Source organism: Grus americana, chromosome 6 (genome assembly GCF_028858705.1).
Source record: "Grus americana isolate bGruAme1 chromosome 6, bGruAme1.mat, whole genome shotgun sequence".
Classification (NCBI taxonomy): domain Eukaryota; kingdom Metazoa; phylum Chordata; class Aves; order Gruiformes; family Gruidae; genus Grus; species Grus americana.
In genome coordinates this window covers 37,054,396-37,198,574 of record NC_072857.1, presented here as the reverse complement: position 1 = coordinate 37,198,574, position 144,179 = coordinate 37,054,396, and the positions used below count along the sequence as shown (strand labels likewise).

Genomic DNA, 144,179 nt, shown 5'->3' with positions numbered 1-144,179 from the left:
CTTACAGGTCTGAATTTGTGTTTGCTGGAGTTTCATGCATCCCTGGAATAATATATTGGCTTATAATTCCTTCCTCTGGTTTCAGATTGGACTACAGCATTTCCAGCCACAATTTTCTTCTATAATCTCCACAAAAAAAAAGCATATATTCCACAATTAATGGACTCTTCATCTGAAAAATGTAGTTGACTCTCAAAGCTCTGTGGCTAATGTACTGAGGAAATCAAGCACATTTAGTTTTCTGAGCGATTCAGAGTATATTCCTTAACTGACTTCCGAAGATGGTCTTTCAAAGCTTCACATCAAATTTGTTTGCAAAAAGCTGAAGTCTGTCATCAGAATCAAAGGGATTTAAGGGGAGATGAACCCAAGCAGTGTAATTTACAACAGAGTGAAATGAGCCTGCGTCGGTTGAGTTCATAGGTGGAAGCGTCGCATACCCATCTTCCGCATACCACCAAAGCATATCAAATAGCTCCTGATACGAAACAGTTTCAGAATCAGTCACAGTCCAAACAAACACTCTCAGAATATGATCAGATTAAGTTGTTTAAAATACAGGGCATGTGGAAGTCATCAAACACTGCCATGAGATGGAAATCAGGCTTCTCTTCCGAGAGAGCTGAACACAGGGTAGGTCTTAGTGTAGGATCAGCAGCTTTCCTGCCCTGTTTCCTGCTGGCAGATGGTTTAGCAAAATGCTTTTAAAAAGTGTAATAGACATTCAAAAGGGTTTTATCAAGTGCCATCAAAGGAGATCTATCATTTTAATAGATACTACGGTGGCTACTTTTAAAAGCAGGATGCAAATAGGAAAAAAAAAAAAAATAAAATCTCTGTCCGACAGGAATCAGATGTAAAACGTACATGAGAGTCAACAGAATCTGTCAGCGTGGCAAGCCTACTGCAAGCGTGCCAGCAGACCTGAGGGGACCTCCAGCACGCTGCTGAATCAGACGCCACAATAGCTGGTAGAAGCATGTCCTTGGCAGTGGCACACGTTTCACTTCCCACAGAAAGTTAAGTGGGTTCCTTCTCCGTAAGTGACCATGCGATATTTGAAGATATATGTGGATAGCGATACTAGAGGAACCGATTATCTCTTACAGGCATAACCTGCGTGTCTTAGACATTGTGAGAGAAAGAGATTTGGAAACATCTAGGAGGTGAAAATCTTTTTAATGAACTAGTTTAAGAAGATTAGGAACATAGCGGCAATGATGACCTCACCTATAGGATCTGATGCACAATGAGGTAATTCCTTTGATGCCTCTGCAAAATGCGCATTGTGGGATGATTTTTTTTTTTTTATTTTATTTTTTTTCCTAATCAGAAAAGTGAAAGGAAATATTTTTCCATCTTCTTAATGGCAACACACATAAAACTCTTAGCCAAGTTAAAGGGGAAGGCATTATGCACTTCAGCTCTTCTGGAAGAGAGAGGTCGCTGCCAGGCTTTTCCTCCTAGGCACAGTGGATTTTCCTAGCCCGCGGACATGCCCACTCCTGCCTCCCGGCCACGTTTGCTCCCCGCTCCCTTCAGCACAGCATTTCCTGGGCTGAACGGCCTTGGAAAGACAGGGTGTCACGCAGCACAAATGGGGGTTGTATCTCTAGTTCCCAGCTTTACTAGCACTTGCTGGTCTTCCCTCCCCTGCCCAACCGTGTCCTCCTTCGCCGGGAACCTGCTGTGCTGGTGGGTGTTGCTCATGGCCGTGATGCAGCCATGACCCAGGCAGAACAGAGGAGCAGAAGCGGAGAGCCAGCTGTGACTTGCAGCTGCATGGGGCAGAGGAGAATCCCTATGTGTCCTGGGAATAACCACGGAGGGAAAAACCCAGGAGCGGACAAGAGGTGCAATATGGAAGATGCATCGCCAAAAAAAATGTAGCGGAGCACGTGGAGCTAAGGGGACAGACGTGAAGTATTGGCGGAAGGTAGAGGTGGCAAAAAAAGGAGGGGGGAAACGGTGTTTCAGGGCCTGCAAGGTCACGAGACACTCTTTGGTGGCTGGTAGATTAAGCGAGCCCCGAGGGGCTGAATGAGATCTTTGGTCGGGCAGGGAGCACTGGCTGAGAGCAGGGAAGGGGAAAGCTGTTTGTCAAATAGGTTTTCCATGACCATGCTGGCAAAGAAAGAAATACCCTGACATTTACCTTTTCCTCTCAACCTTCCAGGAACAAAATGCTCTGAAACCCAGCTGAATGCAGAGAGATGTCTCCTGGAGCCTTTGGAAACCGTCTTCTGCAAATTTATTAGCAACGATGTGTATCCTTCTAGCGTGTGGAGGGTATGAATTAACTCCCCGTGGCTGATCCAACCCTCTAACTCTGCAAAAATGTCTGCGCTAAAACTAAGAATTTCCTTGCTCCCAGGCAGAAAAGGTTAACTCCTTCCTCGCTGAGACTGCAACCTTTAAAACCCCACACTGAATTTCAGATATGTTCAGGTCAGTCACCAGGAGCAGGAAAAAAAGCTTCGGATAGACTTTAGGGCGCACATTGGGTTTGATTTTTGGAATGGGGGAGTTCTTCAACGTTAATTGCTGACTATACTGATTACCACAGGACTTGGCATCCCTTGTAAACTATTACACAGCAGTAGGGGAAGGCGGTTTTCCTCTGTAGTAGAGGGTGATTCACAGACATGCCCGAGCGGTGTTTGGGACGAGCACCACAGTCCAGCCTTTCTTTCTCATGAATTAAATGCCTGAAAGCGCATAGGATCCCCATCAGTCTCGTGTAGCTGATGCTCAGAGACTTCCCGTTATTTTGATTCCTCCCATTCGCAGAGCACTGGAGAAGCTTCCCCCTGCTCCGACAAGCCGTGCCCGAGGAAGACAAATGAACTCTCCTGGTGCCAGAGGAACAGGGAATGGTGAGAAAGCTCCTACCCCCAAGCACACGGGCTGGTACCGTAAAGCCCTGTGAAACCTATTCACCATTGGGTTCATCGCGCATATTCCCCGGGAGCCCTCACAAAGCCTTAGTTACAAATGTAAATCAAGCTCCAGAGACGTCTAAATTCTCAAAAAGATGGAGATGCAAATCATGGGGAAGGACATCAAAAGCAAAAAAGAATTTTAGCTGAAGGGAGTCAGTCTTCTGGGAATTAACAGAGACTTTACAATGGATAACAGAGGGTTACCAGGGATTCAGCATGAAAATTCAAGGATTAAAGACCTTTGAATTAACCCGTTTTCAGGATAATGATGGCAGGAATGTGGGCATCAGCATTTGCTTCCCGTTTACTATGTGATTTTAAGTAGGGGAAGGACCAAAAGCCTGACTGATCTTCAGGGCCATTTAAGATAAAACTGCACTTCTTGGCTTTCCGAATCACTCCCAGAAATATCTGGAACACATGAGGATATTTTGGGATCTGGTTGATACCGAGCAGTTGTCACAGCAGCCACATGCTGGATGGATGGGAACCTCTTTGCAGCAAAACTTGGGGCCTGAAGAGCCCCTCCAGCCCTGTCCAGAGCCCGCCTTCCTGACAGCTGCAGACGCACGATGACATGAAACAAAAATGAACGTGCTAAAAGCACGGACTGAAGTTCAACTGGCAAACGCTAACATCTTTTTTTTTCCTTTTTCTCCCCCCCCCCCCTTAAGTGGTATGTTAAGAACATCCTGTGCTGTGTTTGCACTCGAGGAGAAACTGGCCAAGCTGGGCAACGGGCTACTCAGTACTTAGACATCAGCCGAGGGGCTTCTCACACCGCGGTATTTAAGGCCGCCCAATACTTCTCCTAATAGCATTCAGCTCTCCGCTGCCAAGCCGTAAGCCCTGAGCTGAAATATTTAGCAAGTGAGTAGTTGCACAGCCTGAAATATGAAAAATCAGCTGTTTGGGGGCTGGGGTTGTTTTGCTTTGCTCTGGTTTCAGATGCGGTCATTTCCAGGGACAAAGCTGGGGAAGAACACTTCGTCCACCCACGCAAGCGAGGAGAGGCCAGGCCTCTCTCTCAGCAGCTCCAGCACTTCCATTTCCTGGCAACCTGGGGTGGGGGGGGGAAATTTTGACGTTAAATCGTGAGAGCTGCTGCAGGATCAGCAATGTACCAAGAGCTCTTGGGTATTTCAGTTGAAATTCTCCAAAGATTGGGCAAATTCCCCTGTAACTGATACCCACAGACCACCTCAAAAGGGGACACGGGGCGATGGGAGGAAGCAAACGTCCCTGGTACCCGGCAGCGGGAGGCTGGGCTCCAGCTGCAGGAACGGGGACAATGAGCGGAAGAAAGGGAGATAAGCGGCCAGGAAGCCGGCAGCGGACAGCAGGGCAGAAAGCCACGAGAAAGGGAGAGCTGCAAGGGGAAAACCGAGACAGCATCCGGCGGCGAACAGGAGGGAAGCCCGTATCGGAAAGGAAGCCCTCAGGAAACATCAGATGGGATGTCGGAGCAAGGCCGCCGGGGTAAAGGCTCCGCAAGGCCCGGGGGAGCGGGAAAACAACGTGGGCAAGAGCGAGCAGAGGGACTGGGAGCCTCTCTGTGACCTCCATGGGGCAATGGAGACTGGAGTGTGGACGGAAGAGCCTGGTTATCCCGTGCCGTGGGGAGGAACGGTCACATGGACAACCTCCCTCCCAGAAGGAAAAGCTGGAACAAGCTGGGATTATGGATGTGGGACCTGGTGACCAATGTCCAGTTATGGACACTCAGGCTGGGAGAGAAAAAAAAAAACCCCAAACAGTGGTGCAGATTTCCCTATCTCAGCAGTGCAAAGAGAGGGCTGCAAGCAGACACACCACCTGGGACAGAAACAGGTCCGTATGGGGGACAAAGAGGTTCAGTCTTCCCAATGGGCCATACAAGTCACCCATTTTAAACCCTAGATAACCGCACACAAATCTTTATCATAGGAAGATCAGGTTTGCTACATGAAGCATTTGACATTTAGGAAGTCCTAACATGAAAGCTATTGATGACACTTGTGTTCAGCCCCACTGTTGACCCGCAATGGTATGATGCTGCCTTTAGTTTTACAGTGATACGCTATTTCACCTGTGGGATCCTGATTTTTTTTAACTACTCAGCACCTCTGGAAGCTGCCGAAGAGCCGCCTGTTGCACAGCATTTTGCTGGCGTTCTCCCTGCCACAGGTACTCGCAGGAAGGAACAAGTCTGTCTTCCATGAGAAATTATCATCCTCATTTTACAGCCAGAAAGCTAAACCCAACCCACCAGAAATGCACGCCAGCCGAGATGGGATGTGGAGGGTTGCCCATTTATGCTTGTGAGCACACGGCATCTGCCATCCGGGTGTCCACCTGGCCCCGGGAACGGAGAACGTGCTGCGTCACTCGCTTCTCACAGAGCATCGCATGGGAAAGGTGCACAGGAGCAGAGTCACAAGCACTTTCTGCTGCCTTCATCCCGACACCCCCTCTCCATCACTCCCCCCCCCTCCCCACGTCTCACTTCATTAGCGCTCATTAAAGCTTTCAGGCCCCGCAGCGGGTGAGACGGCAGCTGGCTGGCCCAAAACACCGTGTCTGCAAGCATGGGATTACTTCTAAGCTAATAATCTCTCTTGCGTGACGAGGTTTATTCAGGCTCTGCGTAGGCATTTAGGGCTGCTCCGGGATTGAAGCAGTTACCTGGCTTTCCGTGCCCGACTGAGGATCACGACAGCGGCTCAGTTGGCACCGACGTGGGGTCTTTCCCCTGGGTTTCACTGCGTAACGTGGGCTCGTTCGTAGGGAGTTACCGAGGGAGTGATTCAGCCTCAGGAGTTCCTACAGCCTCGTCTGCCCTATTTCATGACCGTGGAGAAACTGCCCATCAAAACAGCTACTGCTCCTAACGTGGCTTAGCTAATTCTGCGTCCACGCATCTTTCTCCAGCACCAGCTGAAAAGTGAGGTTCACTGCCTGCCTGGGAAGCCTCGTGCAAGGCAGCTCCAGGTTTGGAGCCCGGCCTGATGCTCTCCAGCCGTTGGGAAGCGTGGGAAGAACCAGGCACTAATTAACCCCGTGCTCAGGGGAGGGGGGTGCAATCCCCAGGGGGACAGGTCAGAGAGGTGGGCAAATACAGCTCCCCCAAGAACCCTACAGGGAACAAAGTGGGGGTTTTTTTCCCCCAAAAGAGAGAGAACAAGAACATTTTGACAAAGAGGGTCAAGCCCGAGCAGTTTTGCTGCTGACCTCAGTGCCAGCAGTGCCTGGTCAGTGATGCTGCAGGTGACGCAGTTGCAGACAGCTTTCTGGACGTGTCACTTTTTGGTGTCATCCCCGTTAATAGTGCGGTGCAGTGACCGCTCAGGAATGCACCTTATGCACAGGGCTCTGCTGTTCATCCTCAGGAAGGGCCGACCGCGTTGCAGGGACGGTTACATTTTTGCTCTCCTTCCTCTGTTGATCCATTTTACTGCTGAAGCACAGAAGCGCAAAGAAAATGCTAGCCATGGTTCCCGTGCAACAAGACAGCAGTCGTCAGAGTCTGCACCTTCCCGTGCTCCAACGCCACTGTCCGAAGTGCGGGAATAATGACCAAACAAGCTGTGCCATGTTATGGAGGGACTGAAGATCCGCCCCCCGCCAAGGATGGCAGAATGACTTACAAAGCTGTCCTTCGCAGGACAGAGAGCTGTGAAGGGAAACCATAGGAGCCAGTAAATCTCTCCCGCACAGCTGGATTTAAGCGTCCCCAGCTGTATTACCTCCCCAGCGAACCACGGTCCCTTGTTCATTCATCCTTACTGTCTCATTGACTTACCTGCCTAAACTATAATATACAAACTCTGAAAAGTATGGGGTTTGGCATCTTACGGAATAGCAGCAATGTGCAGGGGAACCAGAAAATGGCACGGGCAGCCCCCCAAAGCTGGGGACCCTCGCGGCAGACGCTGGATTCACCCGGGGTGTAACTCAGAGTAGACATACTTTGTCCCTTCATCGATATTACACTTCACTGATGCTTTTCTCAGGCTCAATACTCTAGAATCTTATAAAAATTAAAAAAAAAAAACAACCCCGATTCCAGTTGAGTCCTTCCCTATGGCCTGATACGTTATCCTCCCTTTAAAAACTCCGACATCTTCCACTTGCCCCCCCGCACCGCCACACCTCCCAAGGATCCTGATGTTGCATTTTTCTCTGAACAAAGGCTTTGTGCAAGCAGGAGGCCCTCCGGCCGCCGACTGCCACCGCTGCCTCCCCCCGCAGCCCTGCTCAGCTGAGCTCCGCCACTCTCATTAGCATGGACGTGAAAGTCGTTCTCACCATAGAGACTCTGCATATTATGGGCTTCAGTGGAAGGAATTACACACCAAAATAATAATACCCAGGCTGAAATTAAGCTCTGTTATTTTCATGCTAATATGTCCAGAGCAGATTTATTAAAACCACGAGTCAAGCCCTGCCAGAAACTGGAGACGTTGCCTGTGAATAAGCAACTTTGGTGTTTATTCCTCCTGCCGTCTCGTCTGCTGAGCCGCACCAGGAAAGGGTGCCTTCCGATAAGCAACATGTCAGGCTAATTATCCACAGAGAGTTTAAGCCGCATATTTTCTCTCTGGACTAATATAACCCAGATGTGGGAAAGGCATGGTTTTAATCAGTCCTTCTATACATCCCGTGACACTTGGTCACACGTGCGGACGTAGGGATGTGCATCGCCCAGTAAAATAACCACCTTGTACACAACAACTAATGAGCTGGCTGTCACACGCTGTTTAGTTTGCGCTCCTTTTGAAGGATTTTAGTGCTGCCTCCAAACAAATCAGTTCTGAAAAAAAAGCGTCTTTGCATTTGCAAGTGAAACAAGTAAATACTCCTTAACGATTACAGAGCACCTTTTCCATGGCTACAAAGGTTGTGTAATAGATGCGGCATGACCTTCGAGTCGTTCCGCTGCAGATAAAAAGGGAAGATGAGAAGCTACGCACAGTCTCCGTGCTGCTATAGGAGAGCTTGGGAAGCAGAGGGGAACCAGCTTTCCCTCTGCACGGGGACGGCCGTTGAAAAGGGCTGCACCGCCAAAGCCCATACGAGAAGCTTGGGTGCAGCCAGTGCTCCACAGCCATCCAAGGTCTTTTTTTTTTTCCTGAAGCAAGCGGCAGAGCCATACAGTGAGCAGAGAGCCCCGCACAGACTGCGGGGTCACTTACTAACGCCACACCGAACAGCGCAGGATACCAAATAATCAGCTGCCTCTCATCTCCCGTGGCACCCGAGGTCGGGTGCTGCTATTTCTGCAGGGAGCAGAAGCATCTTTGCCTCCAGACTGCGCTCCTCCAGTACGGATATTCGCAATACCAAACTCGGATCCAGAGAGCTAAAGGGAACAGCTCAACGCGCGCTGGTTCACGTGGCTTCCCAGCCACGCAGCGCCTGCGGTACGGGAAGACCCAGCCAGACCAAGATGCTCCTCACCCCCGAGCGTTACTGCTCAGCCATCTGAGGGTGCTCGTGGGTGCCTGCTGCCAAGACTCCCAGAGGTGAACACATCTCAGCAAGCTCCCCCCTTACCTCTTTGACTGCTCCCTTAGCTGAGGGAAGAGATGGGTAACCAGTCCTCCTGGCCGGGCGCAGAGGAGAGCAAACCCACCACCGGCACCTCTGCTCTCCCTCCAAGGAAGCCACCACAGCCTCCTCTCCTCACTGGAAATGCAAACCAGCAGCGGCTAATGACACCAAAACCAGCTGCCTCACTTCCTGGTCATCAGCTTGTGGATCACATGAAGAATGGGCACGAGCTTCAGCCTCGCAAATAAAACATTAAGGACTTGAAGATGATCAGAAACCGGTTCTCAATTAATTAATGAAATAGATCTCCATCCTTTTCTTTGTCCCCAGAGAACATTATTTTTCCTTTGACCCTAGCTAGGGGGACTAGAAGATGAAGGAAGAGTATCTGGATCAAAAGGAGGACCATTACAAACAATTTAAGTGAGTAAAACACACCCTGTTAGCAGACACTGACGTGCCGTGAGCGCAGGACTGGGGTGACAGCGAGGGGGAAGCACAAGGCAAAGCTCAACACAACTTGGGGAAGACAAAAAAAAAAAAAAGTATTTTCACATCATAGACCCCAATTCTGAATTACATGAGAGGCTAGGCGAGTCTTGAACCAAGACCTAATTAAGCAAGATGTAAAACTACAAACTTCTTTGCGTTCTTCAGAAAGCTCCGAGGGTGGGGACAGGAGGACAGCAGTAAACAAGGTTACTCAGGAGTTTGGTTTTCTTGGCTTTTTGTGCAACAGATTTTCCTTCTCACGTTAACTGCCTACTAATCACGATTTCTTAAAAAAAAAAGTCAGTCCAAAGCCCAATAATGAAATTTGATTGACAATGGGCTTCGTAGGACTTGCTGCTTCGGTGATGCCGTTCACCTTGCCATACCTTCTGTGACCACCACAGGCAGAGACCTGCTCGCTGGTAGCGTGGCTGGAAAACACAGGAACCAAGTGACAGAGCAGATGAGAACAGAAGCACCGAACTAGAATATCCAAAATACACCAGAGCCGCGTTTTCAAATGGGAACAGCTTTGGTGGTGGTGGTGGGTTAAATGATTCTTCTTCTAATTCAGCTTCCTCTGTGAAAGTCCTACTGCAGCTTCTAAACCAGCCCGTGCAGTACCCTGAGCAAACACTGCTGGTCTTCAGAGCCAGCCACTCCCCTAAATCACCCCTTTATTTTTTTCATTAAAAAAAAAAAAAAAAAAAAGATTCTGACCGTTGCAGGAAACCGTTCTACATTTCAACTTGCTTGGTATCCAGCCCAGTGGAACATCTGCCCTGAGACCTCTGGCTATTAAACATAACATTACTAGAACTATTCCCCAATATTTCTGCGTTTACTTATTATCATCGTATTTTTCAAACTACCTAACAACTGCAAGACTGGTCTCTTAACGCAGGGCAGCCCGATTGCGCTTCAGACAATACCGACAGCTGAAAAGGCAGCAGCCATTTGCATCCTGAGTAGAGCGGCTTCCCCTCTGTATATTACGACAAAGAGGACTGCTATTTTGTTTACGCCATTTTAATTTCTTTTGAGCATGAGCGAATAGAAAAAACACAGGGATAATTTCAAACGTTGGCACTATCTGCAAAGATTTCTATAAAAGCACAAAAATGAAGGGGTTTTTTTTTTTTGCTTTTTGTATTTCGAACAGTAATATAAAAATACGACGTTGGTTCAAAAGTCAGATAAGGTCTGTGTTGACAACTACAATTCTTTTATTGGACATATTTTGCTGAGCATTGAACACTTGTTTATGTAGGCACAGATTTAAGAATAACACCACAAAATCAAAAGGATAAAGTGCAGACCTGTACTGAGAAGCAGGCCTGGTAAGTCAGTCTACTCCTACAACTCAGCGGATGAAAGAAAAGGGGAAAAAACTGCCGTTACGAGAGAAGAAGCGCATCATAAATTACGCCCTGCAGTAACAGAACTATACCACCTTTCCCGCGCGGTCCAGAGCGCTGGAAACCCCAGGTCCCGTGTGCACAAGCACGCCGCGTTTGTCGCGGGAAATATCTGAAGTTAGACTTTGGCTTACGCAAGTGGTTGATTTATGAGTTAAGAAAACTTAACAAAGGTGTACTGATGTTCTCTTAACATCACTTCTTGATACGTTTCAGAATAAAAAAATCAAGCGCTTCAAGCCAGATGAACAACCTCCACCCAGCACAATGAATTGCAGCAAGCAGTGACCAGGAAAGAAAGGGGGAAGCCAGTCAGAGTCCTGACTTCAAGTGATGGTCTTTGCCAGATCTCAGTCCCGCCTGCATCAGAACCTTCTCCCAAGGACGACTCAGGAGATAAAATGGTAAATTCAGCATGTCCTTATCTTTCCCCATCTCATAAGGGCAGTTTTCTACAGTTCTTAGTAAAAGAGAAAAAATAAAATATATTTCCAGAGCTTGCACACATCTGAAAAAAAAAAAAAAAAAACAACCAAAAGGCAGAAAACAAGAGGGAGAATAAAAACTAATATAAGCTAAAACATTATTTTGTAGTAAACAATAGAATATAACGTGCAATAGTGCAATTTCTCCTTTGCTGCTCCAACAATGAAGTCTTGGTAGATAGTCCGCTGCATGTCAACGTACGGCGTCCCACATCTAACTACGCGCTTGCCGGGCACTGCTGGGTTTGCCAGGCTTTGGAGCCGAGTCGCCGTGTCCGGGCTCTCCCTTCCCCTTCCCAAGGTGGCGGAGTTTCTGATCCCAGCGCTGCGTAGCGAAAGGCAAAGAAATTACAAAAGAGATTACGGAAGAAGAAATAAGTCGTATGTCAAACAACTGCACACGTTCACAAACCAGCAGAGAAAAAAAAAAAAAAAAAAAAAAGCCGTCGCTGTTTCCACCACATTACCCTGCGTTGGGTTCAAATGGTGGAATGTGAGGTTATCGGTAAAGTCACTTTAAATAGAGAAACCATTTCCTGGCTTTCTTGTAGCCTCTGTGAATGAAGGGGCTGACACAAGGCATAATGACTTCAGCAGAAAAGTGTCTCGCCTTCTAAATAATACAGTGTAAATGAAGCTATCTGCGCAGTCTTCGGGGGAAGTGGGATGAAAACGCAGTCAAGTTATTTTAATAATTTTTTTAAAATCACTATTACTTATTTTTACTTTTCCAGGTAATAGCAACCACAGTGCCAAAAGACGTAATAAATATAGTTGGTGCAACTGACGATGCTTTAGGAAAAGGAGATTGCAACGAGAAGCGGGTGGTGAGGCGGCGTGGTCCTCAGCAGCCCCAGGCACCGCGCACCGGGAGGATGCCGACGGCGGGTGGGTGGGAGCACGGGGCGGGGGAAAAGGAGAAAAAAAAGTACGTGAAGCACGTGAGAACACACCGGGAGGACAAGTGTTATTTTAAGCCAGTTTTGGGACCCATACTCTAGTAAAGCTCTGGGGATGGTCGCGCCCTCATGAGGCTTCTCTGACCATGGACAACCTTCTCACCAGCTTCTGCACGCTCTCTACACGCTGCAGCAGAATGATGCTCTAAAGCTACCACAAAACATCCTGCATATTGAAACCAGTGCTTGACAGAAAAGCAACTGAATTGAAACCTGTCCGACAGAAGGAAATAAGTAAGAAAATAAGTGAGTTCCAAAAAAAACCCAAAAACCACCACCCCAACAAATGACACTGCCACCCAAGAACCGGAACGAAGCAGAAGTCGGCCCATGGCGGTAACGTGGTATTTGCTCTGCGGCACTGGGCTTCAGAAGGTTCTGCCAAATCAAACCACAACTTGGAACAACCTCCCCGTAGCTTTTCACTCATGTAATCTCTGTGGATGTGACAAACATGCACAGAAAATCTTGCATTTGTAATCAGAACAGTATTTTCCTGCCAGTCACCTTTAGTGCTCTTGAAGAAAGCGCTGTGTGGAAGAGGAGACTGGTTTGCACAGGCACAACCGTTATGTCAAATCAATGGCTGAGAAATTGTGTCAAAATAAGAATATTCTGGGTAAAATGACACTCCTAACAATGTCGAAATCACTGATACTTCGTGGTGCATCAAAACATAAAAAGGCAATCCTTCCAGAACTCGGAAGGCATTAGAATACATTTAAATTAGAAAACATTAGAATATATTTTCATGTATTTCTTGTATTTGAGCTCATCGCTTCCAATTCACCACGACACGACTTCCTTATCACGTACCTCCCTCACCTACGCCAGAGAGGTAAATTTAAAATATTTGCTAATCCACATAATTTGGTAAGAGAACTATATTTGAAGAATATTAAATCCAAAAAATATAAATCTTAGTCTGGAAAGCATTTGTAAAGCCCTCTTCTTTTTTTGTAATTAGTATCACAAGCCCAATTAAGCAGGCGTGTGTTGCAGAATGCCAATTTGCCTGTGGAGTTAAAACTCCTCTTTGCTTCTCTGAGACAGAGGTTTTGACTGCTGCTACACTGGCGTACTTTGGGGAAATTCAATGTATCCCTTTAGTTTGCTCACCATGCATTTCTGAGTAACATAGCAAATAAACCAGGAAGTTAATTTCCGATACTTCATATTAATTAACTGGGATCAGCAGGTGTATTTACTTCTGTCATTTTGAAAAGATTAGGTAGCTGTTTCACGCTATCTGCAACGTTTGACTTTCGGTGAGATATTTTCTTACCTTTACTTTTTTACCGAGACGATCCTTCCATTTCTCAGCTATGGAGCCTTCCACCAAGAGTAACCTACTCAACGGAGACAACCAGTTACTCCATCCACAGGCATGCACAAGCCACACAACCCAACACATGCAAGACTAAGACCTCCGTGCCTGCACAGAGCCTTGTCCCCCCTGAATACCATTAAGGAGCCGTACAGAGCGTCCCACCAAGTCTTCCTTTCCTGGCGGCTCTGATGTACAGCTCTATGGGCAGGGGAACGAACAACAACAAATGTGCTCCAAGGGTAAAGCAGAAAGAGTTACCTGGAGCGCTCCTCATCTTCGTAGCCCATAATGATGTACTCTTCGTTGGCGCTGAGCGGCGGACACAGGCAGCCGGAGTTCGTGTGAAGGTTTACAGTGTCCTTTGGGATGTTCACCAGGGAAGATTTTAGGATCTCCTTTACTTCCACCACCGCAGTGACATCATGACATTTGGTCTTCACCTCCTTCACTTTAGCCCGAATGACTGGGAAGAGTCACAAAGAGTGTAGTTAGCAGTGGCAGATAATGCAGGTCACCCCCGAGCCGTTCTTTGTGACCTCTGGGATGAGTCTTTTGCATGGTCTGTTATCAAAGGCTTAGCTGAACTCCAGCAATGTCCCTGCCCCATCTCTTCACCTCATTACTTCCTCCTCTGCCTGGCGGGTGCAGGTAGCTCAGTAGATCTCCTAATAGCGTGGTCACAAGCAAGAGTTATGTACCAGTTGGATTTGCACCCTACTTAAGTTAGGCTTTATTTTTAGCACCCCCTCTTCTTCATGCTTTCCACTTTATGTATTTAATTAACTCCTTGTACGCTCTCCTTCTCCCTCGAGCTGTAACTGCTCCCTCTTTCCCTACCTGTACAGATGACCGAACTTGATTTGTCACTCTCAACCTTTCATGAAACGTGAACGTGCATTAAAACTTCTCGTACCACTACTTCTGCCGGATGATGAGCCCTTACTTTTTTAATTGTCTCTCCAGTGACCCAGCACCAAGCTGCTCTGCTCTTTATGAACTCCAAACGCTCCTAATCTTGACCTGGTGACCCATCTAATTGTTTCCTCCCTCACCCTTTCTCTTTGCCTTAAGTTGCGCAGGAGGGAAGGTCATCTTTCAAAGGCAATGCTTTTTCATTCCTCTCATGGTGACCAGTGAACGGATACCACATGCAAATGCAAAGCCAATCCAGAGGTCATGCTCTGGAGAACGCCACATCTTCCACAGCTTACAAACAAGAATCTCCCTTACGGACAGCAGATTCCCTGGATTCCCAATTTCTTCTAACCTATGTGAAAAAGGTAACATGGAAGAAAGCAAGCCATGGACGTACACATCTCCTCTCTTCACGTGCACTGCCCATAAAGACAATCAGCCAGCGAGCGCTGCAGCCACATCAAATACAGCTGCCAACAATTAAGAGCTTGAAAAGATGGGCAGCGGCACGCTCGGCGATGCTCTGCCACGTGCAGGTGTGGTACCCGCTAGAGAACAGTCACTCTGTGAAGATTTTCCAAACAAATCCACCAAAACAACACCATAAAACTGACCGGTCACCTAAAAAAAAACCCCAGCGATGTCTGACTGAATGTAATTATAGTTTTTTAGCTTTTAACGGGATCTATTTTTAAAAGAATCTTCTCTGACAACACTTGTATAAATGCATATTCTTAATAAATATTATGCAATCGCTACCATTTAAATGAAGCCTTTGGGTTCAGTGAGTTTAAGGCTATTCACAACGGGAGCGAGGACGGGCCCAAGCGTTCAGTTCCTGTAAGTGATACGTATTCACCGGCTTCATCCGCCGAATCTGCTTAAAACAAACGGCGTGAAGCAAGGTAGCAGACTGGACCTGTGATACGCTTGAAGACCGGGACGATCTGGACAAGAGAAGATGTAATACGCGCTTTTACAGGTTACTGACAACGTAACAAGACGCTCATTGCTGGCTTCGATACGCAAAAAGGAAAGAACCTAGTATGCCTGTGAGATCCCACGGTGAGTTTGTAGGCACGACGGTTAGCAAAACCACCCTTTCCTGTGGAAGCAGAGCACAGCGGAGCTGGAAATCAGAGGCAGATCAGGCACAGCAGCCCACGTCGTTCTCGTCGCATCACTTTTCACACTAAAGGAGCACACAAACCCCAGACGCCTGCGCTGACACTGCAATAACACTCGACGTCAACAAAGACACTCTTGTACTAACATACTGAGCTAATCCCCTCCATCCTTCTACAAGTACTCTCGGTTCCGAACTTGGAAATGTTTCAGGACACGTCTTCCTTCTGTAATGAGTACTAATCGATTAACCGTTGGTAAGTGGGTCCATAGGCTTTTTTTTTTTAATGAAAATTTTCCCCTTACTGTAGCCTTAAAAACATTGGGAGCTGGCCACGCAGCTGTCCTTACCGTAGTTGTAATTGTTGCGAAGATAGGTCTTCTGGGTAGCTTTTATAGGCTTGCACTTGCAGCGCTCTGTAAAAACAGAAACTTCTGTTTAGAAACAAAATAGCGTATGCTCAGTGACAATCTCCCCGAAACCCCAACCTCACACCTAACGAAAATTTCACTGAATTGACTTGTTTGTTACAGGCAAGTTAAAGATTAAAAACCACAGGGCATTCCTGGTCTGCTCTGCTGGGAGCTGTGGAACTGTTCGTGAGACGGCAAAGGTTTCTAGGAGAGAACTTGGCATGCTGACGTTAAACTAAACCACAACAAACAAAAAACCCCACAACAACAAAGACAGAATCATAGAATCTTTAAGGCTGGAAAAGACCTCTGAGATCATCAAGTCCAACGGTCAACCCAACACCATGTCCCGAAGTGCGACGTCTACACGTTTTTTGAACACCTCCGGGGATGGTGACTCCACCTACAAGGACTCGGAGTCTGAACTGACAAAATTTTGCGGTTTAAGCCAATTCAGGATCCAGTTTTATCCATCTGTGCTCACAAGTGCTGCAATTCCATATCCTTCAACGCCATTCTCTCTTTTGCACCACACTTACTGAACGTCCTCCTTACCTTTCATCATACAGACCGTAACAGAGACACAGAAGGAAAATACTATGACGGGGCACAGTTTAGCATTTCATTGGAGACCACATGTCTCAGCTCAGTTTAACGCACTGGGATACTGTGGCCAGCAGGAGCTCACCATAAGCAATACGATTTTTGTGGCTAATTCTCACCGTGCAGTCCGTCTCTGAACCACACCGTAAGATTTCTTACAGTGGCACGACCCCTTTTACACCTAAAGATGTCTAAGAGCTACAGTCAACAGATGAAGCATGTCAGAGGGTGGTGGGACCAAGGGCTCCCTGCTCTAAACTCTTCTGGGATGGTCCCGACAAATTGCCATGGACCATCAGACCCGAGTATAATTTAAGCCCACGCCACGCATGTGGAATTTGTACACGCGGAATAACAAATACAAGCCACAGAGCCACCCTGCTCTCTGGGTTTGTCGTATAAAATTATGACCCAGAACCTCAGGTTTAATTTAAAACAGGGAAATTATTAGCCCTTATGGTGGTAAGGATGGCCTTCAAAAGACAAGACAACACAAATTTCCAGTGGTGCAGCGTCCAGACAGCTGGGCACAGTAACGGGGGTAAAACCACGGCTGAAGCCCCAGACCCATGCGTTCATTAACACCACCGATACCTCACGGCTGGTTGTTCAAATGCAAATATTCACTTATTTCAAGCTAGCGTGTAAGTGGAGCTTGGTGGCGTCGCACGGTCAAGGTCAGCTGCCTGGTATCTTCCCCTCCAAGCCCCCGTGTCAAACAGCAGGTCCCAGTATTATGTACACATGGTCAACTATTTTGACATTTGACTTGGCATTTAAGTGGACATTGACTTACCGCAGCCTATTTGGATATACCATCGTTCTAAAATAACAATGCCTATAGCTACTGATTTAGTTAAATCCAATGCGAAGAGTCTGAAAAAGAACTTTTATTTGCTAGATAAGATTTCTGCATATTAAAAAGAAAAGAAATGGCATCATATGGTTATGGACTTCTCAAATTATTATTTATTTTGTATTGAAAGAATTTTTGTAGTTGAAAATAAAAAAAAAAACCCCACAGGAAAGAGGAGAACATTTCAAAAGAAGAGGATATTGTTTCCTTGAATTTCAAACACATCCTCAGGAATCTACGTACAGACTTCAGCTTTTGTATGAGACTGTGTTAAAATAATAAAGGCAGAGAAGGGAAGTGATTTTTGGCTCCCCTTCTGCCTGTGGGAGCTCATGCATACTTTAGGCCAAATTATGGCCCATTTTACAAGCTGCCTTGAAACGGGCCATACAAGACGTGCTCCTACGACCTGCACTCATGCAGACATCCCAGCGTTCACGTCCAACAAGTCTGACACTTTAACATTCTCCCACTCTACGGTACTTTGCTCTGTGGCACAAGTAGAAAAAATAGTCTGAATTACAGGACAAGAACACATAGCCTCACATTTCCCTCAATTTTAAGATGGTACTGGATTCTTATTTTATTAATTTGAGGAATATATTTTATTAGTCTTGTTCTAGGAACCAAGAAACGCGCCATCTCAAATATATGTGCATGCACAATCTAAAACCTGGCTGTAATACTGATCACTACAAGCACTCAAACCTGGCAAATGCTTCCAAAAAAAACCTCTGGAAGACATTCTAAGTGACTTGAAAAACATCTGATAAAGCAGACAACAATGTAGTTTACTGCCAAGAGAGGTAAAAAGCTCCCCCCCCCCAGAAAAAAACCCCCAACCAACCCATGCAGACTCAGAGGGAAGGTTTTGCCAGCGGACAAAAGGTGCCTCAAACGGGGGTAATCCCCGAGTACTGCACACTCCAACTATACACACCGGCACGGGAAATATGCTCCAGAAAACATAGAGCCTTGCCCAGGATTTTTTAAAACACATCAGGCTGCTACTTGCAAAAAAAAAAAAAAAAAAAAAAATTCTATTGACAATGGCAAAGTTACAAATTTACTTTACTGAACATATAAATCAAGCAATTATGAAACAGCCTTTCAGGTGGCTAAACTGTGTCTGTCAGTTGAAGCAGGTGTAGCACATTGAAGCAGAAACTGGGTTTGTACAGCGACAAGCAGCGATAAAAATATTACCCTTCCTCTTCATCAGCAATTTTTCTGCGCATCTTCACCTATTTTTTTGGACGGGATTTTTTTAGGTCTGGTTTTGCTTTTACTAGTTGAAAAGCATCATGACAGCAACAGTATAACCAAATCTTACTTTTTTCTACTGCAGGGTCACTGACTGGCATTACACGCCGTCTACAGCCCTCCAGACAGGCAGTGCTACAGATACGTTTAATATTTTTGATATAAAATGACGTTGAAGGTATCCAGCTTTCCTTTCACACTCGAAGTGAAGCTTGTACGCTCTTTGTACAGTAACTGTAGAGCACGAAATCCGTACTTTCTCAATGCCGCTCAATTGAAAATGGCTTAAAACTAAGAAGATACTAACATTAGTAATAAAAAAATCTTTAGAAAAATCTTTCAGACACGGTTCCATGCTCAAGGCAACTCAAAGTGAAGCTTGTTAAGGTTATTCTAATTGTAGCTGGCTTTCTGAAGGACGCACGCTGCGATTTCAGTAACATTTTGCACCTACATAGCTACTTTCACCCTGGGACCTACTGATCCCATTTTAAACCTGGGCATTAGTAATACCTTTTTACGATTTGGTCACAGAGGTTAATGCTGAAGTTATCGAATTTTACGTAGGTATCTAATTTTATGTTCCACAACCATGCTTGGGCTTTTATACTAATACACTAAGCAACAGCGTCTGCTGGAGCTGGTCAACACCTCTGAGGAAGGAAAGACACGATGGCCAACGTTAGGTTTCCAAGTGTCATCTTTTTGACTAAGACCTAAGAAGAAACCTTCTGAAGGAATGGTGATAAAAGCCAAGAAAATCTACAGTCATTGGCTTGCTTAAGCAACAAATTCATATTTCTATCATCTATTTGCTGCCAATCTGGGCTTTGCTTCTTTGCATTGCCTACGACCAGTGGCAGCACTCAAGGGGTTTTACTCAGTTCCAGCAAAACCAAACCAAACCAAAAATAAAAGCGACAGGGGACCTGTTGGAATAAAACCAATCTCAGAAGGTCTCAGCCTTGAGCCCCTCAGGTTAATGGGAGTTTTGCCATTATCTACAAAGAGGTCACAATTCAATTTGCAAACTTTGAAGTCAGAAGGAACCGCTATCTTCACTGGTTTTACCCAGTGCAAATCCATTTAATGAACGTTCCCACTGTTCAAGACAAAACTTTCAATGAAATCGGCAGAGCCCTCTTGATTCGATGGAAATTTTGCCCTGACAAAAGCAGAAGAGCCGAGCACTAAAAGACAGGCTAAAGAGTTAATGGAGTTATCTGCTGAGAAGTCCACAGGCTGAGCAGCCCCAAATCCCACCTGCCCACGACAGAAATCTCTTTTTGCAGACACAAAAGCACAGTCTACAAGATTCCGAGACAAGACAGAGGATTTACGCATCACATCGTGCCCCTCTTACTTCATTAAGTATTAAAAAGGGTTTGGAAGACTATAGCTTATCCCACAGTTTTACAGAAGCATACTCACCGATGCCGGCACCTCTACAGTTGCCATTATTCGAATCCATAGGGAAATCTGGCACGGATTTGTAAAACACGTAAAGAAATGTTAGTATCTTTAAAACTGAATTGTTTCAATACATCCACATTACAATGTTTTCTCTTTCTCCAATATTTAGTATATTAAAACTTAATAACTTAATTAATACACAGATTTTAACGTTTTACAGGCCAGCCCGTTAAAAGTTGACATAATTTTTAAATTTTTAACTTCACCCGGAACTGGCACATCATGTTAAACGCTGAAGCAAATGAAATATCCAGTTTCCACTGGCGTGCAGGCTGGCAGGTTTAGGATGAGGATGGAAATTTATGGCATGAACTTACAAGCATCTACAGAAAGTACCCGTACTGTTTGCATTTAATTAGATGATGAAGGAGAAATTACTTTTGGTTTGTTTTTTCGGTTACTGAGGAAATCAACCCAACCAACCATAATCATATCGTTGAAGCAAATGCCAAACCAAATGTTTCGGACCTTCTCCTCAGTTTAAAAACATACCGATTAGCTTGAAGGACAGATAAGGAACAGAAGGTAAAAAAGCCACTATGCCCAAAGAACTGCTTTTAGACACATTTGTAAGTGGAATGCGTCCCACAGCAGTAAAAGGCATCCTTTCAAACCTATTGTTTATTAAATCACACGATTTAATGGCTTTATACATATATTTAATCACGAAAACCAAGTATGTTAATACATACAATGTTGTGCAAGTTAAAGAAAAAATAAACGCAAGAGAGACAAGACTTGGGAGAGAGGCAGTATGCTTTATTAGAATGACACATAAAATGGAAAAAACAAATAAGCTTTCAAGTAAAAAGCCCTTCTTTAAGTTTGCATGCCCAAAAGTCTAGGTAGCTTTTTCAACTCCGGACGCTGGTATCACGCAAACACCATCGTTCTTACATCCTTACGTTATCACGGATACAACGCTGCTTTTGCGATAGGGAACAAACGAATACGAGACCGTGTCACCGAAGCTCCTCGCCCGCAGCTGAAGCCGTAAGGATTTGGCTGTGACACAGCCCAGGACACCGATGATATTCTGTACAGGTGAAGGGTTTAGATGCATGGACTAAATCGTAAGGGCTGGGGCCATTTCTTCATCACAAGTTCTGTAAACACGTATTTAAAATACCTGTTTGCAAGAGAGCTAATATTAGTTAATCTTCTAACTTGACCATCCTTATTTAAAAATAAAAAATAAAAATCTCCATCTTAATGCACGTTTACGGAAATACGGCTAAATCAGCTAAGGGTCAGCAGAGGAGGCAAGGGAAGTACCAGGTTAAACGTTTGCCATCCTCGCATCCCCGGGGGGAAGAGGGAAGGAGAAAGAAGCCCCGAAGCGCGCTCTTCCTCCCAAAACCAAGGGCTGCTCCAAGCAGTCACGATTTCGTGGTGTTTGAGCAAACCAAGTCCAATTTGCTCTGGAATGACAACTAAATATAAACCAGAGCCCAGTAAGGGCAGCCTTCTCTGACCCTACTCGTGTGGATCGTGTCCTTCAAACTCACGCCAGCGCGGGGAGGGCCGCTACACCCTCGGTGTGCCCAAGAGAGACCTGGTCCTGCGAACAAACGCCGACCGAACCGCCTTCCACCGGACGTTCCCTTCCGCTCCCAGGTGCGCAACTCATCTATTCTTACCAAATTACCACCACCTCGACCCATTTCCTAATTCCGCGTCCCTTCGCCAGGTCACGCGTCCCACCCCAAACCGGGGTCTCTGACGCAGCAGCTGGCTGGGCAGCAGGAGTAACTCGGCCGTCGTGCGCTAACGTTTTCCGTTAACGGAAACGGCTCCCATTTCCGTGCCTGCCTTGTGCTCTGCAATGCCGGTCAGAGCACGGTGCCTGTCAAGGAGCAGAGGAGGAGGAAACAGGTACCGAAACGTCACTCCGGGGTTCGTTTCCCTACTTGCGAGGGCTTGGGCCCGGCGAGTCTCGTCCTTGCCCTGATGCTGATCTTTCCCGGTGCCCCCATGCTTCTCGAGGGATGAGCAGCTCCCGCTGAGGGAGAGGAGCAAAGGCTTGTGGAGGGGACCGGAGAGCTCCACCATGGTACGACACAGCTCGGGAAAGGCTTCACATCCCCGCGATCCCTCCCCCAGCCGAGCTCGTACCGCCTGGTCCCTTCTCGTCTACCAGGGAAGCCATGGGAAAAAGGGTCTGGGCCAGCCGTGCCACCGGCCGCTCGCGAGACCTCGGGCGGGCGTCAGCAACGGCGAAACCCCATCCCCTGATCCCAGCAGTCCGACGGGCAGAGACCTCTCCCCATCAGGAGATGCACACTGCATAGACCTCCACTTGTAATGCAGATGGGAGGGGGAAAAAAAAAAAAAAGCGCTATTTTTAAAAATGAACAGCTGACTTCCTATTGTTCCATTTCTCCGCAGAAGAGACCTCTCTGCCAAGTTTTGTCTACGCAAAACAATCCCTTTGAAAGAAGTATCTGTCAGCGATGATTAGCAGGATTGCCAAAGGGGAAATATTATCCACAGCTCCAATCCAAAGACTTCCTATTAAATTTTGTTTAAGATCAGGGGAAAAAATCCTAACTGATTTTTCCAATAAGCCATTGTAATTAATGGCTTTTGAGAGGGATGCTATATAAAAAACTCAAACCACTAACAAGGAGAGGAGAATAAAAGCCGCCTGTGTACCAAGTGTACAAAATAACAATGCCTGGACCACAGATTTGGAGGAGACATTTGGAAAAAGAAAGCAATTTGGTAAAACTTAGTGCTGAGCAAACATCCTTCTTATAGCACAGTTTAAATTAAAAAAAAAAAAAAAAGCAGAGAAAGAGCCAAAAGTAACGCAATCCTGATTGTCACTACAATTAAAGAACACTGCCCAGCTATTACCAAAGCCATTCCTGGCACTCCGCTCCAACGAACAGAACCACAGCGAGCGGGTGCTGCTGGGGCGCTTTCTTCCGACGGAGCCATCCGTGAGCCCCACTGATTAAGGAACCCTTCCAAAACGCACTGGATTCAGAGCCCGTCATCTACTTCAGCTTTTAATACAGGGAGGATCTTTTTGCTAATCCGATTGCAAAAACACGCGCCGCAAAGCAATGCAATACGAAAATTGATCCGAGTTCAAATTTAATACGGACCACTCGTGCTCCAAGCCGCAGAGCAGCCTGCACCACGACCGCTCCACATAACGAATTATTCCACGTAACGAATCCTGACGGGTTTTGATGACATTTAACAGCCTGGGTCTTGGCTTGGTGCTTGGACTGTAAAAGCCATCCTAGGGGACTACAAAGGCAGACAAACTGAACCGATAATATATAACACCATCGATGGTATCATCATTAATAAGGTTTAAACTCCCTTATTTACTTTCCCGGTCTTCCGTAAGGCTTGAAGCTTGCAATGATTTTGTTCTTGAACTGAGAAATGAGGCTGCTTCCAAGTTTTAGGCAAACGCCTAAACCAGCTCTCCGCTTCCTAAATGATAACCTGGGCGTCACTGCTCATCCTCGCTACGGTCCGACACGCTCCCCTAGCACCGCTGTGCATTTCAGCTACTACGAGAGCTCGGCGAAGTCTGAGTCACAGCAAGTTTGATCCGGAGTTTGGAAGCCACTGTTTTGGAAATGAAGTTAATAACATATGAAAAACAAGCATGGGAAACGGCTCTTTTGCTTTTCTTTCAAGCATACAATGCCAACTTCCTGTGCTGGATTACTATGAATTCATCCGGGCAGACAGGCAGGTACAGAGGACTTGACCTACACAGAGAAATCATGGGGTCATATAATATTTAAGAAAGTATGTCTCGGTCACTTGAAAAATCTTTAATTTTCTTTAATGTTTAAGAGGTGGTATTTTTTTTTTTTTAAGAGATTCAGAGTTCTCCTCGGCCACCTTCTGACAGTCACCCAAACCAGTTTGGTTGATGCCTTGTGACGATGCTCCCCTCTTCTCCAACATCTCATTAACGACCCAAGATGCCTTCAAGCTATTTTTCTATCTAAGTAAAGATACGGTGAGACAGAACGCCAACTGACGGGTCTGTCCTCCGATACGCATGGTACCCATCATACCGCTCTGGATTTATTGCCAGTTTCCTCTTCAAAACAGGAATAAACACGTCACTTCAGACATAAACAGTCTGCTAGACAGTAGCAGCCAAAAACGCGCGCTGAAGTGCTCTTCTGAGTCAGCATCTCGGCAGCAGCGACGACTGCGGTCAGGCTGGTCATTTGTTATGTAGAAAATTAAAGACAAGTCCCGCTACTGAAATTTTAGATTCAAGAGAGTTTTTGTCTATCTGCACTTCTCGCTGCTTCAACGACTAAAGGAGATTTGACAGGACCCTGAAGGAAGGAAGCGGGTAACCCGGCAGACGTGAGGAAGAGTCGGCAGATGTGCACGGAGACTGAAAGAGCTGGAGCACGTGAATGGGACCTCCTGCGTACGCAAGACAGCCTCTATCAACATCTGCGAGCGGAACCGCTTTTGTCCCCAAAAAGCACAGGACTGGGGCGCAGGGTAAAAGCCACAGGATACAGAAGACATTAGCAGGTACTAGTATCACTTCTGGGATGTTAAACGTGTTGCCAAGAGACTTCTCCATCCTCCATCCTGGGCTGTGATTTGTTGGATCGTCAACAAAAAGTCAAAATATTGCATCACACCTGCCTCCAGAACACCCACACCGTGCCCAGAGCACCCCTCTGCTGCCGGGGTGTAGAGGAACGCAGGTGTTTCCCAAAGACAATGAAAAATCAAGAAAGATACATTTCCCACAGGACGCTTGTCTGAAGGTGGCCTCTGCAGCCCGAGGGACCTCAGACCTCCAAATCAGCAGAGTGGCACTGCAGCTCACACTCAGGTTTTGGAGACCAGCACAAGCCCAGAGGGTCTGCGGAGCCCCTCCTCGAACCGAGCCCCGAACGAGGCACTTCTACCGTTCTCATCAGCCTTCTCCATCACAGACACAGCAGCGGCTACTTCAGCAGCCCTGAAGAACGTCAGGAGAAAGACCCAAATACCTCCCTCGTTCCTGCAAAGAGAAAGTCTCTGGATCTTCCTCACCACCTGGGCTGCACGTGGAAAGAGGTCCTACAAGATGTTTGTGGAGGACTCATAACTTGCGCCTCAGTAACCAAAAGTGAACGTCTTACTGGGATTTGCCACAGATTTTACCAACCAGAGTTTCTCCACATTTCGCAACAGCCACAGTCTGCTAGGCGTGGGGAATACAACCCATCGGAGAGGAATTTCTCATCTTTTACTGCAACGTCAACCGAAGAAAAAAAGTCAAATGAACTTCAAATGATCTTCAGCTTGGCATCACTGAAATGAGAGTCAAGAGCAATTACTTTAATGGTGACAGGGGATTTTCACGAGGGTCTGTACAAGCTCTCCTCAGCTGCAGATGAGCAGACGCTAACTGATCCGGCATGCTGTCAGCCTGCTGCAGCCTCTTGCAGGCGGCTCAACCCGGAGAAAATGTGTCCTGAGGGTCAGAAGAGCCCTTGCACCCAGCTGAACCGTGCGCTCAGAAAGATGCGTGGTCTAATACCGGAACAGGAACAGAAATTGGGCTTTCCAAACCCTGTCCCTGCTCTGGAAACAACAAACACCTGACCGTGTCATCCCGCGGGCTGCCACCTCACGGAAGGGACTAGACAAATCCACTAACCCCCACCAGTAATAATGCAGAGATCTCAAGAGCAAGGGAAACAATAGAATCCTGTTACTTTGCAGGCAGCAAAACACGAAAGAAAAATCAAAATTTCTCTTCTGGAGAATAAAAAAAAAATCCTCTTCCACAACAGAAGCCCGTGAAAAAATGGATTTATATTTCTGCCTGCTCTATTAGATGTAGTTTGCAGGCAGCACGAGGGGCGAGAGTGCTTAGGAGATAAAATAAGAGCAGGTATTCTGCACGGTCCCCATCAGGCAGTTGGTTATTCGTGTCTTCTACTTGGCTGCAATCCTTTATTTGGAGAATTGAATTTGGAAGTGTTCACCTTACCTCTTCCCAGAACAGGAATCCTTCACTCTGCTTTCTAAAGGAGCAGTTTTATTCCCTCAAGAAGGATTCTTTCAGTCTGGTGCATAATGCATCAGTTCAAAATTTTCAGCCCAGAAATGAGAATGTCATCAGGTTCTCATTCACTGAAAGAGAGTTTTCATGGATCCGGCGCTGGAATCCCTGAAAGAGGTTATTGTGCTGCTGAGGTCCTCAGAAATAGGTAACTCGGGGGCAATTTTAGCCAAACTTCCTCCCTCCAGATTTGAATGCGATATTGCTTTCAAATCGCTGCAGACCTGCCAAGCCTCGCTCAGTTCGGAGCCATTTTTAAGGCGGGTTTGAAAGCACCTCAACGCTGCGGAGAAAGGCGCTCGGTGTTCGAAACCGCACTTCCCCAACCCACCCCAGCAGGTCTGCAGTCCCCAGAGAGCAGCGGCAGCAGCAGCAGCAGCGAGGGATCTGCAGGCAAAAATAGACGGCTGGGTTCACGGGCTGGGGACAGCTGCGGGGGGCAGGAAGGAAAGGCGAGAGGGGAGCGATTAGAAGGGTTAGAGAGAAACGGTAGTAACGACTGGAGGTATCAGGGTACGGCCATTGAGCCGGGATTTCAAAAGGCGGAGAGGGTAACTCGATGGAGTCAGAGAAGGAGCGGGGTTAGTCTGGCCTACAAATAAATGGGGATGAGCGGAGAGGGCAGCTTACCTGGGAAGGCTGGGGAGCACGGTCAGGAAACCGAAGCATGAGATTTCGTTAGGAGAGGAAAACAGGAATTACAGTGTTTGGCATTGCTGGCAGCGGGATACATAAAGCATTTGGTAACGGGATAGAAACACAGTCAAATACTGTGCTGAGCACAGCACGAAAAACCCCCTTTCATCCACAGGACGCTGCCGGGGGAGGACAGAGAGGTGGGATCCGCTGCCCATCAGCCAGACTGCGGGCACCGAAGGAGCTGGACGGCAGCACAAGGAGCCCATGGGGCACGTGGGTGCTGCCCTGCCTCAGCCTCCGACCCCTCTCAGCTGCCCCCCTGCCCCAGCTCTGCTCTCCCACTGCCCCGAGGGAGAGGTCTGGCAGACCCACCGGCTCTGCAACCCTGCGGTGAGGAAACACAGCTTAGTTCCACCACCAGCAAACGCCCTCCTCAAGTGAGACAGGAACCGCGGTCATTTCGTAAAGGATAGCGCTCACCGATGATAACCACCCACCGGTTGCTTTTATTTCCTATTCAATAGCTCCTTCCATTTCCTGTTTCTGCGGTGCTCACCTCCCCGCACTGGAGCTGCGCCCCGCTAACTCTTCCAGCCCAAAGGCAGCCGTGACGGGAGCGCGCCCCTAACAGAGCACGGTCCCTGAGCAACACCAGGCGTGAAGCAGCATCATGGTGGCCAAAGCGGTCAGCAGTCTTCACCCGACCGCCTGGAGATGCTCCTGCCTCCCCCCCCCCCCCCGGTACCCCTGGACAGCAGCCAGACACCCAGTGCCAGCCGTCCTGTGGGACCACAGCGAGCGCAGCCGGTGAAATGGGACGCAGCGAGGAAGCCGAGGGGCTCCAATGGCTGTGAGGGTCAGGTCCCATCAGAGGTGTGCTGGAGGCAGCCTCTGGCTCGCTCAGGGGTGCCGGGAATGAAACGCAGCGGAAGGCTGCACCTTTGCCGCGCGCCTCTCCCGACAGTAACTCGTGAGCCCAGGGACCCGGCGGGGAACCTGTGCAGTAATCGGGCATTCGATACCAAACAGAGGTGCGGCTGTGTGCAACCACAGCCTCCTGCCCGGGGCTCCCTCTGGGCACGGCTCTTGCCCCAAAATCTGCCGGCTGCGCCCAGGGGAGCAATGGCCTTGCGTGGGAGGGGGGCAGCCCGCTTTGGGGAGAGCGGGCGAGCGGGCGGCCGGGGATGCGCAGCGAGGCCGGCCTGGGGACGAGCGCCAGCCCCTCTCCCTCGGGTGGCTCTGCCTTCTCCAGGGGCCACCGCTGCCGGTGAGGGACCAACTGCCCGCTTACGCGCGGCTGTCGCTCCCACACTTTTCCGCGTTCCCCAGCGCCACGGCAGCGCTGTCATTTGTCACGCACCCTCTTTCCCAACAGCAAAACTTTTCCGGCGGCGATGCGGCTGATAAAAGGCGGCAAAAAGAGAAGGAAAGGAGAAAAGCAAAAAAAAAAAAAAGCGGAGGGAAAGCAAAGAGGCTTAGAGAGAAGCCCGAAGGAGCGGAGAAAAGGCAGGGCTCCCCGGGGCGGGCTCCCCTCCCCGCTCCGCCGGCGCCCATTGTCCGGGCGGAGCGGCCCCGGCCCCGGCCCCGCGCACTCACCGGCGCCCTCGGCGGTGACGATGGCCTCGGGGGAGATGCAGACGCCGCGATCGTAGAGCGGCAGCTCGTCGCAGGCCAGGCTCTCGGGCCAGGCGTGGCGGTAGCGGATGAGGACGGGCTCGCAGCCGGCCCGGGCGCGCTCGCAGACGGACTTGCAGGGCTTGATGGGCTCATGCTGGAAGTCGATGGTGCAGATGGGCGCGTACATGGCGCAGAGGAAGAAGAGGAGGTCGGGGCTGCAGTTGGTGCCCAGCAGCCCCTCGAACTGCTCCATGGCCAGCACGGCGTTGGCCTGCGTGCTGTGGTGCAGGTGGTTCGGCATCTTGGTCATGTTCCAGGGCAGCGGCTTGCACAGCGGGATGCGCACCGGCTCGCAGGCCGCCGACCGCCCCGCCGGCGCCCGCCCCAGCACCAGCAGCCCGGCCAGGGCCAGCACCGGCAGCCCCCGCCACATGCCGCCGCCCGCCCGCCCGCCCCGACGGCGTGCCCCCGCCGGCGTGCCCCCGCCGCGCCGCGCCGAGCCGAGGGGGCCGAGCGGCGAGACCTCGGCGCGGGGGGCGGCTCCTCCGGCGGCGGCGGCGGCCGCGCTGCCCCTGCCCCCGCCCGCCGCCCGGCCCCTCCGCGCCTCCCGCCGCCGGGCGGGACGGGACGCGACGCTCGGCGGGGCCCGCCTCTCCCCTGCCGGCGGGGCCGGGGGCGCCCGCTCCGCCCCGAAGTTCGGCCCCGAACAAAGGAGAGCCCCGGCGGGGGGGGGGAGCACAGGGAAGGTTTATTTTTTTAGGGGGGTTGCGGGGGAAACCCAAGAAGGAAAGTCTTTTCGTCCCCGCGGAAAGGCGAACGTTTGCTCCGGGAAGAGATTAAAACCCTTGGGGTGAGCATGGGCGCCAATGCCGTGATCGCGGCTCACCCCCCGGAGCTACAGGCACCCAGGATTTGGGAAGCGCCGAACGGGTTTTGCACACCCTGCTGTCCCTGTCTCGAGTGCTAGAAGTCACCTTGAAACGGTGATGGGTGACCATGGTTAGAGCAAAGCCTCTGAAAGTTAGAGGCTTAAAAAGGAGGCAGATGCAGCCAGGCTGCTGGAGTGCTTTATTTATAATATATACGTATATATTAAAAAAAGGCCATACATTGATGTGTAAGCAATGGGACGACAAAGGGTGTCCCAACTCGATCTGAAAAAAGAGCCCTGATATAAACAAACTAACATTTATTAACCGAGTAAGTTCCGCCTTACAAAGGTATGGGGCAACTGCTCGAACATGCCTTTGGTTTAGTTTTACTGTGGCATTAGTGGGTTTATTATTTCAGTCTCTGCCATTAAATCCAACCTGTGAGTAGAAACACACCTACCAGAAGCCAGCGCTCAGAAACCAGACCGAAAACGTGGATGGGTTGTGAACGCAGCCATGGGTACGGACTCCGAAAGGCAGGGTCCGAAGCCTGGAAGGGCTTTTCTTGCACTTTTTTAACTTGATCTCTTTAACTCGGCTGCAAAAGTCCCGTTGGCTCCAGTAAAAGCACATGTCAAGCAACCAGGGGGCTGTATGGAGGCCAGTGAGCGGAGCGGAGGTACCACGTGCATGTTTCGGGCTCTCTGCACGAGTATTTGGCCTTTTATTTGCCCACCTCTGCGGGCAGGCGCTAATTTCAAGGACTGAATTGTTCCCTGCGCTCCCAGAAGAAACTCAGGGCCTCAGAGATGAGTGGAAACATGCACACGCGCGTGCCAGCCTCCGGAGCCGTGCGCCTGCATCCAGGCTTGCAAAATAACCGCAAGGGCAGGCGCAGGGGAGCTTGTTCGGCTGCGGCGGGAATTAGGGAGAGATCTGGTGTGAGTCACCCTCTCAGCTCCTCAGACTTAGTCACCCCAAAGTCTGAGGCTTGAATTTCTTCTTGTAGCGTAAAATACGTGTTTAAAAAGTACGTGGTGTAATAAAAACCTGACCCAGCTGGTTGGGAACTGAATAGGCTGGCTTTGTCCGCCGGACCTTACCTGGCAGCGACGATGGATGGGCACATCCCGATATCAGGGTGAAGCGAGATGGGCCAGAGCGATGCGAAGGAACCAGTGACACGAATGAACTCTGGTTCATAATTTTCTCCTTCAACACAATGTTTTCTAGTGTCTGTATTTTATTTCTGGGAATAATTTTTCAGATCACATTCAGTCTGTTATAGAATTGATAATTACACAGAACTGCTTCAAAAAACATTTCCCACGCTTTGCAGAAAAAAGCATCGATATGTTGATTATTCCTACGCGTGCTATCGATTAAATAAGTTTACTTTTTTAACCCCAAGTCACAATCTGGTGACCGACCTGAAACATTGTTATTTTTACCAAATAGCTATACCCCAGCTATTTTCTGTGGTAGGGAAGCACCCCAGCCAGTCTCGGCACCGTTTATGCACAGGTGAGGAGGCTGGTAAAGGAGGAGGAGAGGGAAGAGGCGGGCTGCGGTTTCACGCTATAAAAGTGCAGTCGCAGCGCTTTGGCCTGCACGTGGGGAGGTTACGCTGGAGGGAAAATAAAATGCCTGGAGGAAAAGAGCAAAGTAACAACCTGCTCTCTGTCTTCATGTGCAGCTGCTGCAAACCACTGAAACTGCTGATTGAACCTCAAATACGCGTAAATGCTTAAAACGAGGAATGTGGAGGTCGTAGGGTAGCTCAGCGAAGTAAGCGGTATCTGGCATTTGCCACCAGTCTCAAAATGCCGCGTAAGAGAGGTCAAAGCTACCCCCCCCCCCCCGTTTTGCAGAGGGAGAACCGTGCGGGGAGAGGGGAAGAGATTTGCTCGCGCCTCCCCGGGCTCTCTGTGCTCGCACCGCGCGGCCCTGAGGGTGCACGTTTTCCAGGTGACCGCACAAACGATGTGCGGATTGTCACCCAGGGCTCACATACAGTCAAAAAGGTGCAGCAGAAAAGTAGCTGTAACTTTGGGCGCCACCGCGCTGCCATCGGGAATTTCATCCCCTCCTCTCCTGCTGCCGCCTTAAGGTTTAGGAAGAAAACAAAATCTTTTTACAGCTTGCATCGATAATCAGATTCCTAATCTCGTCCAACTCCAAACCAGGTTACTCAAATTACTGTATTATCATTATATCAGCTCAACGTCGTGTAGGACTAGCAGGAATTCCTTATTAAAAGGGTGCCCGGGCAGCGGTCTGGGATCAGCACTGCCTGCCAGTTTCCCGGTGGGCTTTGAGGGGTAGGGACAGACCTGGAAATTTAAAGAATACGCCTACAGCCCATAGTATCACCCAGTCATTTCCTAGAATAAACAAGTCCTCGGTGGGGCTGAGGCCCAGGATGAGGATCTGCCCCTGGAGTAGCTCATACGAAAAATCACAGAAAAAGTTTGTTATTGTTCTTGCACCCCACGAGAATCACGGTAACCCACAACAGCGCAAAGCGCAGCCCGGAGCCAAACTGCCCTCAGTGACTCATCTGTAAGCACATGAAAGCAGCTAAGCGCGTGGCCCCGCGGTGCCGCGAGGCTGGATTTCGGCGGGAGGTGGCCGGACGCCCCTCCGAGCTCTGGGGATGGCCCGCTGGCTTTGTCTGGGTACAGAAACGGAGCAGCGTGAGGACGGCGGCAGAGAACATGAAAAGGGATTGAGGGCTTTGTTCCTGCACCCTTCTCCAAAAGGAAGCCGAGTAAGGAACTGCTTCCAGGCGGCTGGCATTCATTTATTCCTTTGTTGGTTTTTTTTCCTTACATAGTGGCTATTTCCCTCCCACCCCCCGCTTGTTGTTCCCTCATGGGAGCCAGATCCGCAGCAACGGGCTTCGGAAGCAAGAGCCGGCTTGCTGAGACGCTCCGATGTCCTGCTCAGCTCTCAGAGCCGCACATTAGCAAAACTTCACGGCTTAGAATAGAGAAGTGGTACGTACTTTAAGTTTAAGCTAGAAGAACTACATGACTGAACAGAAATGTTACCTCATTAAAAATAAAACTGAAGTTCGAAGCCTTCTTTGCGACAATAAAGAAACACATACAGGTTTGGCCAGGACGAACGGTCGTAGCCGAGGCGCTCCCGAGCGCGTTTGTTACCATCGGTTCTACCCTCAGGTGCTGCAGTCCCCCTTTGGGCACGGGGAACGCCCCCACAGGTCCACCCCAGCAGCTGCCTCTCCGAGGCAGGGGGTGTTTATCAGCCGGAGGAGGCACCGGGAGGACGAGAGCCCGGCTCAAGGCAGGCAGCACCTCCTCCGGCGCGGGGCAGGGGTCAGCAGATCTGTGCTGACGTTTCTAAGAGGAACGATGGTGATGTCATTATAGGGCACTTGGTTCTGCCAGACCCTTCAGGCCAGCAACGCGCGACGGCGTCCGGGGAAGACGCGAGCTGCCCCCGTGCTTGGGGGCTTCCCATCGTCTCACTGGTTCAGGCTGCCGGTTATAAACCGGGTGCTGCGCTTCATGGGCTGCTCCTGCCTGTTCCGACTGAAAATGAGAAAGTGCAAGCGTGGCCATACCTATTCAGGCTGTCCTGAAGAAGAAAACTAGCCGAGATAAAAATACTTCTTCAGAACAGGTTTTTGCTTTCCTGAACCTTTCTATAACAATTTAATTTGCTTATATACGCTGCCTTAAAAAAAACAAACACAAACCCACAAACCAAAAACAACCAAGAAACTCACCAAACCCCAAACCCTAAAATACTTCTTACCCAGCTGTTACTAAAACCATAAAATCATTGACTTACAGAGTCATAAAAATGGGATTTATTGTACATTTCCTGTCCCAGCCAGGGTCTTATTTCAGCTCCCTCAGGTAGACAAAACACAGGGGACTATTAACTTATTTTAATAATCTTTCAAGCCTCTACATGGATGACTTGGAAGTAACAAGGAAGAAGAAAAGGTTCTTTTAATGCAGTCTCTTTCAGACTTGTAATTTTTGGGGCTGTTTTTATTGGATGGCTCACTATTGCCTATCCCGTGCCCTCAGGCTCTGCACGCCTCCTAGAATCAATTTTTTCATTTTAATATTTGCTCGCATTACCTGTCTTGAAGTCTCAGAAAAAAAATCCCGTTTGCCCAGTGCTTTGCATCCTGATACTAGTATAATTAAGAACATGACTAGGAAAATATGCCGCTTTATCTTTAACCACCAGCTGACGTGCATTTCAAAGACAAAACGACGCCCAGAGCAATCCCATTTAATATTGCCCAGCGCAGGCTTTCAGTCTGGCGACGCAGCCACGCGCTCTTACGCACCTCCCATCGAAGTCTCATTTTGCAGGGTGGATTTGTTTGCTGACTTGGGACTTTCCCAGGTTTTTGTGGCCACATCAGGGCTTACAGCTTCTCGATATTGAAGTTTGCTACTGGCAATGCTGATTTCCCCCCCGCCCCTCCCCAGACATCGGAACTCGTATTAGCGTTCCTGCCGGATTTATTTATTTACGTGCTTCTCGAAGCACTCCGCCACGCTGAAGGGACTCACAGCAGAAGACAAAGCTGAACGTCCCGCAGTCCTCCTCTGACACTCCTCCCAGCTCATTGCAAGCCCAAGAGCGGATGGGTCGTGCAAATCTGAGCACGAGAGAGCCTGGTGGAAGGAGAAACGCTCCCGTTCCTTGTTTAGCTGGAATTACAAAGTCCACAACTTCCCTCACCCCTTGGTTGAGCGCTGGTTAAGCGCGGGTTTGAGTGAAGCAATGGGTGGAACTTCCATCTGGTCCTTTGGGAGAGCGCATCTTATCCGGAGGCAGCAAACGCTTTCTATCTATAATCTATAGCTGCTCAAATTTGTGACCGCTGCACACAATTCAAAATTAGCGTCAGAGAGCTTCTTATCGTTCCAAATCTTTAACAATGAAATAATCCAAATATCACGCCCACTGTAATTCTCTTCTTTGTCAGTAAGTTGCCTAAAGCGCCCGCGATCGCGTTCAGAACAACGTTCTCACCTTTCAAAATACAGAAAAGCACCAGTACCCCTTCTGACGTAGCGCCGTATACGCTCCTGTGTCCATTGAAGAATTCATATGAAAGTGCCTGGGCGTTTTCAGAGTCATGCCGCTTTATCACCAAAACTGTAGGAAAACGAGGCAAAAGCCATCAGACGGGTACTTAGAACTGAGAAACGTGAGCAGAGCCTGGTTTCCAGAGGCATGAAGAACAGAAACGTCGTCCCCAATCCCACAAGCGTCCCCCTTCAGATAACAGTACCGAGAGCGTTGTAAGACTACCAGGTTTGTCTGAATACTTGCGGAATCAATTTACATCATGGAAAATGTTAAGAAAATGGCAAAAGGGAGCTGAGTGGATCCCACGCCCCAGGGACAGGCGGCTGAGCACTACTGGGGCTCGTGGACTTTACGCTGGGAGAGCTTTTGCCTGCGTTTCAGAGCAGAGTAGCTCCATTTCCATTTCATTCCACTCTTCCTCATTGGTCTGTGTTAATATAGCGATTCCCCCGTGCGGAGATGAAGAGCGACAATGTACAGTCACTTAACTGTACTGACTGAAACGCAATTAGCGTCCCGAAGGCAGTTTTTGCTCTGGCTGGGGAGACCTGCTGCTGCACCGGAGGGGACACCGGGCAGGATGCTCCTCTGCTTCACTTCCCAACATACGTTTAGTTACTTTTTTTTTTCCCCCCAAACTATTGCTTGAGTATTTATGAATATGAGATAGCCTCCATGGTAGTGTTATGCACAGATGTTCAATTTAAATATGCATTCAATTCATTATCCTAATGCAACAAATTGCTCTACGCTATTGCGATGACCACGTGGATAACGAACAGCACATCCCTCCCTCCCTCCCACCGTGGGCCATACTGGAGACACGACAGAATCCACTGACCCCTCTCCGAGTTATAATCGCCTCCAGATGGAGCGTTTAAGGCAAAACAAACCTGCAAAGCTCTATAATGCCGTATACATTACGCGGCATTTCTCGTCTGGCCCCTGCAGAAATAATTTGAGATGCCTAGCTAAAGGCCATAATCACTGAGAATTTAATTTTGTTAAACCATAAATTTACTATTTCAGATTTACAGCCTCTCCGGTTGCGCGGCCCGAGCCCGCCTCTGCTCCCGCTTCCCCAGATTTATTAGCAGCGCCCAGCAGCATTAAGTACCAAATCACACCCCTGCCTAAAAACAAGCCCTGCGCAAACAGGGGAGCTTTACAGGAAGAGCCCAGTGTCGCCAGGTGCCGAAACTCCAGGCTCACCGCCGATTTCGGTGGGAGCTGATTGGGTTTGACGTGCCCTAGGACCCCGTATTACCTATAAATAGAAGCCAGCGCAGCTCGTGCGTGTTTTTACTCGCGGTTTTAGCAGTTACGGGTGGGATCACAAAGGGCTCTGTGTGGGAACCTCGGCGAGGTCGGGAAAAGAAACGTCGCCTTTCCCGAGCGCTTTAACCCACCCACCCGCGAGCCCGGCTAACACCAGGTGCTCTAGAAAACCGAAAACTGTGAAATCGAATCCTGTAAAAACAATTTAAGAAGCCAGCCCACGCGCACAGGGGATTTCAGCTCTCGCAGGTTAAGATTCCCCGTACGCCTCGGTCGCGCCGCTGACTCCGTCGCAGCCCTTGCAGCGGCGCGCGTGCACGGCCGGCGACGCTTTCCGGATGAGCGGCTCCTCAATGCTGATTTTTAACTTCACAACTCCGTTTCTTGTCCCGCTTCTGATTTCCTGAGCGGCTTTGAACTGGGGCAGAGTTGCCGAGTCGGCGGCCGCTGGCGGGACTTTGCGAGGGCGTCCGTGTTCTGCCGCTTCGTTTTTACCTCTGTGAGAGACAGCAGTGAGGGTGGAAAATAGGGATAGAAAGATTCACAAAAAACTCAAGGAAGAGCTGGTGGTCTATAAGCACAAATACCACGACGTTACTGAAGCGTGAAGCCGTTGGACAGTAACTTAATCCACAGCCTGAAGCGCGTGCCCAGCCCCTTCAGAAAATCGCGGTTTGCCGCAGGACCCTTTCCTTGCTCGCCGGATCCTTTAGCCCTTTGCAGCCCTCGCTACGTCCAGCGATTTACAATCACTTCAAAATAGGCACCGGGCCATGCTAAAGCTCTTCCCCCCCCAAAAAAACCCCAAACAAACCCAAACCTGATTTGGGGGATATTATGGGAACGTTGAGACTTTCAGATCATAGTTCTTAATCCCACGCACACTTTGGTGGTGGCAGAATAAAAATCAGCCCAGGAAATCATTAACATGTTTATTATCCTGCAGTTCCCTGATGATACCGAGAATGGGTTTTTTAACTAAAAAATAATAAAGAAGTTAACTAACAGGGTGACGGTGTTGAGAACCAAGTGTTTTAAAAGTTGCTTTACTTTTCTCTCAACAAAGTTCCATAGCTAACTAATAGCAAGGGAAAAGGCTAGTGGCGTTTTTCCAGAAAATATTTATAGTTTTCAAGTGTGGCCATTTCGCCGCCCCATCCCTCGTCTTGCTTTCGCAAGATCCATAAAACGAACCTCCCACGAGCTTTTTGCAGGCTAAGCTGGGTTTGGTTTGGGTTTTTTTTCCCCGTCTGTAGACTGTTCGTACAACAATGCCGCTTTTTTCCTCTCCCCGAAGCCACGGGCTTGCTTACTAAAATTGGAAACACGAATCCGTTTTTAGCAGTATAGCTCACGAGCGTTGGCACAAGTATTGGCCAGTCTAACCGGGCAGGAATAAACTTCATCGACATTTTGTGGCTTGCGTGTTTTACCTGCTGATTAAGGGCTAATTAAATACCCGACGGGCCCGTGCTCCGTTCGCTGTGCTGGAATCATTAGAACGCAAGTTTAGAAAAAGCCATTTTCCGATACCCCAGGATTTTTGCATCGGCAGCTCTCCTTGGGATGACGACCGCGGGGGTTTCGCCTGCTTTGCGCCTCAGCTCCGACGCTTCTGCAAACGACCCGCACCGCGCGGCCCCGTCCCACTTGATTCAAACAGCACGATGCAGGGGGTTTAAAACACTCCTCGGTGGCTACCGCTGCCTTTAATTTCATTCTCCCCCTTCCCACGAGGGTCGCGGAGCGCTTAACAGCACGTAGACCTAGAAGCTGAGGTCCGGGCACCTCAACGCTGTGCCAGAGGCTGCGTCCTTGCTCGTTGTTCTCCGTCCCCATCACCTACCTGCAAAATTACAACATTGATACGCAGCTTCTCGTCTTTTGCTGCTTGGCTCTTCTGCCAGTAACTGGGATTTCGAGAAGCTCCAAGGTGACGTGCGTTTGAAATGCTCCAGGATCCTTCCCGAAAGGCATCCGATACCTACTGCAACTACGCTCAGGGTCGGCTCGGCCAGCAAAACCCACGGGACGATGCCCGGTCCCACCAGCTGCAGAGACGTATTTAAACCCAATCGAACTCTGATGCCTCACGCCCCTTCGCAAATGACCGTGACCACTTCCAACCGGCGCCCGTGCCACCACGGATTAGCCAGCAAACACGCAGTATTGTACCGCAACATTCAAATGCGGGTTACCGTCTTGTTGCTACGGTTTCCCTCTGAGCTTTTACTAGATAAAAGTTCACGTTTTTTTCTTGGCATTGGAACAAAAACTATTAGGAAAATAGTGGTGCAGTTCATTTCCCCAGTGAAGTTACCGCTAAAGCAACTGTCACAGGCTCAGCCCATTCTCTCAGCTAGGGCTTTTTGGCCCTTTGAAGTGCTCTGTTACCCAAAAACCAAACGGCCGAGATGAACTCTTTCGCTTACCTGATCTCATTGTAACACTAACCATCGTTCCTGCCATCTTCCACTTGAAAGACAGGAATGGAACCGGAGCCAACAGCACAGACTGTCTCCAGCATCTCACTGTACCAGGCCCAGAGACGTTCCCATCCGGTTCTGCTGGCTCCGCTCGCGCCGGGACGCCTCCGAGTTTTACACTTCGCAGCATCCTTTATTTACACGTGATGCCGCAGCTGGACAAGTTTGCTTCACGTACGGAGTGGAAAACAGGTGACGCCTCAGGTGAAATTTTTACATGCAGTTCTGAAGCGTGCGAAATACAATCTAGATTTAATCCCTGAAGCGTCAAAGAACTCAGTTACAAACTGGCCTCAGAGTGCCCGAGGAATGTCTTTCCCACTTTGCTGGGCGCTCTGTGATCACCACTTTCAACTCCTCTTACCTCACTCTTCTTTTCACTCCTCTTTTGTATCATCGCCATTAGCATAAGATTAATTTACGGTGCATTCTTAGTTTTACTTCTCTTTCCTTTGCGTGCCTATGCAAGGAATGATTTCACTGTTGCTATCGTGTCCCTGCTATTATTACACAGATCATCATTTAATTGGTATTCAGAAATAATACCGCTCCTGCCAAACGCAAGGCTTCTGTTCTCTGCACTGGCTGCCCGTCGAGTTTACCTCGCCTTCAGCCAACCTCAAAGGCCAAGGCCAAGGGCAGGGAGCGCAAGAGCAGAAGACCTTGCAGGTAACGGGCCATCACGCCTTCCCCACCTTCCAGCTGCAACCTGGAGTACCGACAAGACATGAAATCACCTTGTTCGTGGCCAACGCACTGGATTTCCTGGCGTCGGGGGTTGAAACATTCAGCTATAATAGCTTTGCAGCTCGCATCCGTACCCAGCCGGGTGCGGGTATTCATTATTTGGGAGCGGGCACTTTTTTAAGATTACTATTATCACGAATGAGGCAACGGCCTGACAGTCTACGCAAGAAACGATGCAAAGCCCCTTGCTTTACGCTAAGCTCAACGTACGCTTTTGATGCCAGTACCAACATTTTCTGTTACTGAATTGCGAAAGATGCGCTGACGCTATGTCCAGCGAGCAGGTCGTTTTGACCTGGTAGTACTAGAAACAGCATGACTAACAGCAAATTAGATAAGGTTTTGGACACGGGTCAGGGGGCCGGTTTGATGTCGTTATGTGTTAGTACAAATATTTACAGACTTCACAACATGACAAATAGCAAAAGCATAGCGGTCAATTCAAGTAAACAAAACAACTTCTGCCATTTCAGGGGAAGATTTACCTTTATCATAAAAATGCTTCAAAAATTGTACTCAAAGAGAAAAATGGACAGAACATTAGTATTTTTGAAAACTGGTTATTTGACAGCCTCATCCACGAAACCAAATCAAACGTGCGTAGCTGTCATTTAAATTGCCTTGCTTTGCACAGCCAGCCGTGTCGGCGTTTCAGGGCGAGCCACGAGGATTGAAATGAAAGCAGTTTCCCTGTATTTGTCCGTAATTTATCAGCCCAGTTTAGTAGTGAATACAACTACAACGAATTACTTCTACAGTATTCAAAATGTATTACGGAGTTAAAAGATCCTTGAATTTGAATGCGAAAACAATTTAAAGCCTACGTGTAACAACCTCTTTTATTGATTCAACGGGATGATTGGCTACACTTTGAACCTAGCTTTGTGTTTGGTTCAGCTTGACGGAGCGATTCACCTAAAAGTTACAGCATTAGTTCACACTTACCCGTACTTACAGAATTTCTAATAGTTACTGGTAAGTAACTGAGAGTTCGCTCTTTAATATGAACCACAATGCTGAATCCCAGGACCAGGGAAACTTTTGGGAAAAAACCAGTTTAGAGGCGAGGCTTATTGACTTATGATCGAGCGTTCTTGAATCTGGAATGAGTAAGCTCTGAAGTCACACAAGCCCATGATGACCTCCTGAAGAAGGCTCGTATCTTTCCTCAGATCACTGGCCTCATTTCAGCATTTCCGGGGGAGAATGCCATTCTCCAGTGCATCAAAACTAGTATGCTCCAAGTGTCAGTTTGGTTTCCAACTCCTGTTCCTATCTAGAAAACAAATTGCTACAGCAAAAAGGATTTAACAGTAGCCATTATTCTCAATGGTAATTTTTTGTCCTGATGGAGACAATTTTTAAATTAAAAAAACCCAAAACAATAGTTTTCTGGGCAGCAACAGGACATTCTTCTTCCACGCTTTCTCCCTCTCGCGAGGCAGAGCCTTCCTCCGCGGATCAGACATTTGCTCCAAGCTGGCTCCATATGGGACCAGCTCAGCCATCTGCGCTTCATCCTCCAGGAATGACAAACACTTCCAGAAACTCACAAAAAGCCACTTGAGATGACTCAACATACAACATTAACAGTTGAGCTTACTAAGTTGTGGACACGGGTGTTGCCAGCTCCAGAGGAGGAATTACTTCTCTACCTTCTTCCCCGCCGAACTCTTCGACAGGCTTATTATTACGCTTTGCGTCGTACACGGACACAGGTTGCCTTGAGGACCACGCTCGATGTGCTCGGCCTTCCACAAGCAGGCTGAACCCTACAGAGCTTTGTGATAGCTCAGCTGAAACCAGAAGTAACAGAAATACAACAAAGAACAAAGCAAGGATACCCTCCCACTCCCACCCAAAACAACCCACTCCAAAATCCAACCAATGCACGGATGAGTCCGCGTAATTCTTGCCCGATTTCCCCGTTGTTTGGTTCGGTTCTGAGGTTGCTCTGACTTCTGGCAGGAAGGGTGGTTAGGAAGGCACCAGCTCAGGCGTTTGGGCGCCAGACAGCACGGCACAATCGCGTCAGACTCAAACTGCTGAATCTGAAAGGCTGACGACTAAATCTAATCCCGCTGCATCGGAAGTAGCTTCTTGCAGAGATAACGCGCTCGTTAGCTGTTTGTCAGAGATCACCCATTTTCTAGGCTTAGTGCAGTCACACCTCAGACACTGGAAAGCTGACAGGGATCCGAGGTAAACTACCAAATGTGATTGCTTTGTACTTAAAAAGATTAAAGACACAACATAGGTTATTTCTTAAACTTGAGTTTTTCAAGAGTCACTCTTGAAAATCGGCATTGTTCTTCCAGAAAAGGCTACTTTACAATCAAAACCTTAATTAAAATCAAGCCATTTGAACGTATTTGATGATAAATATTACAGAACAGAACTCTTAAGTCTCACATTTGCCCTAACTTCTTTATGAACAAACTTATCCGTTACGGTACTAAATTATCCACTTAAAACCAGTTCGATGGTTATAACGTAAAATGCCTAATTAGGAAAAATATAGATGTACTGTCTTACTTCCTTAGGACAATTTTATTCCAGTACTTTCTTCCTCTGGACAGAGGAAGCTATTGTAACTGAGCACACAACAGCTCTTTCATAATAGAAAAAGTTACCAGCATGCACATAAGTTGCATCGAGAACAGGGGCTCTATACAATGTCCAGAGCCTGTTAAGAAACACATAGCTTTTATACGCTGTGGATTAAAGAGCACAACCATCTGGTCAGCTTTCAGGCTAAATGAGCCAATGCTATCCTGCACGCCAATTTGCACGACTGATAAAAAAGGCCTATTATATATCTGTCTCAGTAATGTCTGATGTTACGGTTTTAGCAACACTCTCCTGTTTGATGATTATTTCAAGTTTTATACTTTAACAACACGCTTATTTCTATGGGTACAACTGGCATCGCTGCGTACTACATAAACGCTTTTCTGGTTGTATTACGTAAAATTAAGATTTAAAGGATAATGGCACTGAACTGACACTTTTTACATTGTTTTTAATTCCTTCTTCCAACTTTTTACAAGATTCGCTATCGCAGAAGCCAGAAGGTGAAGGATTAAAAGAAGTCTTCACATAAAAGCTCTAAGGATTGATATTTAATGAACTGTGAGATGTAAATCAATGCACAACAGCACAGTTTAAGCTTAAAATACTAGGATAACATTTATATTAAAAATAATTCACCTACAGATAATACAGTCTAGTGTTTATTGTATGTTATGGAAGGTACACTTGAATTTCAAAAATTTAAAACATATAAAAAGTGGTTAAGGGCTAACATTTTATCAACATGTGATAAATGTGTAAGAATGTTTATTATACAGCAGGGTACAATGGTAGTGTTAATGCCAACAGGGCACCACAGAAGTTAGTTTAAAAAAAATTTCCACTATGCTTTATACAAACAACACCACTTGCTGTTGTTTAAGAGTATCGGGAGAGGATCGCTGTCTGAAGGATAAGCAGTCCTATAACATTTTTAATGTTAGATAGTGTCATAGTACGTAGATCGGTGAATGTTTCAAAATAAAACTAGAAATGCTGTAATTACTTCACAGAAATGCACATCCAATATTTGTTTTCAGTAAGAACAATAGGTACAAGATTATAACTCTCCCTATATGAAATAATTTACACACAGATGAAAGCTACACTATCTAAAATAATCACTAAATACATTTTTTCTTCTGGGAAATAAACAAGCAATTTTTGTTTTGCATGATCAATATCAAAAAACATATAGCAGAAGTAGTAATTTTTAAACATAACTGATGCTCTAAAGTAAAAAATAAAATTAAAAAAAGGAAGAAATGAGAAAAAAAGATTTTTCCATGAATGTGCAACCTAAAATCAACCAAGCTTATATTGTAGTACAACCATATTAAGAAACCACTGATCAGAAATACAACTTTATGGAAAAAGTTTATAATCCACAAAACTGTTCATCAGGCCATAAAGTAAAAGAGCTCCACAGTTTACAGATAAAACTGAGGCCACATAGATGCGTGCTATGTCTTATCTCCAGTAAGTAGATACTTAGGCAGAGGATGTGACACTTTGTTTGTAGACAGCATGGTATGCATTTCTCAGCAAGACGTAAGGGAAACAAGACTCCAAGAGATCCATCGTCAGGAATGGAGACTCCTGCACAATCTGAAAAATACCAGAAACACAAGGTTTTGCAGAACACCTTCTACTGCCCGCTGCTGCTCATCTATTCCGTGGAGATACTTCTGGTCTGCACCACCACAACACTCACATATTTCATAACAAAAAGAAATAATGCCAAGTTTAAACGTTGGGGAGAAACACGTTGCTATAAACTCACCGCTTCTCAAAGCCAGTTATTTAGCTTTCCTATATATAGCCATATAGCAGTCCTACTGCTTCCAAAAGATACAGAATACTGAAAACCCCCCCCTCTGAGCAGAGGGGTTTCCTCACACGCACACTCTGAACAGTGCTTCTTTAACGTGAAATTCCACTTTAATATGGCATGTACTAAATGATCAATGAAAGTGATCTGAACCAAGCGATCCAATGTTCTAGGCAGCGAAGGACAATGGTACAAAATGCATGTATGTCTTTGGGGAATGAAAACAATTCATTTCCGACATTAGAATGCCAGGAAGGATAACCAAAAACATTATTTCCACTGGTTGATGAGCTACAACACACAAGGCATCACCCAAAACCCCCTTGCTGAAGGACGCAACGTGGAGCCTATTCCTTAAGTTAGTGACACGTAAAATAGACAAAAGCTTACCATGTCTAGTAGTAGGTAAACAGATTCTCTGTTCCTTGTAGTAGTTTTGTCCGTCTCCTGGCCAATCTTCAGTAGACTAGACGATGCAAGCTACATAAAAATGAATATTTCAAAGCAATAAATAAAACCATGCATCGATCGACTTCTATTTTGTTGTACACACACACACAAAACCCTTCTGAAGGAATCAATATCCCAAGCCAACAGACGCTGCCGTGCGCACATAACGACACAGGAAAGCCAGTAATCCTGAACACACGAACCATCACCAGGCTTCAGTCTCAGTGAGCCATTTTTGGTTATTTCTAGTAGTGTTTTCTAAGTGGTATGTGCTGTATTAATACAGAAAGTAAATTAATTTATTGCAAAGAACTTTTGGCTGTAATTATTGGTTGACCATTATAAAATCTACTAAAAATAATGACAGAACTTTCATGGGCTCAAGATCTCACTTTCTCTGTCCTTTCCAAAACACATATAAACTTAATGTATTTTGGTAAGATTGAAAGTGATTGGAAGTTTTATTGTTTGAAGTTATACCCGTTTTGCAATAGAAGGACAAATTAAGTTTTACTTCCTAAACTATATTTTTAATTGAAAAAGTGTCATCCTAAATGCAAATGAATAATATTTTACCAGACCACAAGCAACCCTACAATATAAGTTTTAAAAGGTACCTTAGAAACTTGTAACACATACTTAGGTTTTTACAAGCTCAGGATGACAGAACACAGTAAAATACTTAATTTGCAGACGCAATGATAACCCATGTTGTCATGCCTTACAGAAGTCTGAAAAGCAACACCTCTTTTCAACTTTCAGATGTACAGTCATCACTTACGCCCTCACACCAAGCAATAACAATGCGCATAAAGCACGTTTACCAGAAACGGATTTTAACTTAAAACGTTAGCTTTAAAATCTAAATCAAGATTCCTCCTGAACAAATTCTGTCATTAATCAATTTGTAATATAAAATGAACATGCATACTTCAAAATAATTTTGGCACATACTCATCAGTATTAAATAACCTAGTAAGTTTTTTCTGTATTTAGCTAACTTTGACCGGAAAGCAGATCATCCCCAGCAGTACATTTTCTTCTTCAGAGAAATGTTTTTCTTTTGGGCTAACACTAAGTGATATATAAAAGGTGTTAGAAAAGAAAGATTAACAAAATATCCGAACCATCAAGTCATGGTCTGTGCAGTAAAAGCAATGGTCTGAAACCAGTTCGTAAACACTGAAAAAATGCAACCCTCATACCAAAAGTGTTTTTATCACATGAAACCATACTGGTTTCCTTCACTTGTCAAGTGTATGCAACTTGACACAACCATTTCTCTTTCATCTTTTACAGCCAGCAGTTGCATTAGACAAGGTCAACGGCCAAAGGTTTTTTTCTGTTTTACAAAATGCAATGAACTTCCAGAAGTGAAAGATCCTTTTAAGGAAAAAAAAAATTGTTTCTGTGGATTACCAGTTGTGGAAAGTTCCCATTATCCCACCCCCATAAATGCGTAAGGCACCTAACAGAAGGGGGAAGGGGGATGTATTTTTTCACATTTCAAGGCCAAACAGCAAAAATCAAGAATCACTCAAAACCAGTACTAATTTTTAGAAATTAAAGCTGCCATTTTAGCCTTTAGTTTCCCTTCAACTATTGGCTAATTAAAAGCCACTTCAAAAATTCTATTTCTACTCAGGCAGAACAACAAAAATGTATTTAAAATGCATCACCACCACCTAAGGGCTTTTGATTTTTTTCTAAGCATCACTAAGGATTTGAGAAGCTTTGATCTTCAACCTACTCTGCAGCATAAAAATTCCTCTTCCCAAACATCTCCGCAGCACAGTCCTATCAGGCAGTTACTGTTTAAGAAAGACAGGCACGTCAAAAGGTACAACTCAAAAGCCACTCTGGAGTTACCTCCTTTGAAAAGATAAACTAAAGAGTCCAGCACATCATGGGAAAAGTCTGCTAGACAGAATCTTGGCTCTATATACATTGCGCATTTCTTTTTCCAGTCATGGGTATGTGCTAAAATACTAAGGATTATACTGAAAAAACAATTATGACACGTGTACTGATTTACTACTGTTACTTTCCAACGTCACACACAGCTGACTATTGCTAAAGGACTACTACTAAGTTTGATCTACATATAGACTTGTATTAACAATATGCTTTCTCTCTTGGCACCAAAACCAGATTTATATGGAATCAATTGCATTGCATCCCAAATTAAGATTACATTTTCCACCTGAATTTGAAAATACTTCCTGAGGTCGATCAATATTTTTCTTGTTAAAGGTATGAATTTTAACGTATTGCTAGACTTCAAAAAGTAACTAACCCACACCTGATCTTCTCCTAATCAAAATCAACACCGTATTATACAATAACTCTAGTGTCTCTGCAATCTATAGCTACAGGAAAGTAAGTAACATTACAAGCATCATGAAGCAATATTACTATTGGAGTAAGTGTTGGTTAATCAATACTCATCCATACTGATCTAAATCTTTATAGTATGCCCTTGCGATTAAGGTTACTCATGGCTGATTGCCACCGTAAAAGGTAATGCAATGACAAACACATCGATAATTTCATGACAGCACTGCACAAGACACACTGTATATCAAATGGATTGAGGGGCATTAGGGGGTGAGAGTTCCCCTCTTTTTAGAGGCTAAAAGGCTCTAGAAATGAAGTTATACATACGGCCAAAAATTCTTTAAGACGGTCTTCAATGCTTCCCTTGTGGATGGTAAATAAAGCTGCAGCAATCTGGTTGATAGCTTTTGCCAAGCAATGAATGTTGTTGCAATGCCCTAAATAAAAACATACAAATTACCTCAGCATCGTCTTTGAAAATGACAGTATTCTTGGGAAAATATCACCAAAGAGTAAACAGACTTGTCACAATAAAAGATCAACTTTTAGCATCTTACACGAGGGGAGCAAAGCACTCTTTCCCTCTGAACTAGGTATCAGGGAAGCCACCAGAAGTACAGATGTCCCTTCCGAATGCTGTGATGGTCACAACAACCTGACAAAGATCCCCGTGGCTTTTGGAAATAAGGAAAAAGAATATACTGGAAGTTTATTTGGTTTCTACAAAACTTGAGAATATTCCCACTTGACTAAGCTAAAAAGACATGTGCAAGCAGGATTTTTTCAAGCTATTTGGCTGTTTTTCTCTTCTCTGAGTAAACAAACAAGTCATCACGCCCAGACAACATTCACCCGAGACATCTACAGGAACTCAAGAACAAATAACTGCTGTACATAACATCTTGCCTAAAATTCGCCTAGGCTTCAGGGGCCTGGAAGGTGATTAAATGACACCAGTCTGCAAAGAGAGCAGAAGAACCGCTGCTCAGTAAGCCCGGTATCTCTTCTAGGCAAATTAACTCAAATGGACCACTTCAAAATTAATAGAAAACGTGGGCAAATACTTTGGGAAAGTGCTAGCATATGAAAAGGAGGTGGTCTTTGAAGGCGTTGGCAAGCATTCAAGCACGCAAACGCTGCGGATTCTTACCGATTCTTTTTGCCCATTGCTGAGCACTGAGGTAATTTTTTCAGTCACTTATCATAACTCCAAGATCATGCCTGAATAATGAGGTCAGCTAGACCCCATCACTTCACATGAGAAAAATTACTTTCCCCTCATTTCTTACTTAAAATGAATTTTATCTGTCATTTTATTGCCCAATTTACTCAGCGTCATGATACCTATCTGCAGTTCTTTACTCCTCTGATACCCCCAATAACTTTGCATGATATGAACATTTTCTCACCTCACTCTTCACTCCTCCATCTAGGTGGTCTATGAATACACTGACTAGTAGGTCCCAGCAAAGATCCCTGTGGATCTCCACCAGCAGGCCCCCCCAGAGCTGATACTCCACCTCCTATTTTTTTTAATTAGATATTGTTGCATGAATATGCTAGTCAAAAAAAAAAAAAAAAAAAAGATCACCACTTTCCTTGAACGTCAGTCAAGAACAGCTGTTCTCCTTAATTCTGCTGATTTAGGTTTATACTTGTTTTTGAAGTGACTTCATTTTTATGTCTGAGAGACTGTCGAGAAAGCATCAGCAAGGGAATTCAACTACGGAATTGTCTTCCAGCCTATGACGGGTTTCAAGTATTTAGAAAAGGCTATGTCTCTTGCAGACTAGTCTTCTATTCTAGCCTCTAGACAATAAATCAGTCCTCTAGCCTGGTATTTGACTAGCAGTTCAGATTTCTTGCTGGGAACAAAAGTAAAGGCCTGTTAGAGTCTGAGCCTTTATCTGGAGCTAGTGGAAGGAACAGGCTTGATCTTGCAGTAGGCAGAGAGAATGCAGACATTGCGAAAGCTCTCCAAGAACTGTCTGTATTTGGCAGGTATGTCTTGCCAGATTAGAAAGCTGAAACTCCTTCAAATCTGTGACTTGTTGATGGATAAATTCAGGATTTGTCCAAGGAATTTACTTCATTAAAAACCAGCATTTATTAAGTTGTCATTCTGGAAATAGTATCTATATTAAGCGTCTAAAGCCAGATGTTCTACAATAAGGACAGAACACAAGAAAAAGTAATATTATGCAAGGATTGACAAAGTCTATTCTGTTTGTTCAGTTATTTTTGTAGAGTGAACACATTTTATGTATTCCTTTTGCCAGACTCTCTTCCTTTCAATAAAAAAGAGCCCACTCAGTAAAGAATTACATAATACAGAGGCCACATCTCATAAAATCAGTAGCAACTCCTAATACGGGCTTATTTGAGTTCTAGGTGTAATTTCTCTCCAGTCACAGTTTTAAGAGATTAACTGTACTTACTTCAAGAACTCACTTTGAAACAAGGCTTTGCCTGGCTTCACGTTAAGGGTTACTGAATGTAAATGAATTCACAGAAACTGGAATATTTAAGCTACATGATATAGAACAGGCAGAAGATAAGAATTATCTGTTGCTTCAGCTTGCTGAGAACCTAAGGACTGAGAGGGTCTTTGGAAGAGAGGAGAGTTCGAGAAAGGCAAACCTGCAGGAAATCTAACCTGGAGAACCTCTAGCTAGCCTCACTCATGTTCTCAGAAATAAACGTGCAGAGGGGCGAATGTGAAAATATAATCACCGTTAAAAACTTTTAGTACCGTCCCCCTGGCAAATAGTACGAGTTTTGAGACTCTGCAGTAGCTAAGATGCTTTCGAAGGAGAAAATGGTACCAGAAAGTGTTTCCAGAGGGTTTCTTTTACAAAACTATAAACAAGTAATATTTAAGAGATGTGGTCTTAAGCACACACAAGCAAGTTCATTTGGACTGAGTTAAGAGAACCGTCCTGATTGTCCTTTAACAAGCAAGTTTCTACCCATGCCCCTCACCAATCACCTTGGATATTCCCTGCTCTTGCCTATATTCTGAGATTTTCATTCAGCCATCATGACTTTGAAAACGCTCGCAAAAAGCTGTAGAAATGCTATGAGAGCAGATAACATGAAACAACTCTGCACGTTACAGATTGCTCTCCCTAGTCATCAGAAAAAGCTGTTAACATTAAAATTCATAACTTTTCAAATCAATGTTCAAGTTCTACTTGTTGCATCAGAGATATATCCAACTTTTTCACAATTGGCAAAAGGCTACACTATTAGTTTCGAATGAAACTAGAGTTAACAAATCCCTAATCTCTCCAAACTGAAGAAAACGTTAATTAACCCAATTCAAAACAACAATCTTAAGTCTCTTAAAAAGATGTGATCTGCATGCTATACTAAATGATACAGAAGACTTTCAGAATCTTTGGTCTTTTCCTAGTACTTTAATTTTTCAGAAGTCAGTTTAGACATTCTTTGTGAGTTAATTTTTGACCGGATTAAAAATAATGCAACTTTAAAAAAAACCCACAAAAAACCCAGTGTAACCAGTAAACGGACCAGTAAATGGATGCAGAATAAACACGGTCTTTTATATGAGCCATGCTACACTTCACAAAGGGAATAGCTTGAACAGCTGAAAGGTGACTTTTGTGTGTGTTGGAACAGTTTTGTCAGTCTTTTTTTTCCAACTTAATTTTGTCTGAAAGGAACTTTTTTTTTTGGTGGATTACATGCAAAGAATTTCCTTGAGGCAAAGATTTTTATTTTTTTTTAAAATAAGTTCAACTACTGCATAGGATATAATTCTGTTCACAGCTTACACCTTCCAGATTCTGTTTTCAAAATTTTATGCTTAGTAATATAAACAGCATGTTAAATATAGAAAAGACACCTTGTATGTGTGGCCCAAAGCCAATGTAAAGATTACTAAAACATCTATACTATTAGATAAGTCTTTCACTAATTAATGTAAATGTACACTCTAACAATTCCACATACTAGGACAAGATTGCCCCCTACAGTACCTGAACTGTTCTAAAATCTCAAGTAGAAGATTCATTTTTCATAGAAAGTTATCTCGAACAAGAGTTAAGTAAATGCTTTTTAAAGTAACTAACTATCAGAAGAACTTTCCTGGATTAGGACTAACTGATTTTTAAATTTTGTCCACTAGAAAAAGTAAATAAATGTTTAAAGCAAAAGTATTCAAGAAACTACCAGGACTATTACGAAGAAAGCATTCACAGCAAATATTTAGGTGACTTTACATTACCTTCAATGGCGGGGCTATACTGAGACATCACATTGCTAGCCAAAGTCGGCAAGGAGACTGCCACAAAGACCATGAGAAGGCAAGCAATTTTATATTCTTCCTCTGGACTTATGTTTTCTAAAAAACAAAACCAAAGTTCTTTAATTAAAGAAGTCATCTTAAAGTATTTCCTTTCAACTGCAGGTAGCTTAGAATCTGAAGTGTTTGACCAAACTGAAATTTAAACCCATCAATAACAAAGTCAATGTCTGTATGGTGAAAGGAGGACTATTATGTCAGTCCTTGCCAAAAGACACAGGGTGGAGCTTCAGGATACCCAGCTTGTTATCTACAAGAATGAAGGCGAGCCACTGCCACCCTATCACTTCGAACCATTTAGTTACCAAGACTTTAATATGCTGAGCAGAATAGTATTTTTACGTGGTGGTGTAAATCCAGTTCTAGCTCTGAGGTGAGGAGAGCTTCTCTTGCACTCGCCCTTTGGTAAATGAGCAGAAGGCAACGTGCGCTCACCTCAATTCACACTAAACCTTTGCGTTTTCAAAAACAGCGGCATCACCACACCTTAGCGTAAGATTAGTTTAAAAACAAGTCAAAAGTTGGTGAAATACAGTACTTACATCTGTGCAAAATGAATTACTAAAAGCAAAATACTTCAAAATACAAGGATAAGGATCAAAATACAAGATCCTAACCAATCATGAAAATAGACAAAAATTCCGTCTTGTTCACCCAGCTTAAACATTTCACAGCTGTACCACAACGATAATAAATCTATTTAAAATGCCATTTCAGATAGTAGCTATTTTCCAAAGATATACCAACGTATATTATACATATAATGCCTATAAAACAAATACACTTTTTTTTTTAAGGTACATAAAGAAATTGTGCTTGACCTTTAAGTTTGAATATTAGAATGCCCCTTGGAATTAAATGTATTTTCTGCTCCCAAAATAACTACTATTAAAGCAAGAAAAACCAACTTAGGTAGCATTTAAAGTATTCACAATCTGATTATAACATTAACTACCAATTACACACAGGGAAAAAAAAGGCAATGAGGTGCTCAGTAAGGAAGATGGGGAATAAAGCTGAGGACTGTCAAAAAGCACTGAAGAGTCCTAATTCATGCCTTCAAACCTGCCAGAGTAAACAAAGCGAAAAGCTTAGACAGCGGTGCTTTAAAGCACTTAAGACAAAGCACTATACATGCTAGAACATTAACATGTTTATTTTACTGTGTTTCCCCTTGTAAGCTCCACATTAACACTTGTATAACACACCGGTAACACAATGTTGTGAAATTCATGATGCAGTGCATTATTCAGCTGGCATTTCAGCTCCTCACACCTACTTACGTGGCACAGATTCGTTACAGACCTGTACAGCAGAACTGATCATGTCCGCAGTCGTTCACAATACACTCCTATTTTCGTTGTCCTCAAATTACAGCAGTTTTCACCATTAGCTATTAAAGTCCTCCAACATCTAGTTATTCTTTTCTGGGTCAACAAGTAATTCAGATGTGGTTGAAAAGATTCTCAAGCTAACACATCAGTAGGCAGCAGGCACAAATAATTCATGTTCTTATGCCGTTTATGAAGTTTATTGAAGGAATACAAAGGACTCTAGATATAGAAGTCTCCTCCTAGCACTTTAAACACTTCCATGCCTGGGTGCATTTATTTTTTTGCTCCCCTTAGGGCTTTTTGGTTGGGGGTTTTTGTTGTTTTGTGGGTTTTTTCATTTTTGGTTGGTTTTTTTTTTTTTTTTTTTTACACTTATATTTTTTAAATTGTACCTTCTTACCTGACTTTTGGGAAGACAGTGCTACGACCAAGGCAGGGTCAATCTCACAAGGCAACCCAGCAGCTGATGACAGTTCATATACATTCATTGCCACCTGAGGACCAGAAGAAAAGCAATTACAAAAAAGACAACATTGAATGCTTTTTGTGCCAGCATGATGAAGCGCATCTTTGCTGTCATGTTTAAAATGTTCATATTAAGAGTTTGAGGCACTAAGGAATTTCAGAGACTTGGCTAAAACGAGATAAAGAGACTCTAGATTTTTGTTTGTTTCTAACCTCCATTGAACAGCTGGGTCAGTACTTTGTGTGCTAGATTATAATTTCTTTTTGTCAAGCCAAACAGAGTTTGTATACTTTTCTACATTACCTCCAAAGCAAACATCCTGGCTTCCAATTAGCTGTTTCTACATTTTTCTTTACTGTTCAAAATAAATCAACAGATTTTCTCTACCAGCTCTAAAGTATCAGCTAACATCTGCAAACAGCATTTTTAGACAAAAGCCAAAAGTCCCAAAATATTAAAGTAAGGCAGAAGAGAAATCTTACAACAGTCAAATTTGATACAGATTCAGTGTGCAGTGATTCCAAGTGCCAAGAATTAGATTTTAAGTTCCCTTGCACTTGGAGGAACTAAGAACATCTTGAAATATATTCCATTTTCCAGCCTGTCCCAGGCTGTATCTTCTATTGCCATTAAAAAACTTCCCACAAGGTTGTCCCCTCTTTTCCCAGTTTACATTTTGGACAACGTATCTGAAGCTGTAGTTCAGATGAATCTCTGCAAAAGCAGGTTTATATCACATACAGAGGACTACGGGAAATGCTAAGATGTGTCTTACTGCCATTAAAAATTGAGAAGTTTCACACTTTGCCCATAAATTCTCACATAGAGCTGCTCAGCTGCACACAGGGGATATCGTGCAGATTGTTCTTACTCGTGTGCTCCAGCCTGGCTACCCAACGGCAAGTTCTGATACGAAAAGCATACAATTTTGTTTGCAAAGCGCCATGTTGTCGGCAGGACAGATGACAGTAGCTCCTGTACAGTCCTGCATTAAAAGAATTACAGAGCACCTGGATGGGAGCTGGTTCACTACAAACTGGTTAAGGTGCAACAGTGGAACAAATGCAAGCCTGCTTCTAAAAGCCTGTATAGACATCCCAACAATTTAATATTAAAAAATAACCAAATAAAATGAGAACAATTCCCCATTTTGCCAGTCATCCTAAATCCTAAGTTTCAGGGACACTAAAACAAAAATAACATTCCATAACAAGTATTTATTTCATCAACAGCTTTAAAGCTATTTATGCTTTGCTTGGTAAACTCAGTATAGAGGAAATTACTATGTCGTTATGCCCTAAAATATGGCCAATTGGACAACTGCACAAAGCCTTGTAAAATCCATCTGTTGACATGCCTTCATTTAAGAAAAAGAAGTCTACCTTATTGTCCCTGTCCTGGTTTTGGCAGAGATAGAGTTAACTCTCTTCCTAGTAGCTGGCACAGTGCCGTGGTTTGGATTTAGGCTGAGAATAACGTTGGTAGCACACTGATGTTTTTAGCCGATGCTGGGTAGCTGTGGTGCCTACACTGAGTCAAGGACTGTTCAGCCTCTCACGCCCGGCCAGGTGCAGGAGAAGCTGGAGGGCACAGCCAGGACAGCTGGCCCAGGCTGGCCAAGGGACATTCCCTGCCATGGAACGTCGCGGTCCGGATGCAACTGGGGAAGCCAGCCGGGAGGTGGGGTCGCTGCTCGGAAACAGACTTGGGCATTGGGGTTTTTCACATGTGGTGACCAATTGCATTTGTGCATCACTTGTTTTATATAGGTTTTATATATCTTATTACTGTATATATAGAATTTTATTATTATTATTATTCTTTTCCTTTGTTATCCTATTAAACTGTCTGGGGTGAGCAAGCAGCTGCCTGGTGTTCAGTTCCTGGCTGGGGTTGAACAGTCCCAAGAGAAGCCTTTGTTGCCTGTAATTGCACCGCTGTATGTGACAAGGCCAGGAGAAAGCTCAGACAATGAGCTGCTGATTGTCCACAGGGCTTAATTGTTAGCAGGCTCTAGCACAGTTCTGGCCCTTCCAACAAGCTGTTTCAAGACAAAGCTCTGGCAGAGTTGCGGGGTAGCACACGCCAGAGTTCCCAGTATTCCCACTAGGCACTATGGGCAAAACTACACAGGTTTGGCTCCTTCTCCACGCACAGTCCTCCAACATTATCCATGTGAGCTATGCGCTCTAAAATAAGCCTACGTGGCGTCATGCCACACCACAAGACGTGACATCTACGGTTGGCATCGTGCAAGCACCAGCATGGTAGACAGTACCACAGCGCTTAGAATTTATTTCAGACACTTTGAGCTAGGAAAAACACACACAAACCAGGTATATTTGAGAATCACAGCAGAACTACAGTAGGCCCAGAGAAGGCCAACAGCCAAATATTAGGTGGTGCTATGTGGCATGAGCCAGAGAACAGTCCTCAGCATGGTTTTATTTAGCAGCAGATAGTTTTTTTTGCCATCCAATTATTCCAGTGACTACAAATTACTCCAGTGACTTCCAGCAGAGAAGCAGCAAATACTATGCTTCATTGTATCTGTTGACACAAGTTCAGTGATGTCTTTAGAGATCCACTGAGATGTTTAAAATGATCCATTATCATCAGCTTAAAAAATATCAGTGGTAAAATACTGCTGCAGCCTTGATCCTACCCTACTTTTCAGCACCCCTTAGATACCAGAGGCTGTAAGACGCTGTCTGAAAAGATCAGGCAAAGTGAGTGGCGAACTTCCCTCCTCATCTCTTCTGTGTGCTGATTCCTCAAGTTCAATAATGGAACACGATGCTTTCATGATCAATGATTTTCTCTAACTATTGGTGAGACTTTTAGAAAGGCTCTTCTTGAGAAGTGCTAAGGCAACATACATAATTTTTATACAATTTTTATCATGAGCCAGTACTCTTGAAGTTAATTTTCCATAGCATTTCCATAGAATTCCTCTATTGTGGTATGAATTTCAATGTTTTCTGGGACATCATTCATGGTTTCTCAGCATTGCAAGTTTCAGAGAGCATTTGATTATATTTTGGAATGAAATAGCATACATATGAAATTTCAGTAACTTATATTCTTCATGCAACCTCTGACACATTTTTAGACACTGCTAAACCATGTCTTCTGAAATCATGAAGCCCACCGTAACGGACTCAGAACTGTTCTTGTAATGTACTTTTAAAAACAGGAAGGATATTTTTATTTATTTAGTGAATCTTCATACACAACAGAACTTAAGTTTCTTTCCTCAAGAGTAAACAGCAAAATGTAAACTTCACATTCAGAAATAACAACGCATTCCGGCCCTCAAAAACCATACTTTGCTCAAGAGCAGATTTCTAAAAAATTGTTTCTGTAAAAGTGAATTCAGAGTTGTGCAGTGTATATCCAACTACACATTTTCTGCAAATCAAATTGCCAAAACACTATTAAGAAGCTTGCAAATCTTTATGGGCTCCAAGCTGCAATAAGAGATTAAAAAAACAGCTATGCTGCAGCTACTGCGCCTATGTGTCCAGAAGCCACATGATGTACCGACAAGGAGTTTTGGATGGAAACATACTGCCATTGAGAAGCAAGGCACCTTATTTAAGCTGCTAACTTTTTTCCAAGCATTTCAGATGGCGGGTTCACGAGAATTCTCAATTTAAGGTAAAAAATCAGCCTCGTAGCTGTTACATGCATAGAGTTCCAACCAGGTACGCAGAGTCCTTGAAACATTTAGTTCTACCAGTTATGCTGCTCACGCTATGAAGCAGCTCAGTATTCTTCCCTTTATCACTTATTCTTGTTTTAACACTTGATAAAACATCAGAAGGCTGCAGATGTACAACTACTTAGCTCTTTGGAAAAAAAAAACCAAACCCTGCAAAAAAGGGTGTTCTCTGTTTCTTGATTTTTCACACTATGAAAGTCTTGCCCTTACATATTTTCAGCAAACTCCAGAAATTACTCCATCACCTTTTGGGCCAAACATTACCTTCATGTCAGTCTCTCGCGGAATGTGATCTTTAAAGTCCTCGATGGAACTTACAAGGAAAGGAATGTGGTAGGATAAGACCTAAGAGACACAAACACATACAAAATGAGGAAAAATACTTCCCATTATTTTACTGGACTTATAGAGTTTTTATTTTATGCATATAAATTTGTTTGCAGATTTAAGACATTAGAGCCTAATATACTCAAAATCAAGCTGTTTACCAAGTGAAATGTAAGCTTTTAAAATGTGCTAAACACAGAAAACATTAACAGGCATGCTCAAATTAAAACCTGTATGTTTTAATGCAACATTTCTCTGAACAGTACTCAAGAAAAGTAGATCCCCCCCAACTTGCAATTCAAACTTCAGTTATGACTGAGTATTGCCATTTTATCCACATGCCAACCTTTTAAGAGGTAGCATTTCTGAACAGTGAAGCTTCAAATACCTTATCATTCCATTAAACTAAATACAAAGAAAATTATCTGGAAGATATTCAGTTATTTCTTACATCTCTAAGTGCTTCCTGTGCCAATGACCGAAAAGACAAGATAACACCAATAATCGTCATTCTCTTCAAAACACTGTCAACGGCTGAAGAGAAAGGAGAAGAGCAATAATGAACAAGAACCTGTTTACAAGCTCAATTCTTCAATAAAGAGAAAGAAAACAAATCAACCAAATACTGAAAAAACAAGGTACTGAACCAATGGCATTCCTTAAAAGAGCCAAAATAAATAGCGCTGAAGCAGGTTTTTATATCTAAGCTGACATCAGGATTTTCAGTAGAAGTAGTATCCTGTTAACCACTTTGTGGAATGAACCCTGTTAGTATCCAGTATTGCCAGTTGTGTGTAATACTAGTACTGTGTTTTCTTAAGGCCACAAGTGTCTCTCTATAATAATTATTTTTGTTAAAAACAAATTCTTATGCTAGTTACATGTAAAAATCCTTCCAAAGAATGCAGTAATTTACACTATCATGGAATCAAATCAGAAATGTGCGTCAAAAGAGCCTCTATTTTTCTATTCTACGGCTACGCACCCAGTTTGCAGATTACTGTTGCTATTGCTGTGTGTTATCATCCCTGAAAAGATGCACAAAACTCATCACCACTATAGTGCCCTGAAACACTGAAATCTCATTCTGTCTGTACATGAGAAGACTGGAAACTTTTGAAAAGATGCATCAGTTTATACGAGCTCACATATATTTTGCTGCTTCTGTATACTTAACAGAGAAATTATTTTTTTCCCCATTTTCTTTACAATAACAAAGTTAAAAACCAATTCTATATATTTAGTAGGACCTTGCTAGTTACTCACATGATAATCTTTTAAAGAGTGCTGCCATCTGGTCTGGCTTGTCAAAGCTGGTCCTCATTTGTGTTAGAACTTCAACGTTCTCCACCACAAGTTTCTAAAAAGCAGCAAGGATTCAGGTCAGCTATTGATTTCAGTATGTTAACAGGATAAATGCACGGCTTAGGATATTTCAGTCTCGCAAAGAGGCGATTAAACTCATGGAATACAGATGTACCCACTGTGTTCTTCATGGGACTACAGTATCAGTGTTATCATTGGGCCCTACTCTACCCAGAAGCGAGCTCTGAGTCAAAAAGCAGAGGGTTAGATACCCCTTGGAAAATGACTTTTATATGGAACATGATTTTTATATTCAGCAATGTGTACAACTTCTTAAAACAAGGGAATGAAACTCAGCAAAACCAAACAATAGCTCCTCATGGTATTTAGCTTTTTTTTTCAGAAAAGTATACATATATAAATAAAAATGAAGATTCACAAAGTAATCCATTCTTTTGGGTTGTTCCTTTCACTAGTTATGCTGTAAGGATTAGAAATTTAACATTGGTAAAATTGAAAAATGGAACGAAGAGTGTAAGAGTCAGACTGCTAAACCTTGGTGCCGTTTACTTGAAATTTTCTTCCATTACAATATAAAATAAAACCAAAGACATTCATTCAAGTCCCAACACCTTAGCCTGAAACAGTTGAACTCAAGTTCAGTATTTTTCATGTCCGTTTGACCAAAAAAAAAAAAAAAAAAAAGAAAATGTGTGTCTGTTTCTAATTCGTAACAGCTCTCATACATGCAACTTGCAGCATTAGGGTAAATGTAATAACTTTCCTGCAATCATTCTCCAAGTATGTATCAGATTTAAATTACAGAGATTGCATAATCATCTCTATGAAATGTCAAATTCTAAAAGTGTTTCTTGCTAGCTGAGGAACTTAGGTTGTGCCAAGTAGTATTTTTAGACTCTCTTCAAGCAAGAAATAGGTACTTTACTCCTACCAAAAAAAAAATAAATTTTTTTGCAGTCTGAGTGCAAAGTACCCTATTTCAGAAATGGAAAATATGATTATCTCTCTTTAGGTAGAGGACAACCAGTAGTTAAGAAAATTTAGATTATCTTGTGTGCTTCAGAACATTAAATGAAGGAGAGTTTCCCTTCTTTTAAAGAAGACTTTAGTGTTTTGTATACTAAACAATATCAAGGTAGAAAAGATGAAAGATGGAGGAAGAAAACAAGATATTCTGGATAGGGGGTGGTCTTCCAAAGTGATTATGAATTGCTTTATTTTTCAAGTGGATGCATGCCAATCCACCTTAATTACTAGGCAGCACAAACAAAAGAGGCAATGAGGAGGGAGCAGGAAGAACTACTGTTCATCAGACACAGAGGCCATTATAAGCCTGGAATGTAATTTAAGATATATCATATAAAAAAAAAAAATCTAAGAGACATACCTTCAGGAATCTACTGCTAAGGATCTGAGAACATTTGACCTTTGACAGTTCTGCTAACCGCTTTAATAGTTTTACTTTATTTTGCTTCAACTCGCACTGGAAACAGGGCAAAACATAGCAACTGGCAAGCAGGGAATTTAAATTTCAGAGTAAGTATTCCTGTGACCACAGGAAGAGAAAAAACCCAACACAACTTAAACTACAATGCTGCTATGAAATAAATGGTGGTCTGCATTTACTCCCACCTCCTAGTCAAATATCCTGCGCAAAGCGGATCTGCCCAACAGCTTAGACCTCTCAGATTCAATTACATTGTGTCATGGTTGTGCTATTTCCATAACCTCAAGTCTATCCATAATCCACCCCGTCTTCCCACTTTCTTTCTTCTTATCTTCAGTGAGAAGCAAGCAGGAAAGAAGCTGTACGAGATGTAGCCAACTAACCACCTCCAAGAACGCGTGCTCACGCATAAGCACACAGGATGTACTTGCATGCTGAAAGCCAAAGCAAGATTGGTTTGCGCTGAAATCGAGATGGGCGATTTTAAACCAACTGATGTATCAGAACTTGGCAGATTTGTGACATTTTGATTTAAATCCCTCAAAGCTCTCCAGAATGCAAGACTGAAGGCAATAGCCCACGCACATTGTTATTGAGTCAAGCTTTCAGCTTTACAAAAAATAACCGGCATATTAGTTTAAGATTTAAAAGGAACAGGCTGGAATACAGTTCAAATAGTTGCTTAGATGAGGCCAACTTCCCCTCCTTGCCCCAACCTTAAACTTCAGACATAAAACCAGCACCTGGTCCCACTGCGGGAAGCAGAGCAAGCGTGTTGAACCTTACTCTTAATAAATTCCCCATTCTATCCCTCTTGTTGCTTCCTTCCCCCAAACACAGATGTTTCTCAGTGCTCTCTCGCTAAGCCAACTGCACCTCAGCCAAAGAGATGAACATTTTATTACTTTATTTCTTTCCTCCAAATATGTGGTCATGTGCATGTGGATCTACATTATGTTCTGCTTATCCTTAGCAGTATCAGCAAACAACAAATCTCAGAGACAATTTGAAGTTGCTTTGTAAAAAAATACACAGAGCTACAATAGCAATGGTGCTGATTTTGAGGAAGTATGGCAACTCCACAGTCAGCGGACAAAGACAGCCGCGACCAACAAACATCTGCCCAATGGCTTTATGTTTTACTTGAAACGTGACAGATGTCGCTTTGTGCGTAGCCAGGAGTTGCAGAGTTTAACCTTAAAATCATAGCATTCTCACCTGGAAAGGCTCATCCTAAAACTCAAAAATTGGCACGGGCATAAGGAATCAATTACCCTGCCCAGCTGGTCACTCAGGTTTTCCTGCGGCAGCTCGGAAAGCAGGAGCAGCCCCTCTCCTTGAGCTGCCACACTGAGTAAAGGCTTCGAATCTTTTAGGGCATCGTACAGCCTCGCAACTCAGCAGCACCGGAATTCACAACGTTTACAGAGAGGAGAAGGTCTTTGAAATTGTACCATGGAATATATCAAAACCACACACTTTTAAAGGCCTAGCATGCTAATAATAATAAATTGTTGTTTCAGGAAAAAAATGAAAGTTCCTTAGATCTCTTAAGTATTCATGTGCATTTTTACAAACACAGCCTACATGAATAGTTACAAACCCCTCCTTACTGTAATTAGAGGTTAAATAAATTGAAGATGATGAGATGTATTAAGAACTTGGAATTAAATTTGGAAATGACACTAAAAGAGTAAGTCATATGAAAAGCAAATATATGCCAATTAGTGGCATTTTAATAGTATGACTATCCTGGGAAAGTAATATACCTTATTAAATTTATTAAAACCTCTTTCCAGAAAGAGTTAATTACACAGGCACACCAAGTGCTTCCCTTGTCATTGTTCGCTGTTTTGAATATACATGCAACTCTTTCTGTGACATGCCCACGTTTCCAATTTTTTTTCATGACATCAACTTTACGGTTTGTTTGTGCTGCTGTAGTTATCAGGTTTATTCATCAGAATACAGACATTTACAATAAATGGATACTGTTCAGCTAGAGGAAAGGATATGCCTAAAAATGAGGAAAACTAACAAAGAAAAAAGACCTGAGGTCTTCCATCCACGTAAACTGAACAATAGACGCTAACACATGGTAAAGAAAGTAAGTCCTTATAGATGACTAAGATACATTTCAGATTTTCATGCTAAGTTTTGAGAGTCAACAGACTTGGGTAAGCGCCCCGCAAGCATCCGGAGACCTTGAAAAACATTTCTCCTCCCATTGATGATAAAGAGAGACTTGACTCCTTACTTAGGGTATCTAACAGAGCAATCAACAGAGCCTGCATAAAGTCCTGCCCGTTCAGCTGTTGAAGAATGTGAGATACACACGTACTACGCGTGCAAATGTACTACAAAATAACAGTAAAATTTGAGCTTTATCAGTTTGTTTGATGCAGTCATTTCAAAAAGACGGCATGCAGAAGCGTAGTTATTAAATATCCTAAAGGAAGCTTCAACAGAAAACTACCCGTCTTCCCACCCACATGTTTCCCAAGGTTACCTTAAGCTCAGCAACCTGTGAAGAAATGTGCCACATCAGGCTTTCACTCAGGAACTTCATGCCGTATGGTCCCAAAAGTTCAGAAAGGGCTCTCATTTCTGAGAAGAAAAAAAAAAAACAGTTGTTCTACTTCAAACATTCCTTCTTCAGTTATTTGATGCCCATCATGGATCTAGCAATAGTGTTTTAATTGCAAAAATATTTTACCACAAAATGGAATTTTAGCTATGAGAACTTGTACTTAAAATACTACTGAAAGTTAACAAATGCTGCCTACAATAGAACACTTTAGGAGTTGCTGTTATGCCAATTACTCAAGCGTACAATAACTACCCCTCGCAAACACTCAGTAGAAACATCAATGGTTACCTGATATGTCAGAGTATTCCTCAGCATTAAACGTCAATTCATTTTCTGTAGGCAAATTCACAAATGCCTTCATGGCTGGAAAATAGGCTATGTGACCATTGCTGACTTGCCGTAGCAAAGTTTCCAAATACCTTATCAGAAAGAGAAAAAGGTTTAGATGAAAAGACATGTGTTCGTAGGTACTCTGTACCGATGAAGTATACTTGTGTGACAAAGGACAGCAAAGCCTATAGACTTAAGTTTTACTTTCGTAGTTCAACTGATACCTGTGTCTTACTCTACAACTCCATCTCCCCCCTATAAAAAGAGAATTTCACAATAGGCAAACCTTAAATTGCTTTTAACAGGTATTGGGAGAAGTAAACTTGTGAAGTCAGAAACTTAAGAAAATTGCAAACAACTCCACTTCTCCAGTTTCAGATTTTTAATTAAATAAAAAACAATACAAAAATCTTGTAACAAGCGTTCATATAATTACTTACCAATTTGTGTACAGACTGGTAATGGTTGGCTCACCATGACTATCTAAATGCTGGGTTTGCTGAAGCAGAACATTGTTAAATACTCGTGTAATGTCAATCTGTACATAATTTTCTATTGACTGGAGGACTGTCATATAGGCTCTTACACTGGTTAACAGCTCTGAAGGCTTTGCAATCTCTTGTGTCGCTTGATTATACATAGTCATTCCAACAATTGACCTTTTAGGGAAAAAAAAATTGAAAACAAATAAATTGCATTTATTAGTAAAAACAGAGACAAAGATGCAGCTATAAAGATCATTTTATATTCAAAGCTTTTATCTGAATACTTCTGCAATCTGCAAGTATAAAACTCTAATCAATGCACGTGCTACATCAGCACTTTTAAAAATAGTTCTAGATGCCAAAGACAACTGTATTCATGGTTCCAGGAAAAATATCATGAGACTAAGATTACTCACCAAGCATTTTCAAAATAAAGCATTTTTCCCCTCATATATGAGGGCAATCCACAATGCGGAGGACTAACGTTAATTTATTTACCAAAATAGTTGTAATATAAAAGTCTTTTAAAATGCAAAACTTCTGGGGAATGCAAGAGCAATGATGTATTAAAAGTGTTCAAAGCATATTAACTAACGCAAAAAGTCTTTGAACAAAAGGTGCTGTCATAGTTAAAGTTTGAAATCTCTGTAAAAAAAGATCACAGAGCTATAATTAAGTATGAATTGAAAATATTCAAAGTAAAACTTCTATTCTGTGTTGCTTTGCTTAAGAATTTAAAGTCATGCCTGATTATCTTGTGATATTAACTATCCCTACTGTACTCGAGTGCATAAATTTTGTAAGAGACAGACCATACCATTTAATCTCTCTTCCTCCTGCCTCAGCTCACGCAGTATTAAAAAAATCTCCAAGTTACCTTGAAAGATCTCATCTCTCTTGCAATACAGATAGCTTTCCTAGAGCATACTTTGTTAAAATTACATTTTAACTGTTTTAAATAACTTTGCAAGTTATCAGAAGCTCTGCTTTCAACAGCTAATGCCTCTCAGTAACTATTGTCTAAGTAGATAAAAGGAAATATTTTTGTATCATTTGGTAGCTAAACTTCAGTTACATTTCTAGACACAATTTTAAAAAAATGGGTATATGTTAAGTAAATAAATACGAATCTTACCAATGAAAAGCAAATCTCCCTTTAGCTGTCACAGTGATTTCTATCTTTAATCAAAAAGTCAAGAAATTGCAGAACATACTTTGATTTGTTCAAATTCTCACTATAAATAAAACCAGGCTTCTAACAATAGATGTCCTATAGGTCAGGCTCGCTTTCAAGCGGGATGAGAACCGCACAAAGGAATGTATATTCCCCTTTAACACAAATGGACGTGGGCTTGACTCGGACTCTCACCGACACCAGGCCCTCAAGCAAACTGTATCAGGGGGTCCTTAAAGCAAAGTATTCTTAGTAAACAAATACTTGGTGTAGTATTCATTTTAGGTTCTAACGGTGTCAGACTTTCAGAGCTGAGCTTTTGAGTGGTATGTACTTTTCAAAGGCAGAACAGCAACAAAAAAACCCCCAAAGAAAGAAATTGGTAGATTACTACCTTCATCAGTGGTGAATGGAATGAGTAATTCTGGAGAAGAACATCAGCTTAAGTAACTTTGTTGTTGTTGCTTGGAAATGTGTAAATAAGCCCATTTTCACAACTTCTGAGGCAGTCTCTCTTTTGTTTTAAAACCAATTCAGAATTGGTATTATTACAAGTGACAATAATAAGCTCTAGTCCAATCATACACGAAACAGGGCAGGTTAAAACAGTAAACAAAAAACCTCCTATCACTGAAACACTAACACTTTAAATAAAGTTAAACTGCAAACCTCTGGAAGAAATACCACTTAAATATCTGAAAAAATAATTATAAATTGAACATTTATTCCATTTGGCTAACAAGTCTCATTTCTTTCACGAGGCAAGGAAAAGGAAAGCAGACACTGAAAGTCATCTGCCTGTGGCTTCAGCTCCAATACGCAAGCCAAACCTCCCAAAAATAAAATAAAATTTAAAAAAAAAAGGCAAATATGACCTGCACTGGTCTAGGTTCATAAACCTGAAGATTACAGCTGATTCCCTATAAAGTCATGAAGTTATCTTTACTTTTATGCCACCTTGTCTTTAAAGATGGAGGGCTCCAGAGACCTAATATTATGTCTTGATGAGTAAAAGTTTTATTAAGTCTTTAGACCTTGTATGGAATACATAATTAGCAATCCTTGGCACAAAATACAACCAGGACAGCTAGCTGTTTTAATATGAAGTCCTCTCCAGAAGTTGCCATTTGGCTATTTCTGTAAACAATGACGGGAAGATCAAGGTAGGGACAGACAGGAATATCAAGTGGCAATACTTTTTATTTTAAGAAAAAAGATAATTAAAATATCTTTTCAGTTGGCTTTGTCAGGTCTTGAGTTCTGATTTTTAGATTTCCCCTTCAGCAAGCCAGCAAACTCCAACACTTGAAACAATCCAGCTCTGTGCAAAAGAACAGTGGGAAGACAGTCTTTATAAACGCCTAAAAATAGGCGTCGCCAACTCCTACGAAAACACACAGGACTAGGAATGCACGATCAGGCTATTGTATAGGTGACATTAATTTCTAATAGATTTTATTTTAAAGTAGGAATGAACAATTGTGTATGTCTGCATATGTAACTTGTCATTTCAGTCAGATTTTGACTTATGAGTTTCGCAATCCATCCTTTTAAAAACTAGTTTTCCGTACTAAGTATACAATACTTCCAATGTCAAATCAACAAAGGCTTATCTTGTATATGAATACATCTATCTTTACAATATTTCTTACTTGGTAAAGCGGATTTCCAGGTGAGACGTTAAATATTCTCTTGGGGTAAACGTATGTTCCCAAACCACCATGTTTGGTACGTAATTGATTGAGAAGCAGAGCTCAGAAAGTGCAGTGTGCAGTTTGTCCAGGCTTTAAGAACAGTCAACAAGAAATTTTAAGAACAGTCAGCAAGAAATTAAGAAAAACATTTAATGTAATATAAATACGTATTATCATGGAAAGCACGGACTGGATGGAAGACGCCTCAAGAGCAGGTACAGCTCTAACTCTTCCTTTCATTATCTTTTTCTGCTTTGAGACACTTTTCTAGCTTATTTAAAAAAACAGTATTTTGGGTAAGAACACATCCTACAACTGCATACTGATCTGCATCACACACAGTGATGTAACAGATCTATTTTTATATATACATATACTTTCTTTTTTCCCCTTGGACAGTCTTAAGGAAGTTCTTTCCTAACTGAACTAAGCAACACAAGTAACGTTTGGTACTAGTCAGTATTAAAAAAAAATATTGGGGGAAGGAATCTTAAGCTACGAGTATGTTCTTTGGCCTCAACTTCTCTAATCTTTACCACATTTTGTGATATTCGGTTGTTGCAATTGTAGCAAACCCACTTCCCTTTCAGCAGCGTGTGTGTTTAACCACTCAAGCCACAACGCATTTATTGTTTCCTTCGCTTAGCTTCCTTCCTCCTCCTACTCTTATCACTACCCTCTCGTCCTGTGATCTTTCCTCACAATTATCTTTTACCTTTTCCTCCTCTATCATCTCTTACACCCCAAAGCGTATTTATTAATCTTTCCTCATATCTCTTTCAAGTGGGTTTTTAGGTTTGATTTTTATTTGCATTCAATATGTAAAATGCACATTTTGACTCGGGATTCAAGGTGAAAGGAACAGAAAAGGCAGCTTACTTTGTCACAACCAATCTGTTTTTCCTCATGCTTTCTACTCCTGGTTTCTCCCTTTCAGGTTCTCCTTTCTTTCCAGTCTGTTTTTTTGACTTTTTGTTCACTGCTTGACTGATGGTTTTGGCACAATGCTTTGGCAGCAGCTAGTAAATGAAAAGAAATAGCCCCTCCAAATTAAAATCCAACTTTTTAGCGTCCATCAGATACAAAAGAAGCTTATGGTCCAGGTGGAGACTTCATCACCCAAGTAACACATTCTTCCTTTGACTGCTAATGACACAATTCCAGTATTAAAAAGTCTTCTTCAAATCACCTTCCATTTAATAAACAGAAAACTTCTCCACAACAGGGGAAGTGGGGTGGGGAAGGTGAACAGGATTAGAACCGTAAAAATTCAGAAAGTTGAACAGATAAAAATCTCGAAGGAGAATTACAATAGACACAACCACACTCACCTGATCACTCAGCGTACATTGTTCTGTGCAAATGTCTGTGATAAGATTTCGAGCTTGCTTAGCCATTTCATCCAAGAACATGTTACACAAGGAAAGACTACGATCTCCAATATGATGTCGCTGTTAAAGAGCAAAAAAAACCCCAAGTCTTACTTTCAATTTCCTGTTAGTCCTACAATATTCAGACAACACACGCACTGTATTGCCGTTAACAGTTCACTAAATCATAGAACTGGGGTATGAGAAATAATAAATTCATTGGTCCTTAATAGTCTCAGCTCCAGGATTTTTTTTTTTTTTTGGAAGCAACTCGAACCATGAAATGTTCAAAGTCAAAATGGCATATTATAATTAAAAATATTTTGCAAAACATCTTCTGTAAAAGGAGGCAAAAATTTTAAAAAGTAGGTTTTCGTGTTTAATTCTGGAATAAATCTACTTTAAAGTGCCCAATACCCTAGATTTCTGTGAATCTCCTCTTCCTTACTTTGTACCACTACTAAATCTAAGAAAAAAAGAGCATGCAACTCAAGCTATAGAGAAAGCACAGTGTCATTCATACCACTGCCAAAGCCAATAATGAAGCTCTGCTGCATTAATTTCTGGATTCAGCCCCTTTGTCACTGGATCTGCACAAGCACAGCCTTCCGTCTCAATGAAATCCTTCTTTCACCACTGACGTTTACTTTCCAACAGCCACACTACCACACATTGTACACAGTACAGCAAAGATTATTTTTCCAAAATGATACCAGTTAACGAGTCATCCAATTCAGATGTTGAATTCAAAGTTCTGCTGGCTGTGGCAAAATGTGCTCGCTGCGGCTGAATTCACAGTAACTACTGTACAGCGGACTTTGGCTACTGATTCCTTACTGTTACTATAATTGTTCTGAAAGACATCTCTTGTCCCGAAGGGAAGCTTTCCTGGAAGCTTTTTGGTGTTTGTCTAGTATAAATAGAGTTTGCAGCTGTTTAAAGTAAAGTATATACAGGGAAAATAATGATATAGATATACTGAGATGAAGTTTAGCAGAAGAGGATTTAATGTTTAAATAAGAAAAACCCACATTGTGCATATTACAATAGGTCTTATTCATCTAATTGTTTGAGATGAGCACTGTTAAGAATGAAAATACACTTTCATGAGCACTACACAAAGTTGACCAAGTTAACCCCCGGAGTAATTCCAAAGTCAATGGATGCACAGGAAGTGTTCTAAAGGATCTATTTCATTACAACAAAAATAGAAAGAATTTGCTCAGAATCAAACTACTTCCTTTAACAAAGGGTCCATTTCTTTAAGCAACATTCTGCATTTTTTTCATTTCTAATTCTAACCAAAGAGGGCTTGCATTACCCAGTTCTGACCAAAACAAATGCCTGCATTATACTGTGTATCACTCTGGATTTTTTTTTTTTTAATCTTACTGAAGAAGCACTATTTCTAACAAGCCACACAGAACTCCCAACTTCCTACTTTTTTTTTTGGTTTTTTTTAAGACTATGAGTTCATAAACCATTTGAAAGAAACACTGTTGCTTGTAAATTTTAATAGGCATACAGGCCTTATTAACATCTAAGCCTGAATGACCCTGGAAAAGTCATCTAATCTTTGTACCTTAGTTTAATCCCTCTCTAAAGCAAAGATAATAATATTCACTTCAGAAAAGGATTTTGAGATCTATGGGTGAAGAATCCCCTAAGAAGGTATCCATTTGTTTTACTTCCCTTTTTACCACTCTTCTCCCTCGAATCCTAAGTGCTATAATAAACACCTTCTTGCAGCGTTCAGCTCTAGTCCTCTCTACTTTAAATGAGAGACAAAAATAATTAAGACAATGTATTTAAAAATTACCTCTTCTGGGCATAGTTCATGGGTGCAGCTCATAAAATGAGTACAAAGCAGTGGGAATGCAATTGAGTATCTTGACTGAGAGGGAAGCTCCAAACACTGCTGAAACATCTTCTCAAAAGCACGACTATAAAAACTGATTAGAAACAGACATTTAAATAGAATACATACATAATTTCACTGCAAATAAAGTCTACGCTATTAGTGTCAGATTTGTAGTTATAACTTATACCAAAAATTGCATCATGCTTTCAAAAGAAGTTTGTTTTCTGCATTCGCTTCTTATGCATTTTATTTGCATCTCTCTATTATTATTATTACTGTATTTTAATTCTGATGTTTGCCACCTAGGCACTGCAAAAACTTGCACCTTTTGCAAAAATGCCTTGAGGAAGATCAATTGTGTGACTGCTTGAAGAATCTCTCTGATAGATCTTCAGAAATACTTTTACCAAACTAATTCAGATATAAACCTGAAATTCTAATTGATTCTCCCACTGGAGAATCCTACAATAGATTCTTCCTACAAAGTTTGCCATTTAGAAATTACACTTGCAAGGACAAATCAAACAATAAATAATAAAAAGCTTCTACAGTCAGATTAGTAACTTACCAAAATATAGAAAGATCTGAGGTTTCAACCAACATCTCCACCAAAGAATCTACCATTTTTGTGTGGAAAATGATTGTGTTCATCATTTTTCCTAGTTCTCTATGGTCTGCAAGACTGAGCGAAGCTTTAGAAACACTGGTGTAGGCCTGGAAAGACACAAGAAAGAAATTATTTTGTACCTACAGCTGATTTTTTGCAAATTCCATTCCCATTGCCCAATATAATGGTTCAATACTGATTATGCTATATGGAGAACACCTGTGGGGCTTAAAGACTGTGGATAGACAATTTTATCTTTCCACTATAGCTTAAGAAAAGCAAACTGCCTTTCAGTGAAGTCTCTAAATGTCATTTTAATACGACACCAATTCACAGATAAACTGCAGAATGAATGCATTGACAAAACACAAACACGCACTTGTGAGCCTCCCCTTTAGTAATCAAGTTTTGGAAAGCAAGAAAAAGAACGCGGATTTTGAAAAATATAAAAATAACATGTCTGTCTAATCTTGAAAGAATTGATTTACTGTCTAACCAGTACTCTCGCCTTTATTAAGTCAATTATTAAGGATACTATTATTGCAACGCACAGAAGTGACCTCACTGAGCATTATTTTCCCACGGAACAGTTCCTACCTTCCCTGGCTGGGCAGGCTGAATCACACTCTGGACAGTTCACAGCCGCCAACAAACTGCTCATCCTCAACATACTCTATTTCCCAACTGTTATCGACACCCCAAAGAATGATTTGCAGAAAGCATGCAATGCAGACAAAGTTACATCAAAACATGGCAAATTATCTGCTTAAGTATTTGCTTGATTTTAAGAGAGTAGGTTATCCTTAGATAGCCTGTCATCCACTTACAGTGTGAGAGTAATCTGGAAGACCACTAATTTACTAAGTATTTTGGTTTTAAGTTAGCATCACACATATTTACAAAGTCTTACCTGCAATCTAAACCAATCTAATCTCATTCCTCTGAAGTCAAACACCTCTCCATCTTCGACTGCATCAGGGGAAAATACAGAACATAAAACCTTTAGGAAAACAACTACACGTTCAGATATATTATATCACACCTCCTAAAAAATCCCAAAGTAATCAAGAATTACTTGGGTACTGAACCTCATGCTTCTACCTAAGAATTTCAATCCAGCACAGCCACGCCAATAGGAATTAAAATATCTAGATGAAAATATGGATAATATGCTTTCTAAATTAAAAGGTAGAATTACTTCCCAATAGCATTCTTCAAAAGCTCTATCTGTATAGAGCTGCCCTGGAAAAAAGACACAACAAGACGCAGATACCGTAACGAAAGAAAAAGAAGGGAACAAATTCAGACTATGCAAGTTATCTGCTTCTACTGATTGCATGAAAGAAAAAGCAATGAAGCTTTCTAGAGGAATCTGTCATTCTGTAACCATTTTCCCAAGTTCATGTAAACTTACCTTGTTTCACACTTAGTGAAGTCATTGTGTTTACAAAAGATGACATGATGATTGATTCATCCTCTGGGCACACTGAAAGATTCTAAAATAAATGTTGTTGCTATTATTATTTCAAACTTGATTTATAAAACAATGTTAATACCCAAGCCCAATTATCAGCTATAGTCTGAAAGGTACAAAAATTTACAAGAGGTAACTTAATCGATGGAAAATTTCAAATAATGCTATTTAACAGCTTTCACTTTTTAGTTCATTAGTTGGCGACAGATACATAGAAAAGCTTGCTTCCAAACTAACATCTGCTCGATACGGGAAAATCTGTCAGCAAACGTGCCCACGCATTTTCAGGCTGTAGTCATTTACAAAATGGACACCAAGTATTTTCCTGTTATACAACAGACATCCAACATTTTTCTGACCTCTACAGGCATCTGGTCTGTCTGCATGGACAATCTGGCCATGGCAGGATATAATGGAGCCCACATCAGCATCGCTTTGCAGCCCACAAAACCCTCTCTCAGTAGTTTTTTTACTAATGTTGACTTCAATGATTGATACCACCTGAAAGATGGGCTATCGAGTTTTCAAATTTTACAAAATGCAACAGTTCACGAAAAAGCAGTATCAGCAACTGGTAAGATCATATTTCTATTAAATAATACAATACAGAAGTTTCTTGTATTTCCATCTATGACTGACATTTTAACCTAAAGGCTGAAAAAATCCAAATTCTCACTCAATCATTTGTCTAGTCTTGTGCTTGATACTTGCTATGAATTAATTAATATTCAGGTCAACTTATTTTTTCCTCATCTCAGTTTGATCCTAAGGATTATCTTATCTAAACACAGAATGTTTGTGCCACTTGTACAGCATTTAGAAGTCATCTAGGAAGTAATTTCCCAGGAATCGATGACAAATGTCAGAAAATATTTAATTCTGTCACTAAAAAAAAAATCTGTTAACATGTAAGTACATAGAGTTATAAGCAAAAAGCCCTAAATACAGGTATTCTGGTGTTGAAAGTAAACCCGAGGATTCAGTTACATTTAATAATTTAACCAGTGATACAAACTGGTATTTAAACTGTTTAATTAGTTCATTTAAACAAACAGTAGAGTATGTAAGTTCCACCTTCTGGTAATTGATGTAATGCTTGAAGTGTGAAATTTATTTTTTTGACCATGACAAAAAAGCCTTCAGTACAGACTTGCCAAGCTTGAGTAGCTGACCCAGGCACAAAATTTGGGCTCCACCTAGTGGTCACTAGGGAATAAAACCAAAGGAGTTCAGGAAGCCTATCATCTCTTCCTCAGGCTAAAAAAGAAAAAGGTTTGTATAACACCCCTTCAGTGGCAGTACTCGTTTTACTGTCTCCAATCCGAACATTGCTTAATAACATTTAAGTATGCATGTAACAACCAGAAGTACAACTCTAAATCCCAGAGTTAAACAGCAAGTTAAGTTAATTTGCCTTATTCCGTAATGTTCATCGAAATCCTCAAAACAGGATGCATTTCATAAGACATTTTGGACAAAAAGGCCTTTTTAAAGTTTGCATTTGAGAACTCAAAACCAGATTCTTGCCATACCTGAACAAGCTCATTTAAGACCACTGCATCAAAGCCAGAGAGATACTGTACATAATATCTCTGCATCACCGGTCCGTATTTTCGCACATGTGCTCTGAGCTCCTCCATGTAGAATATTAGCTCGGCTATGTGTCTAGGCAAGAGGACAAGGAAAAACTTATAAATAAGAAGGCATCCAAAAATAGCAAAAACAATTTCTACCAGTGGAATACTTCTCCAGGGGATTTCTTCTGATACCTTCCTTTAAAAAGTATTATTAACAGGTAGTTTCTGTATGAAAATATTTGTTCACATTGTAAAATGAGTTTGTACATGTAATTTCCTCTGCAAGGTAAAATCCACTGAGCAGGAGATAAACTAGCAGGCTGCCCTCACATCAATCCTCAAAGGTTTGTATAACTAGCCACTTATTTTTTGAAGAAGCCCTTCTATAATGCTCAATTTGAAAAAAAAAATTATCAAAAAGTGGTTAAATCTGAAAAATACAATTGTAATAACTGCTTTTCTGTTGGGATGGTTTTGGTTTGTTTTTTAAAACCATAAGGACAGCTAAATACTTGCTCAGGTTGTTTCAGAGAGGGTGTGGGACCTCCACATCCCTAGCACCTAGTCCAGTGAAGAAAACCCCAGCTTTTCCCACTCCAGCTGTACTCCAGCTTGTGATTGTCACTTCTCATTTAAACTCCTGCAGTCAATGCAGACTTTCAGCTCAATCTTGTGTTTAATAAACTTGAGAACATCTCAAAGACAACTAGTGCCCTTCCACCTATCCATATTCATAAAGCTCTTAAACCCATTTCTCATTTTTAACTTCTGTTTATGTTGACACTAACGCTGTGTTATATAAACAAATGTTACCCGATTTAAAGGACAGTGTTGCTATAATACAGGAGACATTCTGTAGATCAACAAATCAAGCTCTGACAGTTTCCTCACCCCCACTGATTTGTTCAATGCAAATCAGTAACACTGAAGAGACAATAAAGCTTTTTTGTTTTGCTTTCTCAAAGGAAAAAATGCCCAGAAATTTTATAAAAAAAATTTTTTTTTTTTAGAAGTACATTTGCTAGAGAAAACAAACTTTCACTGATGTGCTTCAGTTTCTGGGATTCCCAGGTAAAGATTTTCTGAACAGTCCCAAATCTTTCATGTAGCCATCCTTTCCCAAGATTCCCTTGCCTTCCAATGAATTTCACCTGTGAAATTCTCATAAACACTGAAGGTATCATACTAAAAATTGTTAACATACTTATCTATGAAGTCATCTGCGCTCTTCTTTGGCATATTATCCGCATGACGAAGAAGCCAAATAATTTCATCACGAGCAAAGGATAACGCCATAAATACAAAAAGTGCCTGAAAAAGAAAAGTTATTCACAAGCTTATAAATATATACAACAGCTGGACATCTTGTGCACTAAGAGGCAACTAGTGTCTTAAACCAAAGAATTTTAAAACTTAAGTACGTTTTCTCTCAGAGTAAAGTGTAGGGTTGTTCCCCCCCTAAACAAACTAAATGGCACATTACGACTGAGAAACAAAAAGTAAGACTGCATAAATGCAAAATATAAGAACTGTAATTACCTTGGGACCCAACAGGCCTGGCTGATCAGACAGGACAGTAGCCAGTTCTTTGAGTGCAGAACGTAAAAACTTGCGCCTCTCTCTATGCATTGAGCCACTGCATCAAAAGAACAAACCAAAACATCATCCACTGTGCTAACCACAGAACATTTGATTTTTCCAAACACTTAAGTCCAAGTATAGGCAGCTGATGTCATACCAACTTCAGTATCTCGAAGGATGTGGTTCAATTAAAACTGGCATCCCCATCACCGATGCTGCATATTCCTGAAGTACGGTTAAGTTTAAAACCCAAGTTCTCTGCCCCTGTTCTGTGATTTGCATTTGACTCCACTAAAACATTCACACTAAGTAATTAGACAAAAAAAAACTGGAGAGTAAACTAAATGCTTCCATCTTGAAGATTTGAAAAAATAATCTAAAATCTGGGAAGTTAAATTGCTAATGGCATTAAGCAAATCCAGATTTAAAAGAACAATCACCATATGATCTCATTCGAAAATGCACAACTAATTCAGGATTCAACATGTCTTTATAACTTTGTTAAGAAAACCAACACTAAAATCTGTCAGGAAAACTTTGCAAGACACTTACGCGTGTGAAACGGCAGCTTCTTTGCACTCTCTGATGTCATTAATACGCTTGTTGTAGCTGCAAGTGAAAAACAATCCAATATGGTAAGAAGTACCAGTAGGAGAGTTTAGCAAGAGCTGAGCAGGACTTGTGAGGAGCTGCAATGCCACAGCAAGCAGGAGACAGCCAAAAGCTCACACAAGACTCACTCCCCTGATCAGAGCTAAATGCTAAAACCGGCTACCCAAACCGAAAATACTCGCTACTGAAGTGCTCTGGTGTTCGCTGGTAGAGGTCTCAATTTTGTTTCTGTCTGAGTTTTCGTATGATATATTGCAGAAACAGTGGCAGACAGATGCAACTTTTCAAGCAAACTCTGCATTCATGACATAATTTCTCTTCCCTAGATTAAGATTTGTGGGCGAGATCATTAATTTTAACTTTTGCCATTTTAAAGACTGATTCACCAGACTTTTTCAGAACTGAGATAAAAAAAGGCACGATGGTTATGAAATCAAGCTCCTGGAAGTTATACACTAAACAAACGGTCAAGATACTAAGCAAAAAATGTTTGTGCACTGACTATCCTTGAGTAGAATTTATATGAAGTAGTAACATTTTCAAAACAGTCCTTCAAGAAATTAAACATTTTTGACAGAGGTTCTGAAAGGAGAAAAAGAGAACCAAAACTTACCCTCGTATGTTTACAAACAAGTCTTCTGCGGCTTTGTGAATATGGAATACTTCGTCCCGAAACAGAGCCAAACAAGAGCTGCTTTGAAGTGCAAGTTTCCAAAGGTTCAAAGCCGTAGCATCACTATTGAGGATTCCATGGCACAAAATAAACCCAACTTCAAAAGTCCACATTGATGTGTGTCACCAACCAGATGCACAAAGACAGTAAGAAAATAGTGGGATTATTATGCATTTTCTCTTAAATACTTCAAATAGTTCATTGATAAACTGTTTAACGAACAACAGTTTCATATATAAAAAAATACCCCACTGTTCTAGTGGAGGTATTTTCATAATATTTTTGTAAGCTGAATTACTTAATCCTGATACTACTCAGTTATTTTCATCAGAGTTACTAAATCTCTCACTTTTAGTCAAAGTCTGGAATAAAATGGTGACAAACTCCATTCCAGCACATGCTGAATTCTAACTTCACTGCATCTAAAAGTATGATACATACAAATGAGATTTAACCAAGTTCTCTAGAATCTAAAATTTGAATACAACAGCTTTTGTACAGTGCAGAAAAGCAAGTAGTCTTTTAAATGTTAACTAGTTCGGTTTTTTAATACAACCATGAGCTGTTTCAGAATATTTTACTCACAAATGATCCATTTTTCCATTGCATCCAGAGAGAGGTATTCACATGGCATCTGTTGAAAAAAAAAAACCCCAGTAATCTGTAGCAAACTAATTATATAGAAGACAATAATTCAATTCTAATTTCATAAGAAGTACTTTTTAGAAAAAGGGACAAATAAACCTCAAACGCTGATGAGTCATGGAAGACTGCTGCTGATTACTAACAGGACATTGTTTCATCCCTCTAGAAACTGAGGGTTTGAACATTAAATGAGCTTCTACACCCTCCAATACCTTGAACAAAACAGTGAAAAAACATTTGACAAACGTTTAGATTTGACAGAGATTGTATTTAAGAAAATTAAAGAACTAAAGGCTTTTGATATACACTAATCACAACCTGACAGCTGTTAACGCCTGAGTTTTTTTAGGAAGATTCGTATCACACTGAGGGAGCAAATGCAAACAAGTAAGCATTTTAAAGGAAGTATCAGTTCTGATTTTCAGTCTGTGGCCCACAAACATCTAAGACCATACACATGATTCCTTCCTTCTACACTGCAGAAGTTAACATTGCTTCCCTTCATCTTTTCGTTATCAAACCTGGAAATGAAGGCATGAGCTAACCTAAGAGAAGCTTCAATTAACACGAGGAAACTTTTCCCCTGTACTAAAGTATTCAGCTCTCCCAAGCAGCCTGTTTACTTCTCTGATTAGAAGTGTCATAAAGGTAATCAATCAAACAGAGCATGAAACATCTCTACCCTATTTTACGGAAAAGCTTGCTTAACCTTATCATAGAACGCAAATTAAAAGGCCGTACTGTGTCAGACTGTGCAGGATTAAGCATTGTACTGGGGGCACTGATGAGGCTCAGTAGTTGTGCATTTCTCCACTGGTCAGCTGAGAGATTTCTTCGAGGATAGACCATCTGGAGTGAAATCAGAGCATCTGAAAGGGACTAAAAAGGAGACCAATGATCAGTTTGAAGATGTCCTCGAGGCTCAGTCTTGGATGAATACCCGAGTTTTTTTCCTTCATTTTGTGAACTGCGTATTGACACTGCCATACTCCAAGCACAAAAGACACTAAGTACTATTTCATCAGTAGTGCTGTTTTCTCTTATTACTAACAATAAAAAACATTTTACTGAACTAGTTCTGAAATTAAACTTGAGGTTAAAATGCATTGCATCTAGTTTACTTCACATATATAACACTATTCCAGGCTAAGGGAGGGATGAAGAGAAGCAGGAGGTTTTGATTTTTTTAAATTATTTTTTAATCAGAGTTATAAAACTCTGAGTTCAGAATCAGAGGACACAAAAAAAATCCATAGGGAACAACAAATCTGTCATGTACAACTGAAAGTTGTTCATTATTTATTCAAGCATCCCAATTATCGTGTTATTCCCTTCTCTGCCACTTCATTTAGTATGTCCTTCCCTCTTTGCTAGCAAATTATAATTATTTTGAGCAGATACTGTCTACAGGAGCATCTTCTTGCAAGTTAAGCTTATCGGAGTAAGTGCTGTCCCACACCTCCCTGTCTTTTGCATCAATACTGGTGCTTATATGAGTCCTCAGGGAGTCAGGTCTAAGCTTTATACCACCAAAGAAGGTCACTCAAGCAAAAAAAACCCAAAAGTCATCTGCTGAAGCTAATTTAAAGGACTAAACAACTGCCAGGTCTACTGCAAAGTAGAGAGATGATGGAAGGACAACTTAAGTGTGCAGTTCCATGAGTGTAACCTACGTATCTGTTTCTATAGCATGGTGCCTGAAAAGATCCCCGACCCCAATTTATACCTCTAGCACGGAATAAAATAGTTATAAGCAAGCAGAAAGCATAAGCAGAAGAGCAAAAATCAGAGTGAAAAATGGCTTTACAAAAATGTTTCAATAGAAAGCATTAGTCCACTGACACGAAAGCATAAAAAAACCCAAACCTGAAAAGTGAAGCATCTTTGCTAAAATGTGTCCAAGAAAAGATTAATTGCAACTGAGATTCTTAGCTAAATAAGTCTTAACAAGACAGGAATCGTGCAGAAGAAAGTATAACAAAAATAAGATTACAGATTATTCAGACAAACGAGAAGTATTGAAAACTATTTCACTTCAGAGCACTTCGAGGAGTAGCTGAAAAACTCTGAACTTCTAGCGACGATCTTCAAAATTTTAAGGAAATTAAGAAAAATCTCAAGAGGACTAGAGAAGGAGAACATAACCAGTATCTAGACTTTAAACAGCAAAAAAAAACCCTGCCAAAGATTCCAAAATAAGTTGATAGGCAATCAAATTGCAAGCGCTGAGAAAATAACACCTTTATAAATAACAGTCAGTCAGTATTGATCAAGCAAATCTAGTTTCCCTTGTCAGAGCAGCAAGACTAATGGACCAACTGGAAGTGATAAACAGGATATACATTGACTTTGATGAGGCTTCTGTCACTTTTCCAAGGTAGTCTTATATGAAAATACAGCCTAGATAAATCTTCACAGAACTGGTGCACAATCAGCTGTGTAAGGATGCAAGCTTAAAAGCACTGGTACAGAAAAGGCTTCAGGAATTGGGTTCATTTAAGTTAGCGAAGTCAGCCAAGCAGGGTACACAGTGTCAGCTTTTGAGGATAGGAGCTATTATTAAAGAGGCAGTGGGGATCCCCAGGATCTCCAGTTTAAGGACCAGCCAAAGCAAAAACCCTCAGGTTACAAAATAGAAAAAAAAAATCTAGGATGGTAAACCACTAAAAAACTGGTTTCATAGAAACATTAGCAATCTCTTTATTTCAAGCTACAAACCAAATCAGAACAGATATAGCTATTCTCACATGATCCACAACTGATTTTTAATCAATTTCTAATCCTTAGTGAATAAAATGGAACCTTACCAATGGGTCTTAGCATTCCTGTATTTCTATAGGTTCTGTTATCTAACATCAATCCCCAGCCCATATATCCATTGTAAGTAAAATCTCCTGTAAAATTTATACCTAATGGCTTTTGGCAAAACAAACTCTTGCATATTTTCTTTTTTATCTCTGCTTCTCCCAATTAAGGTTACTGTGTGCCTGTGAAAAGTAGTTACATACTTTACTGTGAGGTACAAATTCCTCCATCATTTTCTTTAAAGGATTTTCATAATCCACAATCATCTGGCCAAGGCGCGGATATTCTCTGTCACTAAAAGCAACAACAAACAATTCACTCAGGTATAACTATTACTATTATTATTATTATTGTACACATTTCTTACATGACAGATTTTTACCTTGCTCCATGTGTCATTTCATGGGCATAGTTATACAATCCAATGATAGCCTTCCTTTCTTCAATTCGAGACAGCAATATCATTAGAGTTGTGTAGGTTATAATCAAATCTAGGTAGTTCTTTGTTAAATCGAAGTTTACAGTCTAGAGATAAAAAACAGTAAATTATCTATCTAAAACTTTTAGAAACAAGCATAAAACTTTTTCCTTACCTTTCCATCAATTTTCACCATTTTTAAAATACAATGGACTCTCTTGATTAAAGTTATTGTTCTGGTTTCATGCAGACTTTGTATAATCTGAATTTAGTCACTTGAATCCCCAGAACTGTTTGCATTCATGAAAGCAAGCACGCAAATAAATCTTTCCAAACTTAACTGTCACAGGTTAGCTGACAGATAGGAAAACTTTTCTTGGATGTTACTAAGTGATCAGCAAGTGCCTTGCCTATAAATTGTATTTTAATAAGACACTGTGATGTAAAAAGCTAGCACATATCCAACTGGCCTGGTAACATCATTCCATAGGATATATACCTGCTCCTCTTTCGTATTATGAACCTATGTCAGCCAAGCTGAATTTAGAATCACGACTAAAACTAGCAAGATGACATCATGAACATTAAGAAAGCAAGCTGAAACCAAGAGGAAAAGGTGTTTGAGGTTTTGGTTTGGGGGGGGGGGGCGCGGTTCGGTGTTTGGTTGCGAGGTTTGGGGGGTTTCATTGGTTGGTTGGGGTTTTTTTAATATAACACCTTTAACTGCTTTTGTACTTGTTTTAGCCAGCACCAGAAGTGACCTGCTCACATATCTTAGGTGGACACCAGTAATATTCCTGTTTTGTAAGCCTACAAGGCTTAAGCACGTAGATGACAGTAAACCTCTAAGAATGAACTAGCAGATGCAATACAGCAAAAGTTACAGAAAGATTTGTATGCCAGGTAACGGACAATGCTGTTACTGCTGTACAGAAGTAGACTGTTGAAAATAGTCTATCTTTTGATTTTAAGCTATTTATAAAGTTAGGGATCTGAAGACTACAGTATTTTTCTCTCTCTTGCATTTGTAACTAGGGATGTCATGTTTCTGGGGCTAACATGAACAATTCCTTCTAGGACTCTTTTTAGAAACATTCTTAAGTAGCATTTGAAAGTTTAAATACAGAAACTTACAATATCAAAGAAGACTTGGCAAACATCGATAGTGTTCAGCAGCTCACAAACATGGTCCTTGAAAAACAAAGGAATAATTTCAGTTTAAAAAGATGTAAGTAAATCACTTTACTATGCTTAGTGATGGAGATTGATTTTATAATTTTTTAAAAAACAGAGCCATGAGTTCAGTTCTTTCATTACCTAGCATGATTTCTTAAATAAAGAAACAGAAACCTAATGTGAGAACTGACATATTTGCAATACCTTACCTTAAATTCCATAACATCGACAAATGTGAAGTAGTATAATGCCAGGTTCTTCAGAATCTCTGATTTTTCTTTCTGGAGCTGAGCAAGCTGTTGCTAAAAGAGAAACATAAACATGCACACTGTTTTGAGAAGATCTTGAGAAGACTGCTGAAAAATAATACCTGTGAAGCGCAGAGTAACCATCGGACTATGCAAAGAAGCCTTAACATGGTTTTCTAAGACTGAGGCTCTGTGCGTCTCAAATACACACAGAGTTCTCAAAACAGATCGTTTTAACAGCTGCCGACTATACTTTGAGGATAAAAGTCAAATTAGTACACATTAGTACCAAAGTCATATTGCTTAGCTCAGCTAGAGATGAAAATGGGTAGTTGTTAGGAAAACAGTGTTATCATATGTATAATTAGCAAAAGCAGAACAGTACGTGAGCACAAATCGGTATGACAAAAAAATAATGACGTTACTTGAGGTGGGAGAAAAAAAGGTGGCAGGTTACAAACTTTACTACAGAAAAACATTATGCTTTTAAATTCTGAACTTACCAAAAAGAATATCCAGGCAAAGCCACGTTAAGCATGCAAAATAAAATGTAGATACAAACATAAAATACAGTAACGGTTCTTTGACCAGTTCCATATAAACACAATAATACATTCAAACAAAAGCAACAAAATAAAGAAACAAAAAAGAAGCAAAACACTAGCATTAGACACTGGTGGAAAAAATGGAAGAGGCAAATGTGAATACAAAGGCATAAAATAGTTCACATGGATTTTTTTTTTTTAAATCAATGAAATATCATTTAATTTCCATATTTTTCAAGATTTTCTGGAGGAACAAGACAGATCACTTTAACTGTAATTAAGAACACCAAAAAAAGAAGCTGTTACTGAACAGCCATTCTGTTTATCTATGTATTACAGTTTCACAGCACTGCAAGGATCCAATTATTTAACTTGCAATATTCACTTACTCATTAAGTCTCTTTCGTGATATACGAATTGAGTTAAAGCAGTCATAACACTCAATATAAAAACTGCCCTCCGAGAAGCTGCAAGATTTTAAATTAAAGACTGATCAAGTTAAATAGGATTTTCTTCTCAGCAGGAGCAATCAATTATAAGAAAGATTAAATTAATTATTTCAAATTGGTTAGCTTATTTTCATGAGACGTTAGAATTGAATACGCTGCTTTATCTCACTCTGTTTATAAAGCTGTGCTGTGTTCTCAGCTTTATGTAAAGCACTAAAATTCCTCTAAATTCTAAAAACAAATTGCCTGGACCAGTGCTCCATGTCATACGTAAGATAATTTTTGCTTCTTTCCTCTGCATTTTTAGAGGTGATTATAATTTTTAGAAGACCTGAGCCATGAGACTCCCAATACAGCCAAGACGACAGGCACGTAGAGAGTTATGAGCAAACTGGAACGGCTACATTATAAAATACTCCTGCCTGCTCTTAAACCAGAGCAAAGGATTTAACTTTCAAGGTCTGAATTTGAATGCCTGCCCTATATAACATTTAAGTGTCTTCCACATAGTCATCAGCTGGGACTTAAATGAAAAATGGGTGTAAGCACATGTTTATTTTCTAACTCCGGATCATCTCATGCACTAGGGAATAGGTTATTTCCATTTAAACTACTGCCATACAAAATCAGTTTTCAAATCTAAGTCCTATGAGCCGTATTCTGACCGCCAGCGTGAATTTGCTTTCCCAGTGTACACCTTAAACTAACCGCCCCGTGCTCAGAGAACGACACATCCAGCATCATCACACACGGAGGCTGGAGCTCTTGCAGGTACGGCACAGCTCCAGCCAACCTTCGGGCCAACTTGCATCTATACTCGGGATCTCCCCGGAGGAAAGAGCGCTTTGTACGCTCCGGGCTGCTTCGTCACTCAACTGTTGTTACATGATGAGAATTCATCCCCGAAGAGGCTTGGTTTTAACCTTCACCCTGGCCCTATTGTTTCAAGTACTTATTGCAAGTGATGTAACACACGAAGCAGAAACAGGGTTTGTTTCTGTGCAACTAACACAAGCGTGAATTGGATGAATTTGAGGACTTGTTTCATGAATTTTCAGGAAAAGACCACAATACCATTCAGAAATAAGACTAATTCTAGTGCAGAGACAAGACAAAACCAAAACTCACATTACAACTGCACATAAGCCTTAACGACTTTTTCCCATCGCAATCCTAACTCACGCTAAGCAAGGGGCAATACTAAGGGAGACTATCAAGATTACAGGCTGTTGTACAGCACACGCGTTTCGTGTAAAAAAAAATAGCAGTAGCATCCACTTCTGGAAGACAGGACAAGTTCAAAGCACGGTATATGAAGTGGGGAGATATAGCAAAAAGGGAGACGATGCCGGGAACTATGCTTGCAAAAGAAATAATCTTTTCTATTCTGTGAAGCTGTACATGAAATAAGAGAATATATGGAGGTATTCATTACACTCAACCAAGAATTAAGGAATCACTGCTGTGCACTGTTAACTAGTTACCCGTCTTCCCAGAAATATTTACACTTAAATGATGCTAACACTTTCATATGGAGTTAAGGTGATCATTCTTTGAACTCTGAGTGTTAGCAAACTTTTATTTAAAATATTCATATCAAAGTAAAACAACGTATCAACCACAATCACTGTTAAATCGCTATGGTGCGAACAGTTCAATGCGTACAGCGCTGCCGGCACAGCGATGTTTAAAGTACAGCTTACAGCATGTAGGGTCTTGGATGTTTATTTGCATTTTTATCACTCAGGAATGCGGGTGTAGCTCTTTCCACACCCGCTGCAACAACACTTTCCATTACTAACTTCCTAACAGCTGTTTAGAAATAGCTGGTGCTGTATCATTTTGTGTTTGGTTCGAGGCTGTCTTCCTCAGCCTGCAATCCTCATTGAATAGCAAACATTTTTGCTTCCAATAGTCAAGGAAAGTTTCATAATAGGGTAAGCTGAAGAAATAACTCTTAAAATATTACTATCATCAAAAGATTGTTTTCACTATAGCTAACCATGCCTCATGGATTGGTTAGACATAAGTGTTCTATTTATTCTTAAACAATTTGAAGTACAAATTATACCAAAGAGAACAACAGTATTTTTACTGAACAAGGTAAGTTGAATTTAAGATATATGAAAAGCTGTAGAAATTTTAGCATAATATTGCAAACTTAAAAAAAAATTACCTGAAATAATTTAGTCTATTAAAAAAATACCACATCTCCAAACATACTTGAATATTATTTATAAATTAGGATTTTAAGGACCAGAGTGTGAAGCTGACACTTTATCAAGTACGTTATCTACAAGAGAAGGAACTGACCTTTACCAAGTTGTCTTGTGCCTTTCATATGAAACCCCAAAAATCTCTACACAACTGATAATGTACACAGAGAAAGTACATTCAAAGAAGTGAAAAACAAATCAGAAAGTGCAAGACAGTCTCACTTAAAGAGAACACAATGGCTCAGCGACAAGAGAATGACGACACAGACGCTGGCATATTAACAATGTGAATAAATACAAATCTAATATGAAGGCACAGGAAAAATATGAGACAACTAGAAAAAGTTGCTCAGAGTTTTATGTGTGGAAAACCAGAGGATAACTGTAGTTCTCTATCATATTTATTTGACTGGTAGCAGTAGCGTGTGAATAAGTGTCTTATTTCATGATCCAGGAATAGATGGTAGGTAGAGGAATTTTCTCCTTCTTCTCTCGGTGCAGTACTTTTCCTGCAAGTATGATCATTAAACACTCGTATTTGTTTTCTACAATCCAACACCATAGATATTACAATGTCCTCAGAGAAAACATCATCGAGTTAATCTTACTAGATGGAATGTAAGCCCCCAAAAGCAGTATTACAAATTCTGACTGTGAAAATTCTGAGGTGGGGGTAAATAATCACCGTCAGTATTCTTACTGTTGTTTATTACACTCACTATGCTTGCCTCCTGTAGAGGCTTTAGATGAAGATTTTAAAAATTCAACTCATGTGAACAAAGTTCTGTGCCTACAAAATCCATAGCAGAATGGTGGGGAGAAAGTTCTAATCAAATGAAGAAAATGAGTTTTAAATTCTGTGAACTAACTGTAGAATGATGGATGTGTCCTTGGTTTTCTTATTTCCAATTAAAAGCAGCCTCTGAAGTGACATGCTGCAAATAAAAAGATGTAACGGAATATTTAGCATGTTTACTAAGGTATTTCTACTGCAAGATCTATTTTTTTGTTTGTTTTCAAGTTTCTAGCACTAAATTAACTCTCTTGAAAAGGAAATGGGCACCCACGACCCTCCGCAACTGTTTCCGTCCCCAGGGTTGACCATATTATTAATAGTGGCTGATAGCTACTTTCGGAGCAGCGAGGCTCCTCTTTAAGAGCTGATCTACCAGCCAGTCATAGGGAACAGTTTCCCCATGCTCTCACTTTCTTTTACATAAATCCATGCGGTAATTCCTACAATAAGCTCATTACATATTACCATATCACCCAAGCCTTGGCCATGGATCTTGACATCTCTGGGACAACGATTTACAGAACAAAAGTCTGTGCTATTCTATAGACAAAAATGTTTTGGACATATGTCTCTAGCTGCTTGCATACTTACATTTATGTCACGAAATCATGAAAGAACCATTCATTCAAAACGCATGAAAACTAATTTGGAATTGCTGTCTCAGTAACACCGCTTAACTAAAATACCATTTAGGTATTAACGAGTGGGGGTTCTTCTTTCTCTCTTTGCTTTGGGGTTTGGTTTTTTCTTTCTTTGTTTTAAATTGCCAAGCTCTTAAGTTGTCGATCATTGTATCAGAAGAGGATTTCGATCTTAATGGATGAAGCAAACAGGTTAAGTATTACCCACATTCACTCCTTTGCAGGTACTGCCTACACTATTAAGCAACAAGAGTGAGCACGTGACTAGTTCGGTTTACCTTGGCAAGTGATTTGACTTATAGCAGTATAATACAATGTTTAATTACAAATAATAAAATGGTGTTTGGATCCTTCTCCATCTCAAAATCATATGCAATCAAGGGTTAAGCCATAAGTATAAACATCGCTGCTGACTGCATTTAGGATTTTAAAAAAGGTAATTTACACTGACCGTTCTGTTTGGTGAAACATTTTAAAGATATTTCAAGATTTCACATTAACTTTTCGAATTGCTATGAAAAAAATAAAAATGCTCAATTTCAAATGATTGTTAGGTTGAAAACTTTTACAGACTATTCTCTGATTATATCATAGCCTAAGTCGTTTTAAGCTTCGAAGTCAGTCTTATGCAGGTAACAGCTGAAGACATCAGACCTGCTACTGCATACAAAATCAGAACAGTAGGTATGGTTGTACCAGAGCAAGGCATTAGCAGAGCAATTTCAACTCTGAATGATTTTTAGCAAAAATGTAGATAAATTTTTATTTGTTGCAGATATTTTGCAGTTTCTTCTGTAATAAACTATCATCAGCGCATCCTATTCTGAAACGTAAGAAACCTCAACTGCTCGTACAAAGCTGAACAGAGAGTAGTTACTCATTGGCTGGCTTTACTCATGCAGGGGAACTCCTGTATACTAAATTATTGCCTCGGTGAGCTCTGGAAAACCAATCTCATTTGCGGTCCCTTCAGCACTGTAAGTTCCTTGAGCAGTAATGAGCAGAGTTGAATGGGCAGCCTTGCAAAGAAAGCACAGCATCCTCTTACCTGGAAAAGATTTTAGCCTTCAGGGCCAGCAAGCCAGTTAATTTTGTGGTGGAATATAGAGAGTTGGGGTCTTGTTGTTTAAGTAAGCAATAAGATATCTGAAAAAAATCGAGTCTCCCAGACAAGAGATCTAGAACTCCAGAAAGCTGGGGAAAAATATTTAAGTTTATTGAATTTGGGGGCTTAAGTTACTTAGCTTAAGATTTCTTAATCTGCTGCCATAGGCATTAATTACTCTATCATTTCCTCAAAAGTTTTTTAGAGAAAAAGAATTACCAACACATGAGGCAGCACAGCTGAGACCCCAATTTTTCCTTGGAAGAGAATTTCTAAATTATCTTCACTAGCACTATGCAAACTGCAATATTAACAGCTTCATTAGAAACAAGCAAACAAATGAGTTTTCCCTTTTGGCACTGCACCCCTTGCAGGGGCTGAAAATACTTCAAAAAGCAAATGATTATTTGTTTTTAATGTAAAGTGAACTATTTCATATCTACAGATGCTAATCCAGGTAGGCTGGAAATACTCGCACTGCTTATAGTCTACTCTTATATGATTTTATTTCCAGTCCCTGCTGACATAATAGAGTAGAAAGTTATTACAATTAAATCAGGGAAATAACCTCCAAAAATACTGTCTCCTAAGAAATTGAATGTGTAGTCAATACAAAACACAACGGGGTTGATACGAACAATACTGGGAAGATAGCTAGTAAAAGATGAAGATCAGCAGTATGTGGAAAACACGGACGTTTCTCCCACTAACCACACACTCACAAACTTCTGAGTAATAGTGCACTGCTTACTGCTAGGCAATGACTAAGCCTCAACTTCTCCAGTAGACATGTAAAAATACAGTTTTTCCACAGGGAAGTTGCTGAGGAGCAATCTGAGTAAAAGGAAAACATATGTTCAAGAACGAAGACAGATATTATCACTACTTCCCATATGCGGTGTTTTGGAAAGCAGAAAGGAGGCTAGCTCCATCACACAAAGACACAGAGCTTTACCTGTGCAGACAGCAGATTTTTTCAGACCCTAGCCACAATCGACAGAAAATCTACATCTTTTCTCCCTGCATCTCCAGTTCCTCATCATGAAGTATTTTATGCTGGTTTCACAATGGCATTAAATGTTAGCGTTGACTGAGAAGAGGGTAATTTTTAGGTCCCACTACAATTTTTTCAGAGTTTGGTACGTTCCCTTTTGACTTCTCTGCGGAGAGAACCTTGCCAGTATGCCTTGTTAGAGGATGAGGGCTAAAAAACCTTCAGAAAAATCAGGCTGCTTCTGCATCCCTTACTTTGGAACTTTTAAAACTAGTCAAAGAAATTCAGTAAAAATAAATGTTATCCTGCGTCAATACTGGCATAATCAGATCACTGATCTGACCAAGAACGTTGGTGCTATAAAGCTTTTTGGAAGGCTTTTCCAACTTAGAACACTTTTTCAAAACAAAGCTTTAGTTAGTCAATTTAAAATAAATATAAATACTAAGGTTTCCCAAACACAGAAGATAGATACTTTTTATTATTATAATATAGTTTCATTTTCAAATAGGACTCTCAAATGTTTTGTTTCTCACTCTGTCAATCCCTCAATTTTTTTGTTTACATACACTCCCTCCTTTGCAGGTATTTCATACACTATTAGGCAATACTACACTGCTGGCCAACATCACTAACAGGTGATTTAAGAGCTCGGTCTTCAAACTGCACATTTCCAAGGTTGTATGGTTCATGATGGTGATCGGAGAAGACAGGGCAGGTGTAAGAGATCACAGGGACTGCCCTCAGGCACCAGGAGAGAGAGAGTTACGAACTGATGAGGTCCAGAATTATCTATAATCGATCCTTTGGAAGATGAACTACTCCATTTTCTCTTTCAGCCCGGTCAGCAAGGATTCATCAGGCACTTCATTCTTTGAACTGCTCATAAATTTCACTCTTGGTACAATATTGAAAATCAGCGATTGTCAGACTTTGCTCTAGTCTGACTCAGCATGTCAAACATTGAAGGAGGAACAAAACCAGGAGCTATATTTTTTGTGAATAAAGATGTAAAAGCTATCAATAGTAAACTTAGCAGAATCACTTGTTTTGAAAGAATAAAAATGCAGGCTTTTCAAGTTCAGGCACCCATCTGATTATGGTAGACACTCAGTAAAAATAATTCAATAAAATGAGGTGTTCACTTCTGAGACACAATGCACTGTATGTAAATGATGACACCTGAGAAAAACAAACTAGCAGCTAAGAATAGGCCAAAAAAAAAAAAAAAATCCAAAAAGCAGGCACTACTGATTCCCTAACGGAATGCAAGCTTGTTCGGCAACACCTACTGACATGCCAAGAGTAATTACTGTGTAGATGCACAATGATAAGCAATGGCGACTGCTGCAGCTGAAGGTACAAAATCCAAAACCCCTCCCTGGAAGGCCGTCCTGGAATTTCCCCTGCCATAATCCTTTGTAATATTTCATTAACTGATACGTCCCTGTTCCAATAAGCTTCTTGCCCTTTCAAATCTCTCGTGACCCATTTCCCTACTGAAGGAACTCACTGGTGTGCCCTCCTAACACATGGTGAGCTGGTTGCTGGCCAGCATGAGGAGGGAGACAAAGGGCAAGGAGGGGAACGTCTTCCTGACCACGAGCTAGATGCTTACACCTTTTTGAAGCTAAGGTTTACAACCCAAAATTTATCTTACGTCAAACTAGAACTTCCTCTGCACATGACGTAGCTTTTGTCTTGTTAGGTATCTAGTATGGGCAAAAGTTTCTTTTGGAAGACACACCACTCTACAGGAAACCATCTGTAAATAACTAAGACAAGCAAACTGCCATCAGCTCTGACCACAGGGAGGGAAACCCCAGCTGCCTATTGCTGTAACTCAGAATCCCTCCTTTAAACTGTGCTCACACATAAGGAGGATAGGCTTTTGATAACTGTGCTTAATAAACACAGGCCTGGCTGGCTCACGGTAAATAAACACAAGGCAATGACAAAACATTATGAGTATGTCCTGTTTTAGAAACTGTGATTGTCAAAATATATCAAGTCAGCTTTGATCTCTTTCCATAAACTTCACAGTACCAAATCCTTAAGTATCTATCATTAGTTAAGCTCCAAATTCATAGTCAACAACCAGAAGATGTATAGAGCATATGTGCAACTCTGCACGAAACAAATTCTATGTACATCATCTTTTACTTTTAATAGATCTACCACTGAAGTTTAGAGAATACAGAAGCACTTACCAAACATGGTTTAAAGGGTTTACTATTTTCACATAAATTTGATAAAGAATTTGCCATATTTGTTACTAACACAATCAAATTCAACACAAAGATGAGCAATATTAAACAATACAAAACAGGTACAAGTTTTAAAGTGAGAAAGCACAGCATTACTGAGATTGTTTCCTCCATAAGGGAAAGTTTACCTCTTTTTTTTTTTCATTGCTATTACTGAAGACATTACACAGAAATTGTAGATGGCATTGCAAAGGAAAATTATTCCCACTGCTATTACTGCTACCATTCTGCAGAAACCTGAATGCTTAAAGCAAGCCTAAACCTGTCAAGCATACATGCAAGTAGCTGCATGCAGGGAACATGCAAACCCAACACGTACCTCCACTTTCCACCTTTGGAAAGAAATATAAGCAGGTAAACCAAAAATCTTTCCCTTGACTTTCATATTGAAATAGAGAAACAATTGGACATCAGCTGCCAAAACACCTACCTGTAATCTAACAATCTTAATTACCTCTACAACACTACAAAGTCAAATTCAGCAATACTGGGTGAAAAATAATTTCCTACTGCAACTGAACCCACTGCATCCACAGAAGAAACAATTATATTTCTGTATCTTTGTACTTCACAAGGTTTCTCCTCGCATACTAAAGCACTCTTTATTCCCACAGGGACTGACGCCATAGGCAAGGGCACCTGCAAGGTACGAGCACCTGTAAAGTACAAACACATTTTGCCCCGCTGCAGTCAGGTGCCTTTTATTGATCTGCCAGTCAGGTCTCATCACGAAGTTATGCAACTTTCATCTTCTGCAATTAGTCTGGTCACCAAGAATTTCTGCTATCAAAGTGTAGCATGACTTTTTTGAGGATTATTTCCCATTGATAATTCTTTGAAATGGAACAGAAGAGAGTAGGCAAAAAGAAAACCAGAAAGTGTCCTACCCTAACAAAACCGATCCAGAATTACAGTATAACATTCTCTCTTTGGAGATGGTTCTTTCTAAAGTATCCTGTCAGAGATTTGACTCAACAACTGTATTCCAACTGCAACTGTTGGCATCAGATGCTTTATAAGAACGCATAAAACCTCACAGATTTGAGCAACAAGTGCCGAAGGGTATTGAGAAAAATACTTACATAGCCACTTGGTTACTTACATTGTTGTTGCGTGTTTCTACTGCTGGAAACTTCCTGACTATGAATTTGACAGCAGATTCCAGGTTTTTGTCAATAAGATAGGATGGTTTGGCTTTGGGGTCACCGCATGCCTATAAAAAAATACAATAAAAAATGAAGTAAAAACACAATCATCCATCTAAAGCTAAGCGATAGTTGCAAATCTGAAGACAAACTAGAAAGACTCTTTGTTTGTTTGTTTTTAGTGAGCAGGTGATAAAATGAAAGGCAAAGTGCAGGGACTGTCACAGCTGAAATATGCAATGGGAAACAGTACAGAGATGCTCTTCTACTGAAAAAGATGCATGGAAGTATCAAAGCAGTTAGTGCAGAACAGCAGTGAGGGAAAAAACTCAATCCTAAAAGAAGGAGAAAAAAAAAATGGTTTCCTTTTAATGCTATTCCTGGTTTGAGGTAGTGTTGTGTTCATCAGGAGTTAATAAACTGTTAGAAAATTCAATCATGTCATCATCTGTGGAGGACAGTGCTGGGCACGTTAAATGATTCAACTATCCTTTGTGAAACAGAACTAAAAGCCCCACCACCAAACTGCATTTAATTTTTGTTTAAATTGTTAGCTGCAAGACAATTTTCTATACCACAATAAAACCACCAGTACTTGCCTAGAGTATCCTATTTCCTTAGATTAAGAACTCAAGTTTTGCTCATTTTCTTTACTCCTACAGTAGCCTAGGCTGTGCTTTAAAAGTAGCAATCAAGAAGCGTCATTCCATTTTGATTTGAACAGAAGTCGCAACTAAGCGTTAGATCTCTTGAATAACTTACATAGACACATCGGAACAGCTTCTGTGGACAAACGACTGACGAAGCACCTACTTTTGCCAGCTACAGTGCATGCTGTCAGACACACGACTTCTCAACTACTCTGAGTAGCGAGCCATGCTATACCATTTCGTTTGGAGAAACATACTAAAAGCAGCGTTACTTACATGACAAAATTTGTGCTCAAATTGTATTTTCTCTCATTTAGCTTTATAGCACTCATAGGGATTTGCAAAGGAGTTTCGTGTCTCATGCAAAACTAAATTACATGCTAGGCGTTTCTACGCAACATAGCGAACTCGAATGACAGCTCATTTAAAAACTTTTCCACATTGATTTCTATGACCGAGTTGTGGACTGTAGAGACAGAAGTCATGGAGTATGAGACCGATTCTGAAAGCGGGCAAGCGGGCAAAGGGAAGGTGAAAAGCTTTGCAAACCTTCCAAACTTGTCCTTGCTGGGAAAGCAGTGTAATAAAAAGAGAGAAAAATTACATATAAACAAATTACTCTTAAATTCTAAAATATGTTACATTTAAGCGAACTAATACACTATTACCTACATCCAAGAGAACGTTATGAACATCTGTTACTCTAGGCAGCATACCTTCTACTGGATGGTGATTACTCCAATACTCACAAACCACTTTACATGTACTTATTATTAGATTTTTACTATCGTGCAAAGTGCTGCGTATATACTGAGACATGTAACTTCTAATAGTATTTCCAAACTAAGTTCAGGTAGGGAGAGAAAAAAGGAGTTAACAAACATCACATGCAACTACAGGGGAAAAAAGGAGAGAAACTCAGTGAAGTTTTACATACCTGAAAAAGAAACGGTAGCCAAGAAAAAAAACAAAAGAGTCATTATTGTAAGTTTCTAAAACTCCTACCAGCAGTACATGACCATCAAGACGTATGCTAATGTACTACTCTAATACCAAAACTCACATTTACTAATTTTCCCCACAAAAATACTAAATTTTATTAAAATATCACATCTATAATACTACAAGAGGAATTTATAATGAAAATAAATTCAGCAACATGCCCAGTATCAGTTGGAGGTTAAACAGTTGCTTCGATATTCTTGCAGCAGCAAACAACACGTGCCACAGAATAGATATTCTGTACACACCTGAAAGTCTTTACACCATTTCAAAAGTAAAAATTACACTGTAAATAGGTGTCAAAACATTAAACAATGCACGCTTCAAACTTATGAAGTCTTAATTAACTAGATGTCATGGGTTTGTCAGAATCTGTGTCAGTTTATTTCCATTTGCTGCCCTTGCCACACATTATATAACCTTCTCTGCTAAAAGGAGGATTACAAACTAGGAGAATAGCTTAACAGACAACATATTTGTGGCCTGTTAAATTCCAGTATGGTTGCTCTTATACAGGAGACAAGAAATCTGCCACCGTGGACTTCCTGAATTTTTCAGTCTGAATTCAAACACTACTTCCACGTACACTCCTTATTTTTCCTAGCAACAGATGTTGTCCCTCCTATAAATTGGCTCTCCAAAACGTTTACTAAAAATGATGTTCTACCCAAGCCCTTACGCGCAGATCATTCGCGTGGAAACAGATGCCTGAAAACACTAACATGCACATCCTCACGTGGCTTCAGGAACTCGATTCCCAGAGATGACGAATATTATCCTCCGTCTAACTGGCTATCCCCCCAATATATCTGAATATGCGAGAGAGCTTTGCTCCTTCCCATTGTTTCTTTACTAACATCGAGCAACTGTAATTCTTCCTACTAATAAACTACACAAGATTGAAGCATAAAGAAAATTGCTGCAAGATATAGAAAGTTAAAGGTATCCTCCATACATTTCAAAATTCCAGCTTCTAAGAAGCTGTACAAGCAGCCTACCTACGCAGACTGAATAGAACGAGGTCAGACACCACCGAATGAGCGGGTGAATGGTTTTTCCTTCCCTCGCCCATATGCCACAGCAGCTCAGCTCCTTTCTAAGAACTAGTAGTATTTGATTACTAGCTGTTGTTCCATCAATACAGCTTTCATCCATAGCGTTACCTGCATTCAGCATCATATGTAAAGCAGTCTACATACACTAAACCTCTCCTAAAATGGCAAACAGACCTATGAAGCTCAAGCTCCCCATGGTTTACTCTAGAAAGCATAAAAGAATGAAAATACATTACCCAACCCTAGCACTTTTGCACCAAGTGTGAAAGTGTGGTAAGGCACAGAACCACACTTTTACACTGTAGAAAGAACAAAGACATCGAGGGCAATGGGCTTAGAATACAGATGAGAAAGGTAGCTTTTGCTTTTAATAGTTGTTTTAGTCAAGACAAAATCCCTTATCAGTCCTGTAATAGGCAGGAACATAGTGGTACGCCATACACAGCTCTCTGGCATTCAAACAGAATTCTGAGAATTAGCCAAATGCAGTAGCCCTTTTGCAATCAGCCTTAGATATCACTCACTTATTCCCCTAAGTGGGCTGCAATAACCTTTCTTCATTTCTTATCTTTTTTTTAAAAAAAAAAACCACCAACAAAAAACCCCGAAACTACAAAGGCTACATTTTTTTTAGCATTGAGAAGATATTCAAGAATTTGAAATGTTCTTACTAGTGCAGCATTCATGGAATACAGCTCTGAGAAGCTGTGGGATTCCAGCTGCTTCAGCCTCGAAATATTATACTGAAAGAATCTCTCAGCAGTCATCTCTAAATTCCTTTGTACATTACTAAACAGCTGCCAAACAGTTATGCTGAAAAAGATGATGCAAAGCTACCGTTAGAGACTAATCTAAGTAATTTAAAAAAATAAAAAGGACTCAGGCGCTGCATTTCTATCCAGTTACAAAGCATTTCTTTCCACAGCACTTTAGAATGGTACCCTGCTATGATAAGCTCTCAACTAAGTGAACATATTTTCCCGATCTGATTCTGTGCATCCACCTCTTTAACAAGAACAACATATTTCTATAGCTAAGAGATTCATTATTCAGAATACTCATTTGCTATCATACGCACAGGTCATCAAAATACAGAGAGATCAGACTGCCTGTACTGTTTAGAGATGCTTCACTATGCCATACGTTTGGAATTAAAGCAGTGTTTTCCCACCTACCCTAATAATCTAGATAACTAGTTTATTATTATTAAACCAAATTCAGACTATACTTCACTTGATGCTATTAGGTTCTTCTATATTATTTTCACTTTGAAAACGAAGACAAATATACAGCTTCACTTTCTAGGTTGTCCTCATTCAGAAGTGGCCAACAAAAAAAATACCCAATAACAAAAACCCGCTTAAGGTCTACATTTAATACAAGGAGCCTCTGAAGAACACAGAATCCAGCACAACTAACAGCCTTTGGCCCAGAACACACCAACATTAAGAGATACAGCAAAGAGACCTTTTGCCCCAATATAGTTTCAGCTATCACTGCAAAAACCAAAGCCTAACATTTTACTTCCTACTTAAGGGCAGAGGATGTTGGAGAACAAAAAAACCCTCATCTATCAACAAAATTACTACATACATCCAGCTGACGTGACACGAACAAAGGGAAGTTTATGTTCAGGTACAATCGTTGCCAGGAGTCAGTGCCACGGCACAGTATACAGGGTGCAAACCTGCACTTAGAACACCCAAACTTCACTCGTGCCTTTCACGTTAGCCTGCCGCGCGTCCTTGAGTAAGAACGTTGGGAAGTATTACCTGAGTTTTATCATCCACAGTGTAGGATGACAAAAAAAAAAGCCTAAATATGTTAACTGTATTATGGAAACATCTTTTATGTCCTTCTTTTTGTTGTTAAGCCCAACCTATTCGAAATGATTAGCAGGGCTGTTTCCCAATAAAAGAGAAACAGGGCCATTTAAATCAATAATTTCCTATTTTCATCCCCCAAACCTCCTACATCAGCAGATGATTGTAAAACAAGTCATATTTTGCAGCAATTTAACATGGTTTTATTACTTAGGGATCTTGATTTACTGTCACTGCAGACATGAGATAAAACACTGCTAAGCACAGTTCCACTGGACTGTGACAACATATACTGAAATAATCTTAGTCAACAAATCACCTCACCTTCACGTTTCATTTACAAATGAATCTGTACTAAAAAACTCTGCAAATTTAACCAGCAAATTGATGGAATTTCAACATCAGCAAAAAATATGCCACCTCCTGAGTTAGTAACTTCCATTAGTAAATGGAAAGACACTAAGATTTCTCGTATTAAAAAATGGGAACAGCTCCTTGTACGTACCATTTACAGTTTACTACAGTACATTCTCCTGACAGGCAAGAAAGGCACACATAGTAAAACTGTTCTTCTTCCCTTGTCATAGCTGCTGGCATTGAAGACTTCACCCTAAAATGCACCTGTAAGTTTGAAGGCCTGGCTTGCAGCTATGCATCCTACTAAATAATACATGGCAAAGAAACATTCAGAGAGACAGGTTCATCATTAACTCTGGATTTCTGTAGGATAAAACATATTATTTATCCTTTGTTTCTGTCAAGCATTGAAAATAATGAGATTACCAACTGACAATCTCCAATTTTGAAAAAGCAAAACTACTGAGAAGGAGAAAGAGGTGAATAATCAATAAAGAGCTGCTTTGAATGATGAATACGTAAGGGAACAGTTCACACTACATTTGCCTTGACAGCTCTGATGAAGCCTACCACAACTGCTTTGCTGTATTTTAGGTTTTATGGAAGCCGAAGTTTAATAATAAACAGGCTGGTCCCAGATAAGCTTTGTGAATGAAGCCTTGTCCCTCTTAATAACTACGCAAGCAGATGCAAGAATTAGGCGGTCACGCGTGGACAAATTATTAGTGTATAGTTTAATACTTTTGATGGCTAAAATGTAACTGTCCTACACCAGTATCACTTGGATAATCTTGTGCCAAGTAAGTTACATTACTGGTGTTTGCACTTACATAAATGATAGTCTTACAAAAGGTAAACTTGTATTTTGATATATAAACTATGCTAGTAGATTCAATCAGAACTGTATTGATCCTGTGATCCAACCAGGATCTGGAATGAGAAGAAAGTCTGTATTTAATTTTCAGACAGTCTCCGTAGGCCTTGGACATATTCAAAATATGGCTCAAAATTATTATAAATTTAACAGCTCTTGCACTTTTCATGTACGGAGGTTCAAAAGTTTGAGAGATAATGCACTTTCATATTAACTCAAGATTACAATTAAAGGTGTTAAAATTTTGTCAGTCCAGTGTTTCCTAGAACTAAGCAAGACATCTTCCCCACCATTATTCATTATTTGGTGTGTCTTGAACCCCAACGTATACGCTTTATTTTAAATCCTAGTGTATCTCTACTCAGAGGTCCAACCCATTAAAATGTAAATTCATGTGAAATCAGAAGAAAAGGCTAGAAAGGACCTTGAGAAATCGCCTACCCTATTTTCCTGTTCCAAAGCAGGATCAACTGTATCTATGTTGCTCCTGGGAAATGTCTGCCAAATCTTTACTTACAGGCTACATTCAAAAACATTCTCACAGTCTTTTCCAGTATTTAACAATCTTTTTCATTAGAAAGTTCTAAGACCTAAACTGAACTTTTTTTCACTACAATTTAATCCATCACTTCTTGATCTCTGTGGCCATACTGAATTGTACAAACTATTCCCCTTCTCTCTACAGCAGTCCTAAATACTTAAAAACTTGTACCACTTATTAATTTACTTCAAAAAAAAATCTTCCCATTTTCTTAATGGGTAAAGTTGTTTGCATCACTGATCTTTCTTATTATTCTGCTCTGGACTTTCTCCATTTTACCCACATCTCTCTTGAAAAGTGTGTTGAATCAGATACATTTTGGACGCGTCTCAATGCATGCCATGTAGAGCAAAACCAATCACTTCCCTTGTCTTCAGACTATCTTGCTCACACGTCTATAAAACCTCGTGTCGTCCCTGGTTTTTTGCACCGAAACTTAGTTGGCTCATGTTTGCCCTGGCACGTCCCTAACCTTTCCCGGCTATTTTCTTCAGACTTACTATCTCATTACTTTTCATTTTGTATTCCAAATTTCACCAAGCACAAAATAGCTTACAATCATACTTGCTCAGCCACCTTCAAGTTTGTAAGACCATACCTACAATTTGTTATGCCTGAACTGAATTCCAATTAGGTTCTTCATTATTTCTGTAGCTTCTCCCAGTTTCCTACCTACAAATTTATTAAACACGCTGCAGTCATCACCTAGGTTGTTACCACACAGAGTGACTGGAACCAGAGGTAAGACACAATCCAACGAGACCCTGCTGAACCTCATCTGACAATGAGATCTTCATAACTGTTCCCTAATATGGTTATCCTTCTGCTTTCATCGTTACTACTTCATCCAGAGTGTACTTCCTTAGATTGTTCGTGAGAACAATCAGATGATGTAATGTCAGCAGCCTTGCTAAGGTCAACGTGTAAAATTTCTACTACATTGTCCATACTAGAGTGACCTGTCACCTCGCCGATGAAAGAAATATGCTTGGTTTGACACTATCGGTACAGTGATAAATTCACATTGCCCTCCTGTGTTCATAGCACCTGTTTAGTAAACACTTGGTTCCATTAATCAAATACGGGGCACGTGAAACAGAAAGAAAAAAATGAAGAGAAGTTTCAGTGCCACAAAACTTTCCCTGAAGGCAATTTATAAAGTAACATCTTAATAAAAGAAAGCAATGCAATGGGAATGCCCTGCCTAATCTGAATCTAAAATGGAAAACTGTTATGACTTTTTAGCTGTATCTCTTCCTCACACGATCTTAAAAATCTCTTGCAACTAAAATTGGATTTGGTTTTGTGTCAACACATGGCAGGGCAAATGAACAGTAATCGGCAGGGCAGGTAATTCGCATTTGTAAACAAAGAAACACTGCGAGATAATTCAGGGCATCTACACTTGATGCAAAAGGATAAATGCTTTTGTTTATTTTAGAAGATATCATTTATATTGTATTAGAAAGTCTTATTGTTTTTTTACAAAATTGGCTGCTTTTCTGAGTTAAAAGAATAATGTGACACGGTATCATCAGTTTGTGGTTGTGTCCTGAGCAAAAGATTTTTTTTTTTTATTGCCAGCACTGACAGTGAGTTTGTTAGGGGCTTCCTCCTCTTCTTATCAGTGGGACAGTACTCTGAGCCATTCCTCCAAGATCACAGACACACACAGACAAACATACACTGCATTTTAACCTTTAAAGAACTGCTGACATCTATCTAGCACTGGAAGCACTACTGCCCCACCCTAAGACACTTCCTGATGACCTGAAGACATTATATGTTCATTCCAATGCCAGCCTTACTATTCAAAACTAGGCTATTTGTGAGCTTTTCCTCTCAGCTCTGCACTCCAGGACAGAGCTCAGTGTCAAACGGGTAATCAAACCCTACACTCTTCCAAACTTCAAAGCTCTCCATGTTCTCACCTAAAATCGCTCCTACTTTTTCCAGAAGAACCACTCCAGTGCCTAAGCAAAACAGTACACTTTATCGACTGGTTCTATTAACCAATCGACTGGCTTGTACAACTGTCCTCTGCAATGTTTAGACTTTGGCAAGTCCTCTCCAGCCCAGTTTTGGAGCTTTTAGGATCTCTGTCTTTACCCCAATCTCAAAGCAGCGTAAAAGGCTGGCAAAGCAAGATATGAGCTCTATTCAGCCTCGGCTGATCTGGTGAACTTGCCGTCATTTCACCACAGGAGACTTGATGCACTCCTCCTCCTTCCCTCGCAGCATACGCCTTCTCTTGCTCTTTTGAAAAGAGTATGTACTTTAACTGCTGCAGAAGAGAAAATAAATAGGGAAAACAAAAAATACTCAGTCTTTAAAATAGCTAACAAGTAACATCCTCAATACAGGTAAAAATCCAATATTCCCACTACTGCATCTTTAAAGAACTAACTGGCAATTAATCACCTGCTAAATTATTTTAAAACTGGCTTCATACTAAGTTATGTGGTGCTCACAATAGGATTGGGACCACATTTTTAGTTTGGAACAGTAAAGTCAGCTAAAGTCCCTGCAAATATTTATTCTGTTCCCTATCTATGACTTCAGTTTGGTTACGCAGTTCATATCTAAGAATTGGTTGAGGAGTCTCATTTTTTAGATACTATGTAATCATCACAGTTGTGAAAGTCAAAAGAATTTGTTTTGCTAATGACATTTTAAGAAAAAATTTTACATACAAATGTAAAACCTGCACTGTGATGAACAACAGAACATTGCTAGCAAAGCAATGAATGCTAAGTAAGAGACTCATTGTGTTTGAATAACATATACTCTAAATAATTCAAAACCTTAACTTTTAATCCCTAGCAGTTCTGTGGACAGTATACTGCTTCATTCATCAAAAAAAATCACACTCTTTTGACTTCCCCTGGACAAATCTATACTTCAGGTATTTTAAGATTAAATCTCTTATTGTAAATACTTCCCAGTATCCAAGGGTTTTATAAACAAACAAAAGATGGGCCCACAGAAAACAAGATTATTTCTGTGCCACCACTCTTGAACAATACACTTATTTGACAGTACTGGCAGGATTACACAAAGCTTACCAGCACAGTCTCAGTCCCCTCTGAAAGGCAACCACAAAATCCAAGCTTCACCTGAGCCAGGATGGCATCAAAAACCCCTGCTGTCCTTCACTTACAGATTTTTAGTTGTAGACAAGTAATGACAAAAGAGTTACAGGAAAACAACAATATGATTGCTAGCCTGGATAACTGAGGATAAATTCTTAAAAAGTAGATGGAACAAACCAGGAGAGAAACCGTAATGGTAAGATTTCCCAGTTCAGGACTAATAACTGGTCCTAATAAAGAAGACAGCTGAAGCTAGCAAAGGGTCATACGTCAAAACAACAGCAGCACCAAAAAAATCCACCTCTATACAGATCAAATGTGAGTTTTGTCTCATCACCCACTATTACCTCAGTAAGCCCACTTTTCATATTTTCCATGTCACTCTCAAAGGCAAGAAAACATACACTCAGATACTCTGTTTTAAAAACAACACACTTCCAACTACTTCAGAAGACTACAACACAGAAGGTCAGTAAACAGGAAACGATGAACATTTAACAGCTATAAGCGCAACGACATTGAAACTGAAATTTACAGAGGAAGTATAAATATCAAGTTTCTAACTGCTTTTAACAGCCTCTGTGACTCCTTGGGAAGTAAAATTTTCCTGCCTTGTTTCTAACAGTCGAGAAAACTCTTAATCATTTAAAATCTCTACGCCCTAGACAGCATCTACAGCAATCTGTAAGGCAGCTACGAATACTTCACCTCTCACTTCCTCTTATTAAAAAAGGCTTAACCATTTCCTTTAACCGCAAAAACCGCAGATTGTGTGGTTCTCTCTAGTAACTTCAGTTTCGATATCATTTCAACGCAGGAAGCTATGAGAATCTTAAATAGCAGTTTTGGAATCAACTGTTTTCAGAAAGGGGAAAAGTAAAAAAAAAAAAAAAAAGAGAGGAAATACAGAAAAATAGAGGGTTGAGAAGAGATCCACAAAAAAAATACAGTAATCAACCCCAAGGCTTCTGGGGCTCACCATCAGAGCCAGCCAGCTACCACTGTCCAGCAGTACTGTATGCAGCTTAAGAAAAATACTATTTGAATCACAAATCGCTGTGTGAATACACAGATATGTGTCTGGGACATCTCCAGATTTGCAAAACTACACGTCACACAGTAATCAAGCTGCTTGGTCACGCCTCCTCTCTCTCTGCATGTAAGACCTACACAATTTTGGACTCGGTTCATGGCATTTGCAGGAAAAACTGGTGTCACCTCTAGTGCTGATGCTCCCCCACCGACAACCTATCCACTTGCATCACTTCACTAAGACGAGTAACGGCAGAAGCTACCACCATATGGGCAAACGTGCTCAGGCCTCTGCCATCTAAACGTGCCAGCAGAAACGCGTCCGTAGGCACTGGACCGCTTCGCGTGAGTTCAGCGCGTCCCCAAATGAGAACATGGGTAATGAAAATGTCCGTGCTCACAATGGTGAAGGCACAGCTGTACGTCAATACAAGGTTTAATTTTTCCTGTCTCGTTTCCGGCCTTCTCCCCCCAAAGCATGGCTATGCTCAGCCGAAATTCCCCTAGCCCGTTTTTCACCGGGTGCATTTCTCTCAAAGCATAACAAGCGCGCACACAAATGACTTCCCCATTTTGCGGCTTTTCCCCATAAATAGGGAATTTCTGTTTTGCGTTAGAAGTGTGATTATATCGTTATCAAGCTGAAGCAATTTTCCCACGTACAAGACTGTAAACTACAAGGAACTTCACTTCTATTTCAGAAAGATAGGAATTTGCAGTAGTTTAGTTATAACACTTTATTTATGTCAGTGAAGATTTTCAGAAACATTCAAGTGCACATGACCTACTGACACTGCTTTGGATCAATGCTGAATCCTGAACACTTCAATCACTTGTTTATTTAACTGGAACTAACACCTTAATTAAAATCAGCATTGCACTTGGTATAGTCAAGCCACCCTTACCACTTCTGGAGTACGAGTCTCCCATACGAGCAAAACAAGTTGACAGAATGCATCCTTCAGCTCAGATCCGTTCAGCAGGATCACTGCTGACAGAAACATGGGTTCTGAAGTCAGAGCGATCCAGAAAGCACCTAAAACTCTCAAACTCCCTCTGCTACTGCTGCAGAGCAGGCCAGCTGAATCCAGCACGCAGAATGGCACGGAAATTTTAACACGCGAAACCTGCAAAGGTATGCTCCTTGCTTGAATGTAATAACCAACGTTTTCTTCGAAATAATTAAAACTTCTCTCAGAAATAATTGTGTGTGAGGCAAAGCAAGATAATCTTAACTAACATTCATTACTGGAAGCAGACTGAGCAGCCGTGCACATTCAGATGATATATCTGGTGCACATCAGGAAAATTAAGCTGAGGTGATGGCACACGAAGCACCCGGAGCAGGAGATGGCCAGGAACCACGCTCTGCCATCGAGGAAGGCGCAAGGATTTCCTCCAGAAGCGAAATCAGCTCCGCACGGAGGCGTAACCCGTCCTTTCCCTCGATACCTACCGGGAGCTGCAGCTTCCTGCACGGCCGAGCCACCTCACCTGTGCAAACACCGACGCTTATTTCGTTTCGGGAAGGCGGGGAGCAGTCTCAGCACCCACGACAGCTTCACACATCTGCTCCACGGGAGCTGCTAAGCAACCGCGCGCCTCGAACTTATTGAAATTAAACTTACTAATTTTACCCCAAACCCTTCCCTTCGGTAGCGACAGGTTTCGCAACTCGGCGTGGGAAAGCCCGTGCCGAGCGGCCCACTCCCGGCTCCCGTGACTCACGCACGGCGGGGCGGGAGCGGCTCCGGGCGGCACCGGCTGCCGCGGGGGCCGCGCCGGGCCTAGGCCCCGCGGCGGGGGGCGCCGGGCCTGCGGGCGCCGCGCAGCACCAGGCCTCCCTCCCCTCCTTCCTGCCTCCCTCCAGGTAGCGAGGCGGCGGCTGCCGCCCGGGAAGCCCCAGCCCCCCCCCCCCCTCTCCGCCCCCGGGCCCACAGGCGGGCGCAGCGGCGGGCCGGGCCGGGCCCGGCCGGAGCGCCCGACCGCGGCGGCGGCGCCGCGGCTCCCGCCGCCTCCCCGCCCTGCTTCTCGGGCCCCGCAGCTAGGCCGCAGCGCGGCCGGGTGAGCCGCAAGCCGCGCGGTGGCGGCGGAGCGCCTGGCCGGCCCGGGCCCGGTCGGGCGGCAGCGGCGGCGGGGATCGCTCCGGGGCGGTTCCTCCCCCCGCCTCCCCGCCGGGGCCCCCGCACCTTCTTGATGTTGTAGAGCCGGGTGAGCATGCCGACGCCCCGGTCGTTCAGGATGGTGAGCTTCTCCGCCAGCTTCTGCTGGCTCGGCTGCAGCACCGACCGCGACATCCTGCCCCGCTGCGCTCCGCGCCCCCGGCCCGGGCCCCGCCGTTCCCAGCCCCGCCGTGGCGCGGCCGCCGGCCCGGCGCTGCTGCCTCCACCTCCTCCTCCTCCTCCCGCCGCCGCCGCCGGCCTCGGTCGCCGCTGCCTCCGCGGGGCGTGGCCACGGCGGCGCGTCACGTGGTGCGGCTCTCGGCCGCCCCCTGCAGGCCGGCGGCGGGGCTGAGGAGGGGGGTCCCGGCCTGGGGAAAGGGGGTCCCGGGGCTGGGGAGGGGGGTGCTCGGGCTGAGGCCCCGCTCCCCGCCGGGCTGCCACCGCGGGAGGGGGCCCCGCGTTCGGGTGCCGAGGGCAGCTGGAAGCCGCGGGGTGTCGGCGTTAGGTCCTCTTAGGGATGGCTGTGGGTCCTGCTTTTGCTGTCGTTCTTAATGTCGGACCCCTTGGGCTGTGTTTTGGGTGGAATCCCAAGGTGTGCTTCAAAACCATGAGGAACATCCAGTTTTCTTCAAGGCCTATAACAAAACCCGATTTTGGTTTTTTTTTTTTTTTACTTAATCACCTGAAGTGAAGAACGGAGGCTCAGAAAAGCATCGCACAGTGTATACTGACGCCCTTATCATCGCCCGTGACCCTCAATTTTCTGAGGGCGCTTCTGCCGGCACCGCAGAACCGCACCTGCGATGGGATCCGGGGAGCAGAAAGCAGCCGGGGACATCCGGGGAGCGGGGGCCGCGAGGGAGCCAGCCACCCCCAGCGCTGTCGCCAGCCCTCTGAGCCGTTGCTCTAGACCAACGCACAGCAAATTCAGAGAAATACCATTTCGCCAATTGGATGAGTCACGCCGCTGCTATTTTTTTCTTCTCTTGAAGCCACGGGAATTAAAAGCATATATTTTTAAGGAATAGCGAGATTTCCACGCCGTGAACGTCAACGAGAGGCTTCCACGAGAGCTCTCCCTTGCTGCAACCTGTTACTGGGAGGGTTGCGCTGCGGAGCGGCCAGCACAACCAGCTGGGATGCAGGGCTCCCGAGTCTAGTTAATGGGAGATAGGCTCAAGAATTAACCTTCTAATCTCTCCTCTTTTTTTTTTTTTTTTATAATGGCATCACCATCTGTGCCTTTTTTGCATATTAATGTTTCTATTTCATTTTCAGTTTGCATTTTCGCATCAGAAATCAGAATCAGATGATCTCAGTCTTTTAGTGGTTTTAAACGAATAGATTTTAGAAAGAATAGAAATGACTGCGAGAAGCCTAAATGTAATTAAATTGTTACTGACCTCCATCTTCACTTTAGCAGTTACAAGATAATTTATGATTCAGAATGAAACTGGGAAGCGAGAACTTAGAGTTCCGATCTTAAGTCTGCTGTTGACTCATTCTTTGGCCTTTATCAGATGATTTTCTGCCTCAGCTTTGTGTCCAAGAGTTGGGAATACCTAGCAACGATGTTGTAATGATTAATTAGGTTAGACCTGACCTTTCACTGCTGGAGTCTATGGAAAACATCAGAAACATTCAAGTCGGTATTTAAATTTGTAAAGCATAAGATTCTATGTAATTTCAAAGTATTTAATGGATAATATCTATAGTAATATTTTTACACAAAGCATCTTCCTTCTATTATTAAGTAATTTTTAAAAAAAAATCAAAGAATATTTCTAGTTGCAATAAAGATGTTTTCTCATGTACAGCTAAAACAACAGCAGCCAATTTTTATTTCCATATTGAATTCCCTTTCAGTCATATTCAGTCTTCTGGAAGTTTCAAACATTAACAATCACAGAATTTGTAATTTACATGTAGCCAAGCACGTGGAATATCATCAACATCGTGACAGTTCGTTGGGAGTTTTGTGCATCGTATTGAAAAATCTATGATCTAATAACCCAATCTTTCTTCCTCTGGAATTAGTAGAAAGACTATGGATTACAATGGAGTCAAAGTCACTTGGTTCTGTTAAAGTCCGCGCTTACAGAGCTCGCTGGAGAACTTTCAGGCTCACTATAACTACTAATGTAGTTTTCAACAGGAAAGCAATCGCAGCCACTTCCACACCGCACAGATAACAGGTTGAGGCACAGAAGGGAAAAACGCCTGGCGCTCTCCTTCGTAGTAATGGCAGAGCATCCTGGTTTTAAACTCCCACACTATTCCTGAGGCTGTTTACAAGATCCTATTATAAGGAGCACCTCTAGTTGCTATAATTTTTTTAAATGCAAATGGTGCTGTTAGCTGCATTTCTAGAAAACATATCTAATATCAGAATAGAGAAAGGATCAATATCAGTAAACAAGAATTTCTAATACAAGGAATTTTTACTACCATACAGACCTAATATTAAATAGAATATTATCCGAATTATCAGTGTAATGTGGTTAGTCAGACTTTTACCAATATTCTTCTAACATGCAAGCAGTTACATTAAAATGAAAAATGATCTCCCCTTGAAGCAGAGCCTGCCAAAGCAGACCAGACATTTTCAAGTACCACCCTCTGCAAAACAAGGGTTTTTCAGCAAAGGTATCAGCGAGGTGCCAATACCTGATTAGGAAAAGAAGGTGTACCATCTCTCAACTCGGAGAAAGACTTGAAAGGAGAGTACAAAACTCAGTGACAGAAGATGTTACTGCCCACGCAGGCACAAGATACTGCTGATCACATAATTGGCAGCATCTCGCTAATCTGAGCGTCAGGACCGGTGTCGAGTTTGGAATTCCAAAGCATGCATTTTTTCCTCTGGCTTTTAAACACTTACTGCTTATTAGAAAGAGAAAATGTGCACATCTAGGGAAGATACAGTATAGTCGAAAAGTTAGGTTTCATAGAAACCACATCAAAACCACTTGGGAACCTTTGCTATACGTGACTGAAGAAATCACAGTAACAGAAAGCAGACGTCACCAAGATCAAACTTGGTTAACGTGAACGCACGTACTTAAGCAGTCAACAGCGCGTCATCGCTTTTAATGGCTGCAGGGTAAAGCCCACGTTGTCATAGTGCTTTTGCTGCAACTTTATATAGAAACTACACAAATATGTATAGGTTTGACAGGAAGATTTATTGCATATTAGATTATAAAAATGTCTGCATTGTACAATCTGGGTTCACCAGTCTGGCAGCAAGCATAACAATAAAGTGGAAATACGAGCTTTGTCAGTAACAGCATAGCTCTTACAGGTGTGGCAAAACTAAACGAAGGGAAGAATTAGGCTAACAATTCTTTTTGAAAACATGCAACTATTTGCTTGATGACTTATTAATGATTAACATTTAAACAGCTTTCTATATTTATTCCAAAAGTATGAGTTATGGGGACATTTCAAACAGCATTTCAGATTTGGCTTGAGCTCAGCTCTGGTCCTTTTAAAGTCAACCTTCTGTTCACTTCAGGGTTTAGTTCACTATGGGACTTTCAGACAGTAACGAAAGTGTTGTTTGAGAAGCTTCAAAACAACAATCACCAAATAGCTGCATATATATCAACTCCACCTGGGGTTCAATGAAGTACATAAAGGGTATGCATACTTTGCTAGCATTGCTACTTTAAACAGTTTACTACTGCAGAGCAGACTGTATTGCCACCTACATCTTTGCTACACTCCTAATGGACATTTCTATAGAAGTATTTCTATACCTTTATTTTCTTTCCTGTCTGCATTTTATTCCTTGGTTTACTGTCTCCTGACTTAGAGATTATTCAAAACTCCATGAGCAGGAGGTTCAGCGAAACAGCAGCTGTCGGGAGCTGCACTCTCCACGAGTGATCTAGCATGGCCCGCTGCATGACTTCTGCCCATTTGGCTAACAGAAGCCAAGAAGCAATTTTGACAGACTCATTTTGTTCAGTATTTCCTTTTCACGTAGAAACAATTCAAAACACAAAGCCAAACTGTTATTTCAACCAACCAGAATTTTTAAACCATCATCATAATCCAAATTATTTGAGTCATGCCATAGCATTTATTTATTAATAATACATAAATATTTATTGCATTTTTAAGCCTGCATGTAAAGGCACACAAGCTGAAAACTTTACAATACGAAGGCTATACTATGGTTTAAATCACCTATAAAAATAATAAATAGCAAACACAGTTGCCTTTATCAGACAGACTTTTAATCTTATCTGAAAGAGCAACAGGTTCAAAAGACCTATCATCCTCACTAAATCAAGCTGACAGATTAACTATTTTTTAATCTGTAATTTTCTTAATGAAGCCAAACCTTTTTCATTATTTAATCTGTCATGAAGCCAACAGGTCTGCAATTTCCCATGTTCTCTTTTCTTCTCCTTAAAGGTATTTGGGCATTATTTTAATCTATTCTCTCATAAACACACAAGTTGATGCACACGCCAGATCCTTGTTCAATTTTGTGCACGTGCCTAAGTCCTTCTGGCCGAGGTTTTATACAACACACAGCAGTTGCTCAGAGATACTAGGCCTTGGGGCTTAAAAGAACATGAACATGGAATAGGGAGGACATAAGAGGCATGCAAAGCCAGTTCGCAACAGATGATGAATCCTGTAGCAGCTATTCTCTCATGCGCTGCAGGAACCTGCCAGTTTGAGAATGCATGAGCACTTCTGCTCATACTGGAGGGACAAGTACGATGATCCTGCTCCAGAACTTCTACTCCAGCACTACGTGAAGGAGCCTTAATGAGTAGAGAAGCAGGTTGTTATCAACATTTGAGCGCTAGCTTTCTCAGGGTGTCCCAGGTCCATGACTAGCTGGTAGTGCTTAACTGGCAAACCAAATGTCAGCCTGGTGGCTATGAAAGTTTGTGACAGCAGGAAGAAAATTGGTTACGTGTGAGCTATCAGCATGGCTAAACACAATGAGCTTAGAAAGTGTTGGTGGGCTAAGATTTGCCTTGCTTCAACCTGAAGCACTGATTACTTTTAAAACAGAGATGGAATCAAGATGGTAGGTTAGATCCTATTGTATAAGTACAGAGTTAGAATTACAGTCAATTCTTGCAGAAACCATTGAGCAAATGGATTAAAGAGTTTTCTTGCTGGCTATCAAACAAAGCTTAGGAGGGCTGTCAGAATGAGTTACCTAACTAAATTAAGGTCTTGAACTACTATGGGTGTAGACCTGAAGTTAGGTTTCTAGGCAGGGGTTACATCACCAGCTTTAAAGACATCCTGGTAAAAACTGAAATCAGAAAGGGCACTGGATTAGGAGTCCACCTAGATTAGATAGGACATTTTATTTGCTGTTTCCTTACAGGCTGAAGAGTCAAGAAGAACCAGCAGTGATCTCCAAGATGTCTGAAGCCACTAAATAGAGACAGAATGCCTAATGGGCTTGTAAATCTTTATCATAAAGATGAGTTAGTCTATGCTAACAGCCCACTGACTGGAATAAATCATGAGTGATCAGTTTGCAAAGAACGCTATCTGTCCTCTTTGAAACTGGATGTGGTCATAAAGTTGTGCATTGATGCTGGAACACAGATGCCAGCTAGTCAAACAGGACCCATCGAGGTGGTCCTGCACACAGAAAGATTGTGGGGCTTCTGTTAGCCCCACATTTTTCAGTATCTTCACTTACCTACAGAGCCTTCTTTGGCAGGCATGTTCAAGCTCATGTGCTCTGAGCTACATTCTTTTGCCTCTGTTAACACTTCTCCTGTCCTAGATAAATGGGATAGCACCAGGGACCAATATGTGGCTACAGTTATAAGTGTACAAGAACAACCTACTGGAGGTTTCTTTGTCTCCTCCCTTACCCTGATTAGAATCCAGGGGAATAGCACGCACCTCTTTAAATACTATAGCTTTTACAGGCCATCCAGCAAAGACTAAGAAAGAAGCCCTCTGCCTTAAACTTACCCTGCATTTAGGGGAAGAAAATTTTAGCCAAGGAACACCCAAAGAAAGAAGGCTTTTCTCCCACTGTTTCTAGGAATCACATTTACCAGTCAGTGGAAGTCTTGAATGCTGATTATAGTAAATATCAAGCTAGAATGTTCCTTTTAAAAGTTTGAGGTTTACATATTACAGAATAGTCCAACTCTAGCTTTTATAGGTAAAAATCTGTGGAGAAAAGCACGCTAGTGGAGAAAGATGACACAAGCATCACTCAAATTGTCACACCAATGAGTTATGATCAGACTGGGGAAAAAGCCTGAAAAACTACTACAGTTATCTTCCACATTTCCATCTGTAATGTTTTCTCCATTTGACAAAGAAATAGGAGTCATTTGAGGGTATAAAAACACCAAACAGTTTAAGTTGTATATTTCTGTGCTGTGTGAAAACAGAAATGGAAACAATACTGTGATAGATGTGACAAAAGTCTATCTCCAGTATGCAGTGTGAATCCCTATGTGTAGAGGAGGGTAGCAGGGCAGGATAAGGCTGTGAACACTGAGGAGTGCTCATACTTCAAATAATTGTAGCTCAGAACTAAAGTTCAGTGGTTAAGATTGCTACAATAAGAATTATACATGGTCATCACTCCAAAATTACATCACTAAAAAAACCAGACAGGATGACTCTGCATGTTAACATTTGCCATTCAAATAGCCTAGTTTGTTGAGCTGCTCTTTGAAATAAGATGCAGAAAATTCTGCTTATGAGGAAACCAGGTATGGTAATTTTACTACAGGAAGCATAAGTACTTTGAAACTACTTATTTCCGAATGATTTGTTCTCTAAGGAAACACTGCGTGATTACCTTCACTGAATTAGAGGACTAGATATCAAAGAATCTGCTTTTATAGATTAGTTGAACAAGTAATGATTTGTTAAATTGAAAAAATATTTAAAAATAAAGTAATACTTTTAAGAGTTATAAAGCAGAACATGAAATACAGTTTTAATGATTTTATCTTAAGGATGTCTAAAAGGTGATAAGATCCATACCAATTATTCCTAGCAGATCTCCTTAGACAGATTAGTTCTACTTCATTTAGAGCTTTTCACATACATTTCTTCTTTAGTGATAAAGTTTTCAGGGTTTGTTGTTGTTGTTGTGTTTAAGGGGTTTTAATTTTATTATTTTTTAAAGGATGTTCCCCTAAATACCTTTTAACATGTTTGAAAAAGGTTTGGCTTTAGGTATAACTCATTCTGTCTTCCAGGGTTGGGTTTTGGCTTTGTTTTCCCTGCAATATTTTGTGACATTGATAATGAAACTGTTAATGATCTAACATGTACTGCTCACAAAAAATAATCATGTCTAATCCAGAAAAATCTTTTCCCTTCATAGCTAGTGCTCATGTCAGAAATAGCCTCTCATTCAACTTGCTGAATTACGTTCCAGTAACAAGGGATGCCATTAGCAAACCAGCATCAGAGACTTCATTTGCTTGAATTAATGAAGCTCATTGTTTAGGGTTGGACAGAAAACAGCTTTTCCATCTTATGAAAAATGGTGATTTTTTTAAAATTAAGGTGAAGCCAAGAACTCTCAGTGCTGCTCGCAAGTCATCATTGACTGGTACTCTAAATACTGAGCAGCCTTTTTGGTAGGGACACTTGTCCTGACAAACTTGAACAGAAGTGTTTCACATGCAAGGACAGTGTTATTCAGTAAACTTTCAGTGATTTTGAAAGTGTGGTTAAAACATGGGGGGAAAGGGAAGTGCTGGTCGTGACTTGTTTTGACAAGATAGGGAGATTTCTTGCCTTTGGGACTAATTAAGGTGTTATCAAACTTCTAAATTAATTACATCAAATGTATTCATGTTGACATCCAAATGTGTCATTTTCTACCATTAATCTACGCATAATTACACATTTTTTCTGAAATAAATCAGAAAACATTGCTACATCATCTTGAACTTAATCTATATGTAAAAAGAATTCCATATAAAAAATCAAATAATTTTAATAAGCAAACAGAATGGAAGCTTTTGGCCTCTTTAAAAGTAATGATTAGGTAAGATAAAGTTAGGAGTAATTTTTGAGTTGAAGCAAAAGGATTCTGTACTTTCTCCTTACTGAAATATTCAAAGAGAAGACAGTTAAAAACCCCTGACCTTCCAGTCTGTCTGCTTATTGAAGAATAAAAGAAAAGTATTAAACACTAAGAGACAATTTAGGTCAATCTGGGTCATTCTTTGACTCTGCAGTATACCAAAACCAATTAGTTTAAGAGTGACTGTGCACCTATGCGTATATTCTAGGATATCACCTTTTTCTAGAAATGTCTTTCCTTTAAGTTATCAGTTTTCTTCTTGTTTTTGAAGCCCTTGTTTTCAAATACTTTCAGCTATCCCCCAAATATTCATAGGCACATCTATCTCTGTCCTAACAACAAAAATACATCCCAGCAGTATCACTGTTTTTGCTGACACATGCAATATCACATTAAAACTTAGTTACAATGCTATATTCCATCAACACTATTGACTACTTAGGCTTTACTCTGTCACCTGCAATTTGTATTCTCTTATATTTCACAGATATGGCCTCTGGGGTCAGGGACTTCATGTAATTAAAATATGAAATGATTTTATGGAATTTTTAAACTTTATAATCCTAAGCTTACTCATTTTTATTATGTGTTTATTTTCTTTCTGGTCAAGTGAACAAGAACTTAGACCAGAAGCCCATCCAGCTAAGTATCCCATCTCTACCCCGTGGCCAAAGAACAGAGCACTAACGAAGAGTATCAGAACACACTAAGCACATACCATCGCTTCTGCGGAACATACTCCCAGACTCCAACAGGCTGTGGCTCAGGGACATTGTGAGCCAGATCTACTTCTCTACGACCGTGCCCATCGCCTTCTGAACCCATGCGAACTTTCAGGATTCTGTAGCAAAGGCTCACTTAGCTTAAGTGTGTCTTGTGTACAGCAATTCAAAAAAATAATGTAGGCCAGCTCCTGCCTGAATATATTTGTATTTTGAGAGGGAAAAGCAAGTTAGATGTCTCCTTGTTAGTGCGACGGAAGTTATTAGGAAGCTCTAGGCTGGGTGGATCAAGCTATAGACATAGAATGAGATAGGGTAAAGAGCTTCATTTTCCTTCCCTGCCTGCAGGGAACTTCTTCCCACACACAAGCATGCAAGCACAATGCAATATTAGCAATATGCTAAGGCAAGAAAAAGGCATGCAGAGAAACTGTTTTTTTTTTTCAGGAAGTGAGATGCTATGCTTATGCATGTTCCCTTTCACCTTAACCCCTACTTACAGAAGGCATCTCTTCATGGTAAACAGTAAGAATAAGTCCTACTTCCATGTCTGACTAAGCTAATCTACAAAATAATTCTCCTACTCTATTTGGTTTGTGATCCTGACTAGAAGCTATAATGGTTTCCTTCTTGAACTCTGTGAAGCTAGAAAGACTTGCTACACATCCTGGTACAAATTGTAATATTAATATTTTATTATGCCTGTGGAAGCTACACATAAGCAAAAGCTACACATAAGATGCTACAAGAAGTCTGAGGTAAATTTTGATTTTACCTTCTTTAATTTTAACTTGCCAGGCTGTAGGCTTGGTCTTTGCTGCAAGAGAAACTTTTGTTCTAAAGTAGCTCTCATGTCTTTGACCACTGAAATAAACCTGCAGAGAAACAGGAAAGTTGGGAGACAGATTAATTGCATTTATGCAGATGTAGGCTGCTACAAGCTGAAGTGTAGAATGGAAATTGCTCTTTTGAGTGTTCTGATAAAAAAAAATCATGAGTAGTCATAATGGTCAGCCATTAAAAAAATAATTTTACCTTTTATTTCACCCCTGCCCCTTAAAACACAGAAAGAAAACCATGCTTTGGGTTTCAAAGGATGTGAAAACATTATAGAAACTCACCTAAGTTAACATCATCTCTCTTGAAAAGCTCAGATTTTCTCTTATCTTTTTGAAGGTCCTGACCCTTACAGGTTCTTTTCATGCCTTACTGCAGAGGTATTCTTGAAATAACACACAAATGGTGAAGACCAACTGCCTTGGAGACTGATGGTCTATGCTAACTGTATAGTTAACCATCACTCCTTTGCAGAGCAGCTAGCCTGGATGGAAGGTGTTTTGTATGTGTACATTTTTGCTAAAATGGTCACATTTTTGTAGTCTCTTAATAGACCGTTCCTTTCCCTGATTAACTTTGCGTCTCTACAACAGAGCTGACATACCTGGTTTTAAACCAAGGTTCATGAACACATGAACATCTTCACTTGTACATGACTGCACTGAAGCAAGGTGAAATGCTCCTGAAGAGGAAACCTGAGGACAAATGGGAGTAAAATTCAGATCCTACTCATGTAACACAGACATGAGCTGTGCTAGATCTTCCTCACACCAGCAGGTCCCCAGGGATACTCCCTGTGGCTATTAAACATGTCAGCTTTGCATTCTACCCTATTCCTCAGCACTCATTATTCAGCATAATCCATGACACTACAAAAATATACATCTGTAGATCAGTGAATCAGCCTGCTCATTTGCATGGATTGCTCACAAAGCACAGTGGGAGCAGAGAGGAATGCCCTGATAAGTGTTTGTAGGGCCGTGCCTTTGGTCACGGGCATGGCTTTGCTTCTGGGGAAGTTTCCCTGCAGCAGTCTGAGGAGATACGCCAGTGGAAACACCACTGCCCAGCTTTATAAGAACCAGCAAACAATGCTGCTTGAAATAAATCAATAAAATAAAGAGAAGCTGCCTACCCTTCAGGTCAGGGATAGAAGATGTCTGAAGGAGGTCCACAGACTTACCTATGTTATTAGGAGCAACCCCTGGGCCTCTAATTATTCAGAGTCTTTTGCAACATGGACTCTGCTTTCACATGCACATTGACAAAGTCACATCACCAACTCAGTCTCCCAGGCTACAGACTCAAAGACTTGAGGAACTGGCTCTATTTCCAGGCTGGATCAACACACATCCTTTGCTCTCACCTGAAGAAACACTACATAGGTAAAGCTGGTCAAAAATGATGTAGCATCCATTAGAAGCATAGCTTTAATGCATGGTTTGATTCGTATGTTAAAGGGGTATAAGAAGAGAGGATATGTAAATGTGTGCTTAGGATATTACTACCCCTTACAACAGGAAACCCTCTGCAGCAGTAAAGGAGCACCACAATTATGTGGAACCAAAGCACAAAAAAATTTCAGGGTAACTCCCACCACCTCTGTCCTCACCCCATTCCCACTCACAAGTAACTGCACGTTGTTTACCCAATCATGTCTAGTGCTTCTAACACATTACAAACTGGCAGAGCCAGAAATCCAGAAACAAACTAACACCTTACACTGAAGCTTGGCTCGCTAACAATCAGGTCACAGTATGTGTAACCGCAGCAATATGTGTGAGAATGCCCTGTCAACTTTATGTTTTGATAACTTTCTGTACACAGCCTTCAGCATGGTCCTGCTTCCCATAACTTCTCCACTTGGACCAACTACTACTGCAACACTTATTTTAAAATGCCATATACTTAACAATCTGCCCCTGCCTTCACCCCTTCTTCCTGCCATCCTAGAAGAAAAAACCCTTCAATAACTGGCAAGCTTACAGTTTCTTAGGCTTATATGACTCACCTCAGCAGTGTAGTGATGTCAGTACGCAAAACTGAGCATCCTTGTGGACTTTTCACTCTTCACTATATTCAGTTACGGACACGTGCCAAAGCAAATGCCTCTGAAGGGAAACATGTTCCCCCCCCCAGCATATCATGCTCCAGCCATCCTCCCATATCACATCTTGCCCTGTTGCTTGGGGTGTGAACAACCATGAGCTTGTGCCTCCAAACTGCTCGCTTCTCCAGAAATAGGAAAGACAACAGGAGTAGACATCACATCAATAACTTCGCTGAAAGTGAGACTCTGCATCAGGTAAGGGCCTCCAGGCTGTGTGGGGCACACCATACTGGAGTGTACAAGGCAGACAAGTCCTTGCTACAAGCGCTTGTACGTGCATTGGCACAAGTGGTGGTGAAATAGTTACTATGCTGGGGGCTACTCCTGCCTAAGTCAGTACAGACAGGAGCTGCCTCTCCCAAGGGGTCCAAGTACCACAGAGAGCTTTGATGAGAGCCTAACATATATAGTGCTATTTAAGCTTTAAGCTATTCTTTACACTTGTTTCAAATATGAGATCATCTTCCTTGAATATAGTCATCCCCAAATAGCACATGCACTTCAGAAAAGCCTTACTAGAACTTTATACAATAGCATTATTATTTCCCTCTCCCTATTTTAAATACCTCCTGATGCATTCTGTGGTCACGCTCGCCTTTCTCATCACCACACTACATTCATGATTCACAGTCATCCTGTGACCAACTGGTACACACAGTTATTTTCAACTTCTCAGTTATTTTCAACTAATGAATGTACAATCTGCAGCAGAGGCTTGTATTACTAGTTAGATATTAGCTGATTTTACCCCATTTTTCTTACTCCTCAAAGTCATCCAGTTATTTCAGTTTGAAATGTGACGTAATTAGTGTGCTAATTAGGGTTTGATTCTCTGCTTCAGTTATATTTACTGACATAAGCAATCAACTCAATCTTGGGTGCATTTTACAATCAGGTTCAAACCTCTAAGATATGCATTCTTCAGAGTGCAAGGCTGGTTTCTCAAAGTCAGCTATCTGGAATGTCTGGTTATTTCTCTGATAGAAGCTAGCTCTTTTGCATTGATAAGCCCAGGCAGTGCCTAGACCAAAATGACTACTGGAAGGAAACAAATACATCAGAGATGATGTATTGTCACATGAGCTTTCTGAATACGTACAAGCTGCTTTCTGTAATAGTTAGTGTCTATGTTACACATTTCTTAGTTTATTCCCACTAGAACAGGTTCTGCTGAGTTTGACAGACAAAACCAGAAGAACCATGAACTTAAAAATGACTTGGAACTCCACTGCATTTGCATTGGTAGGTAGCTTATTCAAAACCTGAAGATCCAGCAACACCATAAATGCATTCAACCAATGGAGACAGCACCCAGCTCCTGCCGTATCTTTAGAGAAGTCTTCTGCCCTCAGCAAAGCATGCACAACAGAGTGTTCACCTGTGAACTGAGATCCCAATTTTAAACTCTAATCTCACAATGATCTTCTATCTTGTAATGGAAAGTATGTATGAACAGTTTGACAGCAGCATGTAAATGCAAGCATCACAAAAAATAGCATCTGAATATTCAGGCTAGATCTAATGCTTATATGGACACACTAATTAAATAAAGACATACTATTTCTGCATATAATTATCTGCAAAATATTTGCATTTCAGAGAGAGCATTAGTACAGATTTAGTGTCCAGTAGTGACCCCTGGTGTTTAAGGTAGTTATAACAACGATAAACATTCCTAGTAGAAAATGACTCTATTACTTGGGAATCAGCCGCCTTTCTGCATCCACACATATTGGAGACTCTTCCTCAGAGGTTATACAATTACACATTGTTCCTTAAAGTTTAACTGTAAGTATCTTACAGATCTGTCACAGCTCAGTCTTGCAAACGCTTATGCAACATGCCCCATACTTGTACAGGGCAGAAGTTGGTTACAAAGCACACCCTACAGCCTCACTACTCTAATGGCAGGCTTCTGGGTCTGGACCGCAAGCAAATTTTGCTCAGGCCTTGGCAAATTTCCTAACACGTGAGACTCTCCGCATTCTTGCGGGATACCCTGCTGCTCTTGGCCTTTTACAGGGGCAGTTGCAGCAAGCCAATGTAGCTTGAAAAACAGTCATGAAATACTGTGCAATTGCTGGCTTAACCCACAGATCTAGAGCTCTCCATTGCTTTCTTCTGATCAATTGCATCAAAATTATTGATTAGACCTTAAAAATGAATCAACTTCTACATCGCTATTGTTTTAAGTGAAAGCGTACTGTGGCTCATAGTTAAGAGAGGCTACTGAATACACATCTACCATGCAGAATGTTACAACACCTCCTACCTGTATTTAAAATTTAGTTTTTGTTACAGAAAGTGACTGCTGAGAATTATGTTTTGTCCTGGAACCTTCTGTTTGACACCTTTGTTACCTTGATCTCTGATCCAGCAGAGATCTCTGTTCTGCTCTTCTCCCTGTCATAAGCATCTTTATCTTCCTGGTTTAGACTCCTGCTTTCCCAGACAGTGCGTGGGGTTTTCCACCTTTTTCAGATGAGCTTGATTTTATGTCTTATTCCTATCAGGAAATTGCCTCTGGCATTCCTAGGGAAAAAACCAAACAAACAAACCCTTATGCTCTTGCAGTTCCTAACACCATTCTCTGTTTCTTGAATTAACAAGGCATTTGTAGAGCTCTTCCTGTAGAACTAAGTTACTTTTGTTCTGTACTGCATTCTAGGGAACTATCAGTAAGATCTTTTCAGAGGCATCATATCCTGCCAGCATAGGTTTGAAGAATACCATAAAAGTATTCCTGGCACAATTTAACAGTAATGCTATTTAACTTCACAAACAAAACCATCATATACTTATGTACTAGCTGCATAACACTGCTATGAGTACTCTATAGAAAATGCATGAAAATGTGGACACAGGAGAAAAACCAGCCTCACCTTGCTTCCTTTTTCTTCCTATTTTTCCTCTTTGGTAATAAGAAATAAATAGATTTTGTTTAGCCTTTGGTCACTACCCAATGACTCAGAGAAAGAAAAACATATGTAATTCTAACATTTTCCAGTGTATTGCTTGCAGAATTTTCCCATCCTTCCCACAAAACAGGTCACAGTTACAGCCGGACAGGCTTTGCTGTATGATTTGCTGTTTGAAACAGGAGCAATTGCATTGAAAACAGGCAGTTTCAGTCGAAAGGCTGCTTTGCTTACACTTGCTCCAGCCTTCACTGGCAGACCAAAAATCCACCAAAAAGAAGCCCCTCAAAAAAAAACCCAACCCCCAAACAAACACCGAAATTTTAGGTGATACCAAACCCTCTCCTAGGCTGTGAACACTGAAGAAGCCGCCCTGGGAAATGCCCTGGGAAATCCCCCGTGACCGCCCCACGGACCGCTGCTGCTGCTAGGGGGGAACGGGGCAGCCCCCACGACCGCGCCGCCACGGCCGCCTCAGGCCGCAGGGCAACCTTTAAGGCGACTGCGCGCCGAGGCACCGCCCCCGAGGGGCCGGCAGCCAATGGCGGGAGGCCTGGCGCAGCGGCCGGAGGAAGGCGAGGGGCGGGGCGGGCGGCAGTCGCGGGGCGAGCGGCGGTGTCCGGGCCATGCACTCCCTCACCCAGGAGATCCGCGGCTTCTCCAGGGCCAACCTGCGGAAGCAGCGCACACGCGTGACGACGCTGACCGGCAGGAGGATCATCGAGACGTGGCGCGGTGCCTGCCTGCAGGTAGAGGAGGAGGATGCGGCGGCGCCCGGTGTCGGCTACGTGCAGGACCTCAGCGCCGACCTCCAGGTCGGCGTCGTGAAGCCCTGGTTGCTGCTGGGTGAGTGGGGCCGAACGAGCGGCGGGAGGCCCCGGGGCGGGCAGTGGCCGTGCGCCGTGTGCCACCTCGCCGCCGGGGAGGCGAGAGGCCGCGGTTGGTCCCGCAGGGGAAGCGTTTGCGGGGGCGGGGGGGGGGGGAAGCGGGTCCCGGAGCCTCCCGCGGCGGCAGAGCTGCCGTGGCAACCGGCTGGCTTTCCCCTCAGGGTCGCAGGATGCTGCTCACGACCTGGAGACTTTGAGAAAGTATAAGGTAACGTTACCCGGCAATCAAAACGCGCTTGCTGGTGGGTTTCTTTTTTTAAGTTAAAAAGGCTGAAGTACTCTCGAGTAACTTCAAGAAAAATTATATGACGTTTGCGTTTTTAAAAGGCTGCTCCGTTTGCAGACGGATGGATGCCTGCGAGCTTCACCAGAAGCCGAAACACCGTGCTGCAAGACTCATGGTTGTTTAGAGGCGTTTCGTGGAAGGGGCTGCTGCGTTGTCGCCGTATGCGTTTCAGTCTCAGGCGCTAAGCAGCGCTCCCTTGCCTTACGGGGACCCGTGAATCGAGAAAAACAAAGCAGCAGCTCTAAGTCTGTCCCAAACTTTGGTCTTTTTACTCTTCTCTGTTACAGTAATGGGGTGATAAGGCCTTCGGACAGTGGTGCTTCTGCAGGACAGGGAGTGCACCAGTCTGGCATCTGGTGCCATCTAAATGTCACTGCACTGTAAGTTAAAATAACCCACGACCTGGCCGTAGCCTGAACAGAGCAAAGATGGCAGGAGGCCAGACGTGGTCTCGCCTGCTGCCACAGGCAGGTACAGTTTTACTCTGAAATCCTTCTGCTCCAGTAAATGGCACCGGTAACTCGGTAGAAGGAACATTAAGCTGATGGGTTAGGGCAGGCCTGAAATTTGGGGAATTGTCGGGTGGTCTGTGCTCTCGTTCCTATTGCTTTCTCTTTTATTCTTTATCTGTTGAATTTCTGTTGAAAATCCTTACTTTAGTCTGTGTTTGGCTCAGCACAGATCTTTTCATTTCCTCTCAAAAAAAAAAAAAAAGAAAACTGAAATTTATCACAGTATATTTTAACACACAGTAAAATTTTGCTTGGAGAATAGCACACCGTAGACAGCATATGTATGTAGAACTGAACAATGCAGTTGTGTAAGTTACAATCCGTGTACACGTAAAGAATAATTCACCTTTGCTACTGCCTATTTTGCTTGCTCGCTTCAGAAAATGCCTTTTTCTTTTTTCCTTTTTTTTTTTTTTTTTAAACTTAGGTTACTCATGTTCTAAATGTGGCCTACGGAGTCCAAAATGCCTTCCTCAATGACTTTATATACAAGACCATTTCTATTCTGGACCTCCCAGAAACCGACATTACTTCCTATTTCCCAGAATGTTTTGAGTTTATTGAGAAAGCCAAGATCCAGGTACAGTATATCAATAATTAATGCTACTAGTTATCCTGTTTAGATTAGTTATTACCCTGTGCTTTAGAGCAATGCTTCTTTAATACAGCTGGACCAGTGGCTGACTTTACCTAAAGAAATCCCATCGTAAATCCAAGTCAGTACATCTGACAGATAGAAACTTTTTTACTTTCTGTAATTTATCCATCAGGGATGTTGTTTTGGATTAGAAGAAAGCCTGCCAAGGCTTTGACAGATCCGTGTGCTTTGTCAGCAGCTGTCCACCATCCTGGTGCTTTTCCTTGATCATCCATTGAAGGTGCAGCATACTGAGCTCTAAGTCCACGTGCAATTATGTACCAAGACTGTCAGACAATGCGTTAGTAATCTTGGAGCCAGCCAGTGATTTAACTGCTAACAAAATCCTGAAAAGACATGACGTAGGAAACAGGGTGAAGGGACTCCTTCTGGGGTCACTTGGCAGACTTGTGTGTAACCAAGACCATCCCTGACTCATATTTGTTAAATTCAGACTTACTGTATAATTTATGACGAGCACTGCTTTTGTATCAAAACTGTGACGTGACAACCAAACATTACTGCATGTTATTCCACCGTATCTGCCATATGCATTATTTACATAGATTGGGATAAAAGAAGATGATCTTGCCCCAGCTTTCTTTGTGTCACGCAATGTTCTTTCCTTCTCTCATTTATCATTTACGAGCTATGTGATATGCGTTGTCACTTAATGACCTTTTCAAGGTTTCTAGTTACGGTTTCCGCTTCATTTCTAAATGAGACCTGTCATTCATAACTGCGTGGCGTTGCTTTCTGCCTCTGGTGTTTTACATTCCAGTGACTATTTTGTAAGCTAAGGAGCTTTCCTGAAAACTTTTACAGCAATATTAATAGTTTTCTAATGGGAGAGTTGGGTGAAAGAGCAGGTCATTGGTGGAATAGATGTTCTCCAGGATCAGTTCATGAAGCATGTGATAGTAGTATGCGGAGACAGAGCTCTGGATGCTTTGAATCACTTTATTTGCTTTGTCTAAATAGTGTTAAAAAAGCTTATGATAAATTGTATCATGAAGTGCTCTTCTGCTTGAGTAATCACAAAGAGATACTACTGTTTCATCTCCTAACATGGAGAAGGGAGAGATGCTCACTGGTGAGAGAGCATGATACATGAGAAATTATTACTAGAACGTGGTTAAGTTAATGAAGGAGTATGAAAGCGCTTGAGTTTGGGAACAGAAGTAAAGCCTGCTCTGTGCAGTAAGTTGCTACCAGCTGGTACTTGTAACAGGATTGGCTTTTCTAAAACTAACTGTTCCAGTCTGCAGGCACCGCAGTACAAAGTCTGATACTGATCAGAGCTCACCTTTTCTTCTAGGCTCCAAATTGGCAGGAGATTTTCCATGACATGTTAGGTGACCCGTGTCAGATCATAGTGCTATGATTTTTTTTTATCTTTTGGTTTAATATCTAATTATATAAACCCCTCTAAAATCTTGTCGTTCCAGGGAGGAAATCTTAGCTCATGCATGAACATCTCTCCTTATTTCTCCCTCTGTCCCTCCGAAAAAGAAAGCCCTGGCACCACTGCAAAGTAAAGTGGATCCCTAAGGAAATACGTTAGCCTGTGGCTCTTCACCAACAGCTTTATGCTTCTTTTTCATTTCTTTCCTCAGTCAGGCTTTCTTACCTACTGTGTATAACCACTGTATAATCACCATTTCTTTTGATGGGAGGGGTTTTTTTTGCTTCTCCCTGTATAAAAAATAATAAAACGCCCCCTTGTTCTTGAATCTTAAGAGGTTCTTGCACGACCATGGACCATTTCTGGGCAGGTGAAGGTTAGGCTATGAGGATCATAGCAGGGAGTTCTTAGTAAATAAAGATTAATTTCATACCTGCAGTCTGTTTTTCCCTTTTGTTCTGTATTCATATCTAATACAAATTCAGTTAAGAATTACATGCCAAATTTGTCTTTGTATAAAGAAACAACAGGGTTTAGCAAGGAAAGATAGATCTTCTCAGTATTAAATTTGATTTAATGTTACTGCCCATGCTCATTCATGATCAGTAGTTTTCAAGTCTATTCCGTGGATATCACTATATAATTTTTAGCAATGTACAACAGAACAGTCGTTAAAAAAAAACCTTAAAAGAAATGCGAAGGAGGAAAATAAAGCATGAACTCAAAGGAAAAAAAAAATCACTTTCAATCCTCACTTCTTACCCTCAGTGCCAGTGCTAGATATTGATCTCAATTATGGTACGTTATGTCTGAAAAAACTTCCATTAAACCAGTAAGAACTACTCCAGATCTACGGTGGATAAGCTTCAGCAATTGCTTCATTAGCAGTGGCATAAATATAATTTTTAACATCATCATTTTAATGTCATTTTTATAAAGGAGATAATGGGTTTACAGATCACCACTGGCACTTCCTCAGTGAGTTGAAATACACGTACAAGTCTGCTTTACACTCTGTGATCAGGAAACATGCCCCTGTGAATGGGAGAAAGAGAATGAAGATCACAATTTCCAGCAGCCAATGCAAAGGGGATGTGATTTCCATTGCCAAAAAGGGTTATTGTGATTCATTGTGCTGGGATGCGGGAGCTTAGATTCAGTTCCTAGCTCTGCTGTAATCTTGTTGTGTTAACTTGATCAAGTCATTCTTCTAGTCTCAGCTTGGCATTTCTTCAACGAGGATAACAACACTCAATTTCACACTTCTTTGTCTTATTTAAACTGGAGGGGGTTTGGAGCAGGAACCATTTTCTGCTCTGTGTGTTTATTAATATGCCGGATAATTGCAACTCCCAGGCCTGTAACGTAAGTCATCATGTTCCTGGAAAGGAACCCTGGTGGTTATAAACTCTTTTTTTTCCTCTGGGTAAAATGCCCGTTGAGTAATTTGTGCTTGTTAAGGGCAGATGGAGCAGGCTGTTTGTATCTAGAATATATTTGTTTAGCCTCAAATATCTGAGCACATTGTGTTTTGTTTCAGTATCTTTATTCAGAATGTGGAGATGCTAGGGTCTTTTTTTTTGTGAAAGTGGCATTTGGCAGACAGTTTGGACCAAGCTTTTTCCAGATCATAGTCGTGACGTACAAACGTCACAACATCGCAAAGCCTGGGCATTGCAAACGCTGCCTAAGCCACGCTGGCTTGTCTAGTTGTCTTTGTGTTAACTCACACTCTTTATTTCTTAACAAAACTTGCAGTTTCTTGTTAAAGAGTCATTCAGGTGTCTCAATGCTTTTATGGGAAATGTGTAAGCAGGATAAACCCATTCATTTTAAATATAATTCAGGATGAGCCTGAATTTAACCCCCACGAGTCACATTTGTGAATTTATAAGGAGGTTCAGTAGTTTTGGGTTTTGCACCTTTGTCCCCCAGTGAAAGGATGTGAGTTGCACCAGCTGTACCACCCGACCGCTACAGCCGTACCAGCGGTGTGCTGGGGAGGTAGAGATTTGTTGTAAATCACACGATACCTTTTCTGATTTTTCTGTTCCTATGCATGATCCTGCTTACCCAGGATCTTCACTGAAGAACTCCAGAGTACGCAAGAAGTGTGCGACTGAAAGCACAAGATGTTCTAAAATCCGCTTCTGTGCCTAGCTGTTTGCTGCCTTGCTATGTTTTTAACCTGGTAACAAGGTACAATCAGGTTCCTTTCCATATAGCAAATAAAAAGTATTTTAAAATTGGCACCCGATTAGATCAGATATCTTAGTGTCCCAGATGTCTGTGACGTTGGATTTTATGTGAGGGGGCTGCTGCAGGGTCTTGGGGAAAGGGACAGTGGAACATTTTTTAGTTCTAAGGTATGAATTAGCTTTGAAGTATTTAGTAATTATAAAGTGGCTTCGGTTAGAAAAATATTTAATTTGGGGCGTATTTAACTGTGTTTGGAGTTACTTATATGTGAAAATATTTGCTTTGAGCTTAGCAAGGATCTTTTAATAACTCTTACTAGATTTGTATATAAGGTTTCTAATACTTGTTGCTATCTAGTTAATGAATATCCCAACTAATGTTTCCTTTGTTTCTTGAAGGATGGTGTGGTACTGGTCCACTGTAACGCAGGAGTCTCACGTGCAGCGGCAGTAGTCACCGGTTTTCTAATGAATTCAGAAAGACTGAGTTTTGCCAGAGCCTTTTCCTTGGTGAAAAATGCAAGGCCTGCAGCTTGTCCAAATCCTGGCTTCATGGAGCAGCTTCACAAATACCAAGAACAGAATATAAAGGCAAATGGAAGCATAAACGATCACGACTGATCAAAAGGGAGAAGTGAAGCAATCTGTTTTGACTGTACAGTAACGGATGTTGGATGTACTTTAATCTGTCATTTTGCAATCCCCTTTCACATGTGCATTTTGAAGTCTTTCTATACACAGCTTTTTTCTGTGTGTCCCCCCCCGCCCTTGACTCGCTTTTTTCAGTATGTAGTGTAAAGGCCAAATGGTATTCCACTGACTTCGGAGATGATTCTGCCCAAGAATGAGCTCTTCGCAGAGCACTAATAAAAAGATAAAGTTATATGTTCCTTGCAATATTAAAAACCCCCAATTTTTTTATTGAACTATCAGAGAATGCAGGCAATAGAGAAAGGAAATAACTGAGATAAGTTGCCCTGTTTAATACTAAACCACATCTTTATGGATTCTAGTTGATCGTAAAATCTAGATAATGTTCATATAATAAAGTATCAAATCCAGTATCAAATCCTTGATACTGGATTTTAAATTTATATTGCAACTAAAGAGGATTTTATTGAGTTTTGTGGGCTAGCCAACCATTAAATATGTTCGGAAATTAAAACAGATGGTCTTTTGATGGAAGTAAAAAGATGTAAGATGCTTTAATGCTTCATTTCTTTCTACTGTTTCTCATCGAGGAGTGAGTTGTGCACTAACAATGTTTTCAAAGTGCTGGAATCAGGCTATCACAGGTTTTTTTGTAGATCATTTTGGTGGAGATATGGAAAATGTTTATAATGACCTGTCTCTGACCTGCTGCTACTGCCTTTTCTTTGCAGTCCTCAGTTGCTGTCGCCTTACTCCATTCCACATCACATATAAAGAACAGACATCATAGGATAGGTAACTTTGACTCTCCTGACAGATCTCAGGCTGGAATAGCTTCAAGGTGGCATGTTTAACAAAATCTGTAAAAGATTTTAATAGTCATTTGTGTGGCCTTCATGCCAGTTCTACATGGTTTGATATATTAATATAGAGTAAAATAAAAAGAGCACTGTGTTTGGATAAATCTTGTGCTGAAGTGATTTGAAAGGTTTGGTTTCAAGAACTGATAAGAGTATTCCCTCCTCATAGCACTAGTTAGAACTGCAGCACGTCATTGCGTATGAGCTACGCTCTGTATGGTTTTCAATAATACTTGCTCGTGCCAAATGCTACTGCAAGGTTTAGGTTACCCCCTGGCCTCTGATTGCTGTTCTGTGGTCACCATATCCCCATTTCCACGGCGGAGCCGGTCACTGCACTGCCGTTTTAGATGCGGATGGATGCGTGCGCTGTCAACCCTGGAAACGACCGACTGCCCTTTTCTCTGGTGGGTAAGCGTTCCCACTTCATCTCGGCGGCGGGTTTATGAGTTCATAGCCCATAGAAATAATCCAGGACAAGCACCTGTAATGACAAATTCGGTTTTTAAGTTGGCGTGTGCAGTTGACGTTAGCTGACTCGTAGTGATTACGAGAGCGGGGCCGTGAGGCGAGGACAGCCGGCGACACGCGGACCCCTCTGCGGCCCAGCCGCGGGGGATCAAGGAAGAGCCGCGGCTAGCGGGACCTTCCCCGCTGTGAGGTAACACCCCCCCGCCCCGCGGCGTGTGGGCGTGCCGCGCGGTGACGTCACGCGCCCTCTCAGCCGGGGCCGCTCATAAGATGGCAGGAGGGCGGGTGGGAAGTGACGGCGGGAGGAAGTTCCGTCTCGTTTGAAAGCGCCCGGCGGAGCTGCTGACGGTCTTTTCCCGCCGACATGGCCGCCTTCGCCATGGAGCCGCCGCCTGCAGGTGAGCCGGGCCGCAGGGCCGCCCCCTCCCTCTCTCTCTTCCCCCCCCCCCCCCCGGCTTCGTGCCCCCTTCGGCTTCGCCCGGCGCCGCCTTGCCCCGCGCGCGCCGTTCCGTGCGGCGGTTGGTCGCGTGCGGGGCCGTTGGTCGGCGCGAGCCGCCTCAGAGTTCGGTGGTGCCCGGCCATGGCTGCTCGGCTCTTTTCCCCGACGCTGCCCGCGTTCTTCCGGCCTGGTGAGGGGATTGGGGCCGGAGCTGGTCCCCTGCTCCGGCTGGGGGGACGCGTTGGGGGAGCCCGGGCGCCGCCGGGCTGAAGTGGGAGATGGGAGACCGCACCGGAATGAGCCTCTTCCTCTGAGGGAAGACGAAAGGGAGTGCGGGGTTAAACCAGGCAGCCGGTGCTCCGCGGTATAAGATCCGTAACTCAGGGCCGCTCGGGTGTGGCGAGGCCGGCTGTGGCGGCAGGGCTGCGGGGAAGCCGCGGTCTGGCTGGTGGAGCCCCCGGTGCTCTGCCGGAGCACGGTCTCTGCGCTTGGGCGTGGATCCGGCTGGCAGGGGAGGAGAATCCAGCCTTGGTGTGATTGCTTTTACATAGGAAACGCCTTTAAAACATCTCGATAACCAAAATTGCCCTCAAAACCAGAAATCCAGCCCTAACCAAAGCAGTATATTTTAAGAATTAAGTCTCAGCTTGGCAGTTCTTGCACTTGCTGAAAACTCAAGGTTGTGATAAACTTCGCTTGCTTGGAAAATAAATGGTTAGAACAGTCTTAGTCACTTATTGTATATTGTTTTATGTTTCTTTAATAGAACTGCTATTTAAGCTATGGAAAAGGCTAGATCACTAGGCTTCTTCCATGTTTTTACATTTTGTTTTTGTTCACGCAGGAGCTGAGCCAATGACTCTTGGTTCCCCGACATCTCCAAAACCAGGAGCTAGTGCTCAGTTTCTTCCTGGGTTCTTGATGGGCGACTTACCTGCACCAGTGACTCCCCAACCACGTGCTTTAAGTGGCCCTTCAGTTGGTGTAATGGAAATGAGGTCTCCACTACTTGCAGGTTAGAACTTGTTAAATGCTGAAAAATTGTCCTGAAAGTAAAAATGTGGTATGTCTTATTGCTTTGTGTGACTGTTGCAGACTTGAATTCTTGTAGTTTTATAACTTGCTCTAAACAAACTCAACTCATTGAAGTGGTGAACTCAAGTGTATTCAGTGGAGTTTGGCTACATTTGTCAAAGTAGACTTAAGTTTAATAAATGTTTTAAACATGGCAGTTTTGTTACCAGGGAAGGTTGCTTTTATAGGGAAAGTAATTTGAACCTCTCAATATAACATCAACTTATATAGCTCTTTACAAGTCAGTTGCACATATGGTCATCAATGTTTTCTTTGTTTAAAACAGAGATGTCTACTGGCAAATTAAATGCAGCTTATGCAAGCTGGTGATTTCTCTGCAACTGATGCTAAAAAATCACTTACAGATTGTAAGACTTCTAAAAACTGGATGGAGAAAAACTAAAAAATACTCCTTAATTACTGTCTAACAGTTACATTTACAGTCCTGATGTCTGCTGTATTTGGGCTTGAGTAGTGACTTTTCCCAGCTGTAGATGCTCATCTCTCTCCAACCACCTAATTGATCTGACTAGAAAGTCCTTACCTATGTTTCTAAAATGGTGGTGTTGTATGTCTGTTTTCTTCTCTGAGAAGTATGAGTGAGTAGGTAACAGCTTCATTGATTTATTTCATATCATGGGTGATATTGGCTTTTCTATTAATAAGTTAGTGTAATCTAAATATTTGGTGCTAGTGTGCTAGTCATTTTGAAGGAGAAATTGAGGATTAAAGTACTGCAAGATAATTTTAGATATTCTTTTCTTCTGATTTCAAGCAGAATTGGACTTGATAATCCTTATGGATCCCTTCCAACTTGAGATATTCTAAGATTGGTGGTCTGTTGGTCTCCAGTTTCTTGCTCGTCTTCCCCCCTCATGCAAGCCTCTTGAGAAAAATATTATGAAATTGAAAAGCCATGTGAATTTCACCTAATTGTTTTTAAAAGGGTTTGTAACAGCCTCAGAGTATCAATATTAGAAAAGAGGGACTAAGAAAGATGATAACACAGGCCTCCCAAAATGAGTGATTAAATATATTGCTTAAACTGAAAACCTTGATGGGAGAGTGCTTTATATAATGTGTATTTGTATAATACACTGTAATAGTTCTTGGATGTGTTAAACAGTTCAGAGAGGAGTCTTGAAGCTCAGAATTTAGGATTGAAAAGTACTTAGGAAAAGCTTAACTTCCAAATCTTTTGCAGGTGAAAACTGTTAAGTCAAACTACTTGTTCCTTCCCCCCCTGCCCTAGGGTAAACCCATGCAAAGTGTTCAGAGATATGTCAAGATCTTTCAGTCAGTTTAATTCTCTGTTATACTTGAAGTCCCAAAGATTACAACATGGGAGAGCAGCTGGCTTAACTTCATCCTGTCTAAATGCAAACTAGTTCCTGCTCTCAAGAGTTGACATTTTTATTTAACATGAAATTACGTGGAAGGGAAAGGAATTTGCACAGTGGGAATGTGACAGCATGTGCAATGTCTGTGTGCATTTTGGTATGGTTCTTCAGCATGTAGAATGTCTCCAGTCTTAAAAGCCTTGCTTTTGCCTCTCTCCTACAGGGAAGGTAGTATCTGAAACAACTAAAATACACTACTAACTTGCCTTAAAATAGGAAAATGTAGCTATGCTCAGAATGTCATGAAAAGAGCAAGCGCATGTAAGTAGTGAATATACTGGGTTAATAAGAGGTCTAAAAGTTTTAGATGATACTTGTGTAAGGAGGCAGTTTCTGACACATGTGATATTCTTATGTGGAATGTTCAAACCTGAACAGTTTGATAGGCCCTCAGTGAAACAATCAACAAGTCTTTAATGGCTGAATTTACTGTTAAAGTTTCAAGAACAAGTAGTAGTGGAGTAAAATTACAAGTTTCTTCATGCTTTTCCTGTTTTCCTTTTAATTGCAGGAGGATCTCCCCCACAACCAGTAGTCCCTACACATAAAGATAAAAGTGGTGCTCCACCAGTTAGAAGCATATATGATGAGTTATCTAGTCCTGGACTTGGATCAACACCTCTAACCTCAAGAAGACCAGTAAGTGCCTTAGCTACTGGCCAATTAGCAGAAGATGTGAGGTAGCTTACTGCTTCAGTGAACTCTTAACTCAGTTGTATAAACTGCTGTAGCAAAATGACTGGTGAGTCTTCAGATCATGCTGTTGCTTAGTCTGGGTGTTTGGTGTACCTGTTCCTGAGTAGTCTAAATGAGAGCTGCAGCTCTTGAGCTGTCTCCTATTGTTATTGATTGTTGATATTGTAGAGAATGACAAATGCAATTCATGCCTCTGCTATGCTGAGTACATGACAAATGAGGGCTTGTCACAGCTTTTCACCTTCTTGTAAATTTATTTCGCTGATTGCCAGAAGGGTCCAAATATGCATTATCTTTCTTTTAGTGGGCAATAGAGACATTTACTGACACAGAAGGAATTTTGTGCTGAGTAAAATATCTAATCAAAATTTGGGCAGGGAGGCGGGGTTAATTCTGAAAGAGTAACAGTAAAACTTGTAGAAGGTCATCCTAATAATAAGCTCTGCTACTTACCTCAACTGAGCAGTCAAGCATTAGTAGGTTCTTTTCCAGTGAACGTGATTCTTTTGATGCAAGAATGCCTTTCGCTCTTTATTGAGTGTTGTCTTCTGAAAGTTCAAGTTGTCTCTGAAGGGCAGAATCCAATACTGTCTTAAAGGACTGGATATTTAAAAAAAAAAAAGAGCTGCTATCAGAATGCATGTTGCTGGGTCTGCAGGTGCTTCAGTTTGTTTGATCTTGTATCTAAGAAATACCATGATTCTGGCTAAAAATACACTAAAATTGTTTTGGATATTGAAATCCTTCTATGTTAAACAGAAAATAACTATTGACAGCTAAAACTCAAAGTGTACTTGCCTTCAGTGCAGTTGCACTAAGTAGTTGAGAGGGAAAGTAAGTCTAGAGATGAGGAATACAAGTGGGGATTATGCTCCTGTGATTTCTAAGCCCTTTAGACAGTGAAAATCAGATGCTGGTAGCTTATGATACTGGCATTCTTTCCATCAGGATGCACATTAATGTGTGAATTATTATACTACAGCAATAGTGAGATGCCTATTTTGAAAAGGTTAAGCTATAAGGTTTCTGAGTATTGATACCTAAAGTTACTTGCTTTTACAAAGCATATGTGGTTGGTATTAGGTAACAGATTGTTCAGTTCCTGTTAGCTAAAGCTCACCCTAAGACTAAATAAGTTTTCTTCTACACCAGTAGCTCTTTCTTGTTAGATGATGAAACATTGTAGACAGACCCTGAATTCTGTTGCTTGTGGTGCTTCCCTTCTGTAGTTTGCTCTGCATTCCTGTACTATCTCTGATACTTGCATTTAAGCCTCTGATCAGCAAAGTTAACTGCATTCTCTTCTGAGGCTTAGTAATCAGCTGGAAAATGCAGGATGTTATAGTTGAGGCCTACTGGATGTCCAGGCTACCTGCTAATCTGTGTGCTAGAATGTAAAAACATTGTCAAATAACTCTTCATGAATAACTACTAATAATCTTGTGTTAAATATACATATAAATGTCTGTTCTTACTCAAAAAGTTAGGAGTAACTTAAGGCAAACAGTTAATATTCTTACCTGGAGCTTAAGTTACCTGAAAATGATCTCTTCTGATTGGAGAAGTGTACTTGTAAGAATGTTTTGTTACTTTCTGTATTTTAATGCAGGCCAGCTTTTCTCTAACACAGAGCCCATTGGTTGGAACTATGCCATCAACTCCTGGAACAGGTAGATGTCCTGTCAAAATGTATAATCTATTTTCTTACAGCTTTCCTTAATACACAAAAATTATCACTGTTCAAGCTACATCAATTCCTTGCTGCTAATTTGCAGAGGAGTTGCATCTTTATTTACTAGCTTTTCAAAAGGTATGTGGATGTGAATAGGAAATATTTTTCCACGCTGAGACTGACTGAATTTCAGTCAACTTATTCCTTATTTAAAGTTTGATGAACTGAGTGCAGAGGTGGCTGTACTTGAGTGAAGCAGCTGAGATTGATGGGTTGCCTTCCATCTTCATAAGGTTTCTTGTGTATGAACCTGTGGCTTCTTGCTAAGCTTGATTCTGCTGTCTGGTTCTGATATGGCTTCTGTATGAAGCTGGTGGTGTTTAGAGGTCAAGGAGAAAGCTAGGTTGCTAGTCATAAAACTTCCTTGCATGCTTGCAGATGTGAAGTTTGGATTGACTTAATATTTGTCTGTGTCTGCAAATCTCCATCAAACTCTTCCATATACAAGTGAAATGCTTGATACTGGATTTATTCTTTTACTATAGGCTCTTAAGCTTATCTGTCTTGCAAAAGTAATTTGTTAAACAATGCCTTTTCAATTTAACAGCTTCAAGTATGTTCAGTCCTGCAAGTATTGGGCAACCTAGGAAGACTACTCTATCTCCTGCTCAGCTGGATCCTTTTTATACTCAGGGTGATTCCCTGACTTCAGAAGATCAACTAGATGACACATGGGTAACTGTGTTTGGGTAAGTTGATTTCCAAAGTGTAACATTCCTTAAGTCACTGCTTCAAAAATGGCATTAACACACTAGTCTGTTTTGGATTTCTAAAAACCCTTTGTAGGGTTGTATTTTAGCACTGGAATTCTTAAATTACTCATTATAATTTCTTGAGTATTTTTTGTCTTGCAGATTTCCTCAAGCATCAGCTTCATATATTCTTCTACAGTTTGCTCAGTATGGAAACATATTGAAGCATGTGGTATGTCTAAGTTTCATACTTATTTCTGAAAATATTCTGGCTCATTTTTTAAAAGGCTAACTCTCACATAATCTCATGCAGATGTCCAACACAGGAAACTGGATGCATATTCGATATCAGTCTAAGCTTCAAGCTCGGAAAGCCTTAAGCAAAGATGGAAGAATTTTTGGTGAATCTATCATGATTGGTGTCAAGCCATGTATAGATAAAGTAAGTTAACAGCTGCCTTTATTTAAATATAAGGCGCTCTGCTTTTGGGCTTCCTCTTTATTTGCCTGGACCTCTTTAATTTTTTTCTTTTTGAATTGCAAAGCTTAGGTGATTCAGTTATATAGGTAAAGGTTATACTTTACATGAGTTTTTCTGAAGTATTTGACAAAATTTCCTGCTGAGAAGGATCATTGTAACTTCCAAGAAGCACAGATTTCTCAATGTACAGAATTATATTGCTGTACAAGATATGAAGTGAAACCCTAATGTATGAGAGCAAAGAATTTCCCAGACTGGAATTTGTGGGTTTTTAGGGGCTGCGGTAGATATGTGCTGGTAGATTAAGACCGCTATTGCTCCTAGTTGTCCCTCTTTTTTTTTTATGTGACTGTTTATCTGGTTCTGGCTTTTCAGTTTATCTTAGTACATAAGACTGAAAACTTGTTAGCAAGACAGTCCTGATCATATTCTCCTCCCTGCCCTCACAGAAACACATCCCTTTCTTGTAAGTAGTGGCTGGGGTAGGTGTGGCTGTATTCCAGTCTAATTTTATCATGAGCTATTAGTTTCTAGGCATTGACAATGCCCTGACCACTAATTCTTGCAGCACTTTGCACTGGGTACTGTACATTAGCTTAAGCAAATGACAGTCATTCTTTGATAGTTCAGAGGTTATTTTTTTTGGTCTCCTCCAAGGATATGTGATGTTAGCATCAGTAATGTGAGCTTTCAAGTGTAAACCATTCTGAGAAGGCAGCCCTAGAAATTTGAGCTTGCAATTACTTCAGTTGTTATCAGTTTGAAACCTTGCTTATACTGACTAAAATTCAGAAATAAATGTACTTCAGTGCCCCTTTCTTCTCTGGGCTTCTGATGGTAGAGCTTCCAGTCTCTTAACTTATTTACTGTTTTGGTGTCCAGATTTTAAAATGACTGAATTGCCTATAGGCCAAAACTCTAGAAGTAGTGATCTAAGACCTTTAATTGTCAGGCATCTGATCTTTGTTGCTTTTGAATTCTTGTTATGTCTTTTGTAGATAGTGTCTGCTTTTTGGAGGCAAGGAGATTTCTACAGATTAATCCATTGAGGGTTTGGCATTAGCTTGTAAAACTCTTTGTTGCAATTGAAAACTAAATGTGATGGATAGGACCAATCCTATCATGTATTTTGGATAGCTTGTCTTGTGCCAGATGTGCTTCTGAATTTCTACTGTCTTTAGGCTGGTTGAATGCTGTGCTCCACTGGAGTCTAAATGCAGCAAATCAGGTCTCCCCAGGCTGGTTGTCATTTCCCATCCATCAAGTCACTTGCTTCCTCTTCCATTCTACATGCATTCCTTTCTAAACCTAAGCTTACAGAATGGAGCCTTCTGATTCCTTTCCTAGCATTTGATAAGGGGACTGAGTGAAATTCCTTGGCAAGTTGAGTCTGAGCAAAAAGCTGCAAGTTGGTAAGGGCTTGGACACTGTCCTGTATGGATTGGGTAAAATATTTTAGAAGTGTTTAGAAAGAGGGTGCGATGCTATTTAGTCCAGCTGGGCCTGAAAGAAGTTACTACTTGAAGTTTGTTGTGAGGCTTAGAAACTGTTTCAAACTTGGCTGACACTTAGAATGTACAGTGAACAGATTACAAGCTTCTGCTGCTTTGCAATGGCATCATCTGACATATAATGATTGCAGCAAGGAAAATGCTTGGTGATAATGTGTACTTGTGTGCTCTGTACTGACAGGTAATTTACCTGTGGTCTTTGCTTACTTTGAGCTGTGAACATACTTTTATCAAACAATTCTAGATAATGCTAGATAATTTTAGCATTTGTTTACATTATATTAAACTTCTTTTAAAGAGTGTGATGGAAAACTTTGAAAGAAGCTCTGCATCCTCAATGTCTTCAGTTTTCACTCCACCTACAAAATCCGTTGGCACACCAGTACAACCTGCAAATAATACTACGAGGATTTCTACAATGAGACCTCTTGCAACAGCATACAAAGCTTCCACTAGTGACTATCAGGTATTTTAGGGGAAACAGAGGCATGTGTTTCTTATCTCCCCTTAGTTGCATGAGGCTGTACGCACATTAACTTCAATGTGACCTTAGCCTTTATCTTCTCCTGTCATTTCTTTAAAGGTGTGGTTCAAGTACAAACTCAGCCTGTTCAGGCTCTAAAATAATAATAATTAAAAATTAATAACTTGTCACTTTTCCAGAGGGCTTGTTCTGAAAATCTTTCAAACATATTTTGTCAAAATATAGTAGGATTTAGGAAATGAAAAGAAAAACTGGTTAGTATAAAAAGAATTAACTACATGTTGACTGATTCTCTTTATTTTCTCTTCTTCTTTCCCCTGCCTTCCAGGTGGTGTCTGACAGACAAACTCCTAGGAAAGATGAAAGTATTGTATCTAAGGCAATGGAATATGTATTTGGCTGGTAATATACAAGAGGAAGTAACACACTAAGTTGGTCAGGGTTTGAAATATGCTGCTGACATCTGTGGTTAGTTGTATAACTACTGGTGGCAGTATTTTAACTTACATCTCACCTTTTATGCCTTCAGTTGATTCAGCAGACATGTAGCTTGCACTTTAAATGATGGTGATGTACACATGGTTTTAAAAACTGAGTAAGTGTAAATACAAGTGTTTTTCCCATTTGTGCTCCAATTGCATGATTGTAGAAGAATATCAGCACTGACTTTTCCTCTGTAATTACTTTGTGAATTACTTCCCAGTATGTTGGAAATGTTTAAAATGGCAGCTTTATTTACTGATGCCTTTTTTTTTGCCTGAAAACATGGTAGGCTACTTGCAGGAAGAACACTAGGCACAACTGGCTCCCAGGGACAGGGACTGTTCTTAGTATATGTGACTTTAATTTTTTTTATTAGGCTTCATTGCTGTTTTATAACTATCTCTCTGGCATTGTGTTCTAAATGGCATAGCAACCTTTTACCTTCTTGTTTTATTAATAAAGCTAAATAAAGTTAAGTTTTTCTTAGGTTGTTCTTAAAACAAGTGTGAGTTCTGTTAGGAAAACCTATTTGCAGTGCTCTTAACTGTTAAATATGATGCTGCCTAATGCTTGTTAACGTGTTATCAGCAGAGCAGATGCTGCTGACTTTTACTGAAGTAGTACCAACCGGCGTTAAAACTAGCAAATGTATAAATGTTGTCTCTGAGTATTTTATTGCAGTGTGCACTTAACAGGTAACAAACCGTAGTATTCTAAGCTATAAAATGTTGAGTTGAAGTAGCTGAATAGAAAAATGCAATGTGTCAGTGACCAGAGCTGCTTTCATTTCAAGACTCTTCGAAGACATTTTCTCCAAAGTATTGTTTGAATGATGATTTTTTTAATTGAACTTCTTCCCCTTGAGGCTTTCTTCTGGAGGTGAGCCTCTCGAGTAACGATGTGTGTCATGTAAGCTTATAGTCTGCTAGATAAAGGTCTCTCTTACCTGGGGGAGAGCAATTTTTTTCTCTAATGCTTGGGAAACTACATGTAACTATTATTTTAATTTCATAGCTGTGTTAGTGTGGGTCAACATCAGTATTTTAGTTTGTGTCAGTAGTGTGTTTGTCAGGTCAATATCCAGTCATACCTATTTCCATACTTTGTTTCACACTGCAATGTGGTCTCATAGTTCTTCAGCTGCACTTCTCTGATAAAAGTAAATTGACAGATTAGTCCAGCAGCATGCTTAATGTTCCTCAGATGCTAATGGGCATCTAGTTTACAGGATTAAGCTAGAGATGGTCCTGAGTAAAACCCCCAAAGCATTTAGTGAGAAGTCAGATTTCTACCTCAGGGCACTTTGTGCTTCACCGTACACTTTAGAAGTAATCTACCTGTAGGCAGATCCAGAGATTTTTGAGATGCATTTTACTGTATTTGCTGGCTAATACTTTTGGGATATTGGTTGCTACTCAGCCATTTGCTTTTCATCAAAGGGAGCTGCTCAAACCGAATTGATACCTGAACATGTTTTCTCATAATACACCTGGCTTTTTGTTGGTGAAAAATGTCATGCAGATTTCTTCAGAAAGAAAATGGATAGTTCAGCTAAATTCTTGTTTTGCTAATTGCTTTGCAAAATACGCTTCTGGTGCGCTTCAGACTTGTAATGATGTATGTAGGACTTAGTTTAGCGAAGTGATGAAGAATAAGATTGAACTCTGTTCAAGTAAGTCTGAAGGAAGGAGTTGGAGCCAAAGTCAGTAGATTGGCTGACCTGTTTTACCAATAAGTACCATATTTGGAACTGTGCTAAGTTTGTTTTTTCCCAGTTGTTTATCTTAATTTCTTCTTTCTCATAGCTTTAGGAATGATTTTACTAATAGGTCACTGCAGCTTCCTGTAGAGTAAAAGCACTTGGGAGTAGTGGATGTTGTTTACTTTGCAAATAGGAGGAGAAGAGTTTAGAACACATAAATCTGTGGTGCTTCTGGACGGTAGCATTAAGAAAGTATCTTCATGTGGCTTCTGCTGGTAAAGACTGTTGTTAAGACTTACTGTGTCTTAGTGTTGACCACTAGTTAAACCGTGGCATCGATGATTTGGGCTTACTACGTGTGCAGTCCCACACTGCACAAACCACTGCACAACATTGTTGCAACAATGTGTTCCTGATAATACCATTGTTAATTATGAGTGTACACAGGCCATGTGTGAAAGGGCAGAGGATATTGGGAACTACATGTGTGAAGCATCTCTGAAACACTTGGAAGGTCTTCAAGAAACCTTTTCAAGGCTAGCTACTGTGATTTAGGTGGCATTGCATTTAAAAATCCAATTCTTCCTGTTTTGTTAACTGTCTACCTGCTGCTTTGCAATAAGGAAGGTTTCTCTTCTAGCTGTAACTAGATGTGATTTACATTAAAACCAAAGTTACGGACTTCAGCTAGTGATGTGTAACAAACTAGAAGTGAGTTTCATAAGTATCAGTTGTATGGGGTTTCTTGTGAGACTACAAACTAAATTTTTCACAGGATTATGGCTTTAGTTTAAAATAAAACTGTCATGAATACTTATTTTTCTGTTGTCTGCCTCAATCACAAGCATGTTACTTGGGAATCTAATTCACTTATCTTAGTATATGGATCTGCATGCTTTCAAATTCTAGAAGGAGTTTGTTGTATTGTTTCAATGGTAATTTCACTACAATTTTAACACTTTTTTGTGGTAAAGGCTTTTATAACTTGGAGATAGTGTTTATTTTTGTCCTCCTCTTTCGCTCCCATCCCTCCTCAATTTAGTCCTCAATGGAGCTTTCTAGTAACTTGAGTGATATTTATTGGGCTAATCCATGTACGCTAACATAAAATGAAAATCAAATTTTAAAGTGCATGATGTTTGCCTCTCCAGTTGTAGGCGTCTACCTCCACCGTGTGGCAGTTCTGAGGAACTTTAATGAGAGGTTTAACTGGTATCGAATGGAATGTGGAGTCTTAATTACGCTTTAGTTAGGAGGTGCATAAACAGTTAGGAAGTGCATAAACAGTACTGTGAGAAAATAGCAGTGCTCAAATGTTTTAGTTGAAGTGTTTTCATAGTAAAAGAAAGGACAAAGATGAGTTTAAAATATCTTAATTTGGGAACAATTCAGACTTCTAAATATTGCTTCAGTGAAATGGTTCTTAAACTCTATTTAAAATCTTACTAGTATTCACTCATCTCCATTCTGAGACAGATAAATTGACCAAATAATATTTTAGCAGAATATACCACAAAATCCATTTTGTATGAACACAGTTGCCTTTTCTGATAATCTGACTACATGTGTAAAAATAAAGACTTGCATCAGTTGTCTTTAATTTGACTGTAGATGACTAGACCACAGATGAGTCTGCAAAAATGTACTAGTTAAGTATGTTTGGAAATAGTAAGGTGTTCAGTTGAGTGTGTGGAAACAAACTTAACTGGCTTACAAACAACTTGGAATCAGGAGCTGGCTTACTGAATTTCATACTGCAGGTGCAAAGACTCTGGAATAAACGTTCTAGATCTTGAGTAAACATATCAATCCTCAGGCAAATTGATGGCTTTGTGGTAATACCTTTTTTTAATTGTTTGGACAAGAGTAAAAGGTGTTCTTTTGATGTGGTATGTGTCTCGGTAAGTATCAAAGTACAAACAGTACTGACTGGCGAACTTCTGTTAGTGCTTATAAATTAGAGTTCAGTTGATGAAGTTACCTTTAAAAATGAATGCATAATTAATAATTTTCTAAAATGTTTTGGCCTTCTATTAAGGAATCCTTTGACTCAAGTATGTTTGTGTAATGCATATAAACTGTGTTTCTGTCAACAGTCACACTTTCCACTCTTCTGCAAGTAAAACACATCTTGAAATTAAGAGCGTGTCTGAAGCTGTAAATTCTTATATCCTATATAATATCGTCAAATACCTTGATTCAAGGTCTTCAGTCTTGTAAGTGAACTTTCAGCTTAAAGAGTTTATTGCTGATGTAAGCAGATGCAGTTAAAGTGACCCCAGAATTCTGATCTCTGTAGATTAAGTGCTGGTTTTTGTTCATGAGTCATTTTGTGCATGAAGATGGAGACTTTCCTTACTTTCATGCTGTTTCTAATAAGAATTGCTCTGAACAGTCATTGTTTTATTTTCCTCAATTGTTTATCACATCAGATTTTGGTATAGTTTACTGCAAAAATCAGTTTATGACCATATCCTTTGTTGTAGGGATGAATTGAATTTTCAGTATGAAAAATAGAGAGCTTTTAAATTTTTTTTCCTTTCTGTTGTGTATGTCAGCCACCTAATTAGCATCTTGTTTAGCTGCCTTTGGAGCCCTGTGTGTTCTGTGAGAATCTGTCCCTTGCTGTAGAATTAAGTTCCCAGAAAATGCTGTTGTGTTTTTCAAGGATCTTTCAAGCCCCCTGGTGTTAAGGAGGTAACCTTGAATACATGAAGCAAGGATAACCTGACAAATGGATGTCTGTGGAGATCTTGGAAGTGATACTTCTGTAGTGTGGATTATCCAGTAGTTATTAATAGACTATTTGTTTTGAAACTTGAAGGTAGTCCAAAATTGGTTATCTGATAAAGTGCTGTAGCTGAGACTTTTAGTTGGAACCCAGCCTCGGGGAGGGTTTTCGAGTGCTAGGTTGCTAACTGGTGGCTGTTCTTCTGCCAAAGCTCCTGTTTCTTCCTGGCAACTAAACATACAGCTAGCTTGAAAGAATCATGGTTGTAACACTAGCTGTCATGGACATAAAGCACTGTAAAATGAAATTAAGCTGTTTAGATCTTTTAATCCATGAATAACATACATTATTCATTGCACTAGTGTCATTTTCTAGTTTCCTGCACAAAAATGCTCAGCAATCCAGATTACAGTGGAAGTCAGACCTTGCTTCCATAGAGTCATGAAACTTCACCTTTCTTCAAAAAGATAAAAAGTCTTTTCTGCAAAGTAACCAACTCTTCTTTCACAGCATGCTTTCTCAGCTGGCAAGTAGTTTGACTTACTGGACTTTCTCACTGTGTGCTCCTAGCTCTTTTTAAAGTTTGAAAATCTGATTTGTTTGCTGTGTAGGATTGCACCAGTGGATAAGATCATGCTGCTTAGTGAAATTGAGCGAAGGCTTACGCTATTTTCCAAGCATGCAATATGACAGCATGTAGTATCGCATTTCAATAGACGAAATACAATGAAAATTGTCCATCATAGGATACTATAATGGGCTATTGATTTTTAGGTGCTGCAGTTTCTCTTTCTTTGTAATTGAATTGTGCTTGTGAACATATGAAAATGTTCATTTGCAGACTGAAGGGCAGACAGTAAAAACTGCACAGAGGTCGACCTTATGTAGGCTAGACAAGTGTAATATTAATTACATTTTTCCATAGGACTGCAGTAACAATGGAGCTTGTGTATATATTGAATGGCATGGGTTTTGATCTAATGATACATTGGGAAAAAAGATGTAGATGTTATTCCTATGCACTTATTTAGACTTGCCTGCTTTCCAGTTTCTAGCAAATGCGATGGTTCTTTAAAATGAGAAGTATCAAACAGCTTTCACATAGGATGAATATACATCTTGACTTAAAGTCTTCAAGCATCTTTCTAAAAATCTAATGTTGTTCACACACTTGCATAATTAAGAATTTAAAATGTACTCTTAATTATATTGTTATGGAGACAACTAGCCTAAGAGATATAACTGCAATTGTAGTATTGCAGTGGAGTAGGTGATGGTAACGACTGTCTCTTTCAGCTTTGGCCATTTAGTCCTTGCTGAGTATCTTACTAGTTGAGTCTCTTAAAATGTGGGGTTTTTTCCCAGCTCTGGAAATACTTGCCTGTGGAAGAGGTCCCGAAAGATATCGTAGAACATCTTGAGTTGGAAGGGACCCATAAAGATCAAGTACAACTATGGCACTAATACATGTTATAACTTATTACTAGTTGCAGTACGGTGGTGGCAGCTGGCATTCTGTGCCCCAGGAGATGAAAACAAGTTTATTTGGATGAATTCAAGCTGTAATAGCATATCAAATGTGATGCAGGAGCAGCCGCACAGCTTCTTTATTTCTAGAAGACTCTTGTGGCATCTGACTCTTGATGGGCATATCATGAACCTTGAGAAATGGTATGTGCATATAGCAGATATTTAGGGTATCATCAGTGGAACACAATATGGCAAAGACCAGGTCAAGTATAATTATTTTTTCAAAAATTAATAATAAAATTTGTAAGGCATGAAGAATAGTCTGAAAAAGTGATTGGGAAACTCTTCTACTGTATAAATATTTATCCTCAAATTACTGCGAAATTGAACAACATTGGTAGCTTATGTTCTGATTCTTCTGCCATTTCAGGTGTGTTTGAAAAGTTTAAAGCTCTGACTTTAAACTTGGACTAAATTTAACTGACACAAACTATAATAATGGTGCCGTTATCTCCTGAACCTTAACACCTTGCAAGAAAAAGCTGGTTGCATGAATTTGTCGCTTGCTTTCAGCCTATCACAGCACGAAGAGAGTAAGAAATATGGTTCAGTAGCATTTCCTGAGTATTCTTCCTCTACCCTTTTTTGTGCAATTAAAGTACCATGCTAAAAACTGCCACCTCAGTCTCTGAAAAAAACCTGCCACCTCTTCACTGTGTGAAGTGGGAAGCGCATGAAATATGGTCAACACAGCAATGCTGTAAATGCTTGTAGTGAAAGCACTGCATGGTGTTTTCTCTACCTAGTGTGTCTTTGATTGACATTCTGTGCCAGGTCTCTGCTGGATGAAGGATTTCTTAACAGCTAGAAGTGGTTTTGTGTGTATCACTTTCTGACCATCTGGAATTGCTGACATTTGAGTCCCTGTAGGATGGACTGGGAACAACTACACACATAGTTTTCCATGAACTCTTTGGGCTGGACAAAAAATCTGTATAAGGATTTGATTCTGCAATCTCTGTGTTAGGTTCTGTTAGATTTTTTTTTCTGTGTGACAAAAAATCTGCATTGTGAATTGGGAGAGGTTGGTTCCACTGAAAGCTGTGCCAGCTTTCTTACAGAACTGAAAGAAATGAGATCATGCTAGCTGTTGTTCGGACACAAAAACAGTATTTCTCTCCAAAAGAAAGTGATATAGCGAAGCTCTACAAGCTTCCTTCCAGCAGTATTGCTGCACCAGTATTTTAACCTACTGAAATTTGAGCTACCAGTGTAAATAAAATCTAGCAGTCGCTGTTAGCCTCAGGTGAAATACTGTTACTGGACATGAGTGATGCTCCCCACAATCTTCTGTGGTTTTCCTCTAATTCTGGCTGTATCGAATAATTTATGGATGTAACTTAAAAGAATTTTTTTCATAATGCATGCAAGACAAAAAACTGAAGATGTAGTATAATGACAGGAAGGAGTTATTGAAGATAAATTATTAACCTGAGGAACACTACCACAAAAGTTAGTCACTAGGGGTAGAAAACTTACTTTTAAACAAAAACAAAACAAAAACCCAACACCCAAATCCTGAAACTCATTTATTGCAAGCAGCTATAGACTTTGATTTTTGGGTAGGAGTGATCATTGACCAGAAAATTTACTGTTAATTGCATTTGAAATTCCAGTTACAGAGTATATTGTAATTGTTCTCTGAAGCCACTAAGAGCCAAAAAATGATTTCACTTCAAATGTAAATCTAATTATTCTCAAGCCTTACAATATTACATTTTATATTCTGTATTCTTAATTATAAGAATGTTTTCCTCAAACTTCTGTATCCTAAAGTCAGTGGGAATCTTAAAATTGCAATCTCCAGCAATGTAATGACAGGACTTAAATAGTTGGTGAGTTTGACAGTGTGTTAAATGAATTGTGGGTGTATTTTATTATTTTAATAACCTCATACAAACAAATGTACTAATGACATAAAAGAAAATTCAGTAGAAGCAGGCTAAACTTCTATGCAGCACACAAGCTATTGGAAGACGGCCTCACGTTTTTGTCACTACCTCTTAAGTTGTCTTAACATTCATGTGAAATGTTTTTCTTTTGGTGGTTTTGTTTTTTGCAACAGCAGCCCAGTGCTGTTTGGGCTAATTGTGTAGACTTTCTTTGTGTTCAGTAATACAAGGAGAACATAAAACTAGCCATTTTGCAAGGAAAACAATATGGCTTACTGCAGCAAATTCAAGCAGCAAGCTGATCCTGGCATATTAGGTCAGAGTGCTTGCCTAGGCAGGATCTAGAATTTCACATATATTGGTGTTAAATATGAACATCTCTTCCTACAGCTAGTTGCAAAATGGAAGAGGATCTGTTATTAACCTGCACGCTATTGTTGTGAATGTTTGATCACAATTCCTTTCTATCTGGTCCATTATTTTTATCCAACAGTTTTCTTCTCAATTTATTGCATGCTCAAGTTCAAAAGCAATAGTTTTGCTTTTTGTGGAACACGGTGAATGTTCTACAGTGGAAAATGTAGCCCACCACTGCACTGCCTTTATCCCTTCTTAAGGGTATTTCAATGGGCATATGAAGCCTTTTCCTTTTGTGTTGTGTCAGTCTGCAGAGATTAACTGATCGCATCTGTTCTCATTGTATCTCAGCTTGACCTTGGCGCAGCAGGAAAAGCCTTCCTGGGTATAAGGAGACACCAATACCTGGCAATTTGTATGATAAGACAGTGAATTCTTTCTATATGTTTTAACTGCTGAGAGTCTAGGCAGGAGAAAGGTGCGTGATCTTTGCCATGTGGGGAGAAAAAGTATGGGAATAGGAAATCAAATAAAACATGATGGGTTAGAAGCTTTAGGTTACTATAAACACATATGTTTCCAGAGTCTCACTATTACAGGGAAAGGATCCTGCTCTTGCAGGAGGATCTCTGTCTAGAACCCAAGGATCAGATTTCTTACTGAAGATTGTCTTCAGCAAAAATAACCAGAATTTTCTGGTAACTTAAGTGTCTCAAAGCTTGTGTGGATGTCTGGGACCTGGAATGCAGAGCTATCTGTTCTGGTGCCTGTGCTCTTGTGCTGGTGTTAGACTTGACTTGCCATAGTGCCTTTTGTAAGTGCTGTGCAGACACTCTGTAAGAAGTAGGTACTGCTCTGCAGGACTTCCAGCCTGGTAATGCGAGACTGATGGAAACTGGGGTCTTCGTTTTATAGATAAGGAAGCTGATGAACTAGAAGATTGAATGACTGACTCCAGGGTCATGTGGTAGATCTAGAGCAGCAGAACACATGTAGACCACTGTAATAGGAAGAATTCTTTACTTCCTGTTGTTGCTAATATCACCGCAGAACTAGAAAATTATTTTTTTTAAAAGACCTCAGTATTGGGTAGCTTCTGCTGGAAAACTAAAGTGGTTAAGGCTGTATTTATGCAGCAAAAGAAAAGGTGCACTAATATACAGAGATGGAAATGCCTGCTCCCCTCTCCCCTCCTGCTTTTGTGCTTGCTCTGTAATTGTAAAGAGGAAGCCAAGTTTGAGAAAGGTAGAAATAATGCCCTCATGCTGCTTTTTACTTTGTCATCTTAAAAAGCTATAGCATCTCTCATCAGGTAAAGAGAACTGTACACAAGTGGTGTCTCCTCTTTGCTATTATTTCACAAAAATAGCTGCATTGCAGTGACTAGAAATAGCAAAGGGAGGCTGGTGTCATGGAGCAGTAGCAAATATTATGTATGTGAAGGTTAAGTCCTACTTTGATGCAGAAACAATAGAAATCTCAATAAAAAAAGAAATCTTATGCTGCACAAAGGAGAGAGGAGAAAATACATATCTGAAATATTAACTACATAATACAGCTTCTATAAGTGAGGGGAAAGAAAGCTTGGGGTTTTTTTCTCCCCACAGAGGCTCTG

General features: G+C 41.6%; 4 protein-coding genes across 10 annotated transcripts; 2 read left to right on the top strand and 2 right to left on the bottom strand.

Annotated features, from left to right (window-relative positions):
* Positions 1 to 10,174: 10,174 nt before the first annotated feature.
* On the bottom strand, positions 10,175 to 28,698 carry FRZB (frizzled related protein). The gene is made up of 6 exons (XM_054830547.1): positions 28,107 to 28,698; positions 19,766 to 19,813; positions 15,550 to 15,615; positions 13,417 to 13,621; positions 13,114 to 13,177; positions 10,175 to 11,194 (listed from the first exon to the last, which is right to left on the bottom strand). The coding sequence occupies exons 1-6, from the start codon at positions 28,558 to 28,560 to the stop codon at positions 11,084 to 11,086; spliced, it is 948 nt and encodes a 315-aa protein (XP_054686522.1). The 5' UTR covers positions 28,561 to 28,698; the 3' UTR covers positions 10,175 to 11,083.
* A 13,007-nt stretch (positions 28,699 to 41,705) lies between these two features.
* NCKAP1 (NCK associated protein 1) lies at positions 41,706 to 103,050 on the bottom strand. 4 transcript variants are annotated; one of them, XM_054829561.1, is made up of 32 exons: positions 102,832 to 103,050; positions 91,416 to 91,433; positions 90,174 to 90,284; positions 80,020 to 80,106; positions 79,769 to 79,825; positions 78,599 to 78,741; positions 78,420 to 78,510; positions 76,153 to 76,290; positions 75,352 to 75,400; positions 74,707 to 74,863; positions 74,034 to 74,090; positions 73,440 to 73,536; positions 73,105 to 73,211; positions 71,856 to 71,988; positions 70,264 to 70,345; positions 69,760 to 69,818; positions 68,811 to 68,956; positions 68,201 to 68,333; positions 66,343 to 66,462; positions 65,891 to 66,030; positions 64,970 to 65,101; positions 62,099 to 62,317; positions 61,617 to 61,747; positions 61,248 to 61,345; positions 57,232 to 57,325; positions 56,417 to 56,499; positions 55,903 to 55,983; positions 51,849 to 51,942; positions 50,037 to 50,153; positions 46,115 to 46,224; positions 43,391 to 43,480; positions 41,706 to 42,777 (listed from the first exon to the last, which is right to left on the bottom strand). In XM_054829561.1, the coding sequence occupies exons 1-32, from the start codon at positions 102,937 to 102,939 to the stop codon at positions 42,661 to 42,663; spliced, it is 3,399 nt and encodes a 1,132-aa protein (XP_054685536.1). In that variant the 5' UTR covers positions 102,940 to 103,050; the 3' UTR covers positions 41,706 to 42,660. The 4 variants fall into 4 exon arrangements, with proteins under 4 accessions (XP_054685536.1, XP_054685535.1, XP_054685537.1 ...); XM_054829560.1 differs by having other exon boundaries at positions 80,020 to 80,112; positions 102,832 to 103,049; XM_054829562.1 differs by lacking the exon at positions 91,416 to 91,433 and having other exon boundaries at positions 80,020 to 80,112; positions 102,832 to 103,049.
* A 14,980-nt stretch (positions 103,051 to 118,030) lies between these two features.
* Positions 118,031 to 124,993, top strand: DUSP19 (dual specificity phosphatase 19). 4 transcript variants are annotated; one of them, XR_008577719.1, is made up of 6 exons: positions 118,053 to 118,299; positions 118,502 to 118,548; positions 118,684 to 119,006; positions 119,566 to 119,718; positions 121,224 to 123,379; positions 123,778 to 123,877. XR_008577719.1 is itself a non-coding variant. In XM_054830574.1 (4 exons), exons 1-4 carry the CDS (start codon positions 118,080 to 118,082, stop codon positions 123,997 to 123,999), a joined length of 642 nt encoding a protein of 213 aa, XP_054686549.1. In that variant the 5' UTR covers positions 118,031 to 118,079; the 3' UTR covers positions 124,000 to 124,993. The 4 variants fall into 4 exon arrangements, 2 of the variants coding, with proteins under 2 accessions (XP_054686549.1, XP_054686550.1); XR_008577720.1 differs by lacking the exons at positions 121,224 to 123,379; positions 123,778 to 123,877 and adding an exon at positions 119,909 to 121,214; XM_054830574.1 differs by lacking the exons at positions 118,684 to 119,006; positions 121,224 to 123,379 and having other exon boundaries at positions 118,031 to 118,299; positions 123,778 to 124,993.
* A 631-nt stretch (positions 124,994 to 125,624) lies between these two features.
* On the top strand, positions 125,625 to 134,492 carry NUP35 (nucleoporin 35). The gene is made up of 9 exons (XM_054830604.1): positions 125,625 to 125,758; positions 126,644 to 126,814; positions 128,785 to 128,912; positions 130,579 to 130,639; positions 131,249 to 131,390; positions 131,556 to 131,625; positions 131,707 to 131,835; positions 133,684 to 133,851; positions 134,198 to 134,492. The coding sequence occupies exons 1-9, from the start codon at positions 125,725 to 125,727 to the stop codon at positions 134,273 to 134,275; spliced, it is 981 nt and encodes a 326-aa protein (XP_054686579.1). The 5' UTR covers positions 125,625 to 125,724; the 3' UTR covers positions 134,276 to 134,492.
* The last annotated feature ends 9,687 nt before the right edge of the window (positions 134,493 to 144,179 follow it).

Bases quoted from the DNA above. Each gene is read 5' to 3' on its own strand.
- FRZB (XM_054830547.1), bottom strand. From the start codon at position 28,560: ATGTGGCGGGGGCTGCCGGTGCTGGCCCTGGCCGGGCTGCTGGTGCTG. The intron at 13,178-13,416 runs GTAACTCTTTCT...TCCGTTGAGTAG, and splicing joins GAAGATGAGGAGCGCTCCAG to GTTACTCTTGGTGGAAGGCT. The intron at 11,195-13,113 runs GTAAGAAAATAT...TTCGCTACGCAG, and splicing joins GTCTCGGTAAAAAAGTAAAG to CGCTGGGATCAGAAACTCCG.
- NCKAP1 (XM_054829560.1), bottom strand. From the start codon at position 102,939: ATGTCGCGGTCGGTGCTGCAGCCGAGCCAGCAGAAGCTGGCGGAGAAG. The intron at 46,225-50,036 runs GTAATGTAAAGT...GTTTTTATTTAG, and splicing joins GTATAGCCCCGCCATTGAAG to GGCATTGCAACAACATTCAT. The intron at 42,778-43,390 runs GTAAGCTTTTGT...GGTATTTTTCAG, and splicing joins TTTACCTACTACTAGACATG to ATTGTGCAGGAGTCTCCATT.
- DUSP19 (XM_054830574.1), top strand. From the start codon at position 118,080: ATGCACTCCCTCACCCAGGAGATCCGCGGCTTCTCCAGGGCCAACCTG. The intron at 118,300-118,501 runs GTGAGTGGGGCC...CTTTCCCCTCAG, and splicing joins GAAGCCCTGGTTGCTGCTGG to GGTCGCAGGATGCTGCTCAC. The intron at 119,719-123,777 runs GTACAGTATATC...TGTTTCTTGAAG, and splicing joins TTGAGAAAGCCAAGATCCAG to GATGGTGTGGTACTGGTCCA.
- NUP35 (XM_054830604.1), top strand. From the start codon at position 125,725: ATGGCCGCCTTCGCCATGGAGCCGCCGCCTGCAG. The intron at 131,626-131,706 runs GTATGTCTAAGT...AATCTCATGCAG, and splicing joins GAAACATATTGAAGCATGTG to ATGTCCAACACAGGAAACTG. The intron at 131,836-133,683 runs GTAAGTTAACAG...CTTCTTTTAAAG, and splicing joins TCAAGCCATGTATAGATAAA to AGTGTGATGGAAAACTTTGA.